The sequence below is a fragment of the Vanellus vanellus genome (assembly GCF_965231255.1).
Source record: "Vanellus vanellus genome assembly, contig: HAP1_SCAFFOLD_89, whole genome shotgun sequence".
Taxonomy (NCBI): Eukaryota; Metazoa; Chordata; class Aves; order Charadriiformes; family Charadriidae; genus Vanellus; species Vanellus vanellus.
The window spans coordinates 560248-702423 of NW_028126694.1; the positions used below are offsets into that span (position 1 = coordinate 560248).

The 142176-nt window shown below is 51.9% G+C and overlaps 5 protein-coding genes across 5 annotated transcripts; 2 read left to right on the top strand and 3 right to left on the bottom strand.

Annotated features, from left to right (window-relative positions):
• Positions 1 to 10745: 10745 nt before the first annotated feature.
• LOC309685870 (olfactory receptor 14A16-like) lies at positions 10746 to 11681 on the bottom strand (the record flags this gene model as incomplete). The annotated part of the gene is made up of 1 exon (XM_082501567.1): positions 10746 to 11681. The coding sequence occupies one exon, from the start codon at positions 11679 to 11681 to the stop codon at positions 10746 to 10748; it is 936 nt and encodes a 311-aa protein (XP_082357693.1).
• Positions 11682 to 45772: 34091 nt separating this feature from the next.
• On the top strand, positions 45773 to 46708 carry LOC309685866 (olfactory receptor 14A16-like; the record flags this gene model as incomplete). The annotated part of the gene is made up of 1 exon (XM_082501564.1): positions 45773 to 46708. The coding sequence occupies one exon, from the start codon at positions 45773 to 45775 to the stop codon at positions 46706 to 46708; it is 936 nt and encodes a 311-aa protein (XP_082357690.1).
• A 4231-nt stretch (positions 46709 to 50939) lies between these two features.
• On the top strand, positions 50940 to 112037 carry LOC309685867 (olfactory receptor 14A16-like; the record flags this gene model as incomplete). The annotated part of the gene is made up of 3 exons (XM_082501565.1): positions 50940 to 50970; positions 57936 to 58241; positions 111388 to 112037. 3 exons carry the CDS (start codon positions 50940 to 50942, stop codon positions 112035 to 112037), a joined length of 987 nt encoding a protein of 328 aa, XP_082357691.1.
• Positions 67660 to 77613, bottom strand: LOC309685843 (olfactory receptor 14I1-like; the record flags this gene model as incomplete). Its single annotated transcript, XM_082501547.1, has 2 exons — positions 67660 to 68162; positions 77169 to 77613. 2 exons carry the CDS (start codon positions 77611 to 77613, stop codon positions 67660 to 67662), a joined length of 948 nt encoding a protein of 315 aa, XP_082357673.1.
• On the bottom strand, positions 88542 to 89477 carry LOC309685844 (olfactory receptor 14A16-like; the record flags this gene model as incomplete). Its single annotated transcript, XM_082501548.1, has 1 exon — positions 88542 to 89477. One exon carries the CDS (start codon positions 89475 to 89477, stop codon positions 88542 to 88544), a length of 936 nt encoding a protein of 311 aa, XP_082357674.1.
• Positions 112038 to 142176: the final 30139 nt, after the last annotated feature.

The following is a 142176-nucleotide window of genomic DNA, read 5'->3' on the forward strand; positions in this document are numbered from 1 at the left end:
ACCCTCTGGCTGTGGGGCGGGCGGGAGAGGAGAGCAGAGGCTTGCTGCGGAGAAGTTGTCTGAAGGTCAGGGGATGGCGGGAGGTGCCGGGATCAGGGCAGGGGGCCCGGGCATATCTGGCAGCAGCTCCCTCTGTCCCTGCCCGTGTCTGGGCTGCCAGGAGCTGCCCCTGCCTGGAGCTGCTTCTCTGCCCCCGGGTCTCCTCCCTGCCAGTGCCCCAGAGCCCATCCCACCCGCTGTGTGCTCAGCTCTGCCCTGCAGACCCCTCCTGGCAGCACAGCGCTGTCTGGGGGCATCTCTGGGTGTGTGGGGGATCAGGAGGGGTTCAGGGAAGTGCTATCGAGAACGGGGGTCTCTGTGCCTTCTCCACAAAGGAGAAATCCATTCCCACCTCCCACTGCCCACCCAGCAGCTGAGAGGAGAAATCCCACAGCACAGAGACTTGTTCCCCTTCAGGTGAAAGGTGCCTCGATGTCCTTTTTCAAAAGGACACTGTGCAAATGTCCTGGGGGTGATGGGGATCCGGGAGCAGCCCTGACCCACACAGGTCCATCTCAGCAACAGAAGGCATCTGCCTTGTTCACAGTCACTCCTTCCACCCACTGCTTCTCCCCACAGAAGCTCCGTGGGAGCTCCCCGGGCAGGCGGAGAGCTGACCCTGGCAGAGTCCCTGCCCCGGTACACAGCCCCGGGGTGTAGGGACCCTGCCGGCAAGGACAGCCCTGGCCACCACTGCCTGCACACCCCTACGCACACCTCCACAACCATCCCCAGCAGAAGGCAGCCCTCGGGCCCTGTCCCTCTCAACAGGCAGCAGGGAAGCCCTGCTCTGGAGCACATCCTCCTCCTCTACAGCACAGAAACTGAGAGAGTCCTCCTGACAGAGCCCAGCAGCTCTCAGATGGACCAGCTTGAGGAGATCCCTCCAGGAACTGGAGCTGCATTGCCCGGCACCCTGAGACTTACCACACAGAGGGCGGTGAAGATTTCTGCCCCAGTGAGCTCTCAGCACACCCCACTCCAGACTGCCTTTAAGCTCTCTCTGCCTCGAAGGTCTCCCCTCTCTGCTTGCAGGCAGTGCCCCCAGCCCTGCTCCTGGGCAGAGCTGTCTCTCTGCAGCGCTGCCCGCTTGCCAGGAGCTCCCTCCGTCACAGCAGCCCGGCCCAGCTCAGCAGCAGAGGACCAGCCCACGCTGGCACTGCCTCTGTCCCCTCTGGGCTCCTTGGAGGTGTCCCTGGGGCTCCAGGGGAACAGCCTGTGAAAAAAAATGATGCAATCTCTCATGTTCCCTCCCTCATCTGCGCAGAGACACTTACTTCCAGCAGTGTTATTTCTCCCAGCAGAAGAAGAGCTGGCCATGAGTAACCCCTCTTCTTGTCCCATCAGTAGCACACACGGGGTCTTGGACTCTTGGTACCAGGAGTCCTTATGGCAAGTCCCCAGCTGCCTGGTGCCACAGCTGGGGGGCTTTAGCCCAAACGAGCAGCAGTGATCTCAGCCAGGGGCACAGACAGGACGAGCTGGAGCCGTTCCTGTGGCAGACAGAGCTGTGACATGGTGGCAGAGCTCAGTCCAGCTGGTCTTCAAGGACAGCCTCCTCCAAGCTCAGCTATAGTCCAGATCGCAATTCAATCTAAGCCTGAAAGGCAATTGAAGGGCACCAGAATGAGTGTTTACTCCTTCAGGAAGAGTTCAAGGAGAAACAAAGCCACTGTGTGGCCACTGCTGAGTTTCAGAGAGCAGGTGGAGCTATATCGGAGATTCTCTACATCCTCTTTGCCTCAGTCTGCCCCAGCAAGGTCTCCCAGAGCTCTGAGACTCGGGGCAGGAATCTGGAGGAACACCACCAGCAGTGGATTGTTCCCAAGTCACCTTAACTAAGACAATCCTTACCAGTCTATGGGACAGGAGGGGTGACAGCTGAGGGAGATGACAGGGTAAGCCAATGTGCCAGCGTGTTCAATGACAGTTCGTAATCATTGAAAGGCCATGGAGGTTGAGGGAGGGAACATAGAGGTACATAGACAGGCCAGAGGGATGGGCCAAAAGTAGTATCATGATGTCCGATAAAGAGAACTCTGAAGTCCTGCCCTTGAGGTGCATTAACCCCGTGCAATGACAGAGGGCAGGGGCGGTGTGGCTGGGTGGCAGCTTTGCAGGAAAGGCTCTGCTGGTCCTTCAGTTTCATTAGGCAAAACAGGAGCCAGGGGCAAAGAAGGCCAACAGCATCCTTTGCTTCTCTTTCCATTCCCTGAAATCCCGAGTGCTTCTCTTTTATTCTCCTAATACCCTCCCAAAAGAACAGCCCACCTGTGCTGGTTTGAGGCAAAACAGAACCCATTTTCTGTTCAGTAATTTGACTTTGCAGCCAAGCCTCCTCGAACTAACTGACTTCTCTGAAATTTAATGCATATTGTCCATAAGCTGTTGGCTCTCAGAGTGACAAAACCTGATTATCTATAATTTATGCCAAGGCATGGTATGCAGAGAGGCTCTTGCTTAGACTTTTTGCTATAACAACCAAGGGCAGCTCACTTTGTTATATGCCCCGTTGGAGGGTCGGAAGCGGTAAAGTGTAGAGGGGTCGCACCTTTGGATAGGATCAGAGAGGACAGGTGACCCAAAACTGACTAACTTATCTAAACTGACAAGTCCTTTCTCTCTCTCCCTCCTCTCCTTGGAAAGAGAGGTGAGGGAGAGCATCTGTCGTTTGTCGCAGTGGCCAGTCCGACCCAAACCGCAAGAAGGGTGAAGGAACTGCACTGTTGGACTGAAGGCAGTCCTTGCTCCTGCACACAGAATTCCAGCCACAAATAACTTCATGTTCATTTAATATTTGGTTCGCTGTCTCGAGAAATTGTCCCTGACACACCCTTGGCTGGGCTCAAGCAGCATCTTGTCTGGGAAGCTCTCCTAACAAACAGCCTCATCCCAACTTCATTGCGTGGTCTGGAAACGGAGAGGCAAGTCCTGCAGTCAAAGTGGAAGGTTTGTGGGCGATGGTGGTGACTGAAATGACCCACAATGCACCTTTGGTGTGGCTTTCTGGGTGCTCAAAACCAATGGACCTCTGAAGGAAAGTCAATCTGGAATTGGAGCTTACAGAAAACACATTTAAAACTCTTTTCTACTGAGTCGCTTGGAGCAGCAAAATTCCTGTTAGTGTTTGCCTGTGTAAAGACTGTATGGGAAGTGCACAGCATAAAACAGACCACGCAGCTTGAGCTAAAATATGCGTTAAGGAGGAAAAGGATGTTACAAACTCAATAAGCAGGTGATTGAACCAGGGCAATGCCCTAGGAGATCCCACTGTCTTAAAGTAGCAGATCCCACTTCTCCAGCCTGTCAAGTTTACGTTAGTCATTGCAAAGTGAAAAAGGAAGCCGGTGCCATTGGAACCCTGTGGTGTGCCATGTATGATTCACAGGATCTCCTGAGAGAAATGGATGAGAAGGTAAAGAATGTGCAAAAAAAAAAAATCCGTAAATTGAATGAGGAGGAATTTCCCAAAATAAAGACAATCATCATCTTAATCAAAATTTGAGAGGAAGATCTCAAGGTAAACAGATATAGACCCTGGTTACAAATTAAAAAGCTGGACTTAGAAGTTGGACAAGCACAAGATTTAGAAACAGAACTAAAGGTTTTAGAAAATGAGCTACAGAATGCTGGAACAGCAGCTCAGCTTCCAGCAGAGTAACATATCATCACGAACAGAAGTCACAACCAATCTTGACCCAAGGTGGGAAAATGTCATCTTCCAACCAAGGCAATGAAAGGGATTAATGTGAAAAGACCCATCAGGTCAGCCTGCACAGTAAGGGAAAGCAATATTTATTATGCTGTAGATGCAGAAGGCAATAAGCATTGGATTTTGCCTCAGAATATTCAAGGAGAGTTTATCGAAGTTCATGCGTGAGCTCGGACAAAGACTCTGAGCAGCGAGTGGGGGCCTAACTTGAAGAAGGATGTATATCTCTGGTGTAGAAACTGTCTTTCTTGTGCCATGACCCATGCAGACAACCCTGGATCAAAAGCCCAACTCCAGCAGCAACATATTGGAAGCCCACGGGCACAACTGCAGATCAATTTTGTGGGACCTCTGTAAGTGACAGCTTGAAACACCAAACACATCTTGGTAGTAGGAGATTCTTTTAGTATATAGAAAGAAGCCCCCCCTTACAAAACCAACATGATGGTCACTGCTGCCAATCTGCTGTTTTAACTGCTCCACACCATAGAGTCTGATCTCAGCACTCACTTTATCACAATAATTATCCATGAGCACTGCAGAACCTAAACGTAAGATGTCTCGCCCTGTCTCTGGCAACCCGTGGGGCAGAGGAGAGGCAAAAGCCAGTAACGGGGTTTGGATGTTGAAGGTGGGGTCCAGCAGAGATGAGGAGTCAAGGGAGTGGATGGGGAGAGGCAGGCAAAGGTGAGACAAGTTCTGATCTTGATTGTGAGGCCACTACTGTTATAGGAGCATGACTGGCCCGCAGCTGGCCCCAGCAGTTTGGGGACAAGAGGTTTATCACAAAACCGCTCTTCCCAGCAGAGCCAAGATAGGGGCAGAGGGAAAGGGGAGTGGCAGGCCAAGGGGAGATGGCTGGCATGGTGATGATTCTGAGGGCACTTCCACAGCAGCAGCCTGGTTGGCCCTCAGGAGACATGCTGGCCAGCAGGCATGCTGAGGTCATCATCATCAGAGACCCCACCCAAGAGGAATTCCGTCCTTGGGGAGGGGAGGGGGTGAGGCAGGTGGAAGAGGCCCACCTGAGTTCTGATCCTGGGGGCACCTCTGTTACATCAGCCTGACCAACCATGGCAGACAGAAGGGCAGGCAGGGCTCATGGCCACCTGGCTCAGGACGAGCCCTGACACTGGGGGAATATCTTATCTCCAGGTTGAACATCCCCTCTTTCACCCAAAACTTGTCTTTCATCCTCTTAATATGCACCAAATTGGAGAGCCTATCTCCGTATTTTATGACCTCCTCCTAGGTTCTGACAGGCTGCAAGGAGGTCCCCCTAAGCCTTCTTTCTGCTCTTGACCTTCCTTGCAACCATTGGCTCAAGGCGAGCTTTGCCTTCCTAAAAACAATGACGTCAATAGAGATAAGTTTCTTCCTTGTAATGTCCTTGCTGTCACCTCCGGGCAGCTGCTTCATGGCCCCTGTCAGAGTCAGCCTCGTCCCTCTACTCACCCAGCCTCCCTGCACCCCCCCCCCCAAATGCATCCTCATCACGGATGCATGAAGAGGTTTCTAGGCCAATCAAAACCATGCTCAGTGGAGAGAGGGAAACAAGGGTGGGCTCTTTGTGTGCTGTATTATGTTAGTGTAAGATATCTACCCATATAGACACACAGCAAAAACGGATCCTTCCGAGAGCTGGTCTGACACCTTCCATCTATCCAGAACCTGGCCCCAGGATCCCCTCGTCCCCCTTCTCCCCCCAGGCACAGACAAGCACACGCTCACGCAAATGGCTCTCTCCACCACAGAGTCAAAGAATCATTGAGGCCAGAAGCCAGTCAGCGTCCACCTTCTCTGGGCTGCCCCTTCATGCTTCATTTTAGTCAGGACCTCCTTTCTCACCCATGCCAGGCTCCTGCCAGCTTTGACAGACTTCCTATATGATGGGGTGGACTGTTCTGGAGCTGCAAGAGTCCATCCTTGACTAGCAAAGAGCTCTCTGCTCCCCTCTTCTCCGCAGGGCCGTATCCCATGGGATTCTTCTGATCAGGTCCCTCAGAAGGCCAAAGATTGCTCTCCTGAAGTCCTGCTCTTGGCCTTGTTCCCTTCTTTCAGGAGCCTCAATTCTACCTTCTCACCCCTGACTGTGACATCCCTGACAGTGGGAGATGGGAAATTTTTTTTCTCCACTCTGGAGCAGGTACGGAGACCCCAGTTCTTGTTAGCATTTGTCTGAGCCTCTTCTTATCCCCTTGGCATGCAGAGATGTCCCTGGGCAGTGCCCTGCTGCCAGGAGGGATCTGCAGGGCAGAGCTGAGCACACAGCGGGAGAGATGAGGTCAGTGAGCACTGGCAGGGAGGTGATTTTGGGACAGAGAAACAGCTCCCGGCAGGGACAGCTCCAGGCAGCCCAGACGTGGGCAGGGAGTCGGAGGGACCTGCTCCCACAAACACCTTGGGAGAGGGGACTTGGGCACCCTCCCTGCCATCCCCTGCAGTGCAGACACCCACTCTGAAGGAACGCCCTGGTCTCCTCTTCCACCCAGCAGAGCCCAACCCTCTGTCCCTCTCTTGCCTCAACACAGCAACAATCCTGGCATTTCTCCACATTTCCCCTTTCTGCTGGTTTAGGGCAGCTTATCGTTTCTAGATGGGGACTTAAAAACATTGCCTTTTTATTTTGGGTGGCAGTATTTTGCTATGTTATCGGGTCTTTTTTAATGTTTCCATTTTCTGTCCCTTACGTAATTGCACCTTGCGAATTGCCACGGTCAGACTCACCTTGGGACGGCGGGAGGCCTCTGATGGACATTGTGTATAATTACACCTTGGGTTATATTATGGGCCATTTAGCAAGAGGGGGGATGTCTCTTGAGTCTTTGTATGTGCCGGTGGCATCAATAGCAAAAGTTTTTGAAAGTCTGGAGTACCCTTGGAATGTTTTGGTTATTGTGCTTGGGTAATTAAATTTTGCAGGCTCTTTCTTCTTCATTGGTGGATCTGCAGTATAGGGAAGTGTCCAGCGGCAACCCCCCGGCCCCCACAGCCGACATCATACCTGCACAGCCCCCACCTGTCCCTGTGACAGACATCGCGCCTGCACAGACCCTGCCGTCCCCTGCGACACTCAGACCCTACCAGCCCCCATGGCAGGCATCCATCCGATCCAGACTCCGCTGGCTTAGATCCCGCCGGCTCCTATGTCAGGCACCGCACGGTATTTCTCCTGCACAGCACCCGCCAGCCCCCATGACGGACATTGCACCTCTCCAGTCCCCGCTGGCTACCATGACAGGACCCGCAGCTGCAACGAGTATTACACCTACTCCGACCTTGGTGATGGATGATGCAGCTGAACTACAGACCCAGTCAGTGCCGGTATCAGTCAACTCTGTGCATAAGAGGAGATGTGCAATAGGACCAGATAGCAACGGGCAGTCAGGGACATCACGCAATGAAGAAACAGAGGAAACCACTCCATCATTATCCCTAAGTGAGCTGTGAGACATACGTAAGAATTACGGCTGTCAGGAAGGCGAGCAAGTGATTCCTCCGCTACTCGATTGCTGGGACACTGGAGCCGATAGTTTGGACCTAGATGGTAGAGAAGCCAAGCGGTTGGGACCATTGACTAGAGAATTGAGTATTGACAGGGTTTTTGGAAGACCACCACAATCCCTTAGCCTCTGGAGATGACTCCTGTAAAGCGTGAGGAGCAAGTATCCCTATAGGGACGCTATCCCATACCACCCATCCAAGTGGACAACTATTGAGAGAGATGTTCAGAATCTGAGGGAAATAGCTGTGCGGGAGATGATTTTTACTGATTTGGACAACGTGCAGACACCATTAGATCCAGATGCACTCAAAATTACCGGACCCACTTGGCGCATGTGGTTATGGAGAGCACCAGCGGCACATGCTCATGGATTGGTATTATTTTGCTGGAAAGAGGATGAGGCACCGACGGTGGGTCATGTGGATACTGACATGCAGCATTATGCACATAATCTTTTTCTGCCCCGCAGGACAGTGTGTCAGCATTGGACAGGTCACGTGACCAGGCCGCTGTCTCAGTTGAGGAAAAACCATAAATCTGCGGTAGCATGTGGCAGTGTATTGGACAACTGGTTAGATAATGTCCCTCGGCCGGTCAACACCTCAGCCATGGAAAAATCGTCTGAAAAAGCTAGGTGGGAACTTGATGAGATGTTGCAGAAACTGTGGAGTGTTTCTCTGCAGGCTGATGTCTCAGCTGTGAGAAACGCACCTGATAACTTGATAACCTGATTATCGTTTCATAGAGTGCTCAACCAAATATCCCAGCTGGTAAATAGTGTGGACTCCCAACCTATACTGACCAGCGTTTTGGCAATTGAAGAAAAACGCTTTCCTAATAAACCTGTTTGAGAGAAACAATACACACCTGTCCTGGTGTGAGGTAAAACAGAACCAATTTTGTTCAGTGACTTCGCTTCTTAGCCGGGCCTCTTCTAACTACTGAAATTAACAGTATATTGTGCAGACAGTGTTCACTCTCTCAGAGTGATCAGACCTATGGTCACAGCGGATGCCTAGGCACGGTGTGCAGAGAGGCTCTTGCTTATACTTAGTGCTATAACACCCACGGCCAACCGACTTTGTGGTTTCCCCCTTGGACGGTTGGAAGTGGAAAAGCATAGTGGGGTCCCACCTGCGGGGAGGAGTGGACAGGACAGGTGACCAACGGGGTATTCCATCCCATCTGCCTCATGATCAGTATAAAAGCTGAGGGATCAAAGGGTCAGCTCGCTTCCTTCAATGACCGGTGTCTGAGGAGGACTCTGTCTGTTCGTCTGCCTGTGATCCCGATCCTGAATCCTTATCTGGAATCCAGTTCCCATCCAGCACTGAGTCCAGTCTGGGACTGCCCCAGCGCCAGCCAGTGACGTGATCATCATCCTGGGAGCTTGATATGGTTTTGTATATATTTCATTATGGACTTTTTATTTTATTTTTAATATTTCATTAACCTAGTTTAGGTCCTTCTAAACTCGTAAGTCCCTTTCTCTCTCTCCTGCCTCTCCTCGGTAGGGGAGAGCATCTGCCGTTCTGCCTGAGTGGCCAGTCCAGCCCAAACCTCAATACCTACACATTCACCCTCCATTTGGAGAGGTCCAGTTTCAATATCATTTGGAAATTGCTGATATCACTTAATGCGTAAGCAGATAAACAAAGACAAGTGGAAGAAAAAGGAATCTTTTTTCTTTTCTTTTCTTTTCTTTCATTTTTAAAATCATTTCACTTCTGAAATCTCTCGAATAAGAATTGTAAAGTGAAGAAAATTATGCTCAGAGCCTTGGCTTGTTAGGGCATTTTGCATGTTAATGAACTGGCCTCTTGAGAAGTAAAAGGCAGCAGCAAAGCTCCAAGTTTCTGAGCATGTCAGTGGGCTGCACTGAGGGCCACCCCTGAAAAGACCTTGGAGGGAATGACCAGAAAAGGGACTGTCCCTGGAGGCTGGTGAAGCAGGAAGTCAGAGGCACTGCTTACAGGTTGAAAATCAAACATGGAAGTGGTTGTGAAAGCCCTTGACGTGTCTCATCAAGCGGGATGTCCAAGCACAGACCCCCACACCCTGGGAATGGGGATCCTTTCCCACACAGGAAGCTCAGGGCTCTTCCTGGGAGCAGTGAGATGAAGGGGTGTGTGATGCCAAGGGCAAGACACCTCTCAAGCCCTCTGGAGGGTGGGGTGGAGGCAACAAGGCCCCGTTGATGTAAGTAACTGGAGTGCTCTCAGGGGCCTCAGTGGAAGAGACCACAACCATAGTCAAAAGGACAAGGATTTCAGTTCTGTTGGGGGGTCCCAGCCCCAACAAAGGGACCATAGGCCCCACAGGCTGTTCGACACTTCCCTATGCCTGTGGCTGTTTCCCTGCAGATGTCAACCACCACCCCTGCTTCCCCACCCCACTCTGACCCCATGCTGTCCCAAGCTCTACTGATGACTCTGTCTTCACTATTTCTTCAAACACAAGGCTGTCATTTTCTGAGGTTTTCCTAAGGGCTGTGAGTTCCCCATAACCTGTGCGGCTTCTTCCAAAGCCCTCCTAATGCTCCTCAGATGCCAAAGATGTCTCAGCCCATAGACTCATTTGAATCCTCTATTTAGCTTCATGTCACCACACGGAACTGCACATCTTCCTTCTGCTGCTGCCTCAAAGAAAAAACTAGATCTATTTCACTTCAGTATGACACCCTCCTGATATCCCAAATCTGGGTTTGTTACACGGTGTGCAAGCCAATAACACACAGAGCAGAGGTATTTCCAAGTTTATTCCATTAATGCGCAGAAATGGGGTGCTCAGCCCAAAACGGGAGCACAAATTAGCTTCAAAAGACTCCACTTCTATGCATTGATGTTTACATATTCAAACAATTCATATATATATTCACAGTTACTCATTGTTATTCTCTTCAAGGATTGGTTGAGATTTCTTTGTTTCCCATGTAAATTAGTGCACAGACTCTGTCTTCTTCTTCCATTGTTCTCTTTTGAGTAGGTGGTATCATTTGGGTGGGTGGTCAGTGAGTCAGTGGTCGCGATCTCCCCCTGGCAGAATTACCTTTTACCACTTCTCTGATCTTGGCAGTTCCAAGAGGTTTTCTGGGTTCGCTGACCTGACCTACAGTTCATCACTCTCTTGACAGGAATCCCCTGCTTCTCAACAATGCTACATTGTCTGGTGGTAGTTCCTTAACTGAGTCATAGAAAAATCATGTCTAGTTACTCTTTTTCTATTTTCATATTATGTAAATTATTAAATAGGGTTGGGGCAGTAAAGGGGACTTGAAAAGCCGCAGGTGTCCTTGGTTGCTTCAATTACAATGACATTTTATATTTCGTTTTCCTAGTTTATGTCAATTTTCCTGCAACAGAGAGAGCTGCCCTGTTATTACAGAGATGCTCCTCAGGAAGGCAGTTCTGATGCTGTGATGACACAGTAACCGAAGGCCTCACTATTATCCAGCACAGTAGGGACAGCCTGTGAGGAGACATGGGCAGCTTACTGCTGCTGAAGGTGAAGCCATTGAACCACTTTCTTCAATGCTTCTTTGAGCTCCTGGTTCCTCATGCTGTAGATGAGGGGGTTCACTGCTGGGGGCACCACCGAGTACAACACTGCCACCACCAGGTCCAGGGATGATGATGAGTTGGAGGGGGGCTTCATGTAGGCAAACATGCCAGTGCTGATAAAGAGGGAGACCACGGCCAGGTGAGGGAGGCACGTTGAAAAGGCTTTGTGCCGTCCCTGCTCCGAGGGGATCCTCAGCACAGCCCTCAATATGTGCACGTAGGACACCACAATAAAAACAAAACACGCAAAGAAGAGACAGGCACTAACCACAATCAGTCCAACTTCCCTGAGGTAGGAGTGTGAGCAGGAGAGCTTGAGGATGTGGGGGATTTCACAGAAGAACTGGTGCAGGGCATTGCCCTGGCAGAGGGGCAGTGAAAATGTATTGGCCGTGTGCAGGAGAGAATTGAGAAACCCACTGCCCCAGGCAGCTGCTGCCATGCGGACACAAGCTCTGCTGCCCAGGAGGGTCCCGTAGTGCAGGGGATGGCAGATGGCAACGTAGCGCTCATAGGCCATGACTGTGAGAAGAGAAAAATCTGCACCAAACAAGAAGGAAAAAAAAAAGAGCTGTGCAGCACATCCTGCATAGGAAATGTCCCTGGTGTCCCAGAGGGAATTGGCCATGGCTTTGGGGACGGTGGTGGAGATGCAGCCCAGGTCAAGAACAGAGAGGTTGAGGAGGAAGAAGTACATGGGGGTGTGGAGGCGGTGGTCACAGGCGATGGCGGTGATGATGAGGCCGTTTCCCAGGAGGGCAGCCAGGTAGATGCCCAGGAAGAGCCCGAAGGTCAAGAGCTGCAGCTCCCGTGTGTCTGCGAATGCCAGGAGGAGGAAGTGGGTGATGGAGCTGCTGTTGGACATTTCCTGCCTCTGGGTATCTCTTATTCTTAACTGTGACTATCTGTTAAGGAGGAAAAGACAGTACTGAGTCAGAGCAGACTTCTCCCGGCAAAATGGATTGCATATGTCTTTGCAGCCCCACATTCAGACCCTCTTTTCAGGAGCACCTCTCTGCAGCTCCCTCACTTGAGCTCCGGCTTTTGCTGGCTGAGGCTGCCACTGGGAGCAGGGCAATGGGCTCCCGAGGAGTCCTCCTTGCTGTGCAGCAAGAGGGAACTAGGACAGAAGGGCTGTCTCCAATTAAATGTAATCGTGTTATATCAAAGAGCTTTTCAATGTTGTTGTCGGCAATTTGCCCAACTGCACAGCAGAGGAGAGGGGATTTTGTTTTCTCTGTTTTGTTCTGGTTGTACCTGCCACATTTCGGAGCGGTTTGGGATGGCCGAAATCCCTGACATTTCTAATGCACTCCAGGTGAAGTCTTGTGGGTCCTGAGAGGCAAAGGGAGAGTCCCTTAGTGCAGAGAGAGGAGAGCAGCTCTGCCCATCAGTCCCCTTTACCACTGCCCTGTGCTGGCAGCTTGCAGCTGGAGGAGGATCCCTCTGAGGTGTTGCCATCAAAAGAAGCAGGACACTGCGGAGAAGAAAGGAATGCAGGTTCAAAGGGCAGATATACAGGCTCATTGCCTTTTCTCATCTCTCCCCTCCCAGACTGGGACCAGGAGGGATCATTGCAGCTGCCCACATACAGCTGCCCAGCAGCATTTCCATGGCCTGAGCACCGAGATGTCTTCTCCATGTGGATCCGAGGGAGCAGAGAGATACTATGGGAGAGCTGTGCCCTTCTGGAGAGCACCCTGCAGCCCCACAAGACTCCTCAGGGAAATAGTTAATGCCCTGAAGTTGCCTGGAGGAGTCCTGGGCACATTGCTCCCACAGACACGAGTGCAGAGCAGGACCCAAAGGGTCGGCATCTGAACGGGAGCTGAATCTGTCACCCGCAACCCCCACCCCCCGCACTGACTCAGTTTATCCTCAGTTTATCCAACGGTGAGAACAAGGGCAGCTCAGGCAGGAGGGGACGGCAGTGAAATGCCACAACACTCCTGACAAGGGAGGAGGGACATGCTAGGCAGATGGCAATCCGGGGTTCGTCCTTTGCTGGGCTCTGGCTGCTGCAGGGTCAATGCGTGCCCGAGACCCCGTGGGCTGGAGGGCAGAGATGTGCCCCGGCTGGGAATGGAGACCAGGCAGGAGCTGCCCAGGGGAAGGTGTCTGTGCTTCAGGGACAGCACGGACGGGCCCACATGCCCCTCGCCAGTGTTTCAGGCAGCAGCTCCCTCTCACTCCCTGCCCGTGTCTCTGCTGCCAGCAGCCCTCCCCCTGTCCCCGGCTCAGCTCCCGTCAGTGCTCACAAACCCCATCGCACTGCTGTGCGCCCACCTCTGCCTGCCAACACCTCCAGGGACGGGGCGCTGCCCAGGGGCACCTCTGAGTGTGTGAGGGCTAAAGACCAGTTCACAGCGAACCTGATGTGGCTGCTAACGGGAAGATGCTGCTGAGTTGGTGTGCTGCCCGAGAGGTCCTCTGAAAAATATCATGAGGTAGAGCTCACCCGTGCTGCTGCACTCTCTTGAGGGCAGAAGCACCATGCCCTGACCTGCTCATCCCTACCCTACCATGTTGGGGATCACTCCTTCCACCCAGAGCTTCTCCCTACAGCGCCGTGGGAGCTCCCCGGGCAGGCGCAGAGCTGACCCTGGCAGGCAGCAGAGTCCCTGCCCCAGCACACAGCCCCCGGGGTGGAGGGACCCTGCTGGCAAGGACAGCCCTGCCAACCCCTATCTACACACCCACCTTCACAGCCCTTTGGCCATTCCTGGGAGAAGGCAGCTGTCATGCCCTGCGCCTCTGAAGGTGAAGCAGGGAAGCTCCGATTTAGAGAATGTCTTCTTCTTCCACAGCAGAGAAGTTGTGAGCGTCCTCCTGAAAGATCCCACGGGCTGTGGGAGGTGCCAGCTTTTGGAGATCTCTCCAGCTACTGCAGCTGCTCTGCTTTGTGAAGAGTTCTCCCCCCATTCGCCCTCAGCATCCTCCCTCTCCAGACTGCCTTCAACCTCTCTCTGCCTCCCTGCTCTGCCCTCACTGCCTGCAGGCAGTGCCCTCAGCCCTGCTGCGCTGTGCAGAGGAGCTGCTCCTGGGCAGAGCTGTCTCTCTGCAGCGCTGCCCACTTGCCAGGAGCTCCCTCCGGCCCAGCAGCCCGGCCCAGCTCAGCAGCAGAGGACCAGCCCATGGTGGCACTCTCTCTGTCCCCTCTGGGCTCCCTCAGAGATGTCCCTGGGGCTCCAGGGGAACCACCTGGGAAACAAGCTGAAGTCATCACTGATTATTTCTCCCTCTGCTGGGCAGAGAAGCTTCTTCCCTGCAGTGCCATTTCCCTTTCGGAGACAGAGTTATGTCCAAGAATCCCCTCTTCTTGCCCCACTAGGAGACAGCACACCCAGGCAGTGAAAGGCAGGAGTCTCCTGTACCTCCTGTACCCATGCAAAGCACAGGTGACACATGAGGTGCCAGAGGTGGTCTAAGACACGTGCTCGTAACTGATGGAAATATTAAGAGGGACAGGGCAGTGTCTGGAGTCATCATTTTGAGGCTGGTGGGGCATGGTGGTGACACTCTCTCTCCTCCACCAGCTGTCTTTACCCCATCTCCTTTGGCACCCATGGCCCGTTTCTCACAGACACCCCTACAGTGCCCAACCTCATTCAGGGCAGCTGCTCCACTGGAAGGTGACCTACACCCTGTGGCGCTACGGGAGGTGCCAGGGCTCTCCTGCACAGCCGCATGCAGCCAGCAGGGACAGCACAAGACCTGCAGGATCACGACCGCCATTCAGAGCAGCCGTGTAACACACCCCAAGAGAACCTCTGGGACATTCAGTGCCTTTGTTCATGCAGCTGCAGTGAGGCAAGTCCTGTCCCATCTCCATCCAGCAGATGTAGGCAGTGCTTCTCCCACAGCCTTTAGTCATCCCTTTGATGATGCAATCATGGAACAGAGCAATGATTTACCCCATGTTCTTGGATCACAGGATGTCCATCGCCGAGGACATTTTCCAAAGCACCTTGTCTTTCCTGGAGATCAGCTTCCCCTTGCACCACAGGCCCTGCAGGCCTGCAGAGACGTCCCAGAGAGCAAAGCCCTCTCCTACCAGGGCTGCACAGCCCAGCCCTGCTTCTCTCTGGTCCTGAGGGTTTGCTCTCCTTCGGGTCACCTCATTTCCTCTTTCCATTGCCATCTGCCATCCACCCCTGCATGCTCTGAACAAAACCTTTGCCTTGCATGGGATCTTGGGCACTTGGCACCGGCTTTCTTTGTTATACATCTGAGTGTGGTCCTCGTACCTTGGCTGAGGTCCAGCACAACTCTGCTCTGACCTAAAGAACTTATAATGAGGGAGAAGAAGGGGACAAATTCTTATTTACATCTCCATTTCACAGCTAAATGGGGAAGTTGAAACACATGCGGAAAAGGCCTTGATCTAAGGTGTGTGTAAGAAGTCCTCCTCTTGAGAACTTTGATGTTGGTCTGTACATTCTCATTATATTTTTCATAAGACACAGACCAGCAAGATGATACTTTCTCTGCTCCTATATACGTGGAGGTTTGTGCAGCCATCTGCAAAAACACATTTCCTCCAACAAACGGAATGTAGAGTGTTCCGAGAACATGTTTCTATCAGGACGTTTCACATCTAAATGGCGCCGGGAGCAATGAAGTTTGGGTAAACTGGATAGATCCTGCTTTTATTTCTTTGCTATCCAACATTGCCCCCACCTGCTAGCGCTTCCCTCCTGACATCCCTTTCTTTGAGAGGGTCAGTGCTAGATGGCAACTGATCCACATATTGCCCGAGTTCATCCAGTCACCTTCTCTTCCAGGCACACAGAAAAGCAATCCAAGGGGACATGACCTGGGACATGTTCCTCATCTAAAGTGAAGCTAAGCAGCCTCAGCTCCGCAGCTCATCCTCTGGATCTTTTGGAAAGATGCATGCCACGTTGCTTTTTGCAGTTGTCATGGAGTCCCCCAGCCTCCAGGACCTTTCCAAGATGATAGAGAATGGCCTCACTGTGACATTCTCTTCCTTTCTCAGCACCCTTGCATACTACCTCTTTTCCCACATACTGGTACTGGTTGACTTTGCCCAAATCACCTTTGATTTGATTCCCATCCAGCCCTGGCTCTTCTCCTCCAGAGTCTTGCCTTGAGGCACCAAGGCCTGGGAGACCTTGCTGGTGAAATCTGAGGCAAGACACACATGGAGTATCTCAGTTCTATCTACGCTGGCTCCTACTCAATTCAGCAGTGTCCAGTCAGTATCTTTGTTTTCTTCTTTAATTGCTCCTGAGGTAGGCAAAGATCATTATGATTCCCTTGAATTTGCCCTCAGGTTTCAACTGGGTTTTGATACAGACAAATGCTTGGAAGATGCTGTCCTTGAAGACCAGCTGTAGTGAGCTCTGCTGTCCTTCAGTGCTGCTGCTGATTGGATCCCCACTAAAACTGCCCAGAACAGTCCCAAGTCTGCTCTCTAATGCCCAGCATCTGCAGTCTTCTATTCTTGTCCCTCCCTCCCCTCGGGACCTGGGACCCCCCTGTTTCGGGGTCATGACAGCCAATCTTCACATCCCGCACCAGCTCTTCTTTGCTTGCAAGGATCAGATCCGGGTTTGTATTACCCCTGTTGACCCATCTGGTCGCTGTGCTAAGGTGTTGTCCTCAGTCATTCCAGAAACTGCCTGCAGTGTGCACGCTGCTGTATTCCCCTTCCAGAAAATGCCCGGGGCACTGCAGTCCCCAGGGAGACTCAGGCTTCTACAGCCAGAGACTTCCTTGGCATGCTGAGCAAAGGCTATGCCCACTTCCTCACCCTGCCTGCAGGTTCCTGAACTCCCACTATGGGAGGCCACTTCTGCTAGCCTCTCCTCTGACCTTCCCTCACAGGGGCTCGTCAAACTTTTCACCTGGTCCACAGAGTAGCTCCATACATCCAGCAAACCTCTTCACTTTCAGTGAACCCCACCCCAGATCCTTCCTGCCTGTCTCTCCTGGAAAGCCGAATCATAGAGTCATAGAATGGCTTAGGCTGGAAGGGACCTTGAAGATCATCCAGTTCCAACCCCCCTGCCCTTGGCAGGGACATGTCCCACTACACCAGGTTGCTCAAAGTCCCATCCAGCCTGGCTTTAAACACCTCCAGGGATGGGGTAACCATAGCTTCTCCGGGGAACCTGGGCCAGTGCCTTACCAGCATTGAAATGAAAAATTTCTTCTGAATATCTAATCTAAATTTCCCCTCTTCCAGTTTAAAGCCATACCTCCTGGTCATATCACTACATGCCCTTGTAAAAAGTCCCTCCCCGGCTTTCCTGTAGACCCCCTTTAAGTACTGCAAAGTCGCAATGAGGTCTCCCTGGAGCCTTCTCTTCTGCAGGCTGAACAACCCCAACTCTTTCAGCCTGTCCTCAGAGGAGAGGTGCTCCAGCCCTTGGATCAACTTTGTGTCCCTCCTCTGGACCCGCTCTGACAGGTCCATGTCTTTCCTCTGTTGGGGGCTCCAGAGCTGGATGCAGTAGGCTTGGTGGGCTCTCACCAGAGCAGTTCCCTTGACCTGCTGGCCACGCTGCTTCTGATGCAGCCCAGGATGCGGCTGGCTTTCTGAGCTGCAAGCACGCATTGACAGCTCATTTCGATCTTCTCATCAGTCGGCACCCCCAGGTCCTTCTCCTCAGGACTGCTTCCAGCCATTCTCTGCCCAGCTTGGATTTGTGCTTGGGATTGCCCCAACCCAGATGTAGGACCTTGCACTTGGCCTTGTTGAACTTCATGAGGTTGGCATGGGCCCACCTCTCCAGGCTGTCCAGGTCCCTCTGGATGGTATCCCTTCCCTCCAGTGTGTCTACCTCACCACACAGCTTGGTATCATCAGCAAACTTGCTGAGGGTGCACTCGATCCCCCTCTCCATGTCGCTGACAAAGATGTTGTCCCAGTACCAACCCCTGAGGAATGCAACTCATCACTGCTCGCCACTTGGACATCGAGCCGTTGACCACAACACTTTGCGTGTGACTGTCCAGCCAGTTCTTTATCCACCAAGTGGTCCATCTGTCGAATCCATGTCTCTTCAATTTAGAGACCAGGATATCGTGTGGGACAATGTCAAAGGCTTTGTACAAGTCCAGGCAGGTGACATCAGTTGCTTTTCCCTTGTCCAGTACCACTGTAACGCGTTCATAGAAGGGCACCAAAATTTGTCAGGCATGACTTGCCCTTGGTGAAGCCATGCTGGATGCTACCTATCACCTCCTTATTTTCTATGTGCCTCAGCAGAGTTTCCAGGAGGATCCACTCCATGATCGGGCCAGGCACAGGGGTGAGACTGACTGGCCTGTCGTCCCACAGGTCTTCCTTATTTCCCTTTTTGAAAACAGGGCTTATGTTTCCCCTTGGCCAGTCAGCAGGAAGCTCACCAGACTGCCACGACTTCTCAAATATGAGGGTCAGTTGTAGGAAGTGACTTGAGATATGTATCTAGCATAACGCGCCTGACAGAAGCGGACAAGATGGAACTCGACCACAGGCCTTGGAAAAGTGCAAAAGAGCTGACCTGAGTTGTTAATCACCAATCAGAAACAAGGACAGCATGTCCTTGTTGGGACAGTTAGACAAAAACGGGATGCTTGTGATAAAGAAGAATGAGGGAGAAGCAGAGAAAAAGAGAAGAGTAAGCATAACTGTTTGCCTGGCGACTAACCAATCATGAGCCTAGCTTTTGCAATATGCATAAGGTAATTATGTGTTTAGACCAATCAGTAAAAGACACGACTAAGTATGACTGTATAAAAAACTATCGCTAAGAGCAATAAATCGGAACCTTGCTTGCATCAAGCTGTCTCCCCGTCTCTCAATCGCGGCAAATTGGTGACCCCGACGTGATTCCCGGGTTCGACAACCACCTAACTGTGTGGCAGGCTGCGAGTCCCACAGAACTTTAAATGAGCTGCTGAAAGGAAGCAGGAGCCGGCCTAAGAATCCCTCTGGAACGAAGAGGTGAGCTGTGGGAAACATGGGAAATCAAGCGTCTTCCCCAGAGAGAGACGTATATGAGCTAATGAAAGCTCTTTTTAAGAAACATGGGAAAAATCTCTTGGGGCATAAGTGGGTGCAAGTGAAAATTCCCACTGTTACTGCCTCTACTATCTTTACGCGGGAGTTATGGGATAATGTTGGAGTGAAATTGTGGGATGCAGTGACTGGGGGGAATGCTGAAGCCCAACGCATGCTCCCGTGGAGGACGAGTATATTTGAGACTTTAAAAGCACAAGAGAAAGGGAATAAAAAAGAGCCAGAGCAAGGAAAAATTCGCCCAAGTGACGACGATGTTTTAGCACCCCCACAAGCGGCTGCAGCCAGCTATCCCCCAGAGGACGATCCTTTTGATCCAGGACCAGTGAACCCTGACGCAGAACCACAGCTTTATCCCCCCGATCCCCATGATGTGTGGGCTAACATAAGACATCAAGCCCTAAAGGAGGGGGAGTTGGAGATTGCAAAAACAATAGTGGCCCCTGTTATCTATCAAGGATGGGGAGCTCAGTGGGAAGCATTATCTTTCCCAGTAGTAAAAGAATTGTGCCGTACCGTTACTGAACACGGTCTTTCTTCTCCGTATTTTGCAAGTTTGTTATCCTCTGTTTTTGATACTTATGTAATGACTCCACATGACTTAAAATCTCTCGCGCAGCTGTTGTTAACTCCAACACAATATACTCTGTGGGAATCGCATTGGAGGGGGGGGCTCCAGCAGGAGCCCCGGGAGCCCTACATGCAGTTTATTGATCGGTTGAAACAAGCCTTGGAGCGACAGATAGATAACCCTGAAGCACAAGAGATTTTGTTGTTAAAACTGGCTGTGGAAAATGCTAATGCAGATTGCAAAAAACTTTTGAAATCTCTCCCTAATCAAAACCCCACCCTAGTTGAAATAGTTGAAGCCTGTAATAGGATTGGTACTGCGGATCATAAGTATGAAGCCATGGCAGCTGCCTTTGCGGCTATGCGCGGCCCAATGGGTCCGGGTGTCTGCTATGGGTGCGGTAAGCCTGGTCACTTGAAGAAAAATTGCTTAGCCGCTAACGGCAGTACTAAACCTCGAGCTCCGGGAATTTGTCCCAGATGTAAGAAAGGGCGTCATTATGCTAATCAATGTCGGTCTAAGTATGATTTGCAGGGTCAATTAATCCAGGGAAACCGATCACGGAGCGCGGAGCAGCGACGCGTGCAGACACAAATGCCGCAGCAGACATTCCCAAACCCTCAGGGGGGGGCAGCAGCGCCTCAAGTCTTCGTCCAGCAACGGCCGGGAGCGCCGGACTGGACCTGACAACCGTCCACACAGTAACGGTACTCGATTCCTCGGTCCACCTATTATCTACAAATGTTTCGGGGCCTCTGCCCCCTGGAATGCAAGCGTTATTGTTAAGAAGATCATCTACAACTTTGTCAGGACTTTTTGTGTTGCCGGGAGTTATTGACTCTGATAGTATTGATGAGATTAAGATCATGGCATAGACTCCATTCCCCCCCTGTACAATACCGAAAGGTAGCCGTATAGCGCAACTGATATTAATTCCCAAGGAGACTGGCGCCCCTATCCCCACTCAATCCCAACAGAGGAAGGGGGGCTTTAGGTCTACGGGAAACCCGCAAATCTTGTGGGTACAATCCATTTCCCAGAGAAGGCCCGTATGTCAATGTACTCTTACCCGCGAGGGACAGCAAATAGTGTTAAGCGGAATCATTGATACTGGAGCTGATGTTACAGTAATCTCTCAGGCCAAATGGCCCCCGCAATGGCCTCTAGCTAATATTTCTCAGGCGTTGGCGGGCATTGGAGGGACTGGTAATAGCCAACAAAGTTTGGATTTAATCCAAATTAAAGGCCCAGAGGGACATGTAGCTTCTGTGTGTTGCCTGTTCCTATGATCTTGTGGGGACGAGATGTGTTGTCCCAGTGGGGGATGTCTATTCAAACACATTTTTAGGTGGGGTCATTGAAGTGCGCGACACCCTGAAATTAACCTGGAAAATCGATACCCCTGTTTAGGTTGATCAATGGCCCCTACTGCTAGAAAAGCTTCGCGCCCTCCAAGAATTAGTTATGGAACAGTTGTCAAAAGGACATATTGTACCCTCTGTTAGTCCCTGGAATTCACCTATCTTTGTAATTAAAAAACAATCTGGCAAGTGGCGCTTGCTCCATGACCTTAGAAAAATTAACGACGCTATGGAAGACATGGGGGCCCTACAACCAGGGCTCCCATCCCCTACTATGATCCCTCGAGATTGGCATTTGACTGTTATTGATCTCAAAGATTGTTTTTTTAACATTCCATTGCATCCAGACGATGCTCCTAAGTTTGCCTTTTCAGTTCCAAGCGTCAATATGCAAGCTCCATTGCAAAGATATCAGTGGGTTGTGCTGCCACAAGGAATGAAAAATAGCCCTACGATATGCCAATGGTATGTAGCCAAAGTCCTTAGTCCTGTTAGGACTAAGATGCCCAGTGTCTTATTGTATCATTATATGAATGATATCCTGATGGCTGCACAACATCACGAGGTCCTGGAGGAAGCTGTAGCCCTTGTCACAGCTGCTGTTAATTCAGCAGGTCTCTGTATTGCGCCAGAAAAAATTCAAAAAATTGCACCATGGAAATATCTAGGCTGGCGCATACGAGCGCAAACCATAGTTCCTCAGCCCCTGCAAATTCGGGCAGACATAAAAAACTTGCATGATGTGCAAAAGTTGTTAGGAACAATTAATTGGGTACGACCGTTGTTGGGAATTTCCAATGCAGACTTAAGTCCTTTGTTTGGATTGCTTAAAGGAGATACTAATTCAAACTCCCCTCGGGCTCTCGGCCCTGAGGCTGTTGACTCTCTGCAAAGAGTCGCAACTGCAATTGCCCTTAGACAAGCACACCGATGCGCTCCTGAGTCACCCTTTTATCTAATCATCTTAAATCCTGCTCGACAGCCTTACGCCTTGATATTTCAATGGGATTTTCAGAAATCCGATCCATTGTTAATTATTGAATGGGTCTTTTTGCCAAATCAGCCCACAAAGACTATCGTAACACAACATGAAATGTTTGCATTTTTAATCATTCGAGCCCGGAGGCGTTTATTAACATTGTCAGGAATAGATTTTATTTGTATTTATTTGCCTATAGCAAACGAATATCTGCAGTGGCTCCACCAACAATCAGAGGCCTTCAGTATAGCAGTAGCCGGCTACGCAGGTCAGCTTTCTTCTCACCCACCTTCTCATAAACTGTTTAGCGCCGACTTCCGTCTGGTGTCCAAGCCAAAAAGAAGTGACCAACCTCTGCAAGCCTTAACTGTATTTACAGACGGATCCGGAAAATCACACAAGTCAGTTATTCTCTGGTGGGATAACCACAGTGGACAATGGGACTCTGATATAGAGACTGTGCCAGGCTCTCCTCAAATAGTAGAATTAGCAGCAGTTGTCCGCGCATTTAGAAAATGGTCGATGCCACTTAATATTGTTACAAACTCTGCTTATGTTACAGAAATTGTTGAGCGAGCCGAGGCATCTTTGTTGCGTGATGTTTCACATGCTGACTTATTTTCTTTGTTACAGGAGCTTATTTACCTCCTCGACTCACGTCCTCACCCTTATTTTATTATGCATGTTAGGTCTCATACTTCTTTGCCTGGTTTTATTGCAGAAGGAAATCAACAAGCCGATCTGCTTACATTACCAGTACAAGTGTTACCGGACCGTGTAGCACAAGCCAAATTAAGTCATTCCTTTTTTCACCAGAATGCCGGAGGCCTGAAACGACAATTTGGCCTCACCGCTCAACAAGCAGCCAACATTATTGCCGTATGCCCCGATTGCCAAAAACACTCCTTTCCGACTGTAGCGGGAGGGGTCAATCCCAGAGGATTGCAAAGTTTGCAACTCTGGCAAACCGATGTTACCCATTTTTCAGAATTTGGCCACCTAAGATATATTCACTCTTCAATTGACACCTTTTCTGGTGCATTATTTGCCTCCTGCCATGCAGGAGAAAAGGCGCGCGATGTTCAAAAACACCTAATGCGTGCCTTTACCACTTTAAGCATCCCATTTCAAATTAAGGCAGACAACGGCCCTGCTTATATCTCAGCCGCCATTAAAAATTTTTTTTGATTCCTGGGGAATTAGTCATATCACTGGTATTCCTCATTCCCCTACAGGTCAGTCTCTAATTGAACGCTCTCATCAGTCTTTAAAAGGTCTACTACAACAACAAAAAGGGGGAGTAGGAACCGCCACCCCCGAGGAACGCTTACAGAATGCTCTATATGTTTTTAATTTTTTGAACTGTTCTTTGTTGGATGACAATCCTCCGATAGTCCGTCATTTTAACATGAATGCTTCACTCGAAATGCGAACTAAGCCACCAGTACTGGTCCGCGACCCAGAAACAGGTAAAGTTGTAGGACTCTTGTTACATGGGGCAGAGGCTATGCTTGTGTTTCCACAGAAAAAGGCCCTAGATGGATCCCGGCAAAGAACGTACGACCTTTCCGTGAATCCCTCCCACAACCACCTGGAAAAAACCCTGACCACCCTTCAAACCAGCCCTTGGATCAGTCCCTCGACCAGACCCCTGGACAACAAACGGACCACGAGGAGATAAACACCTTAAGTAGAATAGACTTACATGAATAAGTATCAAGAACTGCTTGTTAAACAGATTACTTGTGTCTTATGCAAACATTGTGACCCTTGAGTTTTGTGTATGTGCTATGCTTGTGAAAAAGAGTGGTGGCGTCGGGCAACTCTTGCAGGACGCTGGTGCGATAGTTGTTTAGAAAGGGAGTTTGAGATAATCAGACTCTTGCTTGTTACAGAGCACGAGGCACAAGATTCTGATCGATATTTTTATCGCCGTACCGATTGGGTCAAGACTGTGACCGAACAGGCAAGAAAAATATTGGTTTGCAGCTTGGAATGTAGCAGGTCCAATTTAGTACCTGCCATCTGGTCAGTCCTTAACAAAGACTGGAACCAGACAAAAGAAAAGTGTAAGAAGCGGTTTGCTTGGAAATTAAGAAAGGGCCGATGAAAGTTGCTCTCAGAATAGTAATTGTCGCCTTAATTGTGTTGAATCATTAAGCATAATGTTGAAGCTTATTGTTATAATCAGCCTTATTGCTATAACCGTAGCCTTTATACCTGCATCACTTTTTGATCCTAGAGAAAATGTATGGGTAACCTTGAGTAGGTCTGTTAACACCACCACATTTTGTGCCAGTTTGTCAACCCCTAGTGCACCCTTTTTAACCTGTTTAGTAGGGGTACCGCTAAATGATACCGACTGGGACGCACTGAAAGCTTTTAACCAGTCTCTGCCACGCTCGCGTTGTTCAGTAAACACTACCAGGACCTTGTTTGAAAAATTAGAAACCTGTGCTGGCAGTCTCCCTATTAACCCTGGCGTGCAAGAAATAGAACTCGTAGATTCTCTGAACGCCTCTTATTGCCTACACCTGAATACTAGCAAGTGTCGTAATCCTCTTTGTAATGCAACCGCTGATCTCTTTGTGTATCCAATTGGAAATCGATCTAGCTGGAAAAGGTGGTGTAACTACACACTTACAAATCAAACTCACCCTACAGAAGGAATAGTAACCCCTAGAAAACTACCTTCTGGTTTGTTTTTTATCTGTGGCAATAGAGCATGGAACGGAATTCCTCCTAAACCCACAGGTGGCCCATGTACGATTGGTCGCCTGAGTTTAGCCTTGCCACATCATCACCCCAAAAAAGCTAACCCAGTGAGATGGAAAAGAGACCTTACCCAAGTTCTTGGTAACAGCTGTGATGATAATGTTCAACTCTGGAACAAATGGGAAGTAGTCTTTGCCTCCTTTTTTACCCCAGGTGTTGCTGCTGCCCGAGCTCACAGAAACATAGAAACGCTTTCTTGCTGGATTGTCAAACAAGCCAACCTCACCAGTAGAGTCTTATCAGACTTAGCCGATAGTCTAAGCTCTGTTCAACATGCCGTATTGCAAAATCGTATGGCCATTGATTTTTTATTGTTAGCTCATGGGCATGGTTGTGAAGATTTTGACGGCATGTGTTGCATGGATTTAGAAGATAACTCAAGTTCAATACACAAAAAAATACAGCAACTCATGAAGCATTCCCAAAAGATACAAAAAGATGTTGGGTTTTTTGGCCTAGAAGGCTTAGCAAACTGGCTTGGTATAGGAGGCTGGTTAAAAGGGTTGTTACAAAGTGCTTTGCTTGTATTAATTATTGTTATCATTGGATTAGTAGTTTTGGGTTGTGTTCTCTCTTGTATTAGAAAGCTGCTTACGCGTGTAGCTGGTCAAGTTTTGTTAGTGCAAAAAGAAAAAGGGGGAGATGTAGGAAGTGACTTGAGATATGTATCTAGCATAACGCGCCTGACAGAAGCGGACAAGATGGAACTCGACCACAGGCCTTGGAAAAGTGCAAAAGAGCTGACCTGAGTTGTTAATCACCAATCAGAAACAAGGACAGCATGTCCTTGTTGGGACAGTTAGACAAAAACGGGATGCTTGTGATAAAGAAGAATGAGGGAGAAGCAGAGAAAAAGAGAAGAGTAAGCATAACTGTTTGCCTGGCGACTAACCAATCATGAGCCTAGCTTTTGCAATATGCATAAGGTAATTATGTGTTTAGACCAATCAGTAAAAGACACGACTAAGTATGACTGTATAAAAAACTATCGCTAAGAGCAATAAATCGGAACCTTGCTTGCATCAAGCTGTCTCCCCGTCTCTCAATCGCGGCAGTCAGTGGCTTAGCAACTTTGTCTGCCAGTTCCCTCAGGACCCGCGGATGTGTCTCATCAGGTCCCATGGACTTGTGCACCTTCAGGTTCCTCAGGTGGTTTATACCTGATCTTCACCTACAGTGGGTGGTTCTTAACTTTCCCACTCCTTGCCTTTGCCCTCTGCATCATGGGCAGTGTGGCTGCGGTCTTTGCCAGTGAAGACTGAGGCAAAAAAGTCATTGAGGACCTCAGCTTTGTCTCTGTCCCGGGTGACCAGTTCTTGCATTTCCTTCTGGAGAGGGCCCCCATCTTCCCTAGTCTTTCTTTTCTCGCTGACATACTTAAAGACGGATTTTTTGTTTGTCTTGATGCCCCTGGCCAGATTTAGTTCAATCTGGGCTTTAGCTTGCCTAATCTGATCCCGGGCTGCTTGAACAATTTTCTCTGTATTCCTCCCAGGCTTCCCGCCCCTGTTTCCACCCCCTATAGGCCTCCTTTTCACTTGCAAGCATGTCCAGGAGCTCCTTGTTCATCCATGCAGGCCTCCTGGCTTTTCTGCCTCCCTTCTTCTTTGTAGGGATGCATGACTCCTGAGCTTGGAGGAGGTGAGCCTTGAATATTAACTGGCTTACTTGGGCCCTTCTTCCCTCCAGCGCTTCATCCCATGGCACTATACTGAGCAGATTCTTCAAGAAGACACAGTCAGCTCTGCTAAAGCCCAGGGTGGTCAGCTTGCTGCGCACCTTCCTCTCTGCCTTGGGCATCTCAAATTCGACGATTTCATGGTCAAGGCAGCCCAGGCTGCCCTTGAGCTTGACACTGCCTACCTGCCCTTCTTGTTGGTAAGGACAAGGTCCAGCAGAGATCCTCTCCTCGTTGGCTCCTCTACCACTGGGAGAAAGATGTTGTCAATACAATCCAAGAACCTCCTGGACTGCCTATGCCCTGCTGTGTTACCCTTCCAACAGATGTCAGCAAACTTGCTGAGGGTACACTCTGTGCCCTCATCCAGGACGTTGATTAACATGTTGAACAAGACTGGCCAGTACTGACCCCTGGGGAGCACTGCTACTTACAGGCCTCCAACTAGACTGTGCACCGAACACTATGCTATCAGCCTCATTCCCCACAGTATTCTTGTGTCCAGTTAGGACATTGTGGTCTGATTGGGTGGATAAGTAGATGGGTAATAACTGAGATCAGTACTCGGGCTTGGAAGAACGTGATGAACGCATAGTGTTCTGCCCATACGGATGTATCTAGTCGGGTTCCACCATGTTTCAAGGGCTTTTAATTACCCAAAGGAGATGAGAAAATGCTTTTTTTATAGCATTTGTAGATGACACCTCATTGAGGAGAGCAGACACTATATTAGAGGGCAGGGTTGCCATCCCAAGGGACCTAGACAGGCTTGAAGGACAGGCCACTAGTAACATCATGTTATCCAACAAGGACAGATCTGAAGTTCTTTCGCTGAGGTTGACTAAGGGCCTGAAGTGACAGAGGGCAGGGACTGCCTAGGTTGGTATCAGCACTGCAGGAAAGGCTCTGGTGGTCCTTCGGTTTCATTAGGCAAAACATGGAGCCATCAGCAAAGGCCAAAAGCATCCTGGGTGGTATGAGCAGGAGCACAGGCAGTGGGAGTGATTACCGCCCTGGGCTCAGAACATTTGAGAACAGATCCAGAATACTCCCCAAGGTTCTGGCCCCCTGCAATGCGTGAGAGACACTGGTAAACTGGAGCCCGTTCAGTGGAGGGCCACCAAGGTGGTCAGGGTTGGAGCACTTGTGCTGTGAGAAGCTGAAAAAGCTGGGCTTGTCCAGCTGGAAGGAAGGAAGATTTTGGGGGAACATGCAGAAGCATGTCCCAGTGGACAACAGGATGCCCATGAGGCAGCAATGTGTCTTGGTTGCTGAGAAGGCCAATGGCATCCTGGGGTGCATCAAGCAGAGTGTGGCCAGCAGGTCGAGGGAGGTCATCCTCCCCCTCTACTCTGCCCTGGTGAGGCCTCATCTGGAGTACTGTGTCCAGTTCTGGGCTCCCCAGTTCAAGAAAGACAGGGAACTGCTGGAGACGGTCCAGCAAAGGGCTACGAAGATGATGAGGGGATTGGAACATCTGTCTTATGAGGAAAGGCTGAGGGACTTGGGACTTTTTAGTCTGGAGAAAAGGAGACTGAGGGGGGACCCTATCTATGCTTATATGTACTTAAAGGGAGGGTGCCAGGGGGATGGGAACAGTCTTTTGTCAGTGATGCCCAGTGATAGGACTATAGGGAACAGGCACAAACTTGAATGTAGGAAGTTCCATCTTAACATGAGGAGGAAGTTCTTTTCTTTGAGGGTGGCAGAGCACTGGCACAGGCTGCCCAGAGAGGTGGGGGAATCTCCCACTCTGGAGAAATTCCAAACTCGCCTGGATGCTATCCTGTGCAACCTGCTGTAGGTGATCCTGCTCTGGGAAGGGGCTTGGACTAGATGATCTCCAGAAGTCCCTTCCAACCCTGACCACTCTGTGATTCTGTGAAACTGGAGAGACGTGGATTTGAAGGGTGGACTGTTCGGTGGATGAGGAACTGGTTGGATGGTCCCATCCAGTAGTGGTCAATGGCCTCATGTCCAGATGGAGATTGGTGCTGATGACACCACGCTGAGTATTGCGATTGACACTCCCAGGGAACAGGATGTCATCCAGAGGGACCTGGACAGGCTCAAGAAGTGGGCCCGGATGAACAGCATGAGGTTCAACAGGGCCAAGCGAAGGGTCCTGCACGTGGGTCGGGGCAATCCCTGATATCAGTACAACCTGGGGGATGACAGGATGGAGAGCAGCCCTGCCGTGAAGGACTTGGGTATACTGCGGGATGAAAAGCTGGACATGAGCTGGCAATTTGTGCTCACAGCCCAGAAAGCCAAAAGAAGCATCACCAGCAGATCGAGGGAGGGCATTCTGCCCCTCTGCTCTGCTTTGGTGAGACCCCACCTGGAGTGCTGCTCCAGCTCTGGAGCCCTCAGCACAGGAGAGACATGGACCTGTTGGAGTGGGTCCAGAGGAGGCCACAAAGATGCTCCGAGGGCTGGAGCACCTCTGCTGTGAGGAAAGGCTGAGAGAGTTGGGGTTGTTCAGCCTGGAGAAGAGAAGGCTCTGGGGAGACCTTATTGTGGCCTTCCAGTACCTAAAGGGGGCCTACAGGAGAGCTGGGGACAGAGTTTTTAGCAGGGCCTGTTGCGATAGGACAAAGGGTGAGGGCTTTAAACTAAAAGGGGGGAAATTTACACTCGATATAAAGAACCTTTTAACAATGAGGATGGTGAGACACCGGCCCAGGTTTCCAGAGCGACAGGAGATGCCCCATCCCTGGAAACATTCCAGGCCAGGTTGGCTGGGGCTTGGAGACAGCTCATCCAGTTGAAGGTGTCCCTGCTCATGGCAGGGGGGTTGCACTATTTGGCCTTTAATGGTCCCTTCCAACCCAAACCATTCCATGATTCTAAACAGAGCCCGTTTTTACTGGGAGGGGACCAAGTCTGTACTGGAACGGTTTAATGAAATCCAGTTTGAAATGGCACAGTGCCCAGTCGTACTGGGAGGGGATGAGAGGATGCAGTTTATACTGGGAGTGTGCTCAGCCTGTACTTGGAGGGGTTAAAGAGGACTAGTTTGTAGTGGGAGGGGCCAAGTTTGTACTGGCAGGGGTTAAAGCAACCCAGTTTGTACTGTGACAGAGCCCAGACTGTAGTGGGAAGGGGCCAGGGGCTCCAGTGTGGACTGGGAGGGTGGCCCAGTGTACCCTGGGAGGGTCTAAAGGGATAAAGTTTGTACTGGGACAGGGCCCAGTCTGTTTGTACTGAGACGAGGCCCAGACTCTGCTGGGATTGGCTCAGAGGATCCCGTTTCTACGTGGAGAGGGCCCAGACTGTACTGGGAGGAAACTGGGGGATCCAGTCTGTACTGAGATGAGGCCCAGTCTGTACAGGGCAGTGTTAAACGGTCCATTTTGTACTGGTACACAGAGTAGTCTGCACTGGGAGCTGTGCTGGGATCCACTTTGGACTAGGAAGAGGCTCTTTGTCGACTGGGAGGAATTAAAGGGATTCTCTTCATACTGGGACAAGGCCCCTTCTGTACTGGGAGGGAATCAGGGGATGCAGTTTGGACTGGGACAGGGCCCAGTCTGTCCTGGCATAAGTTAGAGGATCCAGACTGTATTGGAGGTGGCCAGTTGGTAGTGGGTGGGGACCGGGGAGTCCATTTTGGACTCGGCATTGGCCCAGTCTGTACTGGGAGGGGTTAAAGGGATCCAGTTTCTATTTGGACGGAGCCCAGTCTTTACTGTCAGGTGTTTAAGGGATCCAGTTTATAAAGGGACAGAACCCAGTCTGTACTTGGAGGGGTTAAATGGAGTAATCTCTATTTGTTGACAGTCAGTTCTGTACTGGGAGGGGAGCACGGGATCCAGTTTGTACCAGGAGGGGACCCAGTCTGTACTGGGAGGGGGCCACAGCATCTAGTTTGTACTGCCACGGGGACCAGTCTGTAGTGGGAGGGGTTAAGGGATTTCGTGTGTACTGGGAAGGGCGCAGTGTATACCGGGAGGGTTTAAAGAGATAAAGTTTCTAATGGAATGGAGCCCAGTGGTTACAGGGAGGGGGCCATGGGATCCAGTTTGTACTGGCACCTGACCCAGTTTCTGTGTGGAGGGGGTGAGGTGGTGGAGTTTGTACTGGGACAGGAACTAGTTTTTACTAAGAGGGGATGAGTGATCCAGTTTGTACTAGGAGAGGGCCCCATCTGTACTGGCAGAGGTTGAGGGGATCCACTTCATACTGGGTCAGGGCCCAGTCTCTGCTGGGAGGGGTTGAGGAGATCCACTTTCTAGTGGGACAGGGACCAGTCTGTCATGGGAGGGGTTAAAGGGGTGCAGTTTATACTGGGAGAAGGCTCAGTCTGTACAGGATTGGGGATCCAGTTTGTACAGAGACGAGGCCCAGTCTTCTTGGGCTTGGTTCAAAGGGACCCATTTTGGACTTGAAAGGGCCCAGTCTGTGCTGGGAGGTTGCCAGGAGATGCAGTTTGTACTTGGATGGTACCCAGTCTGCATTCCGAGGGGATCAGGGGATCCCACTGCTTCTGGGATTCGGCCCAGTCTATACTGGGACACGTTAAAATAACCCACTTTGTACTGTACAGGACCCTGTCTGTACTGGGAAGTGTTAAATAAAGGCCAAGAAGGCAGATGTCATGGTGGGAGTCTGTTATAGACCACCCAACCAGGATGAAGAGACAGATGAAATATTCTAGAAGCAGCTGGGACAAGTGTCACGATAGTCAGCCCTTGTCCTCATGGGGGACTTCAGCTTACTGGATGTCTGCTGGAAATGCAATACAGCGGAGAGGAAGCAGCCCAGGAGGTTCCTGGAGTGTGTTGAGGGTAACTTCCTGACACAGGTGGGGAGGGAGCAGAGGAGGGAAGCACCCCGCTGGACCTGTTGTTTGCCAACAGAGAAGGGCTTGTGGGGGATGTGAGGACTAGAGGCCGTCTTGGGCATAGTGATCATGAAATGACAGAATTTTCAATTCTTGGTGAAGTCAGGAGGGGGGTCAGCAGAACTGCCACCTGGGACTTCCGGAGGGTGGGCTTTACCTGTTTAGGGGTGTGGTTAAGAGAGTCCCTTGGGAGGAAGTCCTGAAGGGCAAAGGAGTCCAGGAAGGCTGGACATTCATCAAGAAGGAACTTGTAAAGGCACGGGAGGAGGCTGTCACCATGTGCCGAAAGACGAGCCATCAGGGAAGAAGACCTGGCTGAACAGAGAGCTTTGGCTGGAACTGAGGGGAAAAAAGGGGTTTATGACAGTTGGAAGAAGTGGCAGGCAACTCAGTTGGATTGCAAGGATGTCATGAGGTTATGCAGGGAGAAAAGTAGAAGGGCTAAAACCCAACTAGGAGTTAATCTGGCCATGCCATAAAAGACAATGAAAAATGTTTCATAAATACATCATCAACAAAAGGAGGGCTAAGAAGAATCTCCATACTTTATTGGATGTGGAGGGAAAGACGGTGACCAGGGATGAGGAAGAGGCGACGTACTTAATGCCTTCTTTGCCTCAGTCTTTAAGAGTAAGACCAGTTGCTCTCTGAGTACCCAGCCCCCTGAGCTGGAAGACAGGGTTGGGGAGCAGAATGAAGCCCCGCAATCCAAGGGGAAATGGTGAGGAACCTGCTACATCACTTAGAAATACACAAGTCTATGGCGCCGCATGAGATCCACCCAAGGGTACTGAGGGAACTGGCGGGAGTGCTCACCAAGCCACTTTCCGTCATCTATCAGCATTCCTGGCTAACTGGGGTGGTCCCAGTTGACTGGAAGATAACAAACGTGGCGCCCATCTACAAGAAGGACCAGAAGGAGGACCTGGGGAATTACAGGCCTATCAGTCCGACCTCGGTGCTGGGGAAGGTTACGGAGGAGATCATCCTGAGTTCCATCATGCAGCACATACAGGACAACCAGGCGATCAGACCCAGCCAGCATGAGTTTATGAAAGGCAAGACCTGCCTGAGAAACCTGACCTCCTTCTATGACAAGGTGACCAGCTTAGTGGATGAGGAAAAGGCTGTGGATGTTGTTTACCTGTGCTTCATTAAAGCCTTTGACACTTTTTCCCACGGCATTCTCCTGGAGAAACTGGCTGCTCATGGCTTGGACAGGTGTACACTCTGCTGGGTAAAACACTGGCTGGATGGCCGGGACCAAAGAGTGGTGCTGAATGGAGTTCAATGCATTTGGCAGCCGGTCACAAGTGATGTTCCCCGGGGCTCAGTACTGGGACCGGTTGTCTTTAATATCTTTATCAACGATCTAGACAAGGGGGTGGAGTGCCCCCTCAGTAAGTTTGCAGATGACACCAATTAAGGTGGGAGTGTTGATCTGCCTGAGTGTCAGAAGGCCCTGCAGAGGGATCTGGACAAGCTGGATCCATGGGCCGAGGCAAATGGTGTGGGGTTCAACAAGGCCAAGAGCCGGGTCCTGCCCTTGGGTCACAACAACCTCACACAGCGCTACATGCTTGGGGCAGAGTGGCTGGAAAGATGCCCAGCAGAAAAGGACCTGGGGATGTTGGTGGCTGAATATGAGCTGGCAGTGTGCCCAGGAGGCCATGAAGGCCCACAGCATCCAGGCTTGTACCAGTAATAGTGTGGTGAGCAGGACTAGGAAAGTGATCATCCCCCTGTACTTGGCACTGGTGAGGCCCCACCTCGAGTACTGTGTTCAGTTTTGGGCCCCTCAGTAAAAGGAAGACATTGAGGTCTTGGAGCGTGTCCAGAGAAGGGCAACGAAGCTGGTGAGGGGTCTGGAGGACAAGTCTTCTGGGGAGCGGCTGAGGGAACTGGGGTTGTTTAGCCTAGAGAAGAGGAGGCTGAGGGGAGACTTTCTCGCTCTCTACGGTTCCCTGAAAGGACGTTGTAGCGAGGTGGGGGTTGGTCTCTTCTCCCAAGTAATGAGAGAGAGGACTTGAGGAAATAGCCTCAAGTTTCTCCAGGGGTGATTTACATTGCGTATTAGGAAAAATTTCTTCAGCTAAAGGGCTTTCGAGCACTGGAACAGGCGGCCCAGGGAAGTGGTTGAGTCACCATCCCTGGAGGTATTTAATGGATGTGCAGATGTGGCACACAGGGACATGGTTTAGTGGTGGACACGGCAGTGTTAGGTTTACAGTTGGACTCTATGATCTTAAAGGTCTTTTGCAATTCTCAATGATTCTGTGATTCTTTTGGGACTCTGGACTTTGTTTTGTCCTTGCCCCTTTTTGGGAGGCCAGGAGGTGTCACAGAATTTTCCTACACTCAGCCTCGCTCACCCTCACACCCCACGGCCACCAGGAAGAGCCCTGAGCCACCAGTGAGGGGCAGGACCTGCCTTCCCAGGGCCTGGGGGTCAGGGTCTGGCCTTTCTGCTGCATCAACCAAGCCAAGGGGTTCCTCAGCATTACAGCCACCTGCACAGTGCCTCTGCATATCTGCAGCCACAGCCTCCAGTTATCTCCTCTAACGAGTCCCTGGGGAGGCTTTGGCAGTAACGACCCTCAGTGGGGCCAATCAAGGCTTCAAGGTACTTTGCTTCTGACTTGGACTTCTGGAGCACTTTGTTCAATCTTCTCTCAGTGCCTGAGGCTCATGGACTCAGCACCAAATACACCGTGGGGCTCATTAAAAGACAGAAAGCCCTAACAAGGTGTTCATCGTTCTTGTAATTTTCTTCAAATCTTCAAGACTTGTACAGCCAAGTAGAGAGGTTTCAGAGTGTAGTTAAGGAGGAGATTTCAAAGTGCACCTAAGAAAAATGTCTTTTTTATTTTGAAGGATATACTATATTACTCCTGATTATCACTTATGATTAGGATAGAAGCATTCTCTGATTGTTCTGGATACAGGGTGTCCCTTCAGGGGGTCTGGACAGGGAGGAGAAGCAGTCCCTGGAGGTCTGACACTGTAGGACAGCTTTGCTCCTCACCTCCCCACCCTCCCCATTTCTGACATTGGCCACCTGGGACTGACACCACTGGTCCTTGCATCAGACTTCTCCACTGAAGTCTGCAGCTGGATGTCACAGCTCCATTGCCCCATCTCCCACCTGCGCTCCTCAGAGCCCTGGCTGCACCCAGGCGCAGGAGAACTTTTCCTGTTTGTAAGAAAAGAAAAGTAAAGCATAATCAGATTTCCTAAACAATAACACACAGTCCGCAATCACACGCTCAGGACAAGCTACCTCTAATGAGGCTGCCTTTCTACAAGGGAGTTCTTATGAGAAAGAGTTTAGGAAGGTAGATAAAGACATATAAACACAATTAAGGAGTTGGCCGAGGAGGCAATTAGATTGTTGAAAGACAGGCAAGCTTTGAACTCCTTGAAAGTCAAAGCAGCAGCACAGGTGAGAGGTATCTGAGTGAAGAAAGAGTAAGGGGAGGAGAAAACTGGCGAAGAATGGAAAGGGCCTTTGCCCAGAGAGTCTGCATCTGCAAAGATGACTTTAGAAATGAACATTGTCTCAGGAGAAGGGTAAGCATCTGAAAGATTAGAGAAAGTACACACAGTGTGTACCAGGGAGAAGAGTGGTAATGAGGTTACAGGGGAAGATCAATATTTCTTTGGAATATCCCTTTTGAAAGGTCATGGGATTGGCAGAGGTCTCTGGTGAAAGAGGACAAGCAAGTGTAGCACCTGTCTTTGAAAGAGTCCAAATGTGCAACCCAGGGAGCCAGTGGCTGTACAAGCTCACTTTGGTGAGGAGTGTTGTGCCATCAGTCAGAGCCCTCCGTGGTGACATTTCTGGGCACCGATAACAGAAGAACATGTCCAAGAACCATCAGCATGGATTTCATAGAATAGAATCATAGAATCATAGAATTGTTGAGGCTGGAAGGCACGTTTAGGATCATGAAATCCAACCATTAACCTACCCTGGCAGAACCACTTCTAAACCATGTCCCCAAGTACCACATCTACCCCCTTTTAAACACCTCCAGGCATGTTGAATCCACCATCTCCCTGGGCAGCCTATTCCAATGCTTGATAACCCTTTCAGTGAAACAAAAATTCCTAATATCCAATCTAAACCTTGCCTGGCATAACTTGAACCCATTTCCTCTTGTCCTATCACTTGTCACTAGGGAGAAGAGGTCAGCCCCCACCTCTCTACAAGCTCCTTTCAGGGAACTATAGAGAGCAATAAGGTCTCCCCTCAGCCTCCTCTTCTCCAGGCTAAACAACCCCAGTTCCCTCAGCTGCTCCTCATAAGATTTGTCCTCCAGACCCCTCACCAGCTTCGTTGCCTTTCTCTGGACACGCTCCAACACCTCAATGTCCTTCTTGTAGTGAGGGACCCAAACCTGAACACAGTACTCGAGGTGGGGCCTCACCAGTGCCCAGTACAGGGGGATGGTCAGTTCCCTAGTCCTGCTGGCCACACTATTCCTAATACAGGCCAGGATGCTGTTGGCCTTCTTGGCCACCTGGGCGCACTGCCGGCTCATATCTGCCGGTCCTTTTCTGCCGGGCATCTTTCCAGCCCCTCTGCCCTGAGCTTGTAGTGTCCATGGGGTTGTTGTGACCCAAGTGCAGGACCCGGCACTTGGCCTTGTTGAACCTGAAACCTTGTTGAACCTGAAGTATTGTTGAACCTGTTCTCATGGAAATAAGAACAAATGAAGAGATGTCCTAAACCCAGAATTCAACAGACTACTGAAAGACAAATTTTTACTGCCTGAAGCTCAAAGCAGCAGTGGGATTGTTGAGAGGTGTTCCTAATGATGAAAGAGGAAGGGAAAGGGAAATGTAGAGAGCAATCACAAGTGCTTCTGTGCACGTGCACGGCTGGAAAGGTGCCTTCAGACATGGTCACTTCCTTTAGGATAGGTGGAAATACGTGAAAGGTGAGGGAGATTAAATTCAGAGGCTGAGAGAGAGAGTCCTGACAATGCAAAGAGAGGGAAAGTTCAGTAGCTCTCGTCTTGCTGTCAATGGACATCCTGAAAACTCCTCATCTACATCTCATGGGAGAAGACCGAATGTTTATTAAAAGTATTCTCTTGTTTTAGCTGATGAGGTAGTGCTCATACACATGTCAAAATGTCTCAGGCTTCCAGGCAGCGCTCCGCTGTCTGACCATCAGTACCCAGTGGTACCTCCAGAGGGCCCTGTGTCTCCGAAGCACCTGCCTGGGCCTGGCCGCTGTCCCAGAGGAGCTGCTGGAGACCAGAGCCCCTGGGAAGCTGCAGCTGGAGCCTGGGCAGAGGGTCCCAGGCACCTACACTGGCACCTCGCTCCCGTGTCCCTGCCAATGCATCCCACCCCAATTTTATGATCACTTGCCTTTGCAAACAAAGGCAGCACACAAAATCGCTGAGAAATCACTTATTAAAACAAGACAAAACCAAGCAAAGAGAATAACAACACCAAAAATGTTTGAAGTTTAGAGTTGCAAGAGGAAATCAACCAAAGCACAAATACAGGCTGGGTGCAGAATGGATAGAGAGAAGCCCTGAGGAGAAGGACTTGGAGGTGTTGGTGGATGAGAAGCTCAACATGAGCCAGAAATGTGTGCCTGCATCCCAGAAAGCCAAGCACATCCTGAGCTTCATTAAAAGTAGCATGGCCAGCAGGTCGAGGGAGGTGATTCTTCCCCTCTACTCTGCTCTTGTGAAACTCCACCTGGAGTACTGCATCCAGCTCTGGAGCCTCCAACAGAAAAATGACATGGACCTGTTGGAGTGAGTCCAGAGGAGGCTCACAAAGATGATTAGAGGGCTGGAGCACCTCTCCTCTGAAGACAGGCTGAGAGAGTTGGGGTTGTTCAGCCTGGAGAAGAGAAGGCTCTGGGGAGACCTTATTGTGGCCTTCCATTGCCTAAAGGGGGCCTACAGGAGAGCTGGGGAGGCACTGTTTTCAGGGAGTGTAGCAATAGGATGAGGGGTAATGGTTTTAAACTGAAAGAGGGGAGATTGAGATTAGATATTAAGAACAAATTCATTACTCCAAGGGTGGTGAGGCACTGGAACATGTTGCCCAGGGAAGTGGTGGATGCCCCGTCCCTGGAAGGCTGGATGGGGCTTTGAGCAAGCTGGTCTAGTGGGAGGTGTCCCTGCCTATGGCAGTAGGGTTGGAAGTAGATGGTTTTTAAATTCCCCTCCAACCTAAACCATTCTATGATTCCATGAAATATAGAGATGACACAAGCTCTCTGAGAGATCTCCTCCAGTGCTTGACTATCTTGATGGGGAGAAAGATTTTCTTCATGTTTTTCAGCTGATGCCCATTGGCCTTCCTCCTCCCATCATGCACAACAAGGAAGAGCCTGGCAGCCTTTTAATGCAAGAAGATACAGGGCAAGTCATGAAAGAGGATGAAGAGATTTGTCAAAGTGTTGGTGATGTTCCCCATTTGCAGGAGGGGAAACTGCATTAAGGAGGTTTGATTGTCCCCCTCCCCTTTCTTGGCCAGAAAGCCAAGGAGGGATAACATAGCAGACAGGGGAATTGGTAATGAGCCTGTCCAAGGCAGGTGAGATGAACCTCACTGGGATGGTGGGGGTTGTTCCTGGAGTCAGACACAAATGTCAGGGCTGTGAGGTGTCCCCACCTCATTTGGCCTCATGCACTCCTTGTACACACAGGGGTGTTTGGAGACACGAGTCCTTCCCTTCCACAGGCAGAGGCAGAGCACTGCAGCAGTCGTAGTGTCTCCCTGGCCTCCTGTTGCCAGTCCCAGAGGCTGGCCGTCACCTCAGCCCTGTGCTGTGTCCCCCTGCTCTTCACACATCTGAGATGCCCCAAATCGTGAAGAATGAACAGGGGGATGTCAGTTCAAGGAAGCACATTCCAGTGCTTCATTAAGAGGGTTTCCCAGGGGACCTTACTCTCCAGGTGAATTGACCTAAAAACACCGTCTGTCCCACAGTCCTTCATGGCACCCCTAAGAACAGCTGATGGCGTTTGTGCTCACTTGGGTTCATCTTACCACCCGCACGCAATGTGTATACTTCTGTCTCCTCTGTACAACGCAAACGTGGTCTTCACACCTCGTCTTTCAATGTGCCTCTGTGGAGCGAAGAAGAACCTCTCTGAGCTGGGCGAGAGGGCAGTGATGGAAGCGGTGCTTGTTAGTGGCTGCCCTGTGACGATTGCCCCGGGGCAGCTTCCCTGGGGTGTCCCATGAACAAAGGCAGAGACATCACCCTGCTCTGCTGCTCCTGTGTGTCTCTCCCAGGAGCCCGGGCTGTGTGAGGACACTGCTGTGTGCCCCTACCCTGCACGCTCACACACTTTAGCTGTACATTGGTGTTTCTCCTTCCCCAGCATTTCTGAGCCCAGCCGTCCCAGCCCCTTCCCAGCAATCCCCACTCCTCTACCTTCTCCCCAGCCGAGCAGAGCAGCCCGGTCTGGTTGGGCCCTGCAGCAAGGAGGAAACAGAGGTAAGTAGCAGTGTCTCTTCTGCTGTCATGTCCTGGAGATCCCATCCCAGGAAGCGTGCAGCCCCCGTTACCAGCGGCGCTCCCCAGGAAAGCACAGAGTCCTGGCCCCGGCGCTCCTCCGGCAGCTTCTGCTGTCCCAGCCGCAGGGCAACCTGGCCCAAGCTGGCACTCACAGCAAAGTGTTTCTCTTTCCATGTCTCCCCTGCACACACACCGTTCCCTGCTTTTCTCCCAGGACATCCCACCTGCCCACAGAGCCTTTTCCCAAGGTCAGCACGTCTGTGCTGGCTCAGCCAGTCATTGCTGTGCCCTGTCCCCATGGTCCCCACAGCCCCCGAGCTGGTGATGCTGTTCTGCAAAGCAAGTGGGCTGTGGTGCCCAGGACCAATGGGGTGATTCTGCTGGGCTGTGCTGGTCAGGCTGGGAGGCAGACCCAGCTGATGGTGGTCACTGCCACTGAGCACCTCCCACACAAGCTCTTATGTGGCCATGGAATGTGCTCAGAGGTACCCTGCCTTACTCCAGTGCTGTGAGATGTGTTTGGGTGCTGCGCTGGATCCAGTCTGTGAAAGTTCACTGAGGGTAAAATGAATCACTTGCCAGACTCCTTTCCCTGTGCCAGCTGTCTCCCTCGCAACTGCAGAGCTCTCATTTGCAGGCTCATACACAGATTTGGTGTGTTGTCTGTGGGTGACACCACAATGGACAGGCTCGTGCTCAGTTGGAACCATTCACTGCTGACTCCCTGGCACACGCTGTCCCTGCAGATCCCTTGTGCTCTTCTGGCAGCTCCCAAGTCCCACCAGAAAAAACGCTGCTCTGCCATCAGCCCTATGAACTGCTGCAGAGCCCCAGGCAGGTTCGTTGGAGACCATTCACTGTCTGCATGGGCCCTGGCCACCAACAAGCAACACCTGAACCAGCCCTAAGTCCCTAGAAGGCCATCCTGGGACCACAGTCTCATCGCACTGAGCCCACAGAGAACAAACAAAGCAACAAGGCTCTTTAGAGTCTATTCCTTGGGCATGTTCTTGAGAGCAACTTTGGAAGAAGACCGAAGCCTTCAAGCACTGTGCTGAGGACATCCCCTGTCATAATGGAGATGCCGTTATAGAGGTCAGCTGTGTCACAGAAGTGCTCATGGCCTGTCCCTGCCTGCAGTCACAGGACTACCACACAGCAGGACTGTGACCCCTGAGGCCTTACACCTACACAAGGGCTCCAAATGAGAGCGTGGAAGTGGCAAGAGAGCAGCTCTGGCAAGACCGAGGCTGGTGCGCCCTGGCAGTGCTGCTGTGCTGGGACTCGTTCCCCTCCACCTCTGCACACAGGCACTGCCCTGTGTCTTTACAGAGGTCTCAGAGGAAGGATCTAAGACAAACAAGTCACTGCAGGGTCCTTTCTTTTGTTTGAATACACAGAGAGCACTGCACCTGATTTACACATTCTGTGGGTCAAATTCTACAGGTACACAATGAATTAGAAGTGGGAAGACTAATAAAATTTTGCTGAGCACAACATTATAACAAGAAAAACAAAGAAACAAACACACACAGCAAAAACCTGAGAAGACAGGCTGGGCCTGTAAAGAGTTACACTCTGAATGCTGTGCAGAAGAAAACAGGCACTCTGTTGCTTCTGAAAAACATCCAATCATCATTTTTCTCAGAGCATCCTTGAGCTCCTGGTTCCTCATGCTGTAGATGAGGGGTTCACTGCTGGAGGCACCACCGAGTACAGAAAGGACACCACCAGGTCAAGGGATAGGGAGGTGAGATAGACAGGGGCTTCAGTTGGGTAAACGCTGATGTGCTGACAAACAGAGGCCATGAGGAAGTGAGAGAGGAACATGGGAAAGACTTTATGCTGCCCCTGCTCCGAGGGGATCCTCAGCACAGCCCTCAAGATCTGCACATAGGACACCACAACGAAAACAAAACCGCCAAATCCAAAAACGATACTAATCACAAGTACTGCATCTTCTCTGTGGTAGGTGTCTGAGCACGGGAGCTTGAGGATGTGGGGGATTTCACAGAAGAACTGGTGCAGGGCATTGCCCTGGCAGAGGGGCAGTGAAAATGTATTGGCCGTGTGCAGGAGGGAATAGAGAAACCCACTGCCCCAGGCAACTGCTGCCATGTGGACACAATCTCTGCTGCCCAGGAGGGTCCCGTAGTGCAGGGGTTGGCAGATGGCAATGTAGTGTTTGTAAGCCATGACAGTGAGAAGAGAAAGCTCTGCTGCAACACAGAAAAAGAAAACAAAAACAACCAAACACCTGAAGAGCACATCCTGAGTAAGAGATGGCCCTTGTGTCCCAGAGAGAATTGGCCATGGCTTTGGGGAGAGTGGTGGAGATGGAGCCCAGGTCAAGAACAGAGAGGTTGAGGAGGAAGAAGTACATGGGGGCGTGGAGGCGGTGGTCGCAGGTGATGGAGGTGATGATGAGGTCATCTCCCAGGAGGGCAGCCAGGTAGATGCCCAGGAAGAGCCAGAAGGTCAAGAGCTGCAGCTCCCGAGTGTCAGCACATGCCAGAAGGAGGAACTGGGTATTGGAGCTGCTATTGAACAGCTACTCTGGGCATGGCGCACTGCTGAAAGAGAAGAAGACATTTGCAAGTTAAGGGAGAGATCTTTGAGCCCATCCTGTGCTGTTTCCCAACAAATCCCCCGATACTGACTTCTTTTTCTTTGGCATACTTTCCTCCATTTCTGGCAGGACATGTTTTGAAGGACATGTGTCTGAAGGACATGTGTTGGGCACAAGGACTGAAGGACAGCAGTAAAATGATGAGGCTTCTGGGTCAATACTTCCTTCAGTGAAAACCCTGACACAGTGTCCCAGACTTCCTTTCCACAAAACCCTTCCAGAGGGGATGATGGCCACAGGGCCATGGTCTCATTGCAATTACAGAGACATGGTGGGATAGCTCTCAGGACTGGAATGCTGTCACAGACGGCTATGTACTGTTTCGGAAAGACAGGCCAGCGGGGTGAGGTGGTGGAGTTGCTTTCTATGGGACAGAGCAACTGGAATGTCTTGAGCTCTGCCTGCAGCTGGATGAAGAACGTGTTGAGAGCTTATCGTTAAGAATTAGGGGACAGGCTAATGTGGGAGACACTGCTGTGGGTGTTTACTACAGACCACCAGATCAGGAAGAGGAAGTTGATGAGGCCTTCTACAGACTGCTGGAAATAGCCTCATGGTCACAGGCCCTGGTTCTCACGGGGGACCTCAGCCACCCTGATATTTGCTGGAAACAACACAGCCAGGCACACACAGTCCTGGAGATTTCTGCAGAGCATTGATGAGAACTTTCTGACACAGTTGGTGGGGAAAACAATGAGGAGAGGTGCACTGCAGGACGTCTTACTCACAAATAAAGAAGGACTAGTTGGGGATGTGAAGGCTGGGGGTAGCCTTAGCTGCAGTGACCATGAGATGGTGGAGTTCTGGACCCTGTGTGGAAGAAGCAGGGCAAAAAGTAGAATTACAAGCCTGGATTTCAGGAGAGCTGACTTTGGCCTCTTCAAAGACATACTTGGAGGAATCCCATGGGCAAAGGCTTTGGCAGGAAGGGGGGTGCAGGAGAGCTGATTAATAGAAAAGCTCCACTTCCTCCAAGCTCAACATCAGTGCATGCCTATGAGTAATAAATCAGGCAGAGGAGGCAGGAAATCTGCATGGACAAGCAAGGACCTTCTGAAAAAACTCAGGTGCGAGAGGGAAGTTTAGAGAATGTGGAAAAAGGGAGTGGCGACTTGGGAGGAGTATATAAACATTGCGAGAGTAAGTAGGGATGTAACGAGGAAGGCTGAAGCACACGTGGAAATAAACCTGGCCAGGGATGTCAAGGACAATAAGAAGGGCTTCTCCAAGTACATCAGTAGTAAAAGGCAGACCGGGGAAAATGTGGGCCTGCTACTGAATGAGGTGGGTGCCCTGGTGACGGAAGATGCAAAGAAGGTGCAGTTACTGAATGCCTTCTTTGTTTCAGGCTTTACTGCTAAGGCCGGCCCTCAGCAATCCCAGGCCCAGGAGCGAAGAGAAAGAGTCTGGAAAAAGGAGGACATTCCCTTGGTTGAGGAGGATCGAGTTAGAGATCATTTAGGCAAACTTGACACCCACCGCCCTGATGGGATGAACCCAGGGGTGTTGAGGGACCAGGCAGATGTTATTGCAAAGGTGCTCTCCATCATCTTTGAATGGTCACGAGGGACAGGAGAGGTGCCTGAGGACTGGTGGAGAGCCAAAGTCATGACAGTCTTCAAAAATGGCAGGAAGGAGGACCCAGGAAACAGCAGGCCTGTCAGCGAGACCTGGAAAGGCTGGAGAGCTGGGTGGAGAGGAACATAACGAAATTCAACAAGGGCAAATGTAGAGTCCTGCACCCTGGAAGGAAAAATGCCATGCACCAGTAAAGGTTGGGGGTTCACCTGCTGCAAAGCAGCTTTGCTAAGAGGGACCTGGGAGTCCTTGTGGACAATAAGTTGACCATAAGCCAGCAATGTGCCCTGGTGGCCAAGAAGGCCTATGGTCTCCTGGGGTGCATTACAAAAGAGTGTGGCCAGCAGGTGGAGGGAGGCCATCCTTCCCCTCTGCTATTCCCTGGTGAAGCCACATCTGGAGTACTGTGTCCAGTTCAAGAAAGAGAGGGAACTACTGGAAAGAGTCCAGTAGAGCGCTACAAAGATGTTCAGGGGACTGGAGCACCTCTCTTATGAGAATCAGCTGAGAGAGGTGGGTACATATAGCCTGGAGAAGAGAAGGCTGAGAGGGGATCTCCTCAATGCTTATCAATATCTAAAGGGAGAGTGTCAAGAGGATGGGGCCAGACTGTGCTGCCCAGTGACAGGACAAGGGGAAACGGGCACAAACTGGAACACAGGAAATTCCATCTGAACACAAGGAAAACCGTCTTTACTTTGAGGGCACCAAAGATCTGGAAGAGGCTGTCCAGAGAGGCTGTGGAGTCTCCTTCTGTGGAGATATTCAAAAGCCGCCTGGCTGCATTGCTGTCCAGCCTGCTGTAGGGGACCCTGCTTTCGCAGGGGGGTTGCACTAGACAATCTCCAAGGGTTCCTTCCAACCCCTACCATTCTGTGATTCTGTGATCCTGTGATTCTGTGATCTTCTATGATTACCGTTTGCCAAAGGGATTCCCCACCAGTGCCCCCAGATGCTGCCCTGTCTCTCAAAAGTGCTCCATTAGAGCTTGCAGTTCTCTGTACATGTCCTGAACCACCTCTGGCACCTCAAATGCCACCAGGTGTTTGCATCAGAAAAGCTCCCTCCTGGCCTCTGTCTCCATTACTCACAGGGCAGCTCAGAGAAGGAGCTCACACTGATTTAGGGCAGCTGAGCTGAGGCAGGAGGAATCCTCCCTCCAGTGGTTCTGTGGGGTGCACCGGGGAAGATGAATGTCCCTCCAGCCTCAGGAACACTGCTGAGAGCAGAGATGCCTCATTGAATTGGCTCAATCCCTGCCCTGCACTGGTGGGAATGATGCCCAGCCTGTCACTGCCTCCGTGCCCTGCCTGGCAATGGGGCAGGAATGGGGGTTTCCAGAGGGGGACACAGAAACCTCCTGTAGGTCCGTACAACCTGGCAGAGCAATTCCCACCACAGGGATCAGTCTGTCCAGGGTTCAGAGAGGGACAGTCGGTGATGACTTCATTGTGCTTCAAACTCTGCTCCCCAGGAGAGACCCCGCTGCCTTGGAGGAGCTGTCAGCCCTGGAGGCGCAGGGACACCTCGAGGGATTGGGGCAGTGCGGGGAGGAGGCAGAGAAAGGCCCAGCGGGTCCTCTGCTGCTGAGCTGGGCCGGGCTGCTGGGACGGAGGGAGCTCCTGGCAAGCGGGCAGCGCTGCAGAGAGACAGCTCTGCCCAGGAGCAGCTCCTCTGCACAGCGCAGCAGGGCTGAGGGCACTGCCTGCAGGCAGCGAGGGCAGAGCAGGGAGGCAGAGAGAGGTTGAAGGCAGTCTGGAGAGGGAGGATGCTGAGGGCGAATGGGGGGAGAACTCTTCCCAAAGCAGAGCAGCTGCAGTAGCTGGAGAGATCTCCAACAGCTGGCACCTCCCACAGCCCGTGGGATCTTTCAGGAGGATGCTCACACTTCTCTGCTGTGGAAGAAGAGGACATTCTCTAGATTGGGGCTTCCCTGCTTCACCATCAGAGGCATAGGGCATGACGGCTGCCCTCTCCCAGGAACGGTCGAAAGGCTGTGAAGGTGGGTGTGCAGGCAGGGGTGGGCAGGGCTGTCCTTGCCAGCAGGGTCCCTGCACTCCGGGGGCTGTGTGCCAGGGCAGGGACTCTGCCACCTGCCAGGGTCAGCTCTCCACCTGCCCGGGGAGCTCCCACGGCGCTGTGGGGAGAAGCTGTGGGTGGAAGGAGTGACCCCAGCATGGTAGGGTAGGGATGAGCAGGTCAGGGCATGGTGCTTGTGCTCTCAAGAGAGCACAGCACGGGTGAGCTCTACCTCATGATATTTTTCAGAGAACCTCTCGGGCAGCACACCAACTCAGCAGCATCTTCCCCTTTGCAGCCACATCAGGTTTACTGTGAACTGGTCTTTAGCCCCCCCACACTCAGAGGTGCCCCTGGGCAGCGCCCCGTCCCTGGAGGTGTTGGCAGGCAGAGGTGGGCGGGGGATCCTCCTCCAGCTGCAAGCTGCCAGCACAGGGCAGCGGAGAAGAGGACTCATGGGCAGAGCTGCTCTCCTCTCTCTGCACTAAGGGACTCTCCCTTTGCCTCTCAGGACCCACAAGACTTCACCTGGAGTGCATTAGAAATGTCAGGGATTTCGGCCATCCCAAACCGCTCCGAAATGCGGCAGGTACAACCAGAACAAAACAGAGAAAACAAAATCCCCTCTCCTCTGCTGTGCAGTTGGGCAAATTGCCGACAACAACACTGAAAAGCTCTTTGATATAACACAATTACATTTAATTGGAGACAGCCCTGCTGTCCTAGTTCCCTCTTGCTGCACAGCAAGGAGGACTCCTCGGGAGCCCATTGCAGAGTCCCTGCTCCCAGTGGCAGCCTCAGCCAGCAAAAGCCGGAGCTCAAGTGAGGGAGCTGCAGAGAGGTGCTCCTGAAAAGAGGGTCTGAATGTGGGGCTGCAAAGACATATGCAATCCATTTTGCCAGGAGAAGTCTGCTCTGACTCAGTACTGTCTTTTCCTCCTTTACAGATAACCACAAGTAACAATAACAGATACCCAGAGGCAAGAAATGTCCAACAGCAGCTCCATCACCCACTTCCTCCTCCTGGCATTCGCAGACACACAGGAGCTGCAGCTCTTGACCTTCGGGCTCTTCCTGGGCATCTACCTGGCTGCCCTCCTGGGAAACGGCCTCATCATCACCGCCATCGCCTGTGACCACCGCCTCCACACCCCCATGTACTTCTTCCTCCTCAACCTCTCTGTTCTTGATCTGGGCTGCATCTCCACCACCGTCCCCAAAGCTATGGCCAATTCCCTCTGGGACACCAGGGACATTTCCTATGCAGGATGTGCTGCACAGGTCTTTTTTTTTTTCTTCTTGTTTGGTGCAGATTTTTCTCTTCTCACCATCATGGCCTATGACCGCTACATTGCCATCTGCCAACCCCTGCACTACGGGACCCTCCTGGGCAGCAGAGCTTGTGTCCACATGGCAGCAGCTGCCTGGGGCAGTGGGATTCTCAACGCTGTGCTGCACACAGCCAATACATTTTCACTGCCCCTCTGCCAGGGCAATGCCCTGCACCAGTTCTTCTGTGAAATCCCCCACATCCTCAGGCTCTCCTGCTCACAATCCTACCTCAGGGAAGTTGGGCTGATTGTGGTTAGTGCCTGTCTCTTCTTTGCATGTTTTGTTTTCATTGTGGTGTCCTACGTGCACATATTGAGGGCTGTGCTGAGGATCCCCTCGGAGCAGGGACGGCACAAAGCCTTTTCCACATGCCTCCCTCACCTGGCCGTGGTCTCCCTCTTTATCAGTACTGGAGTGTTTGCCCACCTGAAGCCCCCCAACATCTCCTCCCCATCTCTGGACCTGGTGGTGGCAGTGCTGTACTCGGTGGTGCCCCCAGCAGTGAACCCCCTCATCTACAGCATGAGGAACCAGGAGCTCAAAGAAGCATTGAAGAAAGGGATTCGATGGGTTCACCTTCAGCAGCAGTAAGCTGCCCATGTCTCCTCACAGGCTGTCCCTACTGTGCTGGATAATAGTGAGGCCTTCGGTAAATGTGTCATCACAGCATCAGAACTGCCTTCCTGAGGAGCATCTCTGTAATAACAGGGCAGCTCTCTCTGTTGCAGGAAAATTGACATAAACTAGGAAAATGAAATATAAAATGTCATTGTAATTGAAGCAACCAAGGAAACCTGCTGCTGCTCAAGTCCTCTGTACTGCCCCAACTCTATTTAATAATTTACCTAATATGAAAATAGAGAAAGAGTAACTAGACATGATTTATCTATGATTCAATTAAGGAACTACCACCAGACAATGTAGCATTGTTGAGAAGCAGGGGATTCCTGTCAAGAGAGTGATGAACTGTAGGGCGGGTCAGCGAACCAGAAAACCTCTTGGAACTGCCAAGATCAGAGAAGTGGTAAAAGGTAATTCTGCCAGGGGGAGATCGCGACCACTGACTCACTGACCACCTACCTAAATGATACCACCTACTCAAAAGAGAACAATGGAAGAAGAAGACAGAGTCTGTGCACTAATTTACATGGGAAGCAAAGAAATCTCAACCAATCCTTGAAGAGAATAACAATGAGTAACTGTGAATATATATATGAATTGCTTGAATATGTAAACATCAATGCATAGAAGTGGAGTCTTTTGAAGCTAAGTTGTGCTCCCGTTTTGGGCTGAGCACCCCATTTCCGCGCATTAATGGAATAAACTTGGAAATACCTCTGCTCTGTGTGTTATTGGCTTGCACACCGTGTAACAAACCCAGATTTGGGATATCAGGAGGGTGTCATACTGAAGTGAAATAGATCTAGTTTTGTCTTTGAGGCAGCAGCAGAAGGAGGATGTGCAGTTCCGTGTGGTGACATGAAGCTAAATAGAGGATTCAAATGAGTCTATGGGCTGAGACATCTTTGGCATCTGAGGAGCATTAGGAGGGCTTTGGAAGAAGCTGCACAGGTTATGGGGAACTCACAGCCCTTAGGAAAACCTCAGAAAATGACAGCCTTGTGTTTGAAGAAATAGTGAAGACAGAGTCATCAGTAGAGCTTGGGACAGCATGGGGTCAGAGTGGGGTGGGGAAGCAGGGGTGGTGGTTGACATCTGCAGAGAAACAGCCACCAGCATAGGGAAGTGTCGAACAGCCTGTGGGGGGTATGACCCCTTTGTTGGGGCTGGGACCCCCCAACAGAACTGAAATCCTTGTCCTTTTGACTATGGTTGTGGTCTTTTCCACTGAGGCCCCTGAGAGCACTCCAGTTACTTACATCAACGGGGCCTTGTTGCCTCCACCCGACCCTCCAGAGGGCTTGAGAGGTGTCTTGCCCTTGGCATCACACACCCCTTCATCTCACTGCTCCCAGGAAGAGCCCTGAGCTTCCTGTGTGGGAAAGGATCCCCATTCCCAGGGTATGGGGGTCAGTGCTTGGACATCCCGCTTGATGAGACAGGTCAAGGGCTTTCACAACCACTTCCATGTTTGATTTTCAACCTGTAAGCAGTGCCTCTGACTTCCTGCTTCACCAGCCTCCAGGGACAGTCCCTTTTCTGGTCATTCCCTCCAAGGTCTTTTCAGGGGTGGCCCTCAGTGCAGCCCACTGACATGCTCAGAAACTTGAAGCTTTGTTGCTGCCTTTTACTTCTCAAGAGGCCAGTTCATTAACATGCAAAATGCCCTAACAAGCCAAGGCTCTGAGCATAACTTTCTTCACTTTACAATTCTTATTCGAGAGATTTCAGAAGTGAAATGATTTTAAAAATGAAAGAAAAGAAAAGAAAAAAAGATTCCTTTTTCTTCCACTTGTCTTTGTTTATCTGCTTACGCATTAAGTGATATCAGCAATTTCCAAATGATATTGAAACTGGACCTCTCCAAATGGAGGGTGAATGTGTAGGTATTGAGGTTTGGGCTGGACTGGCCACTCAGGCAGAACGGCAGATGCTCTCCCCTACCGAGGAGAGGCAGGAGAGAGAGAAAGGGACTTACGAGTTTAGAAGGACCTAATCTATGTTAATGAAATATTAAAAATAAAATAAAAAGTCCATAATGAAATATATACAAAACCATATCAAGCTCCCAGGATGATGATCACGTCACTGGCTGGCACTGGGGCAGTCCCAGACTGGACTCAGTGATGGATGGGAACTGGATTCCAGATAAGGATTCAAGATCAGGATCAAAGGCAGACGAACATACAGAGTCCTCCTCAGACGTTGGCCATTGAAGAAAGAGAGCTGACCCTTTGATCCCTCAGCTTTTATACTGAGCATGAGGCAGAGGGGATGGAATACCCCATTGGTCACCTGTCCTGTCCACTCCTCCCCGCAGGTGGGACCCCACTATGCTTTTCCACTTCCAACCGTCCAAGGGGGAAACCACAAAGTCGGTTGGCCGTGGGTGTTATAGCAATAAGTATAAGCAAGAGCCTCTCTGCACACCGTGCCTGGGCATCCGCTGTGACCATAGGTCTGATCACTCTGAGAGAGTGAACACTGTCTGCACAATATACTGTTAATTTCAGTAGTTAGAAGAGGCCCGGCTAAGAAGCGAAGTTACTGAACAAAATTGGTTCTGTTTTACCTCACACCAGGACAGGTGTGTATTGTTTCTCTCAAACAGGTTTATTAGGAAAGCATTTTTCTTCAATTGCCGAAACGCTGGTCGGTACAGGTTGGGAGTCCACACTATTTACCAGCTGGGATATTTTGTTGAGCACTCTATGAAATGATTATCAGGTTATCAAGTTATCAGGTGCGTTTCGCACAGCTGAGACATCAGCCTGCAGAGAAACACTCCGCAGTTTCTGCAACATCTCATCAAGTTCCCACCTAGCTTTTTCAGACGATTTTTCCATGGCTGAGGTGTTGACCTGCCGAGGGACATCATCTAACCAGTTGTCCAATACACTGCCACATGCTACCGCAGATTTATGGTTTTTCCTCAACTGAGACAGCGGCCTGGTCACGTGACCTGTCCAATGTTGAAACACTGTCCTGCGCGGCAGAAAAAGATTATGTGCATAATGCTGCATGTCAGTATCCACATGACCCACTGTCGGTGCCTCATCCTCTTTCCAGCAAAATAATACCAATCCATGAGCATGTGCCGCTGGTGCTCTCCGTACCCACATGCGCCAAGTGGGTCCGGTAATTTTGAGTGCATCTGGATCTAATGGTGTCTTCAGGTTGTCCAAATCAGTAAAAATCATCTGCCGCACAGCTATTTCCCTCAGATTCTGAACATCTCTCTCAATAGTTGTCCACTTGGATGGGTGGTATGGGATAGCGTCCCTATAGGGATACTTGTTCCTCACGCTTTACAGGAGTCATCTCCAGAGGCTAAGGGATTGTGGTGGTCTTCCAAAAACCCTGTCAATACCCAATTCTCTAGTCAATGGTCCCAACCGCTTGGCTTCTCTACCATCTAAGTCCAAACTATCGGCTCCAGTGTCCCAGCAATCGAGTAGCGGAGGAATCACTTGCTCGCCTTCCTGACAGCCGTAATTCTTACGTATGTCTCGCAGCTCACTTAGGGATAACGATGGAGTGGTTTCCTCTGTTTCCTCATTGTGTGATGTCCCTGACTGACTGTTGCTATCTGGTCCTATTGCACGTCTCGTCTTATGCACAGGGTTGACTGATACCGGCACTGACTGGGTCTGTAGTTCAGCTGCATCATCCATCACCAAGGTCGGAGTAGGTGTAATACTCGTTGCAGCTGCGGGTCCTGTCATGGTAGCCAGCGGGGACTGGAGAGGTGCAATGTCCGTCATGGGGGCTGGCGGGTGCTGTGCAGGAGAAATACCGTGCAGTGCCTGACATAGGAGCCGGCGGGATCTAAGCCAGCGGAGTCTGGATCGGATGGATGCCTGCCATGGGGGCTGGTAGGGTCTGAGTGTCGCAGGGGACGGCAGGGTCTGTGCAGGCGCAATGTCTGTCACAGGGACAGGAGGGGGCTGTGCGGGTATGATGTCGGCTGTGGGGGCCGGGGGGTTGCCGCTGGACACTTCCCTATACTCCAGATCCACCAATGAAGAAGAAAGAGCCCGCAAAATTTAATAACCCAAGCACAATAACCAAAACATTCCAAGGGTACTCCAGACTTTCAAAAACTGTTGCTATTGATGCCACCGGCACATACAAAGACTCAAGAGACATCCCCCCTCTTGCTAAATGGCCCATAATATAACCCAAGGTGTAATTATGCACAATGTCCAACAGAGGCCTCCCGCCGTCCCAAGGTGAGTCTGACCGCGGCAATTCGCAAGGTGCCATTAGGTAAGGGACAGAAAACGGAAACATTAAAAAAGACCTGATAACATAGCAAAATACTGCCACCCAAAATAAAAAGGCAATGTTTTTAAGTCCCCATCTAGAAACGATAAGCTGCCCTAAACCAGCAGAAAGAGGAAATGTGGAGAAATGCCAGGAGTGTTGCTGTGAGGAGGCAAGAGAGGGACAGAGGGTTGGGCTCTGCTGGGTGGAAGAGGAGACCAGGGCGTTCCTTCAGAGTGGGTGTCTGCACTGCAGGGGATGGCAGGGAGGGTGCCCAAGTGCCCTCTCCCAGGGTGTTTGTGGGAGCAGGTCCCTCCGACTCCCTGCCCACGTCTGGGCTGCCTGGAGCTGTCCCTGCCGGGAGCTGTTTCTCTGTCCCAACATCTCCTCCCTGCCAGCGCTCACTGACCCCATCCCTCCCGCTGTGTGCTCAGCTCTGCCCTGCAGATCCCTCCTGGCAGCAGGGCACTGCCCAGGGACATCTCTGCATGCCAAGGGCTAAGAAGAGGCTCAGACAAATGCTAACAAGAACTGGGATCTCCGTGGCTGCTCCAGAGTGGAGAAAAAAAATTTCCCATCTCCCACTGTCAGGGATGTCACAGTCGGGGTGAGAAGGTAGAGTTGAGACTCCTGAAAAAAGGGAACAAGGCCAAGAGCAGGACTTCAGGAGAGCAGGCCTTGGCCTTCTGAGGGACCTGATCAGAAGAATCCCATGGGATAGGGCCCTGTGGAGAAGAGGGTGTCAGAAAGCTCTTTGCTAGTCAAGGATGGACTCTTGCAGCTCCAGAACAGTCCACCCCATCATACAGGAAGTCTGTCAAAGCTGGCCTGGCATGGGTGAGAAAGGAGGTCCTGAGTAAAATGAAGCATGAAGGGGGCAGCCCAGAGAAGGTGGACGCTGGCTGGCTCTCGGCCTCAATGATTCTTTGACTCTGTGGTGGAGAGAGCCATTTGTGTGAGCGTGTGCTTGTCTGTGCCTGGGGGGGATCAGGGGGACGAGGGGATCCCGGGGCCAGGTTCTGGATAGATGGAAGGTGTCAGACCAGCTCTTGGAAGGATCCGTTTTTGCTGTGTGTCTATATGGGTAGATATCTTACACTAACATAATACAGCACACAAAGAGCCCACCCGTGTTTCCCTCTCTCCACTGAGCATGGTTTTGATTGCCCTAGAAACCTCTTTGTGTACCACAAGTCTTCCCATGATGATAATGCATTTGGGGGCGGGGGGGGGGGGGGGGGGGGGGGGTTGGGCAGGGAGGCTGGGTGAGTGTAGAGGGACGAGGCTGGCTCTGACAGGGGCCATGAAGCAGCTGCCCGGAGGTGACAGCAAGGACATGACAAGGAAGAAACTTATCTCTGTTGACGTCATTGTTTTTAGGAAGGCAAAGCTCCCCTTGAGCCAGTGGTTGCAAGGAAGGTCAAGAGCAGAAAGAAGGCTTAGGGGGACCTCCTTGCAGCCTGTCAGAACCTAGGAGGAGGTCATAAAAATACAGAGATAGGCTCTCCACCATGCTGCATAATAGGAGGATGAAAGACAAGTGTTGGGTGAAAGAGGGGATGTTCAACCTGGAGATAAGGAGAAGATTTTCCGCCAGTGTCAGGGCTCGTCCTGAGCCGGGTGGCCATGAGCCCCACCTGCCCTTCTGTCTGCCATGGTTGGTCAGGTTGCTGTAACAGAGGTGCCCCCAGGATCAGAACCCAGGTGGGCCTCTTCCACCTGCCTCACCCCCTCCCCTCCCCAAGGACAGAATTCCTCTTGGGTGGGGTCTCTGATGTGCTGGATGATCTCAGCATGCCTGCTGGCCAGCATGTCTCCTGAGGGCCAACCAGGCTGCTGCTGTGGAAGTGCCCTCATAAGCATCACCATGCCAGCCATCTCCCCTTGGCCTGCCACTCCCCTTTTCCTCTGCCCCTATCTTGGCTCTGCTGGGAAGAGCGGTTTTGTGATAAACCTCTTGTCCCCAAACTGCTGGGGCCATCTGCGGGCCAGTCATGCTCCTATAACAGTAGTGGCCTCACAATCAAATCAGAACTTGTCTCACCTTTGTCTATCTCTCCCCATCCACTCCCTTGACTCCTCATCTCTACTGGACCCCACCTTCAACATCCAAACCCCGTTACTGGCTTTTCCCTCTCCTCTGCCCCACGGGTTGCCAGAGACAGGGTGGCACATCTTACGTTTAAGCTTTGCAGTGCTCATGCATAATTCTTGTGATAAAGTCAGTGCTGAGATCAGACTCTATGGTGTGGAGCAGTTAAAACAGCAGATTGGCAGTGGTGGCCATCATGTTGGTTTCAAAAGGAGGGGGGCTTCTGTCCGTTTTCAAAAAGGAAAATTTGCTTTCTCTTACGATGCAGGTTGACCTGATGGGTCTTTTCACATTAATCCCTTTCATTGCCCTGCTTGGAAGATGACATTTTCCCACCTTGGGTCAAGACGATGGGCTCTCTCACAGCCACTCCAAGTGTCTTACTCTGGAGTTATTCAGCCTGAGTTTGCCATACATGAAGAGTGTTTGTGCATGCTCATGTGTCCGCTAATAAGAGGGCCAAGTTTCTCCTATTCCCAATGGCTACTTCCGATGTGTGAGAATCTGCTGGCAAGCATTCCAGGATCCCTGGTGCCAGCCCACAAGAACCTGGGCCTTCCCAGTAGACCCTATGGATCTTGTCCAAGACATACTCTTGAATTCCCAGACTGATGGGAGTGCGCTGCATTGATTGTGACTTCTGTTCATGACTATATGTTACTCTGCCGAAAGCTGAGCTGCTGTTCCAGCTTTCTGTAGCTCACTTTCTAAAACCTTTAGTTCTGTTTCTAAATCTTGTGCTTGTCCAACTTCTAAGTCCAGATGTTTGATTTGTAACCAGGGTCTATGTCTGTTTACCCTGAGATCTTCCTATCAAACTTTGATTAAGATGATTGTCTTTATTTTGGGAAATTCCTCCTCCTTCAATTTACGGGTGTCTTTTTTTCACATTCTTTACCTCGTCATCCATTTCTCTCAGGAGATCCTGTGAATCATACATGGCACACCACAGGGTTCCAATGGCACCGGCTTCCTTTTTCACTTTGCAATGACTAACGTAAACTTGACAGGCTGGAGAAGTAGGATCTGCTACTTTAAGACAGTGGGATCTCCTAGGGCATTGCCCTGGTTCAATCACCTGCTTATTGAGTTGTAACATCCTTTTCCTCCTTAACATATATTTTAGCTCAAGCTGCATGGTCTGTTTTATGCTGTGCACTTCCCATACAGCCTCTACACAGGCAAACACTAACAGGAATTTTGCTGCTCCAAGCGACTCAGTAGAAAAGAGTTTTAAATGTGTTTTCTGTAAGCTCCAATTCCAGATTGACTTTCCTTCAGAGGTCCATTGGTTCTGAGCATCCAGAAAGCCACACCAAAGATGCATTGTGGGTCATTTCAGTCACCACCATCACCCACAAACCTTCCACTTTGACTGCAGGGCTTGCCTTTTCGTTTACAGACCACGCAGTGAAGTTGGGATGAGGCTGTTTGTTAGGAGAGCTTCCCAGACAAAATGCTGTTTGAGCCCAGCCAAGGGTGTGTCGGGGACAATTCCTCGAGGCAGCCAACCAAATATTAAATGAGCACAGAGCTACTTGTGGCTGGAATTCTGTGTGCAGGAGCAAGGACTGCCTTCAGTCCAACAGTGCAGTTCCTTCACCCTTGTCGTGGTTTGGGCCGGCCTGGCCACTGCGACAAACGACAGATGCTCTCCCTCACCTCTCTTTCCAAGGAGAGGAGGGAGAGAAAGGACTTGTCAGTTTAGATAAGTTAGTCGGTTTTGGGTCACCTGTCCTCTCTGATCCTATCCAAAGGTGCAACCCCTCTACACTTTACCGCTTCCGACCCTCCAACGGGGCATATAACAAAGTGAGCTGCCCTTGGTTGTTATAGCAAAAAGTCTAAGCAAGAGCCTCTCTGCATACCATGCCTTGGCATCAATTATAGATAATCAGGTTTTGTCACTCTGAGAGCCAACAGCTTATGGACAATATGCATTAAATTTCAGAGAAGTCAGTTAGTTCGAGGAGGCTTGGCTGCAAAGTCAAATTACTGAACAGAAAATGGGTTCTGTTTTGCCTCAAACCAGCACAGGTGGGCTGTTCTTTTGGGAGGGTATTAGTAGAATAAAAGAGAAGCACTCGAGATTTCAGGGAATGGAAAGAGAAGCAAAAGATGCTGTTGGCCTTCTTTGCCCCTGGCTCCTGTTTTGCCTAATGAAACTGAAGGACCAGCAGAGCCTTTCCCGCAAAGCTTCCACCCAGCCACACTGCCCCTGCCCTCTGTCATTGTATGGGGTTAGTGCACCTCAAGGGCAGGACTTCAGAATTCTCTTTATCGGACATCATGATATTCCTTTTGGCCCATCCCTCTGGCCTGTCTATGTACCTCTATGTTCCCTCCCTCAACCTCCATGGCCTTTCAATGATTACGGAGTATTATTGGACACGTTGGGACATTGGCTTACCCTGTCATCTCCCTCAGCTGCCACCCCTCCTGTCCCATAGACTGGTAAGGATTGTCTTAGTTAAGGTGACTTGGGAACAATCCACTGCTGGTGGTGTTCCTCCGGATTTCTGCCCCGAGTCTCAGAGCTCTGGGAGACCTTGCTGGGGCAGACTGAGGCAAAGAGGATGTAGAGAATCTCCGATATAGCTCCACCCGCTCTCTGAAACTCAGCAGTGGCCACACAGTGGCTTTGTTTCTCCTTGAACTCTTCCTGAAGGAGTAAACACTCATTCTGGTGCCCTTCAATTGCCTTTCAGGCTTAGATTGAATTGCGATCTGGACTATAGCAGAGCTTGGAGGAGGCTGTCCTTGAAGACCAGCTGGACTGAGCTCTGCCACTGTGTCACAGCTCTGTCTGCCACAGGAACGGCTCCAGCATGTCCTGTCTGTGCCCCTGGCTGAGATCATTGCTGCACGTTTGGGCTGAAGCCCCCCAGCTGTGGCACCAGGCAAGCGGTGACTTGCCATAAGGAATCCTGGTACTAACAGTCCAACACCCTGTGTGTGCTACTGATGGGACAAGAAGAGCGGTTACTCATGGCCAGCTCTTCTTCTGCTGGGAGAAATACCACTGGTGGAAGTAAGTGTCTCTGCGCAGCTGAGGGAGGGAACATGAGAGATTGCATCAGCCTTTTTCACAGGCGGTTCCCCTGGAGCCCCAGGGACACCTCCAAGGAGCCCAGAGGGGACAGAGGCAGTGCCAGCGTGGGCTGGTCCTCTGCTGCTGAGCTGGGCCAGGGTTCTGGGCCGGAGGGAGCTCCTGGCAAGCGGGCAGCGCTGCAGAGAGACAGCTCTGCCCAGGAGCAGGGCTGGGGGCACTGCCTGCAGGCAGCGAGAGGAGACCTGCGAGGCAGAGTGAGCTTAAAGGCAGTTGGGAGTGGGGGGTGCTGAGAGCTCAATGGGGCAGAAATCTTCACCAGCCTCTGTGTGGTAAGTCTCAGGGTGCCGGGCAATGCAGCTCCAGTTCCTGGAGGGATCTCCTCAAGCTGGTCCATCTGAGAGCTGCTGGGCTCTGTCAGGAGGACTCTCTCAGTTTCAGTGCTGTAGAGGAGGAGGATGTGCTCCAGAGCAGGGCTTCCCTGCGGCCCGGTGAGAGGGACTGGGCCCGAGGGCTGCCTTCTGCTGGGGATGGTTGTGGAGGTGTGCGTAGGGGTGTGCAGGCAGGTGTGGCCAGGGCTGTCCTTGCCAGTAGGGTCCCTGCACCCTGGGGCTCTGTGCCGGGGCAGGGACTCTGCCAGGGTCAGCTCTCCGACTGCCCAGGGTGTTCCCACGGAGCTTCTGTGGGGAGAAACTGTGGGTGGAAAGAGTGATTGCCAGCAAGGCAGATGCCTTCTGTTGCTGAGATGGACCTGTGTGGGTCAGGGCTGCTCCCGGATCCCCATCACCCCCAGGACTTTTGCACAGAGTCCTTTTGAAAAAGGACATCGAGGCACCTTTCCCCTGAAAGGGAACAAGTCTGTGATGTGGGATTTCTCCTCTTGGCTGCTGGGTGGGCAGTGGGTGGTGGGAATGGATTTCTCCTTTATGGAGAAGGCACAGAAACCCCCGTTCTCGATAGCACTTCCCTGAAGCCCTCCTGAGCCCCCGCACACCCAGAGATGCCCCCGGACAGCGCTGTGCTGCCAGGAGGGGTCTGCAGGGCAGAGCTGAGCACACAGCGGGTGGGATGGGCTCTGGGGCACTGGCAGGGAGGAGACCCGGGGGCAGAGAAGCAGCTCCAGGCAGGGGCAGCTCCTGGCAGCCCAGACACAGGCAGGGACAGAGGGAGCTCCTGCCAGACATGCCCAGGCAGGGGGGATCCCGGCACCTCCCGCCATCCCCTGACCTTCAGACAACTTCTCCGCAGGAAGCCTCTGCTCTCCTCTCCCGCCCGCCCCACAGCCACAGGGTCCAGAGCTCGAGATGCCTTCTCGGCAGCTGCACCTCCAGTCCAGGAGAAGTGAGTGTGTCCTACAAGTGATGCACAACATAAAAGCAAGTGTCCTTCAGTGTCTCTGTCTGGAGACACTGTCACTGAGGAGAAGGCTTCACTGCACGCCTGTCTGACTCCCTCTCCTCGCTTCCTTTTTTCAGAGCACAGGCGCATTTCTCCTCGTTTCCCCACCCCTCTATTGAACTCTGCATCTCAGGAATTGGGGAGGGGGTGCGGGTCAGCTTCTCTTCTGACTCTGACTCTGGGAGTCCTGCCCCAGACGTGTCCTCATGGAAAGTAGGTTTCGAAGCAGTATTTTGCCTGATAAGTGAGGGTGTCTTTGAGTTTGTGGGGTTGGGAATGAGCTGGGTCATTCCTCATTCAGCTGTGGGAGGGGGATTTCTGTGAGGAATGGCATTGGGATTTCCTCAGAGAGGTCTCTCCCAGTTTGTCACTGCCTTTTCCTCCTTGGACAGGTCCCCCTGCCCAGACACAGCAAATATCCAACAGCAGCTCCATCACCCACTTCCTCCTCCTGGCATTGGCAGAAACACGGGAGCTGCAGCTCTTGACCTTCGGGCTCTTCCTGGGCATCTACCTGGCTGCCCTCCTGGGAAACGGCCTCATCATCACCACCATCCCCTGCGACCACCGCCTCCACACCCCCATGTACTTCTTCCTCCTCAACCTCTCTGTTCTGGACCTGGGCTCCATCTCTACCACTGTTCCCAAAGCCATGGCCAATTCCCTCTGGGGCACCAGGGTCATCTCCTATGCAGGATGTGCTGTCCAGCTCTTTTTCTTTGTCTTTTTCATTTCAGCAGAGTTTTATCTTCTCACCATCATGGCCTATGACCGCTACGTTGCCATCTGCCATCCCCTGCACTACGGGACCCTCCTGGGCAGCAGAGCTTGTGTCCGCATGGCAGCAGCTGCCTGGGGCAGTGGGTTTCTCTATTCTCTCCTGCACACGGCCAATACATTTTCACTGCCCCTCTGCCAGGGCAATGCCCTGCACCAGTTCTTCTGTGAAATCCCCCACATCCTCAAGCTCTCCTGCTCTCATTCAGACTACCTCAGGGAAGCTGGGCTTCTGGTAGTTAGCATCTTACTAGGATTCATTTGTTTTGCTTTCATTCTTTTTTCGTATGTGAAGATCTTGAGGGCTGTGCTGAGGATGCCCTCTGAGCAGGGACGGCACAAAGCCTTTTCCACGTGCCTCCCTCACCTGGCTGTGGTCTCCCTCTTTGTCAGCACTGCCATATTTGCCTATCTGAAGCCCCCATCTGTCTCCTCCCCATCCCTGAACCTGTTGGTGTCAATTCTGTACTCAGTGGTGCCTCCAGTAGTGAACCCTCTCATCTACAGCATGAGGAACCAGGAGCTCAAGGATGCCCTAAGGAAATGGATGACTGGTTTCTTCTCAGAAGCAGCAATGAACTGCCCATCTTGTTCTGCATATCACTCATAATGTAACTCATTACAGGCCCAGACTCTCTTTGGTAGAGTTTTTCCTTTTGTGTCTTTGGTGTTTGGATTTCATGGTTGTATGAATGCTGTCAACAAAAGAACAGAGCCATCCTTTATCCTTTTTCGATGTCAGCATCTGCCTGTCTTGTGTGAGGCAGAGACTTTCTGTAAATAAGGAGCTGCTCTCTCTGTGTGTTTAAACAAAATAAAGGGCCCTGCACTGACTTGTTTGTCTGAGACCCATTCTCCAAGATGTTCTCTATAGCTGCAGGGGCCTCATCTGTGTGCTGAGGTGGAGGGGGCAGGAGCCATCTGAGCTGGGTCTGCCTCCCAGCCTGACCAGCATGGCCCTGGGCACCACAGCCCCCGGCTCTGCAGAGCCGCACCACCAGCTCAGGGGCTGTGGGACGCCTGGGGAGGGGGTGCAGGAACGGCTGGCCAGGCCAGCACGGATGAGCTCTCTCGGGAGAAGGCTCTGAGGGCAGACGGGCTGTGGCGGGAGAAGAGCAGGGCACCGAGTGTGTGCAGGGCAGCCATGGCAAGAGGAACCCTTATCTGCGGTGGGGCAGCTCGGGGCAGGCTGCCTGTCCCTGGGACCAAAGGACCTTCCTGAGGGTGCCCTGGGCCAATTCTCTCATGCCATCCTGGGAGGACATTTGGCAGCTGGGGCTGCAAGCTGCCTGGGGTGGAGATCTCCTCAGCATGCCGGCTGGGTGGACAGTCTCACTGGCCTGCACATCCTGCTGTTGGACCAGTCCCAATGGGGCTGCTTTGCTGGTCTGTGCTGGGGAGAGGGCAGGAGATAGCCAGGTTCAGGGAGTGTCTGGGCTGGTGGGGATGGGAAGTGCCCCAGAGAGGAAAACCCCAGGGAAGAGCTGAAGTGTGGGAGTGTGCAGGGTGGGGACACACAGCAGTGTCCTGGCACAGCCGGGCTCCTGCGAGAGACATGATGGACCAGCAGAGCAGGGTCTGGGCTGTGCCTGTGCCCACTGGACACCCAGGCGAGGTTGCCCCAGGGCCATCATCACAGAATCACAGTATCACAGAAACTCCTATATTGGAGAAGACCTGTAAGATCACATAGTCCAATCATTAAAACCTGTCAAACCTGATCTCCTTCTATGACAAGGTGACCCACTTAGTGGTGGAGGGAAAAGCTGTGGATGTTATCTACCTGGATTTTTGCAAGGCTTTTGACACCGTTTCCCATAGCATTCTCGTGGAGAAACTGGCTGCTCATGGCCTGGATAGGTGTACTCTTCGCTGGGTAAAAAACTGGCTGGATGGCCGTGTCCAGAGAGTGGTGGTAAATGGAATTAAATCCAGTTGCTGTCCAGTGACAAGTGGTGTCCCCCAGGGATCGGTGCTGGGGCCTGTTCTCTTTAATATCTTTATCAATGATCTGGATGAGGGGATCGAATGCACCTTCAGTAAGTTCGCAGACGACACTAAGCTAGATGGGCGTGTTGATCTGCTTGAGGGTAGATTGGCTCTGCAGAGGGATCTGGACAGGCTGGACAGATGGGCAGAGGCCAATGGTATGAGGTTCAACAAGGCCAAGTGTCGGGTCCTGCACTTGGGTCACAACAGCCCCATGCAGCGCTACAGACTGGGGGCGGAGTGGCTCGAAAGCTGCCTGGCAGAAAAGGACCTGGGGGTGTTGGTGGACAACCGGCTGAGCATGAGCCAGCAGTGTGCCCAGGCAGCCAAGAAGGCCAACACCATCCTGGCCTGCATCAGGAATAGTGTGGTGAGCCGGACTAGGGAAGTCATCATCCCCCTGTACTCGGCACTGGTGAGGCCTCACCTCGAGTACTGTGTTCAGTTTTGGGCCCCTCACTACAAGAAGGACATTGAGGTGCTGGAGCGTGTCCAGAGAAGGGCTACAAAGCTGGTGAAGGGTCTGGAGGACAAACCTTATGAGGAACGACTGAGGGATCTGGGGTTGTTTAGCCTGGAGAAGAGGAGGCTGAGGGGAGACCTTATCACCCTCTACAACTACCTGAAAGGAGGTTTTAGAGAGATGGGAGCTGACCTCTTCTCCCTGGTGACAAGTGATAGGACAAGAGGAAATGGGTTCAAGTTATGTCAGAGCAGGTTTAGATTGGATATTAGGAAGCATTTTTTCCCTGAAAGGGTTATTAAAGATTGGAATAAGCTGCCCAGAGAGGTGGTGGATTCACCATCCCTGGAGGTGTTTATGAAAAGGGTAGATGAGGTGCTTAGGGACATGGTTTAGAAGTGGTGGTGTTTTTATCAGGGTAGGTTAACGTTTGGACTTGATGATCTTAAAGGTCCCTTCCAACCTCACTGATTCTATGATTCTATGATTACCCTAACACAGACAAGCCCATCACTAAAACATGTCCCTCAGCACCATATCTACACAACCCTTAAACACCTCCAGGGATGGGGAATCCACCACCGCCCTGAGTAACGCATTCCAATGCCTGATGACCCTTTCAATAAAGAAATTATTCCTAATATCCAGTTGAAACTTTCCTTGGTGCAAATTGAACCATTTCCTCTTGTTCTAACACCTGTTACCTGACAGAACAGGTGGACCCCCACCTCTCTGCAACCTCCTTTCAGATCGTTTTAGAGAGCGATAAGGTCTCCCCTCAACCACCTTTTCTCCAGGCTAAACAACCCCAGTTCCCTCAGCCGCTCCTCATAAGACATGTGCTCCAGACCCCTCACCGGTTTCGATGCCCTTCTCCGGACACGCTCCAGTGCCTCAATGTCCTTCTTGTGGTGAGGGCCCAAAAACTGAACACAGCACTCAAGATGCGCCCTCCCCAGTGCCCAGTACAGGGGGAAAATCAGGACTACACTAGTCCTGATACAGGCCAGGATGATGGTGGCCGCCTTGGCCACCTGGGCACACTGCTGGCTCATGTTCAGCTACTGTCAACCAACAGAGGTCCCTCTCTGTGAGCAGCTTTCCAGACACTCCTTCCCAAGCCTGTAGCATTGGTGGGGGTTGTTGTAGCCAAAGTGTGAGACGCAGCACTTGGCCTCATTGAAACTCCTACAGTCTGCCTTGGCCCATGGGTCCAGTCTGTCCGAATCCCTCTGCAGAGCCTCCCTACCCTCAGGCAGATCAACACTCCCCCCCAGCTTGGTGTCATCCGCAAACTGACTGAGGGTACACTCCATCCCCTCATCCCGATCATTGATAAAGACGTTAAACAGGACTGGCCCCAGCACTGAGCCCTGGGGGACACCACTCCTGACCGCCCGCCAACTGCAATTAACTCCGTTTACCACCACTCTCTGGGCACGGCCTTCCAGACAGTTTTTTACCCAGCAAAGCGTGTGCCCATCCGAGCCATGAGCAGCCAGTTTCTCCAGGAGAATGCTGTGGGAAACAGTGTCAAAGGCTTCACTAAAGTCCAGATAGACAACATCCACAGCTTTTCCCTCATCCACTGAGCGGGTGACCACGTTGTAGAAGGAGATCAGGTTAGTCAAGCAGGACCTGCCTTTCACAAATATCTTTGATAATGTGGCACTGAGTTCCACCTGTCTATATCAGATTTTATCCCACAGCGAAGGACCGCAAAACTAGAAAGGGCTACTGCGAATGTGTCAAGAGAATTAGAAAAAGCCATTAATGAGGGCAGGCAGTATGACAGCCTTAGAGGAAGAAATCAAATTTTTATCAAAAATGGTAATATAGAATGGCTTAGCTCTAGAGCACCCTTTAGAAGTACAGAACAGAGTAGGTGCGTTCTTGAATAAGAGCTGCTGGGGTTTTTATGTCAGTCAAGATCAGAAAAACAAAACTGAGAGAAAAAAGAGAAAGACTCATTTAAAAATATTACACGAAATAGGGCAGGGATCTCCCCTAAATCTCTTTGGGTGGCTAACCTCTTGGCTCCCAGACTTAAGAACAGGACTGTGAACTGAAAGGATTTGGGTTGTTGTATTCACTCTCTTGTTTTGCTTTCTAATTAGATGGGTGTGTTTACAGTGTAATATTACCTTATGAACTTGACTTACGACTTAAATAATGAAGAGTATAGTGTGACCCTGACGGTGAAAGGAAAAGGAGGGACTGTTAGGAAAATCTCATTCCAGAACTATTGTAACAATTACTTTTTAGAGTACGAAACTGTATGAACTTTCTTAAGATATACAGCGTTTCTATTGCGTACTGCATAGCCATGGTTCAGTCAGCATGACTACAGGACCCAGCTCATTGTCGGGAGGAGAAGACAGCCCCCAGCCTGAAGAAGAAAGGATGCTCCAGCACTGAGCGGATGACACCATCCTCCCAGCCCCTCTGACACCCCTGTGAAACCCTCCCCTCATCTGGCATCAGAGATAAGGAACTGCAGCAAGACCGACTCCAGGGACGTCTCCATTAGGAGAGCAGCAGGTGGATGATGATGCCACAGCATGAGAGTTGCTTTGCCAAACAGCAGCCTGCGTGTGCGTGTTACGTAGCGATCACTCAAATTGTGTTGTACCTGAATGCTCTAAAGGTATAAGAACCATGTGTGAAACTGCATTTGGGGTGTCCCAATTTGACTGGGACCACTCGTGCTCGTGAACAGAGAATCACTCGTGTAATTCCATACTTTGTGTCCCAATCTCTCTCCTGGGACAGCATGGGCAGTTGGAAAGTTTTCATGATGTTATCCTCGAAGGCCGAGAATTGTCCCCAGGGGTGGCCCCGAAGGCTGCCTTTATGGTGCTGTCCTCCCAGGCAATGATCGTTCAGGAAGGACTCTGACTGAAACCATGACTCGAATAGGACTGCCTCAAGAACATGAGAGAGATGTGCCATCCTCCCCTGTGCAAGATGGTCCCCCTTTCGAGCCCAGTCGAAAGGAACAGGTGGTTTGCAAACTCTTTTGGGCAAGGATTTCAGATGCTTGTGCAATGCCTCACACAACTGTGGCCTGGGCACTCATAGACAACACATACCTGATCATTTCCATAGTGTCAGTGTCAGTGCGTGTGCCTTCGGAAACCATGTACGTGCTAACAAGCAATGGGATTTGGGTGAGTGGCGTGTATGTACAGTGAATATGAACTACAAATTTATACCCTTGTGAAGGCAGGATTTCAAAAGTTTCAAGCAAAGTCCTTACTGTCAAAAATGCTGAGTTTATTTTTTCTAAGGTAAGAATAACCTAGACTTTCTTTGTTTTAAATAAATGCCCTCTGTCCCCCCTTCCACTCTTCCTTGCCCAGCAAGACTGCAACCTGCTGCCTCCTGTTCTGCGGGTCGTGAGCCATCCATTGCAGAACGGCCTTGAACACGGCGTCTTCTTTCCCACTGAGCTCCTCCTTCTGCAGGACACACAGGAGGTCTTTGACAGAATGCTGCAGAAACTCTCTCGACACCCTGGTCACCCCCTCCAAGTGATGGGGGATGAAAGCATGGGTGTCTTCTCGCAGGTCAATAATAAAGTCAATAATAAAGGCAGCAGTAATACTCGGTGAATCTCCAGATGCCGACGCAGTTCTCCAAGCACAGCTGGGACTTTAAGAACTCGCAGCACAGTCTGACGATGCCCATGACGTTGAACTGGTCGGCCGCTATCAGCAAACGTTCAACGTTGTCGGCCGTGACCGGTACTGTGCTGGTGTAGGCGTACTCGATAATGAGCCGCATCATTTCAGGTGAAGTGCCGGGGATTTTATAGACATCGTTTCCGGCATTGCTCCAGCGGGTGGAAAACAAAGCCCTGAAAAAAGCAAAGCAGTGCTGGGGGAAAAGCATCTTTGCTGCATTAAACCCAGACCCTCTTATCCTCTGTGCCTCCTTCCTGGGGCACCAATTTGGGCACACGCAGTAGCCATGCTGGGAGGCCGTGAGGTTTATTAATTCATGTGTTACGAGCCGGTTGTTTTAACAAGGAGTCACCGCCTCCGGCTTTGCACAGACAGCCACAGGGCCAGTGCCCCCGTTGCTTCAACAAGACCACCAGAGAATGGCGCTGTGTGGGGAAGGAACACCTCCCGCCCCACGGCAGACAAGCCCGGCTGGCCATGCTCCAGCCCTGCACCGCATCGGGGGGAAGCACTGGAGAGACACTAAAGCAGCGTGACACAGCCTGGGAAATGCTGTGTGTCCCCATCCCCTCTTGTTCCAAGCACTGACCTGAACTATTGACTGCAGCTACAGAGGATGTTCTTGTGAGCACTGAACTCAATGCCACCCATCATAGAGTCTCTCCTCCAGGCAAAGCTCACTGAAGACGGTGCAAAGCACAGCACTCATCTTCCTCTCCCTGGGTGAGGATGAGTGTCGCTGGGAGCCAAGCTATCGCCCACGTCACAGCCTGTGGCAGTGGAAGGTGCTTCTCCTGGAGGTGCTACAGCGCTTTGTCTGTGCTCTCCCTCCAACACCGTCTCCCAATCCCTGCCTGTCTGGTGGCTCTGGAATGTGCCCCAAAGGGAAATCACAGGCACAGGGGTGACCCGGGACCGGCTGTGAGCCCCTGCGCAGCTGGTGCTTTACCTCCATATTGATTCATGGGTGGTGGCAAATGCTCTGTGGGGGTGGTTACAGCAGTGGGAGCAGAGCAACTGGCAGTGCAGAGGTAGACCCATCTGGGCTGCTGAACTGTGGCAAGACATTGCTGCCCAGATAGAGAATCTGGTTGTGAAAGTACATCATGTAGATGACCACGTACCCAAGGGTCAGGCCACTGAGGAACACCAAAACAACCAGCAGGTGGATCAGGCTGCTAAGATTGAAGTGGCTCAGGTGGACATGGACTGGCAACGTAAGGGTGAACTATTCATAGCTTGGTGGGCCCATGACGCCTCAAGCCATCAAGGAAGAGATGAGACATATAGATGGGCTCGTGACCAGGGGGTGGACTTGACCACGTTCACTATTGCACAGGTTATCCACGAATGTGAAACGTGTGCTGCATTTAAGCAAGCCAAGCGGTTAATGCTTCTTTGATATGGAGGACGTTGGCTGAAATATCAATACGGGGAGGCCTGGCAGATTGGTTCTATCACACACCCTCAAACCCGCCAAGACAAGCACCACATGCTCACAACGGTGGAAGCAAACACCTGATGGCTGGAAACACACCCTGTGACCCATGCCACCACCCTGAACAACTATCGTGGGCCTTGAACAGCAAGTCTGATGGCGACATGGCACCCCAGAGAGAATTGAGTCAGACAGTGGGACTCATTTCCAAACAGCCTCATAGACACCTGGGCCAAAGAGCATGGCATTGGGCGGGTGTATCACATCCCCTACCATGCACGAGCCTCTGGGAAAATGAAACAGTACACCGGACTGCTATAAACTACACTGAGAGTCATGGTGGTGGGACCTTCTAAAGACAGGATACACATTTGGCAAAGGCCACCTGGTTAGGTAACATTTGAGGATCTGAATACGTTTGGGAAGAGAGTCTGGGTTATTCCTGACACAAGCAAAGGCAAAACTATCTGTGGGATTCCTTTATTTTAAGGCCCTGAGTGCACTTGGTGGGTGATGCGGGAGGATGGGGATGATCGATTTGTTCCTCAAGGGGATTTGATTTTGGTGAGAATGTCCAATGAATAAAATGATATGATATTTATTGCTAAATTACCACTATATGTCATCACTGATACGGTTGCTATGTGCTCTATCTCTGGCATTGCAGTGAAAGTGACCTAAATTAATGAAGAATGAACTTTGATGAAACTGAGCAAAGTGCAGAAGTGATGGAACCAGAAGTGGCTGCAGCAACTGGCACCCGGGAATTGTCTTGAGATCGACATCTTCAACCCACAGATGATGGGCATGGGGCATGCCGGCTACACCAGCTGTGAGCTCCAGATGCAGCACGCAACAATTCAACACCACACACCACGTCTCCTGCCGGGAAAGACAGTTAGAACAAATGGAGCCCAAAGTCATGGACTAAATGAACTCAATGGACATTTCAGTGGGATGGGCCATGGACTAAGGGAAAGTTATCTCTGTGCATATATACATATATGAAAGACAGGAAAATGGTGGTGATTTATGGAAAAGTGTAAGACCTGGGCATGAGGTAAATGGTATAGAATAAGGGGCGGATGCTGTCCTGGTTTTGCCTGGGATAGAGTTAATATCCTTCCTGGTAGCTGCTGTGTTTTGGATTGACTATGAGAATAACATTGCTAACATATATTGTTTTAGTTGTTGCTGAGTGATGCTTATATTAAGTCACGGACTTTTTCAACGTCCCGTAGAAGGTGGGGGGGCACAGACAAGACAAGCTGGCCAAAGGAATGTTCCATCCCATAGACGTCATGCTCAGTAAGTAAATGTGAGTCAGCTTGGGGAAGGAATCGGTGATCACTTCTCCAGACAGGCGGGGCAAATGATCATTGGGTGGTGACAGTAATATATTTTGCATCACTTTATTCTATATATACTTATTATTATTGTTGTTGTTGTTACTGCTACTGCTACTGCTTTTATTTTCTGTTACTGTTCTATTAAAAAATATTTATCTCCGCCAATGTTTTGTTTTTCCCTGTTTTTCCCTTTTCTTGCTATTCTACCTGAGACATCCTGTTTCATATAAGAGCTGTTACCTGACCGGCCACATCTGACTCAGTGTTGTGCAAGGGTCAGACCCAGTAGGATCAAGCCCAAACACAAGTAGTATAAACCCAGAAAAATATCAATCAGCAGGGTTATGACAAGAGAAAAATTAGGCTCATGATCTAAGATAAGCCCTGGGCAATGTGCAGCGAAGGGGTGGCAGGTTATTGTCGGTGAAACAGCGTCCATTGGGCCAGTTTCCATAGGGCATCCTTGAGCTCCTGGTTCCTCATGCTGTAGATGAGGGGGTTCACTGCTGGAGGCACCACCGAGTACAACACTGCCACCACCAGGTCCAGAGATGGGGAGGAGATGGAGGGGGGCTTCAGGTGGGCAAACATGGCAGTGCTGATAAAGAGGGAGACCACAGCCAGGTGAGGGACACACGTGGAAAAGGCTTTGTGCCGTCCCTGCTCAGAGGGGATCCTCAGCACTGCCCTCAAGATCTGCACATAGGACAGTATAATGAAAACAAAACACCCTAAGACTAAACAGGCACTAAACACAATCAGCCCAACTTCCCTGAGGTAGGAGTGTGAGCAGGAGAGCTTGAGGATGTGGGGGATTTCACAGAAGAACTGGTCCATGGCATTGCCCTGGCAGAGGGGCAGTGAAAATGTATTGGCCGTGTGCAGGAGAGAATTGAGGAACCCACTGCCCCAGGCAGCTGCTGCCATGCGGACACAAGCTCTGCTGCCCAGGAGGGTCCCGTAGTGCAGGGGTTGGCAGATGGCAATGTAGCGGTCATAGGCCATGACTGTGAGGAGAGAACACTCTGTTGACATAAAAAAGAGCATGAAAAAGAGCTGGACAGCACAGCCAAAGTAAGACATATCCTGGGTGTTCCAGAGGGAATTGGCCATGGCTTTGAGGAGAGTGGTGGAGATGGAGCCCATGTCTATGAGGGAGAGGTTGAGGAGGAAGAAGTACATGGGGGTGTGGAGGCAGTGGTCGCAGGCGATGGCGGTGATGATGAGGCCGTTTCCCAGGAGGGCAGCCAGGTAGATGCCCAGGAAGAGCCCGAAGGTCAAGAGCTGCAGCTCCCGAGTGTCTGAGAATGCCAGGAGGAGGAACTGTGTGATGGAGCTGCTGTTGGACATTTGCTGCTTCTGGGCAGGGGGACGTGGTCGAGGTCTGTTACCAGAGATTTCCCTAAGGAAAATGAAAGCCATTTCCCGTAGACTTTGCCCCTCCTGTAATACGCCCTTTTCCTTTTCCAGGAGACATTCCTCAGCTTCCTGACTCGAGGTCTGGTTTACTCTTGCTGATTGTGCTGTGAGGAGGGAAGAGTCCCTGGGAAGAGTGAGGACTGGGGTCCGTGCCGATGTTCTACCTGTTCTGATGGAACCACCTACAATGCAGAAGGGCTTGTCAGCATCTGCACATGCACTGCTAAGGAACCAGGATGGCAGAAGGCAGTTGGAGAGGTTTTGGGTATTTTACAGCTCCCCCACCTCCCCTGAGCATTGTTCTGGGATGTCAGAAACCCTCAGCATTTCTGCTGCCCTCCAGGGGAACAGAGTGAGTGCTGTGAGACATGAGGATTGCCTGGGGCAGAGAGCAGAGTCAGGGGAGATGGTTTGTCCCTCCATCTTGCACTGTCATGAGATGGAGGGGGATTCCCTCTTCTATTATGCAATCAGACAGTGCTGAGAGCAGAAGGATCCATCTCAGACTATGAAATGTCTCACCCTTTCTCAAGTCTCAGCAGCCCACCTCTAGCCAAGGACACCCACGGCTCATTTCACCCACCCAACAGCATTTCCTCAGTCACAGAGTCTCTGTGTTTCTCTGTGGGGCTTTCCGATAACACAAAGGTGCTATGGGACAGGTTGGCATCCTGGAGGGCAGCTCACAGCTTCCGGACACCCAAAGGACTTACCCAATTTATGGGATCTCAGTGAGAGAAAATGGACTCCTTCCCCACCCCCACGGCCTGCATTGCCCGCAGCCCCACAGGTCAGAGGAAAGCTGGGACACTGGTTCCCATGGACACACCGGCAGGAGTGGAAGAAGATCAGTGTGGGACTCTGCAGCTGAAATTCCCATCCCAGGGAGGCTGACAGCAATAAAAAGACAACTTTAAAGGAGACGTGGAGAAACCAGGAGAAATCCCATGAGAGTCTGGCTGGGAGAGGCACGGGGAGAGGCAGCCGGGCACTCAGGGCAGCATTACCCTCACCCTGCTGGGCACACCACCACCCAGACACTGATCATGCAGGGCAGGTGCCCTCAGCCCCACCGCTGGGCAGCAGCAATGGGGCACGTGGCAGGAGGGATGCCCCTCGCCTCTCCTGCTGCTCTGCCGGGCACAGAGCTGACTCCCACCCCAGAGCCCATGGCCGTGAGGGCTGAGGGCTGTGATGGGTGACTCAGGGAAAGCATCTGCACTGCAGGGCTGGCTGGAGGTGCCCCTATCTCCCCTGCAGCAGGGCTTCCAGGAGCAGTCTCCCTCCTTCCCTGCCCATCTCCACTGCCTGGAGCTCGCCCTGCCAGCAGCTCTTTCCCTGCCCCCACGTCTCTTCCTTGCCAGTGCTCACAGACGCCATGGCAGCCCCCATGTGCCCAGCTCTGCCCTGCAGCCTCTGTGTGTGTGCAGGGGCTAAAGAGCAGGTGCCACAGACCCTGGTGAGACTGGAAAGGGGATGCTGGTGCTGCCTGTAGCCCCCAGAGCTGGAAACCAAAGACACAGACTCAGGAAAGCTCCTTATCTCTACAGGGTCCCTCCTTTGATCTTTCATTTGAAAGTCCTCTTGGACATGTGCCACTGCCCACCCAGCCAACGTAGAGAAGAAACAGCAAAAGAAATTTACCTTCATATTAAGGGAACTCCATCTTGAAAAGTCCCTCCAGGAATGACCAGAGGTCATCTGGAGGTGTAAAGAGCCCTGACCCACACAGCGCCCTCTTCAAGGTGAAGGACATTGCCCAGCCAGGGGTCACTCCTTCCACCCACAGCTTCTCCCCACAGAAGCTACGTGGGAGCTCCCCGGGCAGGCGGAGAGCTGACCCTGGCAGGCGGCAGAGTCCCTGCCCTGGCACACAGCCCCTGAGGTGCAGGGACCCTGCTGGCAAGGACAGCCCTGCCCACCCCTGCCTGCACACCCACCTTCACAGCCTTTCGACCGTTCCTGGGAGAGGGCAGCCGTCATGCCCTGATCCTCTGATGGTGAAGCAGGGAAGCCCCAATCTAGAGAATGTCCTCTTCTTCCACAGCAGAGAAATTATGAGCGTCCTTCTGAAAGATCCCACGGGCTGTGGGAGGTGCCAGCTTTTGGAGATCTCTCCAGCTACTGCAGCTGCTCGGCTTTGGGAAGAGTTCTCCCCCCATTCGCCCTCAGCATCCTCCCTCTCCAGACTGCCTTCAACCTCTCTCTGCCTCCCTGCTCTGCCCTCGCTGCCTGCAGGCAGTGCCCTCAGCCCTGCTGCGCTGTGCAGAGGAGCTGCTCCTGGGCAGAGCTGTCTCTCTGCAGCGCTGCCCGCTTGCCAGGAGCTCCCTCCGTCCCAGCAGCCCGGCCCAGCTCAGCAGCAGAGGACCTGCTGTGGCTTTCTCTGCCTCCTCCCTTCACTGCCCCAATCCCTCGAGGTGTCCCTGCGCCTCCAGGGCTGACAGCTCCTCCAAGGCAGCGGGGTCTCTCCTGGGGAGCAGAGTTTGAAGCACAATGAAGTCATCACCGACTGTCCCTCTCTGAACCCTGGACGGATCGATCCCTGTGGTGGGAAGGAATCTCTGCTCTGCCAGGGTGTGTGTACCTACAGGAGGCATCAATATTCAGTGTTCCTCAGCAGTATTCTTGAGGCCGGAGGGACATTCAGCTTCTCCAGTGCACCCCACAGACCCACCAGAGGGGGGATTCCTCTTGCCTCAGCTCAGCTGCCCTAAATCGGTGTGAGCTCCTCCTCTGAGGTGCCCTGTGAGTAACGGAGACAGAGGCCAGGAGGGAGCTTTTCCAATGCAAACACCGGGTGACATCTGAGGTGCCAGAGGTGGTTCAGGACATGTGCAGGGAACTGCAAGCTCTAATGGAGCAATTGTGAGAGGCAGGGCAGCATCTGGGGGCATTGTCCTGGATACTGGTGGGAAATCCCTTTGGCCAACAGAAAACATAGAAGATCACAGAATCACAGGATCACAGAATGGTAGGGGTTGGAAGGAACCCTCAGAGATCGTCTAGTGCAACCCCCCTGCCAAAGTAGGGTCACCTTCAGCAGGCTGGACAGGAATGAAGCCAGGCGGCTTTTGAATATCTCCACAGAAGGACATTCCTTAGCCTTTCTGAACAGCCTCTTCCAGTGCTTTGGTGCCTTCAAAGTAAATGCATTTTTCCTTGTGTTCAGATGGAATTTCCTGTGTTCCAGTTTGTGCCCATTTCCCCTTGTTCTGTTGTTGGGCAGCACAGAAAAGAGTCTGGCCCCATCTTCTTGACACCCGTCTTTTAGATATTGATAAGCATTGAGGAGATCCCCTCTCAGCCTTCTCTTCTCCAGGCTCAACAGACGCAGCTCTCTCAGCTGTTTCTCATAAGAGAGGTGCTCCAGTCCCCTGAACATCTTTGTAGCCCTCTACTGGACTCTTTCCAGCGGTTCCCTGTGTTTCTTGCACTGGTGTACCTAGAACTGGCCACACTACTCCAGATTCGGCCTCAGCAGGGCAGAGTAGAGGGGAAGGATGACCCCCCTTCACCTGCTGGCCATGCTCTTTTGTAATTCACCCCAGGAGACTATAGGCCTTCTTGGCCAACAGGGCACATTGCTGGCTTATGGTCAACTTATTGTCTACCAGGACTCCCAGGTCCCTCTCGGCAAAGCTGCTTTGCAGGAGGTGAACCCCCAACCTTTACTGGTGCATGGGGTTTTTCCTCCACAGGTGCAGGACCCTACACTTGCCCTGGTTGAACTTCATTATGTTCCTCTCCACCCAACTCTCCAGCCTTTCCAGGTCTCACTGATCGGCCTGCCATTTCCTGGGTCCTCCTTCTTGCCCTTTTTGAAGACTGGCGTGACTTTGGCTTTCCTCCAGTCCTCAGGCACCTCTCCTGTCCCCCTGACCTTTCAAAGATGATGGAGAGCGCCTTTGTAATAACATCTGCCAGGTCCCTCAACACCCCTGGGTTCATCCCATCAGGGCGCTGGGTGTCAAGTTTGCCTAAATGATCTCTAACCTGATCTTCCTCGACCAAGGGAAAGTCTTCATTTTCTCAGATTCTTTCTCTTCGCTCCTGGGTTTGGGATTGCTGAGGGCCGGCCTTACCAGTAAAGACTGAAGCAAAGAAGGTATCAGTAATTCTGCCTTCTCTGCATCTTCCGTCACCAGGGCACCCACCTCATTCAGTAGCAGGCCCACGGTTTCCCTGGTCTGCCTTTTACTACTGATGTACTTGGAGAAGCCTTTCTTATTGTCCTTGACATCCCTGGCCAAGTTTAATTCCAAGTGGGCTTCAGCCTTCCTCGTTGCATCCCTACGTACTCTCGCAATGTTTATATACTCCTCCTCTCCCTGAAAAAAGTGCCTCCCCAGCTCTCCTGTAGGCCCCCTTTAGGTAATGGAAGGGTCTATAACGTCTCCTTGAAGCCTTTTCTTGTGCAGGCTGAACAACCCCAACTCTCTCAGCCTGTCTTCAGAAGAGAGGCGCTCCAGCCCTCTAATCATCTTTGTGACCCTCCTCTGGACTCACTCCAACAGTTCCGTGTCCTTTTTCTGTTGGAGGCTCCAGAGCTGGATGCAGTACTCCAGGTGGAGTCTCACAAGAGTAGAGTAGAGGGGAAGAATCACCTCCCTCGACCTGCTGGCCATGCTGCTTTTAATGAAGCTAAGGATGTGGTTGGCTTTCTGGGCTGCAGGCACACATTTGTGGCTCATGTTGGGCTTATCCACCAACACCTCCAAGTCCTTCTCCTCAGGGCTTCTCTCTATCCATTCTGCACCCAGCCTGTATTTGTGCTTTGGTTGATTTCCTCTTGCAACTCTAAACTTCAAACATTTTTGGTGTTGTTATTCTCTTTGCTTGGTTTTGTCTTGTTTTAATAAGTGATTTCTCAGCGATTTTTTGTGCTCTGTTTGCAAAGGCAAGTGATCATAAAATTGGGGTGGGATGCAGTGAGAGGGACACAGGAGTGCGGTGCCAGTGTAGGTGCCTGGGACCCTCTGCCCAGGCTCCAGCTGCAGCTTCCCAGGGGCTCTGGTCTCCAGCAGCTCCTCTGGGACAGCGGCCAGGCCCAGGCATGTGCTTCAGAGACACAGGGCCCTCTGGAGGCACCACTGGGTACTGATGGTCAGGCAGCAGAGCGCTGCCTGGAAGCCTGAGAAATATTAACATGCATATGAGCATGACCTCATCACCTTAACAAGTGAATATTTGTAATAAATATCAGTCTTTTCCCATAAGATCAAATGAGTTTATTTTATAGGAAGAGGAGAGCTATTGATCTTCCCCTGTACTTGCATTGTCAGGACTCCCTCTCTCAGGCTCCGCATTTAATCTTCCTCATCTTTCTCATATTTCCCAACTAAACTGACCATGTCTGAAGGCACCTTTCCAGCAGTGCATCTGCACAGAAGCACTTGCGATTGCTCTCTACATTTCCCTTCCCCTTCCTCTTTCACCATTCAGACACCTCTCAACAATCCAGTTGTGGCTTTGAGCTTCAGGCACTTAAAAGCTGGCCTATCTTTCAGTAGTCTAATTCTGTTATTACCAAACACTTTAATTGTGCTTATTTTGTAATTTCCCATCTGTCTGAAACATGTATTGCATTTCTTCATCTGTGGAAATATCCAAACCCACCTAGACAAGCCCTGAAAAAGCTGATCTAGCTGAGCCTGTCTCAGCTGGAAGGCTGGACTAGGTGATATCTAGAGGTCTCTTCCAAACTCCATATTTCTGTGATTTTGTGAGTATAAAGGAGAGAAGTAAGACTGAAGGAAATTAACAACACGTAGCCTGTACCAGAAATAGGGTGAGATCCTGTGGAGAGGACCCATGCCGGGAAGGGTAAAAGTGTAAAGAGGAAGGAGATGCAGAGGTTCTGTGCTGACCATAACCCCCCATTCACCACCCCCACCCCCCACATGTCTCAGAGTCAGGGTGGGTAGAAGAATGGGGAATGATGGAGTAATCTGAGCCTGGGAAAAAGGAGTGGGGAAGGAGAATGGTCTTTAATATTTTATTATATTATATTTTATCACTATCAAAATCTATTTTAATTGGCAATGAATTAAACTGATCATCCCCAAGTCAACTCTTCTTTGCCCCTGACAGTAATTCGTAAGTCATCTCCTTGTCTTTATCTTGACTCGTGAGCTATTGCATCTTATTTTCTCCTTTTCTCCTTTTGAGTCTGGGGTGTGAAGGAGCAGCTGGGTGGGTGTCTGGCAGCTGGTCAAGGCTGACCCACCACAGGACCACCACATCAGGACGGCTGTGTCCAATCTGGGGCTCCCCAGCACAAGACAGACCCTGACAGGCGGGAGCAAGTCCTGAAAGGCCAGAAAGATGGGCGAGGCCTGGAGCACATTATATACAAGGAAAGGCTGAGAGAAATGTTTTGTTTGTTGTTTTATCTTTCCAGAAATCTCTCAGAGCCATACACTGGAGCACAGACCCAGGCAACTTGGCGGAGTCTACAACAATGTAGATTTGCAATATCTCTCGAGACAAGGCCATGAGCACCTGATGGAGCCAGAGCTGTCTCACAACAGGCTTGGCTGAGGGACCAAGACTTGACTGTGGCAAGAGCTTCTGGGATTTGGTGTGTGATGAGTGTCAGTAGGAAACTGGTTTCCTTTTTATTAATAATTGCAGTGTATTTGGGTATCACGAAGCTGCAAAGGATGGGGATGACCATGAAGCAAAGGTCCCTCCTCAGAGCTGGGCTGTACGGCCAGAGATGGAAAGCCCGGTGTGTGGAGTGGTCAGAAAGAATGCCTCTTGTGCAGCTTTCCCGGGGTGTCCAGGGAACATGGCGTAGACCGGGCCCCTCTCTTCTGCACCTTTGCTGACTTGTTTCCCTCACCGTGTCACCTGGCTCTGCCCTGTGGGCACCCTGTTAGGTGCCCTCCCCCTGCACACCCAACCAGGTGAGCTCTACACGGGTGTTGTCCTCTCCCAGACACTTTCCTGCCCAGACCAGCCCAGGAGAGAAGTCCAGCCTGGGCCGGCCCTACAGAAATCCCCACCACAGGGTGCTGCAGAGCTCTGGGCGCTCACCCCGCAGCCACAGCCCCTCTGAAGAGCACAGCAGGTCCCGGGGAGCAGAGAGAGGTGGTCTCAGCCTTCCTCATCAGCCCCAGGGCTGAGGGCCAGCCATAGCATGAGGAGACAGAGGCCAGTGTCTCCCACTGTGCCCTGCATTTGTCTCCAAGAGACCCTTATCACCAACTGCTGGCAGCCCCACTGAGCCAGCCCCTCTCCCCACCACAAGACTCCTGACCCAGGGGCTCCTCAGGCTTCTCCTGCGGCCCCAGCAACAGTGCAAAATGCCCTGAGCTGCTGTGTGCAGAAACGGGTCTCTTTTTCATTTACCTCCCCTGTGGAAGCATGGAGGTGCTCCTTTGCTCGTGTCCAGGGGTGTCCCTGTCCCCAGAGACCCTTTTCCTGGGGGACTGCGTCCGTGTTGGCCTGGCTGGCCACTCCAGCTCCATCCCCATGGTCCCCACAAGACCCTGAGCTGGCAGTGCTCTTCTGCAGGGTGAGTGGGCTGCGGTGCCCAAAAGCCACAAGGAGACAGTCCCAGGCAGGTCCCTGTTGGTCATTCATCATTACCATTGGAACTGGGCGCCCACATGTAAAGCCTCAGGACAGACTCATTCCCCAACACATCGCCCCGTGCCATCCACCCCTGAGGCCATGACGAACCCCAGCTCAGCAGCATGGTCTCATGGCTGCAGTCTCTTCAGCCTATTCCTGACCTCAGCTTTGGAAGAAGAGCTCAAACTCCAGACACTGGGACTGAAAAAATCTACTTTTATTAGAAAGCTGTGGCGTGGGAGAAAAACTCTACCATCATGAAAGACACACGTACAAGGCCTTTGAGTCAGACTGGTCAGGCTGGGTTCATGCCTCTGGAGAAGTGGAGTGGATGTAGACACTCCTGGGCAAACAGGACTATCACAGGTAAAATGCCCAAAGCACAGGAGGTTGCTGATAGGAATTCAAAATCACTTTTGAAGAGACATGGGCTGCTTATCACTGCTGAAAGACAAGTGATTGAAGAAGTTTCTTCAGTGCGTCATTGAGCTCCTGGTTCTTCATGCCATAGATGAGGGGGTTCACTGCTGGAGGCACCACCGAATAGAGGAATGCCACCACTAGGTGCAGGGATGGGGAAGAGATGGAGGGGGGCTTCAGGTAGGCAAATGTGGCAGTGCTGATAACCATGGAGACCACAGCCAGGTGTGGGAGGCACGTGGAAAAGGCTTTGTGCCGTCCCTGCTCTGAGGGCATCCTCAGCACAGCCCTGAAGATTTGCATGTAGGACAGCACAATGAAAACAAAACAGACTGAAGATAATGAAAAACCAAACACAAGCAGCCCAGCGTTCCGGAGGTAGGAGTGTGAGCAGGAGAGCTTGAGGATGTGGGGGATTTCACAGAAGAACTGGTCCACGGCATTGCCCTGGCAGAGGGGCAGTGAAAATGTATTGGCCGTGTGCAGGAGAGAATTGAGGAACCCACTGCCCCAGGCAGCTGCTGCCATGCGGACACAAGCTCTGCTGCCCAGGAGGGTCCCGTAGTGCAGGGGATGGCAGATGGCAATGTAGCGGTCATAGGCCATGACGGTGAGAAGGCAATACTCCCCTACAATCAAGAAGACAAAGAAAAAGAACTGGACAACACATCCCCAGTAGGAGATGGCCCTGGTGTCCCAGAGGGAATTGGCCATGGCTTTGGGGAGAGTGGTGGAGATGCAGCCCAGGTCCAGAAGAGAGAGGTTGAGGAGGAAGAAGTACATGGGGGTGTGGAGGTGGTGGTCGCAGGTGATGGCGGTGATGATGAGGCTGTTTCCCAGGAGGGCAGCCAGGTAGATGGCCAGGAAGAGACAGAAGGTCAAGAGCTGCAGCTCCCGTGTGTCTGCCAATGCCAGGAGGATGAAGTAGGTGATGGAGCTGCTGTTGGACATTTGCTGCCTCTGGGCATGTGGTCCTGTCCTTAGAGGAAGGGGCAATGAAGAGTTAGGGGAGATTTTTTTGATGAAAATCAAAGCCTTTTTCCTTAGACCCTTGACGGCTACACACAAACCCCATTCTTTTTCCAGGTGACCTTCCTTCATCACTGGTCCTGCAGCTCTGGTTGGTGCTGGTTGAGTGTGCTGTGAGGAGCAGGGCCTCTGCCTCTTGGCTGCTGAGGAGTCAGCCCTGCCTTGCAGCAGTGGGTGTGTGGGCATGGTGGGGGCAGGAGCCAGTCCTGGCTCTTGTCTTAGAGGAACCTACTTCTAACGCAGAAGGGCTTTTCAGTGTCTGCACTCCCAGTGCTAAGGAACCAGGATGGTAGAATGGATGTTGCAAGGTTTGGGTATTTTACTGCTTCCCTCATCCCACATGGGGAGTGTTATTGGACGGCAGAAAGCCCCAGCATTTTTGCTGTGCTCAGGGAGAACAGAGCGAGTCCTGTGAGGCAAGAGGATTGCCTCTGGCTCAGTGCAGGGTGAGAGGAGCGTGTCTGCCTCTCCATCTTGTTCCCAGAGCCTTGGGCTTCCACCTTTCTCACATGGAGGTTGATCACACTCCCACCTTACCCTGGAAGTCAACCAGACACTGGTGTCACCAGTGGTGACACTGGTCACTGCAGACCGCTAAATGTCTCACCCTTTCTCAAGGTCTCAGCCCCCCACTTCTAGACAAGGACACACATGGATCATCTCACCAACCCAACAGCATTTCCTCCATCATAACATCTCAGTGCTTCTATCTGGGGCTTTCAGATAAAACAGAAGTGCTCTGAGGACAGGTTTGCATCCTGAGGGAAGGTCACAGCTTGGAAGGACACCTCAGGGAGGAAGCCTGTTGTCCTTATGATGATATTTCATTAAGTAAGAGCCGGCTCATATCCCAGCCCTACAGACTGCGTTGAACACATCTCCACGTGTGCCAGGAAATCTGGGACACTTGTTCCCATGGACACAGCTGAGTTAAAGGACACACAAGATCAGTGTGTGTCCGCAGCGGAAACTCCACCTCCCCAGAGAGCCTGACAGCCAGAACAAGATAGCAATAGCAATAGCACAGACCCGTAGAGGAAGAAGGAAAACCACAGTGAGCTCAGAGAGGCCGTGGGAGAGGCAGCCGGGCACTCAGGATAGCCTTACCCTTACCCAGCCGGGCACGTCACCTCCCGGACACCAGCACTGCCTGGCAGTCGCTCTCAGCCCCTGTGCTCTGCAGAGGGCAGCGGGCACACGGCTGGAGAGCTGCACCGCGCTCTGCTGGAGCTCTGGCTGCAGAGGAGGTGTTTCACGCCTTGGACCCCACAGCTCTGAGGGCAGAGGCTTTGCTGGGTGGGAGAGGAGGCAAGGGGGCTTGCTCAGAGGAAGGGGTCTGCACTGGAGGGGATCACATGGAGATTTCTGAATTCTCCCTCCCACCACCTTTCTGGTTTTAGTTTCCTCTCATTCCCTGATCATATCCCTGCTGCCTGGAGATTTTCCTCCTGGAAGGTGTTTCCCTGTCCCATGTCTTTTCCCTGTGAGTGCTCACAAATCCCATCCCAACCTCTGTGCGCTCACCTGGGCTGGGCAGAAACCTGCCTGTTTGCATGTTCCTCTTTGCAGGTGGAAAAGGGCAGGTCAGGACAACCCTGACAGGTCCAGCAGAGGGGATGTTGGTGCTGTCGTTAGGCAGAGGAGTGGCTGAAGGCACCTTAGGAGGCTTGTGGCAGATCTACTGACCTCTCAGAGTTGAATTTCAGGAGTCTCAGTGACTTGTTAAAACTTGAAAGCTCCTTTTCCAGGTACACTTTTCTCTTCCCCCATGCCCTTCCCAGAATAGGAAACTGAAAAGACAGACTCAGGAAAGCTCCTTATCTTCATAGTGATTCCTGCTTTGATCTTCTTTTTGAGACAAACCCTTGGAAATATCCTGGGGGTGATTTGCATCTTTGAGCAGCCCTGACCTGTGAGCAGCAACCCTCAAAAGCAGGAGGACCCTACCCTGCTGGGGGATGCTCCTTCCACCCACAGCTTCTCCCCACAGAAGCGCCGTGGGGAGCTCCCCAGGAAGGTGGAGAGCTGACCCTGGCAGGCGGCAGAGTCCCTGCTCCAGCACACAGCCCCCGGGGTGCAGGGACCCTGCTGGCAAGGACAGCCCTGGGATACCACACAAGCACATCCACCTTTACACTCCTGCAGACATTAGGAGAAGGCAGTCATCGTGTTCTTGTCCCTCTGACGGTGCAGTGGAATGTCCCTGACCTGCAGCACATCCTCCTCTACAACAGAGAAACTGTCAGAGTTGTCCTTACTGATGCCACAAGCTGCGGGATGTGCCAGTTTTAGGAGATCCTTGCAGGAACTGGAGCTGCATTGCCCTGCAGCCAGAGATGTACTGTGTCAAAGTCTGTGAAGATTTCTCCCTCAGTGAGCTCTCAGCGTCCTCCTGCTCCCAGTTGCCTTTAAGTTCCCTCTGCCTTGCTCCTCTCCTCTCGCTGCCTGCAGGCATTGCCCCCAGCCCTGCTCCTGGGCAGAGCTGTCTCTCTGCAGCGCTGCCCGCTTGCCAGGAGCTCCCTCCGTCCCAGCAGCCCGGCCCAGCTCAGCAGCAGAGGACCAGCCCATGGTGGCACTCTCTCTGTCCCCTCTGGGCTCCCTGGAGGTGTCCCTGGGGCTCCAGGGGAACCTGGTGGGAAACAGCCTGAAGGAGTCCCTGATGTCACCTCCCTCAGCTGGGCAGAAGTACTTCTTTCCTGCACTGTCATTTCTCCTATTAGGAAAAGATTTTTGCGTTTGAGAATCACCTTTCCTGGTCCCATCATTTGACGGGACACCCAGTCAGCTACTGGGAGGGATCTCCTTTACCCCTGCTGAGGGAAGGGATGCACATGAGTCTATAGGCGCATCTCATTTGTCCGTTTGTAGTCCTGGGGCCAGAAGGGCGCTCAGCTCCCTCCCACGCACAGCACAAACCCACAGGAGGTGGGATTCCTCTTGCCCCAGGTCTTCAGGTGTGCACAAAATCGACAGCTACACGTGAGCTCCTTGCCTCAGCTCCCTTGCCGGTTAATGGAGGTGGAGGGCAGGGTTGGGCTGTTCAGACACAACGCCTGGTGACATTTAAGGTGTCGGGGGTGGACGAAGATATGTGCAGGCAACTGCAAGCCCTACTGGAGCAGTTCATAGCGACAGGGCAACTTCTCTTAAAGGCTGCTGGGAATTTCCTTTGGCCAGCTGGAAGGAGAGCTGATGCCCAAATTGTGGCCACTGAACATGTCCCCACTCATTATTTTCAGGGCAGCTTTTAGAGTTATTCGTTTGAACAACTGGAGTCATGTGCCACAGGGAGAGCTCTGGCTCTCTGTCTCTCTCTCCATCAGCTGTGTTCACCAGGTCTCCACTCACTAGATTGGCAGTTGCTTCATGCTCATCTCCACGTTGCCTGTCAAAACTAAATGCTCAATTTAATTTTTAAATGGAGGCCCACAGAGCTACTTGAGATGCCAACTCTGGCAGGGACAGCACAGAACCAAGAGGAGAGCAATTCCCATTCAGGGTGGGTGTGCGACAGACACCCCAGATGGCATTGCCAGGAATGCGATTTGGAGCCTGCGTGCCATTGACTGATACCTTCAGTCAGAGGCATCCTTGTCAGACGCCATCAGTGGGGCAAGGTCTGTCCCTTCTCTACCCAACAGCTGTGGGCATTGCATGGACACAAAGCACATCACACCGGGGTCTTTGCTCACACCAATGATGACAGAGCCGAGGAACAGACAAATCATTTTCATGGTGTGCCTGGAGGCATCTTGTTTTCAAAGAAAGTATCCTCCAAGCACGGGAATGGTTCATGCCAAAACTCAACTGAAACTGAAAGGAGACTCAAAGGCAAAAAGATGAGCTGTTTCTACTTCAGGAACAGCTAAAGAAGAATCAGAAATATTGTGGGACAACAGTTCAATTTAGTAAGCGTAGGTGCAGGTAGATCGAGATATTTGACATCCTCTTTGCCTCAGTTACCGCCAGCAAGGTCTCCCAGGCCTTTGTGCTTGGAGGCAGGTCTCTGGAGGAGAACAACCAGCGGTAGATGAGGATCAGACCAGGGGTTGCTTGAGCAAACTGCACCCTTACCAGTCCATGGGACCGGAGGGTTTGCATCCAAAGGTTCTGAGAGAGTGTGAGCCTTACAAGAAACCAACCCTGCTCGATGTACAATGGTTCTGGTCAGGAGGAGGGCTTAGGCTTTCCTGTGAGGAGTCTGTGCTCCACCCTTGTGCCACAGCTGAGCTGCTGCAGCCAAAACGTGCCCAGCCAGGAGGAGGTGGATGGCAGGCAGGAGGAGCTGGAGCCCTGCGGCTTGTCATACCACTGTGATGGGTTCTGACTCAACGAGATGTGGTGGGACAGCTTGCTCACGTGGGGCTCTGCAGGGGAGGAATACAGGCCCTGCTGGAGAGACTGGCAGGGAGGATGAGTACAGGGGATGTCCCCTGTGTTGAGGGGATGCCCCCTGTGATCCCCTCCCATGGAGGAGGACAACCAGCAGTGGATGGGGATCAGCTCAGGGGTTACTTGAGCAAACTCAACCACCATTACAGAAATGGAGCTGGGTCATTTGACCAGATCCCTGACCACAAGTGTTCATACGCCATGACCCCAGAGATTCCATTTTTCGGTCCAGAAGAGTGTGATGCCCCTTGAGGTGTCCTGGAATATCTCCTGCCCCGTGTAGTGTTTTCGGCTGTGATGAGAATCAAAACACCACCTTTGAGTGGAATAATTTCACCTTCAATGCTGATACGAAGGGCAGATGGAGGGACTTCAGCCCTTCCAGGCGCTCTGCTGAAGGGACAGGTCTGCAGAGATCCAAAATGAATATAATGGTGGTGTACTGGGCTCCACCACATAAAAATTTGGCCTGCTTTGTGCTTTCCACCAGTTGGGGGTCTGTCCCTTGACATTGCTTGGTAAAACAATAAACTCCTCTCAAATTTGAAATATGGAGGAAAGAGAGACCGCCAAAATAAATTAGGGGCAACATCCGTGGAGAGGTCTTACCATGAAATGATAGGAAGGAGTTTGCAATGAGAGAAAAAGGCTGTTTTAAAAACTTCGTGCCTGAATCTAAATGCTCTTAAGTTACAGCTGTCTTATGAACTAAGAATGAAGGACAAGAATAAAATGAATGATATTTAATTTGTCGTCATCAAGATGGAAAAGAAATTTTAGCGCACAGAACTGTTACAGCACTGAGTGGAAAGGGAAACACGTCTGCTGAGCCCCGACCCGGCAGCTCGCTCACTCTCCTCTCCTGAGGGATGGGGAGAGAACTGGAAGGGTAAAGTGAGGACTATCAAGATATAACAAAGCTACGTAGGGGGAAAATGAGAAGGGCCAAAGCTCAATCAGAACTCAGCTTGGCCACTGCAGTTAAAGACAATAAGAAGAGATTCTTTCAGTATATCAATAGAAAAAGGAAGACTAGGGAAAATGTAGCCCCACTGGTGAATGAGACAGGAGCCCTAGCAGTGGAAGACACAGAGAAGGCAGAGTTACTGAATGCCTTCTTTTCTTCGGTCTTCACTGCTAAAGCTGTCCCTCACGAATCCCATACTCTGAAGGCAAAGGGGAAGGTCTGGAGAGAGGAAGATTTTCCCTCAGTTGAGGAGGACCCTGTCAGAGACCACTTGGCCAAGCTGGACATTCACAAGTCCATGGGCCCTGATGGCATGCATCCGCGAGTGCTGAGAGAGCTGGCGGATGTTATTGCTAGACCACTCTCCATCGTCTTTGAATGGTCATGGAGAACAGGAGAGGTGCCTGAGGACTGGAGGAAGGCCGACATCACTCCGATCTTCAAAAAAGGCAAGAAGGAGGACCCAGGGAACTACAGACCAGTTAGTCTCACCTCTGTCCCTGGGAAGGTAATGGAGCGACTCATTCTGGATGTCATCTCCAAACACGTTGAGGAATAGGAAGTTATTGGAAGTGGTCAACATGGATTTACCAAGGGTAAATCATGCTTGACCAATCTGATAGCTTTCTATGATGTTATAAATGGTTGGCTGGATGAGGGGAAAGTCGTGGATGTCATCTACCTTGACTTTAGCAAGGCTTTTGACACTGTCTCCCATGACATCCTCATTAAGAAGCTGAGGAAGTATGGGCTAGATGAGGTGACAGTGAGGTGGATTGAGAGTTGGCTGCGGGACAGAACTCAGAGGGTTGTGATCAGCAGCACAGAGTCTACTTGGAGGCCTGTAACCAGTGGTGTCCCCCAGGGGTCAATACTCGGTCCAATTTTGTTTAATATATTCATTAATGACCTGGATGAGGGGACAGAGTGTATCCTCAGCAAGTTTGCTGATGATACCAAACTGGGTGGGGTGGCTGACACCCCAGAGGGCCGTGCTGCCATCCAGCGTGACCTGGACAGGCTGGAGAGCTTGGGCAGAGAAGAACCTAATGAGGTTCAACAAAAGCAAGTGCAAGGTCCTGCACCTGGGGAGGAAGAATGCTGGGCACCAGTATAGGTTAGGGGCTGACCTGCTGGGAAGTAGCTCTGAGGAGAAGGATCTGGGGGTTGTGGTAGACAGTAAATTATCCATGGCCCAGCAATGTGCCCTTGTTGCCAAAAAGGCCAATGGAATCCTGGGCTGCATAGGGAAGAGTGTGGACAATAGGTCGAGGGAGGTCATTCTCCCCCTCTACTCTGCACTGGTGAGGCCACAACTGGAATACTGTGTCCAGTTTTGGGCTCCCCAGTTCAAGAGGGACAGGGAACTGCTGGAGAGGGTCCAGCGAAGGGCAACTAAGATGATTAAGGGCTTGGAGCATCTGCCTTATGAGGAAAGGCTGAGAGCGCTGGGAGTCTTTAGCCTGGAGAAGAGAAGGCTGAGGGGAGACCTTATTATGGCATACAAGTATCTAAAGGGTGGGTTGAAGGAGGATGGAGCCAGGCTCTTTCCAGGGGTCCCCAGTGACAGGATGAGGGGTAATGGGCACAAGTTAGAACATAGGAAATTCTGTTCAAATACACGGAAAAACTTCTTTACGGTGAGGGTGACAGAGCACTGGAACAGGCTGCCCAGGGAGGTTGTGGAGTCCCCTTCTCTGCAGATTTTCAAGACCCGCCTGGATGCAGACCTGAGTAATGCGCTCTGGGCAATCCTGCTTTAGCAGGGGAGTTGGACTAGATGATCTCTAGAGGTCCCTTCCAACTCTGAAAACTCCGTGATTCCGTGATTCCTGTTTCGTCACAGTTGGTGACATGGACAGTGGGATTGATTGCACCCTCAGCAAGTTGTCCAACACCACCAAGCTGTGTGGTGCGGTTGACATGCTGGAGGGGAGTGATGCCATCCAGAGCGACCTGGACAGTCTGGAGAGGTAGGCCCATGCCAACCTCATGAAGTTCAACAAGGCCAAGGGCAAGGTCCTGCACGTGGGTCACGGCGATCCCAAGCACAAATCCTGGCCAGGTGGAGAATGGATTGAGGACAGCCCTGAGGAGGACTTAGGGCTGTTGGTAGTTGAGAAGCTCAACAAGAGACAGCAATGTGCACTTGCAGCCCAGAAACCTAACCATATCCTGGGCTGTATCAAAAGAAGTATGGGCAGTAGGTCGAGGGAGGTGACTCTTCCCCTCTTCTCCCCTCTCGGGAGACCCCACCTGTCCATAAGAAGAAGCGGGTCCCGAGGAGGCTGACTAAGATGATCAGAGGATTAGAGCATCTCTGCTATGAAGATAGGCTGAGAGAGTTGGGGTCGTTCAGCCTGGAGAAGAGAAGGATCCAGGGAGAGCTTATAGCAGCTTTCCAGTACCTGAAAGGTACCTACAGGAAAGCTGGAGAGGGCTTTTTTACGGGGATATGTAGTGATCAGACGAGGGGTAAAGGCTTCAAACTCGAAGACAGGAGATTTAGATTAGATATTAGGAATAAATTTTTGACTCTGAGGGTGGTGAGGCAATGGAGCAAGTGTCCCAGTGAAGTTGTGGAGGCTCCATCCCTGGAGGTGTTCAAGGCCAGGTTGGATGGGGCTTTGAGAGACCAGGTCCAGTGGAAGGTGTCCTTGCCCATGGCAGGGGGCTTGGAAGTAGATGATCTTTAAGGTCCCTTGAACCCAAACCATTCCGTGATTGTAAGAACAATGTTTGAATGGACTGTCCATGCCCCCTCTAACACTTGGCACAGAGTGAGTCGCACTCGGAGGTGTTGACCACTCTTGTGGTGTGTCTCCCCTGCTCTGCATGTGTCTGAGACGTCCCACAGCATGAGGAATGGACACCATCTCCTGGTTTGAGGTAAAACAGGACCAATTTTGTTCAGTACCTTTACTTCTTAGCCGGGCCTCTTCTAACTACTGAAATTAACTGCATATTGTGCAGACAGTGTTTGCTCTCTCAGAGTGATCAGACCTATGTTTACAGCGGATGCCCAGGCACGGTGTGCAGAGAGGCTCTTGCTTATACTTATTGCTATAACACCCACGGGCAGTGAACTTTGGTAATTGCCCCGTTGGAGGGTTGGAAGTGGAAAAGCACAGAGGGGTCACACCTGTGAGGCTGAGCGGACAGGACAGGTGACCCAAAACTGACCAATGGGGTATTCCATCCCATCTGCGTCATGCTCAGTATAAAAGCTGAGGGATCAAAGGGTCAGCTCGCTTCCTTCAATGACCGGTGTCTGAGGAGGACTCTGTCTGTTCGTCTGCCTGTGATCCCGATCCTGAATCCTTATCTGGAATCCAGTTCCCATCCATCACTGAGTCCAGTCTGGGACTGCCCCAGTGCCAGCCAGTGACGTGATCATCATCCTGGGAGCTTGATATGGTTTTGTATATATTTCATTATGGACTTTTTATTTTATTATTAATATTTCATTAACAGAGTTTAGGTCCTTCCAAACTCATAAGTCCCTTTCTCTCTCTCCTGCCTCTCCTCGGTAGGGGAGAGCATCTGCCGTTCTGACTGAGTGGCCAGTCCAGCCCAAACCTCAATACCTACACATTCACCCTCCATTTGGAGAGGTCCAGTTTCAATATCATTTGGAAATTGCTGATATCACTTAATGCGTAAGCAGATAAACAAAGACAAGTGGAAGAAAAAGGAAACTTTTTTCTTTTCTTTTCTTTCATTTTTAAAATCATTTCACTTCTGAAATCTCTCAAATACGAATGGTAAAGTGAAGAAAATTATGCTCAGAGCCTTGGCTTGTTAGGGCATTTTGCATGTTAATGAACTGGCCTCTTGAGAAGTAAAAGGCAGCAGCAAAGCTCCAAGTTTCTGAGCATGTCAGTGGGCTGCACTGAGGGCCACCCCTGAAAAGACCTTGGAGGGAATGACCAGAAAAGGGACTGTCCCTGGAGGCTGGTGAAGCAGGAAGTCAGAGGCACTGCTTACAGGTTGAAAATCAAACATGGAAGTGGTTGTGAAAGCCCTTGACCTGTCTCATCAAGCGGGATGTCCAAGCACTGACCCCCACACCCTGGGAATGGGGATCCTTTCCCACACGGGAAGCTCAGGGCTCTTCCTGGGAGCACTGAGATGAAGGGGTGTGTGATGCCAAGGGCAAGACAGTGGTAGGACACCTCTCAGGCTCTCTGGAGGGTGGGGTGGAGGCAACAAGGCCCCGTTGATGTAAGGAACTGGAGTGGTCTCGGGGGCCTCAGTGGAAGAGACCGCAGCCATAGTCAAAAGGACAAGGATTTCAGTTCTGTTGGGGGGTCCCAGCCCCAACAAAGGGGCCATACCCCCCACAGGCTGTGGCTGTTTCTCTGCAGATGCCAACCACCACCCCTGCTTCCCCACCCCACTCTGACCCCATGCTGTCCCAAGCTCTACTGATGACTCTGTCTTCACTATTTCTTCAAACACAAGGCTGTCATTTTCTGAGGTTTTCCTAAGGGCTGTGAGTTCCCCATAACCTGTGCAGCTTCTTCCAAAGCCCTCCTAATGCTCCTCAGATGCCAAAGATGTCTCAGCCCATAAACTCATTTATCCTCTATTTAGCTCCATGTCACCGCACGGAACTGCACATCTTCCTTCTGCTGCTGCCTCAAAGAAAAAACTAGATCTATTTCACTTCAGTATGACACCCTCCTGATATCCCAAATCTGGGTTTGTTACACGGTGTGCAAGCCAATAACACACAGAGCAGAGGTATTTCCAAGTTTATTCCATTAATGCGCGGAAATGGGGTGCTCAGCCCAAAACGGGAGCACAACTTAGCTTCAAAAGACTCCACTTCTATGCATTGATGTTTACATATTCAAACAATTCATATATATATTCACAGTTACTCATTGTTATTCTCTTCAAGGATTGGTTGAGATTTCTTTGCTTCCCATATAAATTAGTGCACAGACTCTGTCTTCTTCTTCCATTGTTCTCTTTTGAGTAGGTGGTATCATTTGGGTAGGTGGTCAGTGAGTCAGTGGTCGCGATCTCCCCCTGGCAGAATTACCTTTAACCACTTCTCTGATCTTGGCAGTTCCAAGAGGTTTTCTGGGTTCGCTGACCCGCCCTACAGTTCATCACTCTCTTGACAGGAATCCCCTGCTTCTCAACAATGCTACATTGTCTGGTGGTAGTTCCTTAACTGAGTCATAGATAAATCATGTCTAGTTACTCTTTCTCTATTTTCATATTAGGAAAATTATTAAATAGGCTTGGGGCAGTACAGGGGACTTGAAAAGCAGCAGGTGTCCTTGGTTGCTTCAATTACAATGACATTTTATATTTCGTTTTCTTAGTTTATGTCAATTTTCCTGCAACAGAGAGAGCTGCCCTGTTATTACAGAGATGCTCCTCAGGAAGGCAGTTCTGATGCTGTGATGACACATTTACCGAAGGCCTCACTATTATCCAGCACAGTAGGGACAGCCTGTGAGGAGACATGGGCAGCTTACTGCTGCTGAAGGTGAACCCATTGAACCCCTTTCTTCAATGCTTCTTTGAGCTCCTGGTTCCTCATGCTGTAGATGAGGGGGTTCACTGCTGGGGGCACCACCGAGTACAGCACTGCCACCACCAGGTCCAGGGATGATGAGGAGATGGAGGGGGGCTTCATGTAGGCAAACATGCCAGTGCTGATAAAGAGGGAGACAACCATCAGATGAGGGAGGCACGTGGAAAAGGCTTTGTGCCGTCCCTGCTCAGAGGGGATCCTCAGCACAGCCCTCAATATGTGCACGTAGGACATCACAATAAAAACAAAACATGCAAAGAAGAGACAGGCACTAACCACAATTAGCCCAACTTCCCTGAGGTACGAGTCTGAGCAAGAGAGCCTGAGGATGTGGGGGACTTCACAGAAGAACTGGTGCAGGGCATTGCCCTGGCAGAGGGGGAGTGAAAATGTATTGGCCGTGTGCAGGAGAGAATTGAGGAACCCACTGGCCCAGGCAGCTGCTGCCATGTGGACACAAACTCTGCTGCCCAGGAGGATCCCATAGTGCAGGGGTTGGCAGATGGCAACGTAGCGGTCATAGGCCATGACGGTGAGGAGAGAATACTCAGCTGAAATAAAAATGAGAAAGAAAAAGACCTGGACAGCACATTCTGCATAGGAGATGGCCCTGGTGTTCCAGAGGGAATTGGCCATGGCTTTGGGGAGAGTGGTGGAGATGCAGCCCAGGTCCAGAACAGAGAGGTTGAGGAGGAAGAAGTACATGGGGGTGTGGAGGTGGTGGTCGCAGGCGATGGCGGTGATGATGAGGCCGTTTCCCAGGAGGGCAGCCAGGTAGATGCCCAGGAAGAGCCCGAAGGTCAAGAGCTGCAGCTCCCGTGTGTCTGCGAATGCCAGGAGGAGGAAGTGGGTGATGGAGCTGCTGTTGGACATTTCCTGCCTCTGGGTATCTCTTATTCTTATCTGTGACTATCTGTTAAGGAGGAAAAGACAGTACTGAGTCAGAGCAGACTTCTCCTGGCAAAATGGATTGCATATGTCTTTGCAGCCCCACATTCAGACCCTCTTTTCAGGAGCACCTCTCTGCAGCTCCCTCACTTGAGCTCCGGCTTTTGCTGACTGAGGCTGCCACTGGGAGCAGGGACTTCGCAATGGGCTCCCGAGGAGTCCTCCTTGCTGTGCAGCAAGGGGGAACTAGGACAGCAGGGCTGTCTCCAATTAAATGTAATCGTGTTATATCAAAGAGCTTTTCAGTGTTGTTGTCGGCAATTTGCCCAACTGCACAGCAGAGGAGAGGGGATTTTGTTTTCTCTGTTTTGTTCTGGTTGTACCTGCCACATTTCGGAGCGGTTTGGGATGGCTGAAATCCCTGACATTTCTAATGCACTCCAGGTGAAGTCTTGTGGGTCCTGAGAGGCAAAGGGAGAGTCCCTTAGTGCAGAGAGAGGAGAGCAGCTCTGCCCATCAGTCCTCTTCTCCACTGCCCTGTGCTGGCAGCTTGCAGCTGGAGGAGGATCCCTCTGAGGTGTTGCCATCAAAAGAAGCAGGACACTGCGGAGAAGAGAGGAATGCAGGTTCGAAGGGCAGATATACAGGCTCATTGCCTTTTCTCATCTCTCCCCTCCCGGACTGGGACTAGGAGGGATCATTGCAGCCACCCACGTACAGCTGCCCAGCAGCATTTCCATGGCCTGAGCACCGAGATGTCTTCTCCATGTGGATCCGAGGGAGCACAGAGATACTATGGGAGAGCTGTGCCCTTCTGGAGAGCACCCTGCAGCCCCACAGGACTCCTCAGGCAAATAGTTGATGTCCTTAAGTTGCCTGGAGGAGTCCTGGGCACATTGCTCCCACAGACACGACTGCAGAGCAGGACCCAAAGGGTCGGCATCTGAACGGGAGCTGAATCTGTCACCCGCAACCCCCACCCCCCGCACTGACTCAGTTTATCCTCAGTTTATCCAACGGTGAGAACAAGGGCAGCTCAGGCAGGAGGGGACGGCAGTGAAATGCCACAACTCTCCTGACAAGGGAGGAGGGACATGCTAGGCAGATGGCAATCCGGGGTTCGTCCTTTGCTGGGCTCTGGCTGCTGCAGGGTCAATGTGTGCCCGAGACCCCGTGGGCTGGAGGGCAGAGCTGTGCCCCGGCTGGGAACGGAGACCAGGCAGGAGCTGCCCAGGAGAAGGTGTCTGTGCTTCAGGGACAGCATGGACGGGCCCACATCCCCCTCGCCAGTGTTTCAGGCAGCAGCTCCCTCTCACTCCCTGCCCGTGTCTCTGCTGCCGGCAGCCATCTCCCTGTCCCCAGCTCAGCTCCCGTCAGTGCTCACAAACCCCATCGCACTGCTGTGCGCCCACCTCTGCCTGCCAACACCTCCAGGGATGGGGCGCTGCCCAGGGGCATCTCTGAGTGTGTGGGGGCTAAAGACCAGTTCACAACGAACCTGATGTGGCTGCAAAGGGGAAGATGCTGCTGAGTTGGTGTGCTGCCCGAGAGGTCCTCTAAAAAGTATCATGAGGCAGAGCTCAGCCGGGCTGCACTCTCTTGAGAGCACAAGCACCATGCCCTGACCTGCTCATCCCTATCCTACCATGCTGGGGTCACTCCTTCCACCCACAGCTTCTCCCCACAGAATCTCCGTGGGGAGCTCCCCGGGAAGGCGGAGAGCTGACCCTGGCAGGCGGCAGAGTCCCTGCCCCAGCACACAGCCCCCAGGGTGCAGGGACCCTGCTGGCAAGGACAGCCCTGCCCACCCCTGCCTGCACATCAATCTGCAAACCCCGGAGCCATCCCTGGGAGAAGGCAGCTGTCCGTCATTGTCCCTCTGAAGGTGCAGCAGGACATCCATGCTCTGAAGCACGTCCTCCTGCTCCACACCAGACAAGCCAGGACAGCCATCCTGACAGCTCCTGTCAGCCATGGCATGTGCCAGCTCTAGGAGACACTGCCAGGAACTCATCTGCATTGCCCCACAGCCAGAGACTTACCATGTGAACGGCTGTGAAGGTTTGTCCCCCGGTGAGCTCTCTCCTGTCCTCCCACCCCAGACTGCCTTTACGTCTCCTCTTCTCTTCTCTTCTCTTCTCTTCTCTTCTCTTCTCTTCTCTTCTCTTCTCTTCTCTTCTCTTCTCTTCTCTTCTCTTCTCTTCTCTTCTCTTCTCTTCTCTTCTCTTCTCTTCTCTTCTCTTCTCTTCTCTTCCCTTGCTGCCTGCAGGCACTGCCCTCAGTCCTGCTTCTGGGCAGACCTGTCTCTCTGCAGCGCTGCCCGCTTGCCAGGAGCTCCCTCCGGCCCAGCAGCCTGGCCCAGCTCGGCAGCAGAGGACCAGCCCACGGTGGCACTCTCTCTGTCCCCTCTGGGCTCCCTCAGAGATGTCCCTGGGGCTCCAGGGGAACCACCTGGGAAACAAGCTGAAGTCATCACTGATCTTTTCTCCCTCTGCTGGGCAGAGAAACTTCCTCCCTGCAGTGCCATTTCCCCTTTTGGAGACAGAGTTATGTCCAAGAATCCCCTCTTCTTGCCCCACTAGGAGACAGCACACCCAGGCAGTGAAAGGCAGGAGTCTCCTGTACCTCCTGTACCCATGCAAAGCACAGGTGACACATGAGGTGCCAGAGGTGGTCTAAGACACGTGCTCGTAACTGATGGAAATATTAAGAGGGACAGGGCAGTGTCTGGAGTCATCATTTTGAGGCTGGTGGGGCATGGTGGTGACACTCTCTCTCCTCCACCAGCTGTCTTTACCCCATCTCCTTTGGCACCCATGGCCCGTTTCTCACAGACACCCCTACAGTGCCCAACCTCATTCAGGGCAGCTGCTCCATTGGAAGGTGACCTACACCCTGTGGTGCCACGGGAGGTGCCAGGGCTCTCCTGCACAGCCGCATGCAGCCAGCAGGGACAGCACAAGACCTGCAGCAACACGATCGCCATTCAGAGCAGCCGTGTAACACACCCCAAGAGAACCTCTGGGACGTTCAGTGCCTTTGTTCATGCAGCTGCAGTGAGGCAAGTCCTGTCCCATCTCCATCCAGCAGATGTAGGCAGTGCTTCTCCCACAGCCTTTAGTCATCCCTTTGATGATGCAATCATGGAACAGAGCAATGATTTACCCCATGTTCTTGGATCACAGGATGTCCATCGCCGAGGACATTTTCCAAAGCACCTTGTCTTTCCTGGAGATCAGCTTCCCCTTGCACCACAGGCCCTGCAGGCCTGCAGAGACGTCCCAGAGAGCAAAGCCCTCTCCTACCAGGGCTGCACAGCCCAGCCCTGCTTCTCTCTGGTCCTGAGGGTTTGCTCTCCTTCGGGTCACCTCATTTCCTCTTTCCATTGCCATCTGCCATCCACCCCTGCATGCTCTGAACAAAACCTTTGCCTTGCATGGGACCTTGGGCACTTGGCACCGGCTTTCTTTGTTACACATCTGAGTGTGGTCCTCGTACCTTGGCTGAGGTCCAGCACAACTCTGCTCTGACCTAAAGAACCTATAATGAGGGAGAAGAAGGGGAGAAATTCTTATTTACATCTCCATTTCACAGCTAAATGGGGAAGTTGAAACACATGCGGAAAAGGCCTTGATCTAAGGTGTGTGTAAGAAGTCCTCCTCTTGAGAACTTTGATGTTGGTCTGTACATTCTCATTATATTTTTCATAAGACACAGACCAGCAAGATGATACTTTCTCTGCTCCTATGTACGTGGAGGTTTGTGCAGCCATCTGCAAAACCACATTTCCTCCAACAAACGGAATGTAGAGTGTTCCGAGAACATGTTTCTATCAGGACGTTTCACATCTAAATGGCACCGGGAGCAATGACGTTTGGGTAAACTGGATAGATCCTGCTTTTATTTCTTTGCTATCCAACATTGCCCCCACCTGCTAGCGCTTCCCTCCTGACATCCCTTTCTTTGAGAGGGTCAGTGCTAGATGGCAACTGATCCACATATTGCCCGAGTTCATCCAGTCACCTTCTCTTCCAGGCACACAGAAAAGCAATCCAAGGGGACATGACCTGGGACATGTTCCTCATCTAAAGTGAAGCTAAGCAGCCTCAGCTCCCCAGCTCATCCTCTGGATCTTTTGGAAAGATGCATGCCACGTTGCTTTTTGCAGTTGTCATGGAGTCCCCCAGCCTCCAGGACCTTTCCAAGATGATAGAGAGTGGCCTCACTGTGACATTCTCTTCCTTTCTCAGCACCCTTGCATACTACCTCTTTTCCCACATACTGGTACTGGTTGACTTTGCCCAAATCACCTTTGATTTGATTCCCATCCAGCCCTGGCTCTTCTCCTCCAGAGTCTTGCCTTGAGGCACCAAGGCCTGGGAGACCTTGCTGGTGAAATATGAGGCAAGACACACATGGAGTATCTCAGTTCTATCTACGCTGGCTCCTACTCAATTCAGCAGTGTCCAGTCAGTATCTTTGTTTTCTTCTTTAATTGCTCCTGAGGTAGGCAAAGATCATTATGATTCCCTTGAATTTGCCCTCAGGTTTCAACTGGGTTTTGATACAGACAAATGCTTGGAAGATGCTGTCCTTGAAGACCAGCTGTAGTGAGCTCTGCTGTCCTTCAGTGCTGCTGCTGATTGGATCCCCACTAAAACTGCCCAGAACAGTCCCAAGTCTGCTCTCTAATGCCCAGCATCTGCAGTCTTCTATTCTTGTCCCTCCCTCCCCTCGGGACCTGGGACCCCCCTGTTTCGGGGTCATGACAGCCAATCTTCACATCCCGCACCAGCTCTTCTTTGCTTGCAAGGATGAGATCCGGGTTTGTATTACCCCTGTTGACCCATCTGGTCGCTGTGCTAAGGTGTTGTCCTCAGACATTCCAGAAACTGCCTGCAGTGTGCACGCTGCCGTATTCCCCTTCCAGAAAATGCCCGGGGCACTGCAGTCCCCAGGGAGACTCAGACTTCTACAGCCAGAGACTTCCTTGGCATGCTGAGCAAAGGCTATGCCCACTTCCTCACCCTGCCTGCAGGTTCCTGAACTCCCACTATGGGAGGCCACTTCTGCTAGCCTCTCCTCTGACCTTCCCTTACAGGGGCTCGTCAAACTTTTCACCTGGTCCACAGAGTAGCTCCATACATCCAGCAAACCTCTTCACTTTCAGTGAACCCCACCCCAGATCCTTCCTGCCTGTCTCTCCTGGAAAGCCGAATCATAGAGTCATAGAATGGCTTAGGCTGGAAGGGACCTTGAAGATCATCCAGTTCCAACCCCCCTGCCCTTGGCAGGGACATGTCCCACTACACCAGGTTGCTCAAAGTCCCATCCAGCCTGGCTTTAAACACCTCCAGGGATGGGGTAACCATAGCTTCTCCGGGGAACCTGGGCCAGTGCCTTACCACCATTGAAATGAAAAATTTCTTCTGAATATCTAATCTAAATTTCCCCTCTTCCAGTTTAAAGCCATACCTCCTGGTCATATCACTACATGCCCTTGTAAAAAGTCCCTCCCCGGCTTTCCCATAGACCCCCTTTAAGTACTGCAAAGTCACAATGAGGTCTCCCTGGAGCCTTCTCTTCTGCAGGCTGAACAACCCCAACTCTTTCAGCCTGTCCTCAGAGGAGAGGTGCTCCAGCCCTTGGATCAACTTTGTGTCCCTCCTCTGGACCCGCTCTGACAGGTCCATGTCTTTCCTCTGTTGGGGGCTCCAGAGCTGGATGCAGTAGTCTAGGTGGGCTCTCACCAGAGCAGTTCCCTTGACCTGCTGGCCACGCTGCTTCTGATGCAGCCCAGGATGCGGTTGGTTTTCTGAGCTGCAAGCACGCATTGACAGCTCATTTCGATCTTCTCATCAATCAGCACCCCCAGGTCCTTCTCCTCAGGACTGCTTCCAGCCATTCTCTGCCCAGCTTGGATTTGTGCTTGGGATTGCCCCAACCCAGATGTAGGACCTTGCACTTGGCCTTGTTGAACTTCATGAGGTTGGCATGGGCCCACCTCTCCAGGCTGTCCAGGTCCCTCTGGATGGTATCCCTTCCCTCCAGTGTGTCTACCTCACCACACAGCTTGGTATCATGACGAAACTTGCTGAGGGTGCGCTCGATCACACTGTCCATGTCACCAACAAAGATATTGTCCCAGTACCAACCCCTGAGGAATGCAACTCATCACTGCTCGCCACTTGGACATCGAGCCGTTGACCACAACACTTTGCGTGTGACCGTCCAGCCAGTTCTTTATCCACCAAGTGGTCCATCTGTCGAATCCATGTCTCTTCAATTTAGAGACCAGGATATCGTGTGGGACAATGTCAAAGGCTTTGCACAAGTCCAGGCAGGTGACATCAGTTGCTTTTCCCTTGTCCAGTACCACTGTAACGCGTTCATAGAAGGGCACCAAATTTTGTCAGGCATGACTTGCCCTTGGTGAAGCCATGCTGGATGCTACCTATCACCTCCTTATTTTCTATGTGCCTCAGCAGAGTTTCCAGGAGGATCTGCTCCATGATCGGGCCAGGCACAGGGGTGAGACCGACTGGCCTGTAGTCCCCCAGGTCTTCCTTATTTCCCTTTTTGAAAACAGGGCTTATGTTTCCCCTTGGCCAGTCATCAGGAAGCTCACCAGACTGCCACGACTTCTCAAATATGAGGGTCAGTGGCTTAGCAACTTCATCTGCCAGTTCCCTCAGGACCCGCGGATGTGTCTCATCAGGTCCCATGGGCTTGTGCACCTTCAGGTTCCTCAGGTGGTTTATACATGATCTTCACCTACAGTGGGTGGTTCTTCATTTTCCCACTCCTTGCCTTTGCCCTCTGCATCATGGGCAGTGCGGCTGCAGTCTTTGCCAGTGAAGACTGAGGCAAAAAAGTCATTGAGGACCTCAGCTTTGTCTCTGTCCCGGGTGACCAGTTCTTGCATTTCCTTCCGGAGAGGGTCCACATCTTCCCTAGTCTTTCTTTTCTCGCTGACATACTTAAAGAAGGTTTTTTGTTTGTCTTGATGCCCCTGGACAGATTTAGTTCAATCTGGGCTTTAGCTTGCCTCACCTGATCCCGGGCTGCTTGAACAATTTCTCTGTATTCCTCCCAGGCTTCCCGCCCCTGTTTCCACCCCCTATAGGCCTCCTTTTCACTTGTGAGCATGTCCAGGAGCATCTTGTTCATCCATGCAAGCCTCCCTGCTTTTCTGCCTGCCTTCTTCTTTGTAGGGATGCATGACTCCTGAGCTTGGAGAAGGTGAGCCTTGAATATTAACTGGCTTACTTGGGCCCCTCTTCCCTCCAGCGCTTCATCCCATGGCACTATATTGAGCAGTTTCATCAAGGAGCCACAGTCAGCTCTGCTAAAGCCCAGGGTGGTCAGCTTGCTGCGCACCTTCCTCGCTGCCTTGATGATCTCAAACTCGACCATTTCATGGTCATGGCAGCCCAGGCTGCCCTTGAGCTTGACACTGCCTACCAGCCCCTCCTTGTTGGTAAGGACAAGGTCCGGCAGAGCTCCTCTCCTCGTTTGCTCCTCTACCACTGGGAGAAAGACGTTGGCAATACAATCCAAGAACCTCCTGGACTGCCTATGCCCTGCTGTGTTACCCTTCCAACAGATGTCAGCAAACTTGCTGAGGGTACACTCTGTGCCCTCATCCAGGACGTTGATTAACATGTTGAACAAGACGGGCCAGTACTGACCCCTGGGGAGCACTGCTGCTGACAGGCCTCCAACTAGACTCTGCGCCAAACACTATGCTATCAGCCTCATTCCCCACAGTATTCTTGTGTTCAGTTAGGACATTCTGGTCTGATTGGGTGGATAAGTAGATGGGTAATAACTGAGACCAGTACTCGGGCTTGGAAGAACGTGGTGAACGCATAGTGTTCTGCCCAGAGGGATGTATCTAGTCGGGTTCCACCATGTTTCAAGGGCTTTTAATTACACAAAGGAGATGACAAAATCCTTTTTTTATAGCATTTGTAGCTGACACCTCATTGAGGAGAGCAGACACTATATTAGAGGGCAGGGTTGCCATCCCAAGGGACCTAGACAGGCTTGAAGGACAGGCCAACAGTAACATCATGTTATCCAACAAGGACAGATCTAAAGTTCTTTCGCTGAGGTTGACTAAGGGCCTGAAGTGACAGAGGGCAGGGACTGCCTAGGTTGGTATCAGCACTGCAGGAAAGGCTCTGGTGGTCCTTCGGTTTCATTAGGCAAAACATGGAGCCGTCAGCAAAGGCCAAAAGCATCCTGGGTGGTATGAGCAGGAGCACAGCCAGTGGGAGTGATTATCGCCCTGGGCTCCGCACATTTGAGAACAGATCCAGAATACTCCCCCAGGTTCTGACCCGCTGCAATGCGTGAGAGACACTGGTAAACTGGAGCCCGTTCAGTGGAGGGCCACCAAGGTGGTCAGGGTTGGAGCACTTGTGCTGTGAGAAGAAGCTGAAAAAGCTGGGCTTGTCCAGCTGGAAGACAGGAAGATCTTGGGGGAACATGCAGCAGCATGTCCCAGTGGACAACAGGATGACGATGAGCCAGCAATGTGCCTTGGTAGCCAAGAAGGCCAATGGCATCCTAGGGTGCATCAAGCAGAGCGTGGCCGGCAGGTCGAGGGAGGTCATCCTCCCCCTCTACTCTGCCCTGGTGAGACCTCATCTGGAGTACTGTGTCCAGATCTGGGCTCCCCAGTTCAAGAAGGACAGGGAACTGCTGGAGAGGGTCCAGCAAAGGGCTACGAAGATGATGAGGGGATTGGAACATCTCTCTTATGAGGAAAAGCTGAGGGACTTGGGGCTTTTTAGTCTGGAGAAAAAGAGACTAAGGGGGGACCCTATCTATGCTTATAAATACTTAAAGGGAGGGTGCCAGGGGGATGGGAACAGTCTTTTGTCAGTGGTGCCCAGTGATAGGACAAGAGATAACAGGCGCTAACTTGAACATAGGAAGTTCCATCTTAACATGAGGAGGAACTTCTTTCCTTTGAGGGTGGCAGAGCACTGGCACAGGCTGCCCAGAGAGGTGGGGGAGTCTCCCACTCTGGAGACATTCCAAACCCGCCTGGACGTGTCCTGTGCAACTGCTGTAGGTGACTGCCCAGAGAGACAGTAGATGCCCCATCCCTGGAAACATTCCAGGCCAGGTTGGCCGGGGCTTGGAGACAGCTCATCCAGTTGAAGGTGTCCCTGCTCATGGCAGGGGGGTTGCACTAGATGGCCTTTAATGGTCCCTTCCAACCCAGACCATTCCATGATGCTAAACAGAGCCCGTTTTTAGTGGGAGGGGACCAAGTCTGTACTGGAAGGGTTTAATGGAATCCAGTTTCAAATGGCACAATGCCCAGTCATACTGGGAGGGGATGAGAGGATCCAGTTTATACTGGAAGCATGCTCAGCCTGTACTTGGAGGGGTTGAAGAGGACTAGTTTGTAGTGGGAGGGGCCAAGTTTGTACTGGCAGGGGTTAAAGCAACCCAGTTTGTACTGTGACAGAGCCCAGACTGTAGTGGGAAGGGGCCACGGGCTCCAGTTTGGACTGGGAGGGTGGCCCATTGTACCCTGGGAGGGTCTAACGGGATAAAGTTTGTACTGGGACAGGGCCCAGTCTGTTTGTACTGAGACGAGGCCCAGACTCTGCTGGGATTGGCTCAGAGGATCCCGTTTCTACGTGGAGAGGGCCCAGTCTGTACTGGGAGGAAACTGGGAGATCCAGTCTGTACTGAGATGACGCCCAGTCTGTACAGGGCAGTGTTAAAGCGATCCATTTTGTACTGGTACACAGAGCAGTCTGCACTGGGAGCTGGGCTGGGATCCACTTTGGACTAGGAAGAGGGTCTTTCTCCACTGGGAGGAATTAAAGGGATTCTCTTCATATTGGGACAAGGCCGCTTCTGTACTGGGAGGGAATCAGGGGATGCAGTTTGGACTGGGACAGGGCCCAGTCTGTCCTGGCATAAGTTAGAGGATCCAGATTGTATTGGAGGTGGCCGGTTGGTAGTGGGTGGGGACCGGGGAGTCCATTTTGGACTTGGCATTGGCCCAGTCTGTACTGGGAGGGGTTAAAGGGATCCAGTTTCTATTTGGATGGAGCCCAGTCTTTACTGGCAGGTGTTTAAGGGATCCAGTTTATAAAGGGACAGAACCCAGTCTGTACTTGGAGGGGTTAAATGGAATAATCTCTATTTGTTGACAGTCAGTTCTGTACTGGGAGGAGAGCACGGGATCCAGTTTGTACCAGGAGGGGACCCAGTCTGTACTGGGAGGGGGCCACAGCATCTAGTTCGTACTGCCACAGGGACCATTCTGTAGTGGGAGGGGTTAAGGGATTTGGTGTGTACTGAGAAGGGCGCAGTGTATACCGGGAGGTTTTAAAGAGATAAAGTTTCTCATGGAATGGGGCCCAGTGGTTACAGGGAGGGGGCCATGGGATCCAGTTTGTACTGGCACCTGACCCAGTTTCTGTGAGGAGGGGATGAGGTGGTGGAATTTGTACTGGGACAGGAACTAGTTTTTACTAAGAGGGGATGAGTGATCCAGTTTGTACTAGGAGAGGGCCCCATCTGTACTGGCAGAGGTTGAGGGGATCCACTTCATACTGGGTCAGGGCCCAGTCTCTACTGGGAGGGGTTGAGGAGATCCACTTTCTAGTGGGACAGGGGCCCAGTCTGTCATGGGAGGGGTTAAAGGGATGCAGTTTATACTGGGAGAAGGCTCAGTCTGTACTGGGACAGAGTTGGGGGTCCAGTTTGTACAGGGACGGGGCCCAGTCTTCTTGGGCTTGGTTCAAAGGGATCCAATTTGTACTTGAAAGGGCCCAGTCTGTGCTGGGAGGTTGCCAGGAGATGCAGTTTGTACTTGGATGGTGCCCAGTCTGCATTCAGAGGGGATCAGGGGATCCCACTGCTACTGGGATGGGGCCCAGTCTATACTGGGACACGTTAAAATAATCTACTTTGTACTGGACAGGACCCAGTCTGTACTGGGAGGTGTTAAATAAAGGCCAACAAGGCAGATATCATGGTGGGAGTCTGCTACAGAACACCCAACCAGGATGAAGAGACAGATGAAATATTCTAGAAGCAGCTGGGACAAGTGTCAAGATAGTCAGCCCTTGTCCTCGTGGGGGACTTCAACTTACTGGATGTCTGCTGGAAATGCAATACAGTGGAGAGGAAGCAGCCCAGGAGGTTCCTGGAGTGTGTTGAGGATAACTTCCTGACACAGGTGGGGAGGGAGCAGAGGAGGGAAGCACCCCACTGGACCTGTTGTTTGCCAACAGAGAAGGGCTTGTGGGGGGTGTGAGGATTGGAGGCCGTCTTGGGCATAGTGATCATGAAATGACAGAATTTTCAATTCTTGGAGAAGTCAGGAGGGGGGTCAGCAGAACTGCCACCTGGGACTTCCGGAGGGTGGGCTTTGGCCTGTTTAGGGGTGTGGTTAACAGAGTCCCTTGGGAGGAAGTCCTGAAGGGCAAAGGAGTCCAGGAAGGCTGGACATTCATCAAGAAGGAACTTGTAAAGGCACGGGAGGAGGCTGTCACCATGTGCCGAAAGACGAGCCATCAGGGAAGAAGACCTGGCTGAACAGAGAGCTTTGGCTGGAACTGAGGGGAAAAAAGGGGTTTATGACAGTTGGAAGAAGTGGCAGGCAACTCAGTTGGACTGCAAGGATGTCATGAGGTTATGCAGGGAGAAAAGTAGAAGGGCTAAAACCCAACTAGAAATTAATCTGGCCATGCCATAAAAGACAATGAAAAATGTTTCATAAATACATCATCAAGAAAAGGAGGGCTAAGAAGAATCTCCATACTTTATTGGATGTGGAGGGAAACATAGTGACCAGGGATGAGGAAAAGGCTGACGTACTTAATGCCTTCTTTGCCTCAGTCTTTAAGAGTAAGAGCAGTTGCTCTCTGGGTACCCAGCCCCCTGAGCTGGAAGACAGGGTTGGGCAGCAGAATGAAGCCCCACAATCCAAGGGGAAATGGTGAGGAACCTGCTACATCACTTAGAAATACACAAGTCTATGGCGCCGCTTGAGATCCACCCAAGGGTACTGAGGGAACTGGCGGGAGTGCTCAGCAAGCCACTTTCCATCATCTATCAGCATTCCTGGCTAACTGGGGTGGTCCCAGTTGACTGGAAGATAACAAACGTGGCGCCCATCTACAAGAAGGACCAGAAGGAGGACCTGGGGCATTACAGGCCTATCAGTCCGACCTCGGTGCTGGGGCAGGTTATGGAGGAGATCATCCTGAGTTCCATCATGCAGCACATACAGGACAACCAGGCGATCAGACCCAGCCAGCATGGGTTTATGAAAGGCAAGTCCTGCCTGAGAAACCTGACCTCCTATGACAAGGTGACCGGCTTAGTGGATGAGGAAAAAGATGTGGGTGTTGTTTACCTGTGCTTCATTAAAGCCTTTGACACTTTTTCCCACAGCGTTCTCCTGGAGAAACTGGCTGCTCATGGCCTGGACAGGTGTACGCTCTGCTGGGTAAAACACTGGCTGGACGGCCGGGACCAAAGAGTGGTGCTGAATGGAGTCCAATGCATTTGGCGGCCGGTCACAAGTGACATTCCCTGGGGCTCAGTACTGGGACCGGTTCTCTTTAATATCTTTATCAACGATCTAGACAAGGGGGTGGAGTGCCCCCTCAGTAAGTTTGCAGATGACACCAATTAAGGTGGGAGTGTTGATCTGCCTGAGTGTCGGAAGGCTCTACAGAGGGATCTGGACAAGCTGGATCCATGGGCCGAGGCAAATGGTGTGGGGTTCAACAAGGCCAAGTGCCGGGTCCTGCCCTTGGGTCACAAGAACCTCACGCAGCGCTACATGCTTGGGGCAGAGTGGCTGGAAACCTGTGCAGAAGAAAAGGACCTGGGGGTGTTGGTGGCTGAATATGAGCTGGCAGTGTGCCCAGGTGGCCATGAAGGCCCACAGCATCCAGGCTTGTACCAGTAAAAGTGTGGTGAGCAGGACTAGGAAAGTGATCGTCCCCCTGTACTCGGCTCTGGTGAGGCCCCACCTCGAGTACTGTGTTCAGTTTTGGACCCCTCATGACAAGAAGGACATTGAGGTGTTTGAGCGTGTCCAGAGAAAGGCAATGAAGCTGGTGAGGGGTCTGGAGGACAAGTCTTGTGGGGAGCGGCTGAGGGAACTGGGGTTGTTTAGCCTGGAGAAGAGGAGGCTGAGGGGAGACTTTCTCACTCTCTACGGTTCCCTGAAAGGACGTTTTAGCAAGGAGAGGGTTGGTCTCTTCTCCCAAGTAATGAGAGAGAGGACTTGAGGGAAATGGCCTCAAGTTTCTCCAGGGGAGATTTACATTGCGTATTAGGAAAAATTTCTTCAGCTAAAGGGCTTTCGAGCACTGGAACAGGCGGCCCAGGGAAGTGGTTGAGTCACCATCCCTGGGGGTATTTAATGGATGTGCAGATGTGGCACACAGGGACATGGTTTAGTGGTGGACTCGGCAGTGTTAGGTTTACAGTTGGACTCTATGATCCTAAAGGTCTTTTGCAATTCTCAATGATTCTGTGATTCTTTTGGGACTCTGGATTTTGTTTTGTCCTTGCCCCTTTTTGGGAGGCCAGGAGTTGTCACAGAATTTTCCTACACTCAGCCTCGCTCACCCTCACACCCCACGGCCACCAGGAAGAGCCCTGAGCCACCAGTGGGCAGGACTTGCCTTCCCAGGGCCTGAGGGTCAAGGTTTGGCCTTTCTGCTGCATCAACCAAACCAAGGGGTTCCTCAGCATTACAGCCACCTGCCCAGTGCCTTTGCCTACCTGCAGCCACAGCCTCCAGTTATCTCCTCTAACGAGTCCCTGGGGAGGCTTTGGCAGTAACGACCCTCAGTGGGGCCAATCAAGGCTTCAAGGTACTTTGCTTCTGACTTGGACTTCTGGAGCACTTTGTTCAATCTTCTCTCAGTGCCTGAGGCTCATGGACTCAGCACCAAATACACCGTGGGGCTCATTAAAAGACAGAAAGCCCTAACAAGGTGTTCATCGTTCTTGTAATTTTCTTCAAATCTTCAAGACTTGTACAGCCAATTAGAGAGGTTTCAGAGTGTAGTTAAGGAGGAGATTTCAAAGTGCACCTAAGAAAAATGTCTTTTTCATTTTAAAGGATATACTATATTACTCCTGATTATCACTTATGATTAGGATAGAAGCATTCTCTGATTGTTCTGGATACAGGGTGTCCCTTCAGGGGGTCTGGACAGGGAGGAGAAGCAGTCCCTGGAGGTCTGACACTGTAGGACAGCTTTGCTCCTCACCTCCCCACCCTCCCCATTTCTGACATTGGCCACCTGGGACTGACACCCCTGGTCCTTGCATCAGACTTCTCCACTGAAGTCTGCAGCTGGATGTCACAGCTCCATTGCCCCATCTCCCACCTGCGCTCCTCAGAGCCCTGGCTGCACCCAGGCGCAGGAGACCTTTTCCTGTTTGTAAGAAAAGAAAAGTAAAGCATAATCAGATTTCCTAAACAATAACACACAGTCCGCAATCACACGCTCAGGACAAGCTACCTCTAATGAGGCTGCCTTTCTACAAGGGAGTTCTTATGAGAAAGAGTTTAGGAAGGTAGATAGACAAGACATATAAACACAATTAAGGAGTTGGCTGAGGAGACAATTAGATTGTTGAAAGACAGGCAAGCTCTGAACTCCTTGAAAGTCAAAGCAGCAGCACAGGTGAGAGGTATCTGAGTGAAGAAAGAGTAAGGGGAGGAGAAAACTGGCGAAGAATGGAAAGGGCCTTTGCCCAGAGAGTCTGCATCTGCAAAGATGACTTTAGAAATGAACATTGTCTCAGGAGAAGGGTAAGAATCTGAAAGATTAGAGGAAGTACACACAGTGTGTAACAGGGAGAAGAGTGGTAATAAGGTTACAGGGGAAGATCAATATTTCTTTGGAATATCCCTTTTGAAAGGTCATAGGATTGGCAGAGGTCTGTGGTGAGAGAGGACAAGCAAATGTAGCACCCGTCTTTGAAAGAGTCCAAATGTGCAACCCAGGGAGCCACAGGCTGTACAAGCTCACTTTGGTGAGGAGTGTTGTGCCATCAGTCAGAGCCCTCCTTGGTGGCATTTCTGGGCACCGATAACAGAAGAACATGTCCAAGAACCATCAGCATGGATTTCATAGAATAGAATCACAGAATCATAGAATTGTTGAGGTTGGAAGGGACCTTTAAGATCATCAAATCCAACCATTAACCTACCCTGGCAGAACCACTTCTAAACCATGTCCCCAAGTACCACATCTACCCCCTTTTAAACACCTCCAGGCATGGCGAATCCACCACCTCCCTGGGCAGCTTATTCCAATGCTTGATAACCCTTTCAGTGAAACAAAAATTCCTAATATCCAATCTAAACCTTGCCTGGCATAACTTGAACCCATTTCCTCTTGTCCTATCACTTGTCACTAGGGAGAAGAGGTCAGTTCCCACCTCTCTACAAGCTCCTTTCAGGGAACTGTAGAGAGCAATAAGGTCTCCCCTCAGCCTCCTCTTCTCCAGGCTAAACAACCCCAGTTCCCTCAGCCGCTCCTCATAAGATTTGTCCTCCAGACCCCTCACCAGCTTCGTTGCCCTTCTCTGGACACGGTCCAACACCTCAAGGTCCTTCTTGTAGTGAGGGGCCCAAAACTGAACACAGTACTCGAGGTGGGGCCTCACCAGTGCCCAGTACAGGGGTATGGCCAGTTCCCTAGTCCTGCTGGCGACACTATTCCTGATACAGGCCAGGATGCTGTTGGCCTTCTTGGCCACCTGGGCACACTGCCGGCTCATATCTGCCGGTCCTTTTCTGCCGGGCATCTTTCCAACCCCTCTGCCCAAGGCCTGTATTGTCCATGGGGTTGTTGTGACCCAAGTGCGGGACCTGGCACTTGGCCTTGTTGAACCTGAAACCTTGTTGAACCTAAAGTCTTGTTGAACCTGTTATTACGGAAATAAGAACAAATGAAGCGATGTCCTAAACCCAGAATTCAACAGACTACTGAAAGACAAATTTTAACTGCCTGAAGCTCAAAGCAGCAGTGGGATTGTTGAGAGGTGTTCCTAATGATGAAAGAGGAAGGGGAAGGGAAATGTAGAGAGCAATCACAAGTTCTTCTGTGCACGTGCACTGCTGGAAAGGTGCCTTCAGACATGGCCACTTCGTTTAGGAGAGGTGGAAATACGTGAAAGATGAGGGAGATTAAATTCAGAGGCTGAGAGAGAGAGTCCTGACAATGCAAAGAGAGGGAAAGGTCAGTAGCTCTTGTCTTTCTGTCAATGGACATCCTGAAAACTCCTCATCTACATCTCATGGGAGAAGACCGAATGTTTATTAAAAGTATTCTCTTGTTTTAGCTGATGAGGTCATGCTCATACACATGTCAAAATGTCTCAGGCTTCCAGGCAGCACTCGGCTGTCTGACCATCAGTACCCAGTGGTGCCTCCAGAGGACCCCGTGTCTCCGAAGCACCTGCCTGGGCCTGGTCGCTGTCCCAGAGGAGCTGCTGGAGACCAGAGCCCCTGGGAAGCTGCAGCTGGAGCCTGGGCAGAGGGTCCCAGGCACCTACACTGGCACCGCACTCCCGTGTCCCTCTCACTGCATCCCACCCCAATTTTATGATCACTTGCCTTTGCAAACAAAGGCAGCACACAAAATCGCTGAGAAATCACTTATTAAAACAAGACAAAACCAAGCAAAGAGAATAACAACACCAAAAATGTTTGAAGTTTAGAGTTGCAAGAGGAAGTCAACCAAAGCACAAATACAGGCTGGGTGCAGAATGGATAGAGAGAAGCCCTGAGGAGAAGGACTTGGAGGTGTTGGTGGATAAGCTCAACATGAACCAGAAATGTGTGCCTGCATCCCAGAAAGCCAAGCACATCCCGAGCTTCATTAAAAGCAGCATGGCCAGCAGGTCGAGGGAGGTGATTCTTCCCCTCTACTCTACTCTTGTGAGACTCCACCTGGAGTACTGCATCCAGCTCTGGACCCTCCAACAGAAAAAGGACACGGAACTGTTGGAGTGAGTCCAGAGGAGGCTCACAAAGATGATTAGAGGGCTGGAGCGCCTCTCCTCTGAAGACAGGCTGAGAGAGTTGGGGTTGTTCAGCCTGCATAAGAAAAGGCTTCAAGGAGACGTTATAGACCCTTCCAGTACCTAAAGGGGGCCTACAGGGGAGCTGGGGAGGCATTTTTTTCAGGGAGAGGAGGAGTATATAAACATTGCGAGAGTACGTAGGGATGCAACGAGGAAGGCTGAAGCCCACTTGGAATTAAACCTGGCCAGGGATGTCAAGGACAATAAGAAGGGCTTCTCCAAGTACCTCAGTAGTAAAAGGTAGACCAGGGAAAATGTGGGCCTGCTACTGAATGAGGTGGGTGCCCGCCCTGGTGACGGAAGATGCAGAGAAGGCAGAATTACTGATACCTTCTTTGCTTCAGTCTTTACTGGTAAGGCCGGCCCTCAGCAATCCCAGACCCAGGAGCGAAGAGAAAGAATCTGAGAAAATGAAGACTTTCCCTTGGTCGAGGAAGATCAGGTTAGAGATCATTTAGGCAAACTTGACACCCACCGCCCTGATGGGTCACTCCCAGGAGTGTTGAGGGACCTGGCAGATGTTATTACAAAGGCGCTCTCCATCATCTTTGAAAGGTCAGGGGGACAGGAGAGGTGCCTGACGACTGGAGGAAAGCCAAAGTCACGCCAGTCTTCAAAAAGGGCAAGAAGGAGGACCCAGGAAATGGCAGGCCAATCAGTGAGACCTGGAAAGGCTGGAGAGTTGGGTGGAGAGGAACATAATGAAGTTCAGCCAGGGCAAGTGTAGGGTCCTGCACCTGGGGAGGAAAAACCCCATGCACCAGTAAAGGTTGGGGGTTCACCTGCTGCAAAGCAGTTTGCTGAGAGGGACCTGGGATTCCTGGTGGACAATAAGTTGACCATAAGCCAGCAATGTGCCCTGTTGGCCAAGAAGGCCTATAGTCTCCTGGGGTGAATTACAAAAGAGCATGACCAGCAGGTGAAGGGGGGTCATCCTTCCCCTCTGCTCTGCCCTTCTGAGGCCGAATCTAGAGTAGTGTGGCCAGTTCCAGGTACACCAGTGCAAGAAACACAGGGAACTGCTGGAGAGAGTCCAGTAGAGGGCTACAAAGATGTTCAGGGGACTGGAGCACCTCTCTTATGAGAAACAGCTGAGAGAGCTGCGTCTGTTGAGCCTGGAGAAGAGAAGGCTGAGAGGGGATCTCCTCAATGCTTATCAATATCTAAAAGACGGGTGTCAAGAGGATGGGGCCAGACTCTTTTCTGTGCTGCCCAGCAAAAGGACAAGGGGAAATGGGCACAAACTGGAACACAGGAAATTCCATCTGAACACAAGGAAAAATGTCTTTACTTTGAGGGCAACAAAGCACTGGAACAGGCTGTCCAGAGAGGCTGTGGAGTCTCCTTCTGTGGAGATATTCAAAAGCCGCCTGGCTTCATTCCTGTCCAACCTGCTGAAGGTGACCCTACATTGGCAGGGGTGTTGCACTAGACTATCTCTGAGGGTTCCTTCCAACCCCTACCGTTCTGTGATCCTGTGATTCTGTGGTCTTCTATGTTTTTGTTGGCCAAAGGGATTCCCCACCAGCATCCAGGACAATGCCCCCAGATGCTGCCCTGTCTCTCACAATTGCTCCATTAGAGCTTGCAGTTCCCTGCACGTGTCCTGAACCACCTCTGGCACCTCAGATGTCACCCGGTGTTTGCATTGGAAAAGCTCCCTCCTGGCCTCTGTCTCCATTACTCACAGGGCACCTCAGAGGAGGAGCTCACACTGATTTAGGGCAGCTGAGCTGAGGCAAGAGGAATCCCCCCTCTGGTGGGTCTGTGGGGTGCACTGGAGAAACTGAATGCCCCTCCGGCCTCAAGAATACTGCTGAGGAACACTGAACATTGATGCCTCCTGTAGGTCCACACACCCTGGCAGAGCAGAGATTCCTTCCCACCACAGGGATCGATCCGTCCAGGGTTCAGAGAGGGACAGTCAGTGATGACTTCATTGTCCTTCAAACTCTGCTCCCCAGGAGAGACCCCGCTGCCTTGGAGGAGCTGTCAGCCCTGGAGGCGCAGGGACACCTCGAGGGATTGGGGCAGCGCGGGGAGGAGGCAGAGAAAGTCCCAGCAGGTCCTCTGCTGCTGAGCTGGGCCGGGCTGCTGAGCCGGAGGGAGGTCCTGGCAAGCGGGCAGCGCTGCAGAGAGACAGCTCTGCCCAGGAGCAGCTCCTCTGCACAGCGCAGCAGGGCTGAGGGCACTGCCTGCAGGCAGCGAGGGCAGAGCAGGGAGGCAGAGAGAGGTTGAAGGCAGTCTGGAGAGGGAGGATGCTGAGGGCGAGTTGGGGGAGAACTCTTCCCAAAGCAGAGCAGCTGCAGTAGATAGAGAGATCTCCAACAGCTGGCACCTCCCACAGCCCGTGGGATCTTTCAGGAGGACGCTCAGAACTTCTCTGCTGTGGAATAAGAGGACATTTTCTAAATCGGAGCTTCCCTGCTTCACCAACAGAGGCACGAGCATGACGGCTGCCTTCTCCCAGGAATGGTCAAAGGGCTGTGAAGGTGGGTGTGCAGGCAGGGGTGGGCAGGGCTTTCCTTGCCAGCAGGGTCCCTGCACCCCGGGGGCGTTGTGCTGGGCAGGGACTCTGCTGCCTGCCAGGGTCAGCTCTCCGCCTGCCCAGAGAGGTCCCACGTAGCTTCTGTGGGGAGAAGCTGTGGGTGGAAGGAGCAACCCCTGGCAGGGCAGGGTCATTCTGCTTTGAAGAGGGTGCTGTGTGGGTCAGGGCTGTTTACACCTCCAGATGACCTCTGGTCATTCCTGGAGGGACTTTTCAAGATGGAGTTCCCTTAATATGAAGGTAAATTTCTTTTGCTGTTTCTTCTCTTGGTTGGCTGGGTGGGCAGTAGCACATGTCCAAGAGGACTTTCAAATGAAAGATCAAAGGAGGGCTCATGTAGAGATAGGGAGCTTTCCTGAGTCTGTGTCTTCGGTTTCCAGCTCTGGGGGCTACAGACAGCACCAGCATCCCCTTTCCAGTCTCACCAGGGTCTGTGGCACCTGCCCTTTAGCCCCTGCACACACGCAGAGGCTGCAGGGCAGAGCTGGGCACACGGGGGCTGCCATGGGGTCTGCGAGCACTGGCAGGGAAGAGACGTGGGGGCAGGGAAAAGGCTGCTGGCAGGGAGAGCTCCAGGCAGTGGAGATGGGCAGGGAAGGAGGGAGCTGCTCCTGGAAGCCCTGCTGCAGGGGAGATAGGGGCACCTCCAGCCACCCCTGCAGTGCAGGTGCCTTCCCTGAGCCACCCAGCACAGCCCTCAGCCCTCACGGCCATGGGCTCTGGGGTGGGAGTCAGCTCTGTGCCCGGCAGAGCAGCAGGAGAGGCGAGGGGCATCCCTCCTGCCACGTGCCCCATTGCTGCTGCCCAGCGGTGGGGCTGAGGGCACCTGCCCTGCATGATCAGTGTCTGGGTGGTGGCGTGCCCAGCAGGGTGAGGGTAATGCTGTCCTGAGTGCCCGGCTGCCTCTCCCCGTGCCTCGCCCAGTCAGACCCTCATGGGATGTCTCCTGGTTTCTTCATGTGTCTCCTTTAAAGTTATCTTTTTATTGCTGTCAGCGTACTTGGGGATGGGAATTTCAGCTGCAGAGTCCCACACTGATCTTCTTCCACTCCTGCCAGTGTGTCCATGGGAACCATTGTCCCAGCTTTCCTCTGACCTGTGGGGCTGTGGGCAATGCAGGCTGTGGGGGTGGGGAAGGAGTCCATTTTCTCTCAGTGAGATCCCATAAATTGGGTATGTCCTTTGGGTGTCCATGGAAGCTGTGAGCTGCCCTCCAGGATGCCAACCTGTCCCATAGCACCTTTGTGTTATCGCAAAGCCCCACAGAGAAACACAGAGACTCTGTGACTGAGGAAATGCTGTTGGGTGGGTGAAATGAGCCGTGGGTGTCCTTGGCTAGAGGTGGGCTGCTGAGACCTTGAGAAAGGGTGAGACATTTCATAGTCTGAGATGGATCCTTCTGCTCTCAGCACTGTCTGATGGCATAATAGAAGAGGGAATCCCCCTCCATCTCATGAAGGTGCAAGATGGAGGGACAAACCATCTCCCTTGACTCTGCTCTCTGCCCCAGGCAATCCTCACGTCGCACAGCACTAACTCTGTTCTCCTGGAGTGCAGCAGAAATGCTGAGGGTTTCTGACATCCCAGAACAGTGCCCAGGGGAGGTGGGGGAGCTGTAAAATACCCAAAGCCTCTCCAACTGCCTTCTGCCATCCTGGTTCCTTAGCAATGCATGTGCAGATGCTGACAAGCCCTTCTGCATTGTAGGTGGTTCCATCAGAACAGGCAGAACATCGGCACGGACCCCGGTCCTCACTCTTCCCAGGAACTCTTCCCTCCTCACAGCACAATCAGCAAGAGTAAACCAGAGCTCGAGTCAGGAAGCTGTGGAATGTCTCCTGGAAAAGGAAAAGGGCGTATTACAGGAGGGGCAAAGTCTATGGGAAATGGCTTTCATTTTCCTTAGGAAAATCTCTGGTAACAGACCTCGACCATGTCCCCCTGCCCAGAAGCAGCAAATGTCCAACAGCAGCTCCATCACACAGTTCCTGCTCCTGGCATGTGCAAACACTCGGGAGCTGCAGCTCTTGACCTTCGGGCTCTTCCTGGGCATCTACCTGGCTGCTTTCCTGGGAAACGGCCTCATCATCACCGCTATCGCCTGTGACCACCGCCTTCACACCCCCATGTACTTCTTCCTTCTCAACCTCTCTGTTCTGGACCTGGGTTGCATCTCCACCACTCTCCCCAAAGCCATGGCCAATTCCCTCTGGAACACCAGGGCCATCTCCTATGCAGGGTGTGCTGCTCAAGTCTTTCTGTTTGGCTTCTTCATTTCAGCAGAGTTTTATCTTCTCACCGTCATGGCCTATGACCGCTACATTGCCATCTGCCATCCCCTGCACTACGGGACCCTCCTGGGCAGCAGAGCTTGTGTCCGCATGGCAGCAGCTGTCTGGGCCAGTGGGTTTCTCAATTCTCTCCTGCACACGGCCAATACATTTTCACTCCCCCTCTGCCAGGGCAATGCCCTCGACCAGTTCTTCTGTGAAATCCCCCACATCCTCAAGCTCTCCTGCTCACACTCCTACCTCAGGGAAGCTGGGCTTCTGGTGGTTAGTGTCTGTTTAGCTTTTGGGTGTTCTGTTTTCATTGTGGTGTCTTATGTGCAGATCTTGAGGGCGGTGCTGAGGATCCCCTCTGAGCAGGGACGGCACAAAGCCTTTTCCACGTGCCTCCCTCATCTGGCCGTGGTCTCCCTCTTTATCAGCACTGGTATGTTTGCCCACCTGAAGCCCCTCTCCATCTCCTCCCCATCTCTGGACCTGGTGGTGGCAGTGTTGTACTCGGTGGTTCCACCAGCAGTGAACCCCCTCATCTACAGCATGAGGAACCAGGAGCTCAAGCATGCCCTATCGAAACTGACCCAATGGAGGCTGTTTCACTGACAATAACCTGCCGCCCCTTCTCAGCACATTGCCCAGAGTTTATCTTAGATCAGGAGCCTAATTTTTCTCTTGTCATAACCCTGCTGATTGATATTTTTCTGGGTTTATACTACTTATTCTGAGGCTTGATCCTACTGTGTCTGACCCTTGCACAACACTGAGTCAGATCTGGCCGGTCTGGTAACAGCTCTTAAATGAAACGGGATGTCTCAAGTAGAATAGCGAGAAAAGGCAAAAACAGGGAGAAACAAAACATGGGCGGAGATAAATATTTTTTAATAGAAGAGTAACAGAAAATAAAAGCAGTAGCAGTAACAACAACAACAACAACAACAACAACAACAACAATAATAATAATAATAATAATAATAATAAGCATATATAGAATAAAGTGATGCAAAATATATTACTGTCAACACCCAATGATCATTTGCCCCGCCTGTCCAGAGAAGTGATCACCGATTCCTTCCCCCAAGCCAACTCCCATTTATATACTGAGCATGACGTCTATGGGATGGAATATTCCTTTGGCCAGCTTGTCTTGTCTGTGGCCCCCCACCTTCTACGGGAAGTTGAAAATGTCCGTGACTTAATATAAGCATCACTCAGCAACAACTAAAACAATATGAGTTAACAATGTTATTCTCATAGTCAATCAAAAACACGGCAGCTACCAGGAAGGATATTAACTCTATCCCAGGCAAAACCAGGACAGCGTCTGCCCCTTATTCTATACCATCTACCTCATGCCCAGGTCTTACACTTTTCCATAAATCACCACCATTTTCCTGTCTTTCATATATGTGTATATGCACACAGATATCATTCCCTTAGTCCATGGGCCATCCCACTGAAATGTCCCTTGAGTTCATTTAGTCCATGACTTTGGGCTCCACTTGTTGTAACTGTCTTTCCCAGCAGGAGACGTGGTGTGTGGTGTTGAATTGTTGCGTGCTGCATCTGGAGCTCGCAGCTGGTGTAGCCGGCAGGGCCCATGCCCATCATCTGTGGGTTGAAGATGTCGATCTCAAGACAATTCCCGAGTGCCAGTTGCTGCAGCCACTTCTGTTTTCATCACTTCTGCACTTTGCTCAGTTTCATCAAAGTTCATTCTTCATTAATTTAGGTCACTTTCACTGCAATGCCATAGATAGAGCATATAGCAACTGTATCAGTGATGACATATAGTGGTAATTTAACAATAAATATCATATCATTTGATTCATTGGACATTCTCACCAAAATCAAATCCCCTTGAGGAACAAATCGATCATCCCCATCCTCCTGCATCACCCACCAAGTGCACTCAGGGCCTTAAAATAAAGCAATCCCACAGATAGTTTTGCCTTTGCTTGTGTCAGGAATAACCCAGACTGTCTTCCCGAACATATTCAGATCCTCAAATGTTACCTAACCAGGTGGCCTTTGCCAAATGTCTATCCCGACTTTTGAAGGTCCCACCCCCATGACTCTCAGTGTAGTTTATAGCAGTCCGTTGTATTGTTTCATTTTCCCAGAGGCTCGTGCATGGTAGGGGATGTGATACACCCGCCCAATGCCATGCTCTTTGGCCCAGGTGTCTATGAGGCTGTTTGGAAATGAGTCCCACTGTCTGACTCAATTCTCTCTGGGGTGCCATGTCGCCATCAGACTTGCTTTTCAAGGGCCAGGATAGTTGTTCACGGCGGTGGCATGGGGTAGAGGGTGTGTTTCCAGCCGTCCGGTGTTTGCTTCCACCGTTGTGAGCACGTGGCGCTTGCCTTGGTGGGTTTGAGGGAGTGTGATAGAACCGATCTGCCAGGCCTCCCCGTATTGATATTTCAGCCAACGTCCTCCAGATCAAAGAAGCTTTAACCGCTTGGCTTGCTTAAATGCAGCACACGTTTCACATTCATGGATAACCTGTGCAATAGTGAACGTGATCAAGTCCACCCCCTGGTCACAAGCCCATCTATATGTCGCAATCTCTTCCTTGATGGCTTGAGGCGTCATGGGCCCACCAAGCTATGAATAGTTCACCCTTACGTTGCCAGTCCATGTCCACCTGAGCCACTTCAATCTTAGCAGCCTGATCCACCTGCTGGTTGTTTTGATGATCCTCAGTGGCCTGACCCTTGGGTACGTGGTCATCTACATGATGTACTTTCACAACCAGATTCTCTATCTGGGCAGCAATGTCTTGCCACAGTTCAGCAGCCCAGATGGGTCTACCTCTGCACTGCCAGTTGCTCTGTTCCCACTGCTGTAACCACCCCCACAGAGCATTTGCCACCACCCATGAATCAATATGGAGGTAAAGCGCCAGCTGCACGGGGGCTCACAGCCGGTCCCGGGTCACCCCTGCGCCTGTGATTTCACTTTGGGGCACATTCCAGAGCCACCAGACAGGCAGGGGTTGGGAGACGATATTGGAGGGAGGGCACGGACAAAGCGCTGTAGCACCTCCAGGAGAAGCACTTTCCACTGCCACAGGCTGTGACGTGGGCGATAGCTTGGCTCCCAGCGACACTCATCCTCACCCAGGGAGAGGAAGATGAGTGCTGTGCTTTGCACCGCCTTCAGTGAACTTTGCCTGGAGGAGAGACTCTGCGATGTGGTTCTCAGCGTGGGTGGCATTGAGTTCAGTGCTCACAAGAACATCCTCTGTAGCTGCAGTCAATAGTTCAGGTCAGTGCTTGGAACAAGAGGGGATGGGGACACACAGCATTTCCCAGGCTGTGTCACGCTGCCTTAGTGTCTCTCCAGTGCTTCCCTCGGCACTGAACCTCTTTTCCAGCACTTCCCCATAGTCCTGGTGCCTCCTTGGACACTGGAATTCATCCCCAACCCAAGATATCACAGCAGCACTGGAAGCGGTGCCTGACGAACCCCCAGATGCGGTGCAGGGCTGGAGCGTGGCCACCCGGGCTTGTCTGCCGTGGGGCGGGAGGTGTTCCTTCCCCACACAGCGCCATTCTCTGTTGGTCTTGTTGAAGCAACGGGGGCACTGGCCCTGTGGCTCTCTGTGCACAGCCGGAGGCGGTGACTCCTTGTTAAAACAACCGGCTCGTAACACATGAATTAATAAACCCCACAGCCTCCCAGCGTGGCTACTGCGTGTGCCCAAATTGGTGCCCCGGGAAGGAGGCACAGGGGATAACGGGGTCCGGGTTTAATGCAGAAAGATGCTTTTCCCCCAGCACTGCTTTGCTTTGAAAAAAGCCCTGAAAAGGGCTTTGTTTTCCACCCACTGGAGCAATGCCGGGAACGATGTCTATAAAATCCCCGGCACTCCACCTGAAATGATTCGGCTCATTATCGAGTACGCCTACACCGGCACAGTACCGGTCACGGCCGACAACGTTGAACGTTTGCTGATAGCGGCCAACCAGTTCAACATCATGGGCATTGTCAGACTGTGCTGTGAGTTCTTAAAGTCCCAGCTGTGCTTGGAGAACTGCGTCGGCATCTGGAGATTCACCGAGTATTACTACTGCCTTTATTATTGACTTTATTATTGACCTGCGGGAAGCAGCCCACGCGTTCATCCCCCATCACTTGGAAAGGGTGACCAGAGTGTCGAGAGAGTTTCTGGAGCTCTCCGTCAATGACCTCCTGTGCGTCCTGCAGAAGGAGGAGCTCCGTGGGAAAGAAGAGGCCGTGTTCAAGGCCGTTCTGCAATGGATGGCTCACGACCCGCAGAACAGGAGGCAGCAGGTTGCAGTCTTGCTGGGCAAGGAAGAGTGGAAGGGGGGACAGAGGGCATTTATTTAAAACAAAAAAAGTCTAGGTTATTCTTACCTTAGAAAAAATAAACTCAGCATTTTTGACAGTAAGGACTTTGCTTGAAACTTTTTAAATCCTGCCTTCACAAGGGTATAAATTTGTAGTTCATATTCACTGTACATACACGCCACTCACCCAAATCCCATTGCTTGTTAGCACGTGCATGGTTTCCGAAGGCACACACACTGACACTGACACTATGGAAATGATCAGGTGTCTGTTGTCTATGAGTGCCCAGGCCACAGCTGTGTGAGGCATTGCACAAGCATCTGAAATCCTTGCCCAAAAGAGTTTGCAAACCACCCGTTCCTTTCGACTGGGCTTGAAAGGGGGACCATCTTGCATAGGGGAGGATGGCACATCGCTCTCATGTTCTTGAGGCAGTCGTATTCGAGTCATGGTTTCAGTCAGAGTCCTTCCTGAACGATCATTGCCTGGGAGGACAGCACCATAAAGGCAGTCAAGTGCCTTCTGGGCCACCCCTGGGGACAATTCTCGGCCTTCGAGGATAACATCATGAAAACTTTCCAACTGCCCATGCTGTCCCAGGAGAGAGACAGGGACACAAAGTATGGAATTACACGAGTGATTCTCTGTTCACGAGTACGAGCGGTCCCAGTCAAATTGGGACACCCCAAATGCAGTTTCACACATGGTTCTTATACCTTTAGAGCATTCAGGTACAACACAATTTGAGTGATCGCTACTTAACACGCACACGCAGGCTACTGTTTGGCAAAGCAACTCTCATGCTGTGGCATCATCATCCACCTGCTGCTCTCCTAATGGAGACGTCCCTGGAGTTGGTCTTGCTGCAGTTCCTTATCTCTGATGCCAGATCAGGGGAGGGTTTCACAGGGGTGTCAGAGGGGCTGGGAGGCTGGCGTCATCCGCGCAGTGCTGGAGTATCCTTTCTTCTTCAGGCTGGGGGCTGTCTTCTCCTCCCGACAATGAGCTGGGTCCTGTAGTCATGCTGACTGAACCATGGCTATGCAGTACGCAATAGAAATGCTGTATATCTTAAGAAAGTTCATACAATTTCATACTCTAAAATGTAATTGTTACAATAGTTCGGGAATGAGATTTTCCTAACAGTCCCTCCTTTTCCTTTCACCGTCAGGGTCACACTATACTCTTCATTATTTAAGTTGTAAGTCAAGTTCATAAGGTAATACACACCCATCTAATTAGAAAGCAAAACAAGAGAGTGAATACAACAACCCAAATCCTTTCAGTTCACAGTCCTGTTCCTAAGTCTGGGAGCCAAGAGGTTAGCCACCCAAAGAGATTTAGGGGAGATAGCTTCCCTATTTCGTGTAATATTTTTAAATGAGTCTTTCTCTTGTTTCACTCAGTTTTGTTTTTCTGGTCTTGACTGACATAAAAACCCCAGCAGCTCTTATTCAAGAACGCACCTACTCTGTCCTGTACTTCTAAAAGGTGCTCTAGAGCTAAGCCATTCTATATTACCATTTTTGATAATAATTTGATTTCTTCCTCTAAGGCTGTCATACTGCCTGCCCTCATTCATGGCTTTTTCTAATTCTCTTGGCACATTTGCAGTAGCCCTTTCTAGTTTTGCAGTCCCTCACTGTGGGATAAAATCTGATACAGACAGGTGGAACTCAGTGCCACATTATCAAAGATATTTGTGAAAGGCAGGTCCTGCTTGACTAACCTGATCTCCTTCTACAACGTGGTCACGCGCTCAGTGGATGAGGGAAAAACTGTGGATGTTGTCTATCTGGACTTTAGTAAAGCCTTTGACACTGTTTCCCACAGCATTCTCCTGGAGAAACTGGCTGCTCATGGCTCGGATGGGCACACGCTTTGCTGGGTAAAAAACTGTCTGGAAGGCCGTGCCCAGAGAGTGGTGGTAAACGGAGTTAATTGCAGTTGGCGGGCGGTCAGGAGTGGTGTCCCCCAGGGCTCAGTGCTGGGGCCAGTCCTGTTTAACCTCTTTATCAATGATCGGGATGAGGGGATGGAGCGCACCCTCAGTCAGTTTGTGGATGACACCAAGCTGGGTGGGAGTGTTGATCTGCCTGAGGGTAGGGAGGCTCTGCAGAGGGATTCGGACAGACTGGACCCATGGGCCAAGGCAGACTGTAGGAGTTTCAATGAGGCCAATTGCCGCATCTCACACTTTGGCCACAACAACCCCCGCCAATGCTACAGGCTTGGGAAGGAATGTCTGGAAAGCTGCTCATCAGAGAGGGACCTCTGTTGGTTGACAGTAGCTGAATGTGAGCCAGCAGTGTGCCCAGGTGGCCAAGGCGGCCACCATCATCCTGGCCTGTATCAGGACTAGTGTAGTCCTGATTTTCCCCCTGTACTGGGCACTGGGGAGGGCGCATCTGGAGTGCTGTGTTCAGTTTTGGGGCCCTCACCACAAGAAGGACATTGAGGCACTGGAGCATGTCCGGAGAAGGGCATCGAAACAGGTGAGGGGTCTGGAGCACATGTCTTATGAGGAGTGGCTGAGGGAACCGGGGTTGTTTAGCCTGGAGAAAAGGAGGCAGAGGGGAGACCTTATTGCTCTCTAAAACGATATGAAAGGAGGTTGCAGAGAGGTGGGGGTCCACCTGTTCTGTCAGGTAACAGGTGTTAGAACAAGAGGAAATGGTTCAATTTGCACCAAGGAAAGTTTCAACTGGATATTAGGAATAATTTCTTTATTGAAAGGGTCATCAGGCATTGGAATGCGTTACTCAGGGCGGTGGTGGAGTCCTCATTCCTGGAGGTGTTTAAGGGTCATGTAATTATAGTGCTGAGGGACATGGTTTAGTGATGGGCTTGTCTGTGTTAGGGTAATCATAGAATCATAGAATCATAGAATTAGTGAGGTTGGAAGGGACCTTTAAGATCATCAAGTCCAATTGTTAACCTACCCTGATAAAAACACCACCACTTCTAAACTATGTCCCTAAGCACCTCATCTACCCTTTTCTTAAACACCTCCAGGGATGGTGAATCCACCACCTCTCTGGGCAGCCTATTCCAATGTTTAATAACCCTTTCAGTGAAAAAATGCTTCCTAATATCCAATCTAAACCTGCTCTGACATAACTTGAACCCATTTCCTCTTGTCCTATCACTTGTCACCAGGGAGAAGAGGTCAGCTCCCATCTCTCTAAAACCTCCTTTCAGGTAGTTGTAGAGGGTGATAAGCTCTCCCCTCAGCCTCCTCTTCTCCAGGCTAAACAACCCCAGATCCCTCAGTCGTTCCTCATAAGGTTTGTCCTCCAGACCCTTCACCAGCTTTGTAGCCCTTCTCTGGACACGCTCCAACACCTCAATGTCCTTCTTATAGTGAGGGGCCCAAAACTGAACACGGTACTCGAGGTGAGGCCTCACCAGTGCCGAGTACAGGGGGATGATGACTTCCCTAGTCCGGCTCACCACACTATTCCTGATGCAGGCCAGGATGGTGTTGGCCTTCTTGGCTGCCTGGGCACACTGCTGGCTCATGCTCAGCCGGCTGTCCACCAACACCCTCAGGTCCTTTTCTGCCACGCAGCTTTCGAGCCACTCCGCCCCCAGTCTGTAGCGCTGCATGGGGCTGTTGTGACCCAAGTGCAGGACCCGACACTTGGCCTTGTTGAACCTCATACCATTGGCCTCAGCCCATCTGTCCAGCCTGTCCAGATCCCTCTGCAGAGCCAATCTACCCTCAAGCAGATCAACACGCCCATCTAGCTTAGTGTCGTCTGCGAACTTACTGAAGGTGCATTCGATCCCCTCATCCAGATCATTGATAAAGATCTTAAAGAGAACGGGCCCCAGCACCGATCCCTGGGGGACACCACTTGTCACTGGACACCAACTGGATTTAATTCCATTTACCACCACTCTCTGGGTACGGCCATCCAGCCAGTTTTTTACCCAGCGAAGAGTACACTTATCCAGGCCATGAGCAGCCAGTTTCTCCAGGAGAATGCTATGGGAAACGGTGTCAAAAGCCTTGCAGAAATCCAGGTAGATAACATCCACAGCTTTTCCCTCCACCACTAAGTGGGTCACCTTGTCATAGGAGATCAGGTTTGACAGGTTTTAATGATTGGACTGTGTGATCTTACAGGTCTTCTCCAATATAGGAGTTTCTGTGATACTGTGATTCTGTGATGATGGCCCTGGGGCAACCTCGCCGGGGTGTCCAGTGGGCACAGGCACAGCCCAGACCCCGCTCGTCTGGTCCATCATGTCTCTCGCAGGAGCCCGGCTGTGCCAGGACACTGCTGTGTGTCCCCACCCTGCACACTCCCACACTTCAGCTCTTCCCTGGGGTTGTCCTCTCTGGGGCACTTCCCATCCCCACCAGCCCAGACACTCCCTGAACCTGGCTATCTCCTGCCCTCTCCCCAGCACAGACCAGCAGAGCAGCCCCATTGGGACTGGTCCCACAGCAGGATGTGCAGGCCAGTGAGGCTGTCCACCCAGCCGGCATGCTGAGGAGACCTCCACCCCAGGCAGCGTGCAGCCCCAGCTGCCAAATGTCCTCCCAGGATGGCATGAGAGAATTGGCCCAGGGCACCCTCAGGAAGGTACTTTGGCCCCACGGACAGGGCAGCCTGCCCCAAGCTGCCCCACCGCGGGTAAGGGTTCCTCTTGCAACGGCTGCCCTGCACACACTCGGTGCCCTGCTCTTCTCCCGCCACAGCCCATCTCCCCTCAGAGCCTTTTCCCGAGAGAGCTCATCCGTGCTGGCTTGGCCAGCCGTTCCTGCACCCCCTCCCCAGGCGTCCCACAGCCCCCGAGCTGGTGGTGCGGCTCTGCAGAGCCGGGGGCTGTGGTGCCCAGGGCCATGCTGGTCAGGCTGGGAGGCAGACCCAGCTCAGATGGCTCCTGCCCCCTCCACCTCAGCACACAGATGAGGCCCCTGCAGCTATAGAGAACATCTTGGAGAATGGGTCTCAGACAAACAAGTCAGTGCAGGGCCCTTTATTTTGTTTAAACACACAGAGAGAGCAGCTCCTTATTTACAGAAAGTCTCTGCCTCACACAAGACAGGCAGATGCTGACATCGAAAAAGGATAAAGGATGGCTCTGGTCTTTTGTTGACAGCATTCATACAACCATGAAATCCAAACACCAAAGACACAAAAGGAAAAACTCTACCAAAGAGAGTCTGGGCCTGTAATGAGTTACATTATGAGTGATATGCAGAACAAGATGGGCAGTTCATTTCTGCTTCTGAAAAGAAACCAGTGATCCATTTCCTTAGGGCATCCTTGAGCTCCTGGTTCCTCATGCTGTAGATGAGAGGGTTCACTACTGGAGGCACCACTGAGTATAGAAATGACACCAACAGGTTCAGGGATGGGGAGGAGACAGATGGGGGCTTCAGATAGGCAAATATGGCAGTGCTGACAAAGAGGGAGACCACAGCCAGGTGAGGGAGGCACGTGGAAAAGGCTTTGTGCCGTCCCTGCTCAGAGGACATCCTCAGCACAGCCCTCAAGATCTTCACATACGAAAAAAGAATAAAAGCAAAACAAATGAATCCTAGTAAGATGCTAACTACCAGAAGCCCAGCTTCCCTGAGGTAGTCTGAATGAGAGCAGGAGAGCTTGAGGATGTGGGGGATTTCACAGAAGAACTGGTGCAGGGCATTGCCCTGGCAGAGGGGCAGTGAAAATGTATTGGCCGTGTGCAGCACAGCATAGGGAAAAACAATGCCCCAGACAGCTGCTGCCATGCGGACACAAGCTCTGCTGCCCAGGAGGGTCCTGTAGTGCAGGGGATGGCAGATGGCAACGTAGCGGTCATAGGCCATGATGGTGAGAAGAGAAAACTCTGCTGACATGAAAAAGCCGAACAAAAAGACCTGAGCAGCACATCCTGCATAGGAGATGGCCCTGGTGTTCCAGAGGTAATTGGCCATGGCTTTGGGGAGAGTTGTGGAAATGGAGCCCAGGTCAAGAACAGAGAGGTTGAGGAGGAAGAAGTACATGGGGGTGTGGAGGCGGTGGTCGCAGGCGATGGTGGTGATGATGAGGCCGTTTCCCAGGAGGGCAGCCAGGTAGATGCCCAGGAAGAGCCAGAAGGTCAAGACCTGGAGCTCCCGTGTGTCTGCGAACGGCAGGAGGAGGAAGTGGGTGATGGAGCTGCTGTTGGACATCTGAACCCTTTGCTCAAGAGGTTCTGCCAAAGCAGGAAAGCACACTCAGAAGTTAGGACTGCTCTGAGCAAATCTCTTCTCATTCCGTGTGTCCCATTCTCCCCTGTCCTTCCCAAACACACATTGCCTTCCTCCTTCTTTTTAGGACTTCCTTTTGACTACCCCAAGTTCTGAGCTCTGCTTTGTGCTGGCCAAACACGACATGAGGAGGAGGCTTCTGCCCATGGTCTCCGGAGCAGTCACCCCTGCTCGACAGCAGTGGGCATCTGGGAAAGGTGGGGCAGCTTCTGAAAGTCGCCGTTTGCCTCATCGGTAATCCCTGTGTCATGAAGACAAGCTGGTCAGCATTTTCCAGCAGGAGAATGCCAGGGAAACTCCCACAAGTGCTCAAAGTGCAGTGATCTCAGCAGAGCCAGCTCACCCCCCAGCTCCACACTGCATTTTCCACAGCCCCACAGGTTTGGCTGGTTTGAAGGACTTTGGTCCCACGGACACAGCTGCATGGCAGTGTTGGCGTGTGAGCCACACCTGAACCCCCTCTTACTAGAGAGTATGGATGTAAGAACAAGAGCAGCATGGACAGGAGGGGAAGGTGGAGAAATGCTCCTGCTGAGAGAAGACAGAGACCCATAGAACTAAGGAGTTTCTCCTCCTTGGTGTGTGGCTGCTGAGGAGGCACCTCAGCCAGAAACCCCACAGCCTTGATGTCAGAAGCTCTGCTGGGCGAGAGAGGAGACCAGTAGAAGGCGCCCTCATTACAGGAGATGGCAGGAGGTGCCCGAATCACCCTCCCAAGGCACATGGGAGCTGCTCCCTCTCTTTCCCTGCCCAGGGCTCTGCTGCCTGGAGCTGTCCCTGCTGGGAGCTCTTTCTCTGGCAGCGCGTCTCCTCGCCGGCAGTGCACACAGAACCCATCACAGATGCTGTGTGCTCAGCTCTGTCCCGCAGACACCTCCTGGCAGCAGAACACTGCCCAGGAGCATTTCTGTGGGTGCAGGCTCTGACAGGAACATCTGACCAACGCTGATAAGGCTGGAAAGGTGATGCTGGGTGCTCTCTGTAAGCTGTAGCATATGGATTTTTCTTACTCCCTGATTTATTCACCTCTAAGTGAAAAAGATTTGGAGGCTCTGTGCCTTCTGAAGAACGGGGAGACAAATCTCCACGTCTCACTCCCCACACAAAAAAAAAAAAAAAAAAAGCAGAAGACTGAAAGCACAAACTCCTTCGCTTTCAGGTAGCCCCTGTCTTGAGGTTCTTCTTGAAAAGTTTCCTCTGCCACTGCCCTTCAGCTGTGAGCAGCCCTGACCCACGCAGTTCTCTCTCGGCAACACCAGGACCCTGCCATGATAGGAGTTGATCCTTCCACACACACCTTCTCCCCACAGCACCTCCGTGGGAGCTCCCTGGGCAGGCGGAGAGCTGACCCTGGCAGGCGGCAGAGTCCCTGCCCCGGCACACAGCCCCTGGGGTGCAGGGACCCTGCTGGCAAGGACAGCCCTGCCCACCCTTGCCTGCACACCCACCTTCACACATGGCAGTGGTCCTAAGGAGAAGGCAGCCATTGTGCCCTGTCACTCTGGAGGCACAGCAGGGCATCCCTGCTCTGGAGAACATTCTTCACCTCTACACTAGAGGAAGTGTCGGAGTCCTCCTGAAAGATCCCATAGACCATGGGAGGAGCAGCTTTTGGACATCTTTCCAGGAACTGCAGCTGCAATTGCCCTAACCCAGAGACTTACCATGTCAAGGGCTATGAAGATTTCTCCCCCACAGTGAGCCCTCAGCATCCTCCCTCTCCACACTGCCTTCAACCTCTCTCTGCCTCCCTGCTCTGCCCTCGCTGCCTGCAGGCAGTGCCCTCAGCCCTGCTGTGCCGTGCAGAGGAGCTGCTCCTGGGCAGAGCTGTCTCTCTGCAGCGCTGCCCGCTTGCCAGGAGCTCCCTCTGGCCCAGCAGCCCGGCCCAGCTCAGCAGCAGAGGACCAGCCCACGGTGGCACTCTCTCTGTCCCCTCTGGGCTCCCTGGAGGTGTCCCTGGGGCTCCAGGGGAACTGCCTGTGAAAAAGGCTGATGCAATCTCTCATGTTCCCTCCCTCAGCTGCGCAGAGACACTTACTTCCAGCAGTGTTATTTCTCCCAGCAGAAGAAGAGCTGGCCATGAGTACACCCTCTTCTTGTCCCATCAGTAGCACACACGGGGTCTTGGACTCTTGGTACCAGGAGTCCTTATGGCAAGTCACTGCTTGCCTGGTGCCACAGCTGGGGGGCTTCAGCCCAAACATGCAGCAATGATCTCAGCCAGGGGCACAGACAGGACGAGCTGGAGCCGTTCCTGTGGCAGACAGAGCTGTGACATGGTGGCAGAGCTCAGTCCAGCTGGTCTTCAAGGACAGCCTCCTCCAAGCTCTGCTATAGTCCAGATCATAATTCAATCTAACCCTGAAAGGCAATTCAAGGGCACCAGAATGAGTGTTTACTCCTTCAGGAAGAGTTCAAGGAGAAACAAAGCCACTGTGTGGCCACTGCTGAGTTTCAGAGAGCGGTGGAGATATATCGGAGATTCTCTACATCCTCTTTGCCTCAGTCTGCCCCAGCAAGGTCTCCCAGAGCTCTGAGACTCGGGGCAGGAATCTGGAGGAACACCACCAGCAGTGGATTGTTCCCAAGTCACCTTAACTAAGACAATCCTTACCAGTCTATGGGACAGGAGGGGTGGCAGCTGAGGGAGATGACAGGGTAAGCCAATGTGCCAGCGTGTTCAATGACACTCCGTAATCATTGAAAGGCCATGGAGGTTGAAGGAGGGAACTCCCTGATGACTGGCATCATCCAAATATTGCATGCTCTTTTAAAAATTGGCCAACGGATAAGCAGGGGAACTCAAGGCTGTGCCCCAGAGTGTGTCCACTCAGAACCCATTTGTGGGTGTCTGAAACCCTGGATTTACCCAGGGCAGCTTGTGTCCCACCGTTCTCTGCTTCCTGTGATGGAAGAACAGGATTGCTCAGCGCAGGGAGAGCAGTGCTGGTCTTTTAAGTTGGAAGTTAGCAAAGTTTTCAACATCTTCCCCCACAATATGCTTGTGCCTGAATTAGGATGTCATCGCTTGCATGGGTGCATAAGGAGATGGGTAACTAACCAGACGGCTGTTTGGGCTCAGAGGTGTGTGGTCAATGTGTGGTACTCTGCCTTGAGGCATCTAGCTTGAAAGCTCCTGCAAGGGTTTGTCCTGCCACCTGCCCTGTTTATCATGTTTTTAAGGACCTGGAGACTATGCAAGTGTTCTTTTTCATAGGATTTGCAGACACTACTTTGGCGGGAAGGGCTGGCATGCCAAAGGACATAGACAGGCCAGAGGGATGGGCCAAACGTAATATCATGATGTCCGATAAAGAGAACTCTGTTCTGCCCTTGAGGTGCACTAACCCCGTGCAATGACAGAGGGCAGGGGCGGTGTGGCTGGGTGGCAGCTTTGCGGGAAAGGCTCTGCTGGTCCTTCAGTTTCATTAGGCAAAACAGGAGCAGGGGGCAAAGAAGGCCAACAGCATCCTTTGCTTCTCTTTCCATTCCCTGAAATCCCGAGTGCTTCTCTTTTATTCTCCTTATGCCCTCCCAAAAGAACAGCCCACCTGTGCTGGTTTGAGGCGAAACAGAACCCATTTTCTGTTCAGTAATTTGACTTTGCAGCCAAGCCTCCTCGAACTAACTGAACTCTCTGAAATTTAATGCATATTGGCCATAAGCTGTTTGCTTACCAGGCCAGGTTGGCCAGGGCTTGGAGACAGCTCATCCAGTTGAAGGTGTCCCTGCTCATGGCAGGGGGGGGGTGCACTAGATGGCCTTTAATGGTCCCTTCCAACCCAAACCATTCCATGATTCTTACCAGAGCTCGTTTTTACTGGGAGGGGACCAAGTCTGTACTGGAAGGGTTTAATGAAATCCAGTTTGAAATGGCACAGTGCAAATCGTACTGGGAGGGGATGAAAGGATCCAGTTTATACTGGGAGCATGCTCAGCCTGTACTTGGAGGGGTTAAAGAGGACTAGTTTGTAGTGGGAGGGGCCAAGTTTGTACTGGCAGGGGTTAAAGCAACCCAGTTTGTACTGTGACAGAGCCCAGACTGTAGTGGGAAGGGGCCAGGGGCTCCAGTGTGGACTGGGAGGGTGGCCCTGTGTACCCTGGGAGGGTCTAAAGGCATAAAGTTTGTACTGGGACAGGGCCCAGTCTGTTTGTACTGAGACGAGGCCCAGACTCTGCTGGGATTGGCTCAGAGGATCCCATTTCTACATGGAGAGGGCCCAGTCTGTACTGGGAGGAAACTGGGGGATCCAGTCTGTACTGAGATGAGGCCCAGTCTGTACAGGGCAGTGTTAAAGCGATCCATTTTGTACTGGTACACAGAGTAGTCTGCACTGGGAGCTGGGCTGGGATCCACTTTGGACTAGGAAGAGGCTCTTTCTCCGCTGGGAGGAATTAAAGGGATTCTCTTCATACTGGGACAAGGCCGCTTCTGTACTGGGAGGGAATCAGGGGATGCAGTTTGGACTGGGACAGGGCCCAGTCTGTCCTGGCATAAGTTAGAGGATCCAGACTGTATTGGAGGTGGCCAGTTGGTAGTGGGTGGGGACCGGGGAGTCCATTTTGGACTTGGCATTGGCCCAGTCTGTACTTGGAGGAGTTAAATGGAGTAATCTCTATTTGTTGACAGTCAGTTCTGTACTGGGAGGGGAGCACGGGATCCAGTTTGTACCAGGAGGGGACCCAGTCTGTACTGGGAGGGGGCCACGGCATCTAGTTCGTACTGCCACGGGGACCAGTCTGTAGTGGGAGGGGTTAAGGGATTTGGTGTGTACTGGGAAGGGCGCAGTGTATACCGGGAGGGTTTAAAGAGGTAAAGTTTCTCATGGAATGGGGCCCAGGGGTTACAGGGAGGGGGCCGTGGGATCCAGTTTGTACTGGCACCTGACCCAGTTTCTGTGTGGAGGGGGTGAGGTGGTGGAGTTTGTACTGGGACAGGAACTAGTTTTTACTAAGAGGGGATCGAGTGATCCAGTTTGTACTAGGAGAGGGCCCCATCTGTACTGGCAGAGGTTGAGGGGATCCACTTCATACTGGGTCAGGGCCCAGTCTCTACTGGGAGGGGTTGAGGAGATCCACTTTCTAGTGGGACAGGGGCCCAGTCTGTCATGGGAGGGGTTAAAGGGGTGCAGTTTATACTGGGACAAGGCTCAGTCTGTACTGGGAGGGGATTGGGGATCCAGTTTGTACAGGGACGAGGCCCAGTCTTCTTGGGCTTGGTTCAAACGGCCCCATTTTGGACTTGAAAGGGCCCAGTCTGTGCTGGGAGGTTGCCAGGAGATGCAGTTTGTACTTGGATGGTGCCCAGTCTGCATTCCGAGGGGATCAGGGGATCCCACTGACACTGGGATTCGGCGCAGTCTATACTGGGACACGTTAAAATGATCCACTTTGTACTGGAAAGGACCCAGTCTGTACTGGGAGGTGTTAAATAAAGGCCGACAAGGCAGATATCATGGTGGGAGTCTGTTATAGACCACCCAACCAGGATGAAGAGACAGATGAAATATTCTAGAAGCAGCTGGGACAAGTGTCACGATAGTCAGCCCTTGTCCTCGTGGGGGACTTCAACTTACTGGATGTCTGCTGGAAATGCAATAGAGTGGAGAGGAAACAGCCCAGGAGGTTCCTGGAGTGTGTTGAGGATAACTTCCTGACACAGGTGGGGAGGGAGCAGAGGAGGGAAGCACCCCGCTGGACCTGTTGTTTGCCAACAGAGAAGGGCTTGTGGGGGATGTGAGGATTGGAGGCCGTCTTGGGCATAGTGATCATGAAATGACAGAATTTTCAATTCTTGGAGAAGTCAGGAGGGGGGTCAGCAGAACTGCCACCTGGGACTTCCGGAGGGTGGGCTTTGGCCTGTTTAGGGGTGTGGTTAACAGAGTCCCTTGGGAGGAAGTCCTGAAGGGCAAAGGAGTCCAGGAAGGCTGGACATTCATCAAGAAGGAACTTGTAAAGGCACGGGAGCAGGCTGTCACCATGTGCCAAAAGACGAGCCATGAGGGAAGAAGACCTGGCTGAACAGAGAGCTTTGGCTGGAACTGAGGGGAAAAAAGGGGTTTATGACAGTTGGAAGAAGTGGCAGGCAACTCGGTTGGACTGCAAGGATGTCATGAGGTTATGCAGGGAGAAAAGTAGAAGGGCTAAAACCCAACTAGAAATTAATCTGGCCATGCCATAAAAGACAATGAAAAATGTTTCGTAAATACACCATCAACAACAGGAGGGCCAGAAGAATCTCCATCCTCTATTCGATGTGGAGGGAAACACAGTGACCAGGGATGAGGAAAAGGCTGACGTACTTAATGCCTTCTTTGCCTCAGTCTTTAAGAGTAAGACCAGTTGCTCTCTGGGTACCCAGACCCTTGAGCTGGAAGACAGGGTTGGGGAGCAGAATGAAGCCCCCACAATCCAAGGGGAAATGGTGAGGAACCTGCTACATCACTTAGAAATACACAAGTCTATGGCGCCGCATGCGATCCACCCAAGGGTACTGAGGGAACTGGCGGGAGTGCTCACCAAGCCACTTTCCATCATCTATCAGCATTCCTGGCTAACTGGGGTGGTCCCAGTTGACTGGAAGATAACAAATGCGGGACCCATCTACAAGAATGACCAGAAGGAGGACCTGGGGAATTACAGGCCTATCAGTCCGACATCAGTGCTGGGGAAGGTTACGGAGGAGATCATCCTGAGTTCCATCATGCAGCACATACAGGACAACCAGGTGATCAGAACCAGCCAGCATGAGTTTATGAAAGGCAAGTCCTGCCTCAGAAACCTGACCTCCTTCTATGACAAGGTGACCAGCTTAGTGGATGAGGAAAAAGCTGTGGGTGTTGTTTACCTGTGCTTCATTAAAGCCTTTGACACTTTTTCCCACAGTGTTCTCCTGGAGAAACTGGCTGCTCATTGCCTGGACAGGTGTACACTCTGCTGGGTAAAACACTGGCTGGACGGCCGGGACCAAAGAGTGGTGCTGAATGGAGTTCAATCCATTTGGCGGCCGGTCACAAGTGACGTTCCCCGGGGCTCAGTACTGGGACCGGTTGTCTTCAATATCTTTATCAACGATCTAGACAAGGGGGTGGAGTGCCCCCTCAGTAAGTTTGCAGATGACACCAATTAAGGTGGGAGTGTTGATCTGCCTGAGTGTCGGAAGGCTCTGCAGAGGGATCTGGACAAGCTGGATCCATGGGCCGAGGCAAATGGTGTGGGGTTCAACAAGGCCAAGAGCCGGGTCCTGCCCTTGGGTCACAACAACCTCACGCAGCGCTACATGCTTGGGGCAGAGTGGCTGGAAAGATGCCCAGCAGAAAAGGACCTGGGGGTGTTGGTGGCTGAATATGAGCTGGCAGTGTGCCCAGGTGGCCATGAAAGGCCCACAGCATCCGGGCTTGTACCAGTAAGAGTGTGGTGAGCAGGACTACGAAAGTGATCGTCCCCCTGTACTCTGCACTGGTGAGGCCCCACCTCGAGTACTGTGTTCAGTTTTGGGCCCCTCATGACAAGAAGGACATTGAGGTGTTGGAGCGTGTCCAGAGAAAGGCAACGAAGCTGGTGAGGGGTCTGGAGGACAAGTCTTGTGGGGAGCGGCTGAGGGAACTGGGGTTGTTCAGACTGGAGAAGAGGAGGCTGAGGGGAGACTTTCTCGCTCTCTACGGTTCCCTGAAAGGACGTTGTAGCGAGGTGGGGGTTGGTCACTTTTCCCAAGTAACGAGAGAGAGGACTTGAGGAAATGGCCTCAAGTTTCTCCAGGGGAGATTTACATTGCGTATTAGGAAAAATTTCTTCAGCTAAAGGGCTTTTGAGCACTGGAACAGGCGGCCCAGGGAAGTGGTTGAGTCACCATCCCTGGAGGTATTTAATGGATGTGCAGATGTGGCACACAGGGACATGGTTTAGTGGTGGACTTGGCAGTGTTAGGTTTACAGTTGGACTCTATGATCCTAAAGGTCTTTTGCAATTCTAAATGATTCTTTGATTCTTTTGGGACTCTGGATTTTGTTTTGTCCTTGCCCCTTTTTGGGAGGGCAGGAGGTGTCACAGAATTTTCTTACACTCAGCCTCGCTCACCCTCACACCCCACTGCCCCCAGGAAGAGCCCTGAGCCACCAGTGAGGGGCAGGACCTGCCTTCCCAGGGCCTGGGGGTCAGGGGTTGGCCTTCCTGCTGCATCAACCAAACCAAGGGGTTCCTTACCGTTACAGCCACCTGCACAGTGCCTTTGCCTACCTGCAGCCACAGCCTCCAGTTATCTCCTCTAACGAGTCCCTGTGGAGACTTTGGCAGTAACGACCCTCAGTGGGGCCAATCAAGGCTTCAAGGTACTTTGCTTCTGACTTGTTCTGATTGTTCTGGATACAGGGTGTCCCTTCAGGGGGTCTGGACAGGGAGGAGAAGCAGTCCCTGGAGGTCTGACACTGTAGGACAGCTTTGCTCCTCACCTCCCCACCCTCCCCATTTCTGACATTGGCCACCTGGGACTGGCACCCCTGGTCCTTGCATCAGACTTCTCCACTGAAGTCTGCAGCTGGATGTCACAGCTCCATTGCCCCATCTCCCACCTGCGCTCCTCAGAGCCCTGGCTGCACCCAGGTGCAGGAGAACTTTTCCTGTTTGTAAGAAAAGAAAAGTAAAGCATAATCAGATTTCCTAAACAATAACACACAGTCCGCAATCACAGGCTCAGGACAAGCTACCTCTAATGAGGCTGCCTTTCTACAAGGGAGTTCTTATGAGAAAGAGTTTAGGAAGGTAGATAGACAAGACAGATATAAACACAATTAAGGAGTTGGCTGAGGAGACAATTAGATTGTTGAAAGACAGGCAAGATTTGAACTCCTTGAAAGTCAAAGCAGCAGCACAGGTGAGAGGTATCTGAGCGAAGAAAGAGTAAGGGGAGGAGAAAACTGGCGAAGAATGGAAAGGGCCTTTGCCCAGAGAGTCTGCATCTGCAAAGATGACTTTAGAAATGAACATTGTCTCAGGAGAAGGGTAAGCATCCGAAAGATTAGAGAAAGTACACACAGTGTGTAACAGGGAGAAGAGTGGTAATGAGGTTACAGGGGAAGATCAATATTTCTTTGGAATATCCCTTTTGAAAGGTCATGGGATTGGCAGAGGTCTCTGGTGAGAGAGGACAAGCAAGTGTAGCACCTGTCTTTGAAAGAGTCCAAATGTGCAACCGAGGGAGCCAGTGGCTGTACAAGTTCACTTTGGTGAGGAGTGTTGTGCCATCAGTCAGAGTCCTCCGTGGTGACATTTCTGGGCACCAGCAGCAGAAGAATGTGTCCAAGAACCATCAGCATGGATTTCATAGAATAGAATCATAGAATCATAGAATTGTTGAGGTTGGAAGGGACCTTTAAGATCGTCAAATCCAACCATTAACCTACCCTGGCAGAACCACTTCTAAACCATGTCCCCAAGTACCACATCTACCCTTTTTTTAAACACCTCCAGGCATGGCAAATCCATCACCTCCCTGGGCAGCCTATTCCAATGCTTAATAACCCTTTCAGTGAAAAAAAAAAAAAATCCTAATATCCAATCTAAACCTTGCCTGGCATAACTTGAACCCATTTCCTCTTGTCCTATCACTTGTCACTAGGGAGAAGAGGTCAGCCCCCACCTCTCTACAAGCTCCTTTCAGGAAACTGTAGAGAGCAATAAGGTCTCCCCTCAGCCTCCTCTTCTCCAGGCTAAACAATCCCAGTTCCCTCAGCCGCTCCTCATAAGATTTCTCCTCCAGACCCCTCACCAGCTTCATTGCCTTTCTCTGGACACGCTCCAACACCTCAATGTCCTTCTTGTAGTGAGGGGCCCAAAACTGAACACAGTACTCGAGGTGGGGCCTCACCAGTGCTGAGTACAGAGGGATGATCACTGCCCCAGTCCTGCTCACCACACTATTTCTGATACAAATCAGGATGTCATTGGCCTTCTTGGCCACCTGGGCACACTGCTGGCTCATATTCAGGCAGCTGTCAACCAACACCCCCAGGTCCTTCTCCCCTGGGCAGCTTTCCAGCCCCTCTGCCCCAAGCCTGTAGTGTCCATGGGGTTGTTGTGACCCAAGGGCAGGACCTGGCACTTGGCCTTGTTGAACCTGAAACCTTGTTGAACCTAAAGCCTTGTTGAACCTGTTCTTCTGGAAATAAGCACAAATGAAGAGTTTCCTAAAACCAGAATTCAACAGACTACTGACAGTCAAATTTTAACTGCCTGAAGCTCAAAGCAGCAGTGGGATTGTTGAGAGGTGTCTGAATGATGAAAGAGGAAGGGGAAGGGGAATGTAGAGAGCAATCGCAAGTGCTTCTGTTCACGTGCATTGCTGGAAAGGTGCCTTCAGACATGGCCACTTCGTTTAGGAGAGGTGGAAATACGTGAAAGATGAGGGGGATTAAATTCAGAGGCTGAGAGAGAGTCCTGACAATGCAAAGAGAGGGAAAGGTCAGTAGCTCTCATCTTTCTGTCAATGGACATCCTGAAAACTCCTCATCTACATCTCATGGGAGAACACGAAATGTTTATTAAAATTATTCTCTTGTTTTAGCTTATGAGGTCGTGCTCATACACATGTCAAAATGTCTCAGGCTTCCAGGCAGCGCTCCGCTGTCTGACCATCAGTACCCAGTGGTACCTCCAGAGGGCCCTGTGTCTCCGAAGCACCTGCCTGGGCCTGGCCGCTGTCCCAGAGGAGCTGCTGGAGACCAGAGCCCCTGGGAAGCTGCAGCTGGAGCCTGGGCAGAGGGTCCCAGGCACCTACACTGGCACCACGCTCCCGTGTCCCTGCCACTGCATCCCACCCCAATTTTATGATCACTTGCCTTTGCAAACAAAGGCAGCACACAAAATCGCTGAGAAATCACTTATTAAAACAAGACAAAACCAAGCAAAGAGAATAACAACACCAAAAATGTTTGAAGTTTAGAGTTGCAAGAGGAAATCAACCAAAGCACAAATACAGGCTGGGTGCAGAATAGATAGAGAGAAGCCCTGAGGAGAAGGACTTGGAGGTGTTGGTGGATGAGAAGCTCAACATGAGCCAGAAATGTGTGCCTGCATCCCAGAAAGCCAACCACATCCTGAGCTTCATTAAAAGCAGCATGGCCAGCAGGTCGAGGGAGGTGATTCTTCCCCTCTACTCTACTCTTGTGAGACTCCACCTGGAGTACTGGATCCAGGTCTGGAGCCTCCAACAGAAAAAGGACATGGACCTGTTGGAGTGAGTCCAGAGGAGGGTCACAAAGATGATTAGAGGGCTGGAGCACCTTTCCTCTGAAGACAGGCTGAGAGAGTTGGGGTTGTTCAGCCTGTATAAGAAAAGGCTCTGGGGAGACCTTATTTTAGCCTTCCAGTACCTAAAGGGGGCCTACAGGAGAGCTGGGGAGGCACTGTTTTCAGGGAGTGTAGCGATAGGATGAGGGATAACGGTTTGAAACTGAAAGAGGGGAGACTGAGATTAGATATTAAGAACAAATTCATTACTCCAAGGGTGGTGAGACACTGGAACATGTTGCCCAGGGAAGTGGTGGATGCCCCGTCCCTGGAAAGCTGGATGGGGCTTTGAGCTAGCTGGTCTAGTGGGAGGTGTCCCTGCCTATGGCAGTAGGGTTGGAAGTAGATGGTTTTTAAATTCCCCTCCAACCTAAACCATTCTATGATTCCATGAAATATGGAATAAGAAATATGAAATAAGAGATGACATAAGCTCTCTGAGAGATCTCCTCCAGTGCTTGACTATCTTGATGGGGAGAAAGATTTTCTTCATGTTTTTCAGCTGACGTCCATTGGCCTTCCTCCTCCCATCATGCACAACAAGGAAGAGCTTGGTAGCCTTTTAATGCAAGAAGATACAGGGAACTCATGAAAGAGGATGAAGAGATTTGTCAAAGTGTTGGTGATGTTCCCCATTTGCAGGAGGGGAAACTGCATTAAGGAGGTTTGATTGTCCCACTCCCCTTTCTTGGCCAGAAAGCCAAGGAGGGATAACATAGCAGACAGAGGAATTGGTAATGAGCCTGTCCAAGGCAGGTGAGATGAACCTCACTGGGATAGTGGGGGTTGTTCCTGAAGTCAGACACAAATGTCAGGGCTGTGAGGTGTCCCCACCTCATTTGGCCTCATGCACTCCTTGTACACACAGGGGTGTTTGGAGACACGAGTCCTTCCCTTCCACAGGCAGAGGCAGAGCACTGCAGCAGTCGTAGTGTCTCCCTGGCCTCCTGTTGCCAGTGCCAGAGGCTGGCTGGCACCTCAGCCCTGTGCTGTGTCCCCCTGCTCTTCACTCATCTGAGATGCCCCAAATCGTGAAGAATGAACAGGGGGATGTCAGTTCAAGGAAGCACATTCCAGTGCTTCATTAAGAGGGTTTCCCAGGGGACCATACTCTCCAGGTGGAGTGACCTCAGGACACCATCTGTCCCACAGTCCTTCATGGCATCCCTAAGAACAGGTGATGGCGTTTGTGCTCACTTGGGTTCATCTTACCACCCACATGCAATGTGTATACTTCTGTCTCCTCTGTACAACGCAAACACGGTCTTCACACCTCGTCTTTCAATGTCCCTCTGTGGAGGGAAGAAGAACCTCTCTGAGCTGGGTGAGAGGGCAGTGCTGGAAGCGGTGCTTGTTAGTGGGTGCCCTGTGACGATTGCCCCGGGGCAGCTTCCCTGGGGTGTCCCATGAACAAAGGCAGAGACATCACCCTGCTCTGCTGCTCCTGTGTGTCTCTCCCAGGAGCCCGGGCTGTGTGAGGACACTGCTGTGTGCCCCTACCCTGCACGCTCACACACTTTAGCTGTACATTGGTGTTTCTTCCTCCCCAGCGTTTCCGAGCCCAGCCGTCCCAGTCCTTCCCAGCTCTCCCCACTCCTCTACCTTCTCCCCAGCCGAGCAGAGCAGCCCGGTCTGGTTGGGCCCTGCAGCAAGGAGGAAACGGAGGTAAGTAGCAGTGTCTCTTCTGCTGTCATGTCCTGGAGATCCCATCCCAGGAAGCGCGCAGCCCCCGTTACCAGCAGCGCTCCCCAGGAAAGCACAGAGTCCTGGCCCCGGCGCTCCTCTGGCAGCTTCTGCTGTCCCAGCCGCAGGGCAACCTTGCTCAACCTGGCCCAAGCTGGCACAGCGAAGTGTTTCTCTTTCCATGTCTCCCCTGCACACACACCGTTCCCTGCTCTTCTCCCAGGACATCCCACCTGCCCACAGAGCCTTTCCCAAGGTCAGCACATCTGTGCTGGCTCAGCCAGTCATTGCTGTGCCCTGTCCCCATGGTCCCCACAGCCCTCGAGCTGGTGATGCTGCTCTGCAGAGCAAGTGAGCTGTGGTGCCCAGGACCAATGGGGTGATTCTGCTGGGCTGTGCTGGTCAGGCTGGGAGGCAGACCCAGCTGATGGTGGTCACTGCCACTGAGCACCTCCCACACAAGCTCTTATGTGGCCATGGAAGGTGCTCAGAGGTACCCTGCCTTACTCCAGTGCTGTGAGATGTGTTTGGGTGCTGCGCTGGATCCAGTCTGTGAAAGTTCACTGAGGGTAAAATGAATCACTTGCCAGACTCCTTTCCCTGTGCCATCTGTCTCCCTCGCGGCTGCAGAGCTCTCATTTGCAGGCTTATATACAGACTTGGTGTGTTGTCTGTGGGTGACACCACAATGGACAGGCTCGTGCTCAGTCGGCACCATTCACTGCTGACTCCCTGGCACACGCTGTCCCTGCAGATCCCTTGTGCTCTTCTGGCAGCTCCCAAGTCCCTCCAGAAAAACGCTGCTCTGCCATCAGCCCTATGAACTGCTGCAGAGCCCCAGGCAGGTTCGTTGGAGACCATTCACTGTCTGCATGGGCCCTGGCCACCAACAAGCAACACCTGAACCAGCCCTAAGTCCCTAGAAGGCCATCCTGGGACCACAGTCTCATCGCACTGAGCCCACAGAGAACAAACAAAGCAACAAGGCTCTTTAGAGTCTATTCCTTGGGCATGTTCTTGAGAGCAACTTTGGAAGAAGACCGAAGCCTTCAAGCACTGTGCTGAGGACATCCCCTGTCATAATGGAGATGCCGTTATAAAGGTCAGCTGTGTCACAGAAGTGCTCATGGCCTGTCCCTGCCTGCAGTCACAGGACTACCACACAGCAGGACTGTGACCCCTGAGGCCTTACACCTACACAAGGGCTCCAAAGGAGAGCGTGGGAGTGGCAAGAGAGCAGCTCTGGCAAGACCGAGGCTGGTGCGCCCTGGCAGTGCTGCTGTGCTGGGACTCGTTCCCCTCCACCTCTGCACACAGGCACTGCCCTGTGTCTTTACAGAGGTCTCAGAGGAAGGATCTAAGACAAACAAGTCACTGCAGGGTCCTTTCTTTTGTTTGAATACACAGAGAGCACTGCACCTGATTTACACAGTCTGTGGGTCAAATTCTACAGGTACACAATGAATTAGAAGTGGGAAGAATAATAAAATTTTGCTGAGCACAACATTATAACAAGAAAAACAAAGAAACACACACACACAGCAAAAACCTGAGAAGACATTCTGGGCCTGTAAAGAGTTACACTCTGAATGCTGTGCAGAAGAAAACAGGCACTCTGTTGCTTCTGAAAAACATCCAACCATCATTTTTCTCAGAGCATCCTTGAGCTCCTGGTTCCTCATGCTGTAGATGAGGGGTTCTCTGCTGGAGGCACCACCGAGTACAGCACTGTCACCACCAGGTCAAGGGATAGGGAGGTGAGATAGACAGGGGCTTCAGGTGGGTAAACGCTGATGTGCTGACAAACTGAAGCCATGAGGAGGTGAGGGAGGAACATTGGAAAGACTTTGTGCTGCCCCTGCTCCGAGGGGATCCTCAGCACAGCCCTGAATATCTGCACATAGGACACCACAATGAAAACAAAACCGCCAAATCCAAAAACGATACTAATCACAAGTACTGCATCTTCTCTGTGGTAGGTGTCTGAGCACGGGAGCTTGAGGATGTGGGGGATTTCACAGAAGAACTGGTGCAGGGTATTGCCCTGGCAGAGGGGGAGTGAAAATGTATTGGCCGTGTGCAGCACAGCATAGGGTAAAACACTGCCCCAGGCAGCTGCTGCCATGCGGACACAAGCTCTGCTGCCCAGGAGGGTCCCGTAGTGCAGGGGATGGCAGATGGCAATGTAGTGTTTGTAAGCCGTGAAAGTGAGAAGAGAAAACTCTGCTGCAACACAGAAAAATAAAAAAAAAAACCCAAACAACCAAACACCTGAAGAGCACATCCTGAGTAAGATATGGCCCTTGTGTCCCACAGAGAATTGGCCATGGCTTTGGGGAGAGTGGTGATGGAGCCCAGGTCAAGAACAGAGAGGTTGAGGAAGAAGTACATGGGGGTGTGGAGGAGGTGGTCGCAGGCTATGGCGGTGATCATGAGGCCGTTTCCCAGGAGGGCAGCCAGGTAGATGCCCAGGAAGAGCCAGAAGGTCAAGAGCTGCAGCTCCCGAGTGTTTGCACATGCCAGAAGGAGGAACTGGGTATTGGAGCTGCTATTGAACAGCTACTCTGGGCATGGCGCACTGCTGAAAGAGAAGACATTGACAAGATAAGGGAGACATCTTTGAGCCCATCCTGTGCTGTTTCCCAACAAATCCCCTGATGATTTTTTCTTTGGCATACTTTCCTCCATTTCTGGGAGGACATGTGTTGAAGGACATGTGTCTGAACAACATGTGTTGGGCACAAGGCCTGAAGGACAGCAGTAAAATGATGAGGCTTCTGGGTCAATACTTCCTTCAGTGAAAACCCTGACACAGTGTCCCAGCCTTCCTTTCCACAAAACCCTTCCGGAGGGGATGATGGCCACAGGGCCATGGTCTCATTGCAATTACAGAGACATGGTGGGATAGCTCGCAGGACTGGAATGCTGTCACGGACGGCTATGTACTGTTTTGGAAAGACAGGCCAGCAGGGTGAGGTGGTGGAGTTGCTTTCTACAAGACAGAGCAACTGGAATGTCTTGAGCTCTGCCTGCAGCTGGATGAAGAACGTGTTGAGAGCTTATCGTTAAGAATTAAGGGACAGGCGATGTGGGAGACACTGCTGTGGGTGTTTACTACAGACCACCAGATCAGGAAGAGGAAGTTGATGAGGCCTTCTACAGACAGCTGGAAATAGCCTCACGGTCACAGGCCCTGGTTCTCACAGGGGACCTCAGCCACCCTGGTATTTGCTGGAAAGGGAACATAGCCAGGCACACAGAGTCCTGGAGGTTTCTGCAGAGCATTGATGAGAACTTTCTGACACAGTTGGTGGGGAAACCAACAAGGAGAGGTGCACTGCAGGACGTATTACTGACAAATAAAGGAGGACTAGTTGGGGATGTGAAGGCTGGGGGTAGCCTTGGCTGCAGTGACCATGAGATGGTGGAGTTCTGGATCCTGCGTGGAAGAAGCAGGGCAAAAAGTAGAATTACAAGCCTGGACTTCAGGAGGGCTGACTTTGGTCTCTTCAAAGACATACTTGGAGGAATCCCATGGGCAAAGGCTTTGGCAGCAAGGGGGGTGCAGGAGAGCTGATTAATAGAAAAGCTCCACTTCCTCCAAGCTCAACATCAGTGCATCCCTATGAGTAATAAAGTAGACAGAGGAGGCAGGAAATCTGCATGGATAAGCAAGGACCTTCTGAAAAATCTCAGGTGCAAGAGGGAAGTTTACAGAATGTGGAAAAAGGGACTGGCCACTTGGGAGGAGTATATAAACATTGCGAGAGTATGTAGGGATGCAACGAGGAAGGCTGAAGCCCACTTGGAATTAAACCTGGACAGGGATGTCAAGGACAATAAGAAGGGCTTCTCCAAGTACATCAGTAGTAAAAGGCAGACCAGGGAAAATGTGGGCCTGCTACTGAATGAGGTGGGTGCCCCGGTGACGGAGGATGCAGAGAAGGCAGAATTACTGATACCTTCTTTGTTTCAGTCTTTACTGTTAAGGCCGGCCCTCAGCAATCCCAGACGCTGGAGCGAAGAAAAAGAATCTGAGAAAATGAAGACTTTCCCTTGGTCGAGGAAGATCGGGCTAGAGATCATTTAGGCAAACTTGACACCCACCGCCCTGATGGGTCACTCCCAGGAGTGTTGAGGGACCTGGCAGATGTTATTACGAAGGCGCTCTCCATCATCTTTGAAAGGTCAGGGGAAGAGGAGAGGTGCCTGAGGACTGGAGGAAATCCAAAGTCATGCCTATCTTCAAAAAGGGCAAGAAGGAGGACCCAGGAAACGGCAGGCCGGTCAGTGAGACCTGGAAAGGCTGGAGAGTTGGGTGGAGAGGAACATAATGAAGTTCAGCAAGGGCAAGTGTAGGGTCTTGCACCAGGGGAGGAAAAACCCCATGCACCAGTAAAGGTTGGGGGTTCACCTGCTGCAAAGCAGCTTTGCTGAGAGGGACCTGGGAGTCCTGGTAGACAATAAGTTGACCATAAGCCAGCAATGTGCCCTGTTGGCCAAGAAGGCCTATAGTCTCCTGGGGTGCATTACAAAAGAGCGTGGGCAGCAGGTGGAGGAAGGTCATCCTTCCCCTCTGCTCTGCCCTGCTGAGGCCGAATCTGGAGTACTGTGGCCAGTTCTAGGTACACCAGTGCAAGAAACACAGGGATCTGCTGGAGAGAGTCCAGTAGAGAGCTACAAAGATGATCAGGGGACTGGAGCACCTCTCTTATGAGAAACAGCTGAGAGAGCTGCCTCTGTTGAGCCTGGAGAAGAGAAGGCTGAGAGGGGATCTCCTCAATGCTTATCAATATCTAAAGGAAGGGTGTCAAGAAGATGGGGCCAGACCCTTTTCTGTGCTGCCCAGCAACAGAATCAGGGGAAACGGGCACAAACTGGAACACAGGAAATTCCATCTGAACACAAGGAAACATGCATTTAATTTGAAGGCACCAAAGCACTGGAACAGGCTGTTCAGAAAGGCTATGGAGTCTCCTTCTGTGGAGATATTCAAAAGCCGCCTGGCTTCATTCCTGTCCAACCTGCTGTAGGTGAGGCTACTTTGGCAGTGGGGTTGCACTAGACGATCTCCAATGGTTCCTTCCAACCCCTACCGTTCTGTGATCCTGAGATTCTGTGGTCTTCTATGTTTTCTGTTGGCCAAAGGGATTCCCCACCAGCACCCAGGACAATGCCCGCAGATGCTTCCCTGTCTCTCAGAATTGCTCCATTAGAGCTTGCAGTTCCCTGCAGGTGTCCTGAACCACCTCTGGCACCTCAGATGTCACCCGGTGTTTGCATTGGAAAAGCTCCCTCCTGGCCTCTGTCTCCATTGCTCACAGGGCAGCTCAGAGAAGGAGCTCACACCGATTTAGGGCAGCTGAGCTGAGGCAAGATGAATCCCCCCTCTGGTGGGTCTGTGGGGTGCACTGGAGAAGCAGACTGTCCCTCCGGCCTCAGCAACACTGCTGAGGAAGACTGAACATTGATGCCTCCTGTAGGTCCACACAACCTGGCAGAGCAGAGATTCCTTCCCACCACAGGGATCAGTCAGTCCAGGGTTCAGAGAGGGACAGTCGGTGATGACTTCATTGTGCTTCAAACTCTTCTCCCCAGGAGAGACCCCGCTGCCTTGGAGGAGCTGTCAGCCCTGGAGGCGCAGGGACACCTCGAGGGATTGGGGCAGTACGGGGAGGAGGCAGAGAAAGGCCCAGCGGGTCCTCTGCTGCTGAGCTGGGCCGGGCTGCTGGGACGGAGGGAGCTCCTGGCAAGCGGGCAGCGCTGCAGAGAGACAGCTCTGCCCAGGAGCAGCTCCTCTGCACAGCGCAGCAGGTCTGAGGGCACTGCCTGCAGGCAGTGAGGGCAGAGCAGGGAGGCAGAGAGACGTTAAGGGCAGTTTGGAGAGGGAGGATGCTGAGGGCGAATGGGGGGAGAACTCTTCCCAAAGCAGAGCAGCTGCAGTAGCTGGAGAGATCTCCAACAGCTGGCACCTCCCACAGCCCGTGGGATCTTTCAGGAGGACGCTCAGAACTTCTCTGCTGTGGAATAAGAGGACATTTTCTAAATCGGAGCTTCCCTGCTTCACCATCAGAGGCACGAGCATGACGGCTGCCTTCTCCCAGGAATGGTCAACGGGCTGTGAAGGTGGGTGTGCAGGCAGGGGTGGGCAGGGCTGTCCTTGCCAGCAGGGTCCCTGCAACCCGGGGGCTATGTGCAGGGCAGGGATTCTGCCCCCTGCCAGGGTCAGCTCTCCGCCTGCCCGGGGAGCTCCCATGTAGCTTCTGTGGGGAGAAGCTGTGGGTGGAAGGAGTGACCCCTGGCTGGGCAATGTCCTTCTGCTTTGAAGAGGGTGCTGTGTGGGTCAGGGCTCTTTACACCTCCAGATGACCTCTGGTCATTCCTGGAGGGACTTTTCAAGATGGAGTTCCCTTAATATGAAGGTAAATTTCTTTTGCTGTTTCTTCTCTTGGTTGGCTGGGTGGGCAGTGGCACATGTCCAAGAGGACTTTCAAATGAAAGATCAAAGGAGGGTTCGTGTAGAGATAAGGAGCTTTCCTGAGTCTGTGTCTTCGGTTTCCAGCTCTGGGGGCTACAGACAGCACCAGCATCCCCTTTCCAGTCTCACCAGGGTCTGTGGCACCTTCCCTTTAGCCCCTGCACACACGCAGAGGCTGCAGGGCAGAGCTGGGCACACGGGGGCTGCCATGGGGTCTGTGAGCACTGGCAGGGAAGAGACGTGGGGGCAGGGAAAGAGCTGCTGGCAGGGAGAGCTCCAGGCAGTGTAGATGGGCCGGGAAGGAGGGAGCTGCTCCTGGAAGCCCTGCTGCAGGGGAGATAGGGGCACCTCCAGCCACCCCTGCAGTGCAGATGCCTTCCCTGAGCCACCCAGCACAGCCCTCAGCCCTCACGGCCATGGGCTCTGGGGTGGGAGTCAGCTCTGTGCCCGGCAGAGCAGCAGGAGAGGCGAGGGGCATCCCTCCTGACACGTGCCCCATTGCTGCTGCCCAGCGGTGGGGCTGAGGGCACCTGCCCTGCATGATCAGTGTCTGGGTGGTGGTGTGCCCATCAGGGTGAGGGTAATGCTGCCCTGAGTGCCCGGCTGCCTCTCCCCGTGCCTCTCCCAGCCAGACACTCATGGGATTTCTCCTGGTTTCTCCACGTCTCCTTTAAAGTTGTCTTTTTATTGCTGTCAGCCTCCCTGGGATGGGAATTTCAGCTGCAGAGTCC